Source organism: Ailuropoda melanoleuca, chromosome 3 (genome assembly GCF_002007445.2).
Source record: "Ailuropoda melanoleuca isolate Jingjing chromosome 3, ASM200744v2, whole genome shotgun sequence".
Lineage (NCBI taxonomy): Eukaryota > Metazoa > Chordata > Mammalia > Carnivora > Ursidae > Ailuropoda > Ailuropoda melanoleuca.
This window is the reverse complement of record NC_048220.1, coordinates 35251854-35395282: the sequence shown is the minus strand read 5'-3', so window position 1 is coordinate 35395282 and position 143429 is coordinate 35251854. Positions and strand designations below refer to the sequence as shown.

The 143429-nt window shown below is 40.8% G+C and overlaps 6 protein-coding genes across 9 annotated transcripts in view; 2 read left to right on the top strand and 4 right to left on the bottom strand.

Annotated features, from left to right (window-relative positions):
- Positions 1-6257, top strand: part of MCIDAS (multiciliate differentiation and DNA synthesis associated cell cycle protein) — a 6790-nt gene extending 533 nt beyond the window's left edge. The window contains exons 3-7 of the mRNA XM_002928790.4: positions 36-127; positions 3810-3882; positions 4413-4636; positions 5264-5374; positions 5623-6257. Of these exons, the coding sequence (XP_002928836.1) occupies positions 36-127; positions 3810-3882; positions 4413-4636; positions 5264-5374; positions 5623-6063 (941 nt within the window). The 3' untranslated portion in view covers positions 6064-6257. The remainder of the gene's footprint in view (positions 1-35; positions 128-3809; positions 3883-4412; positions 4637-5263; positions 5375-5622) is intronic.
- A 28758-nt stretch (positions 6258-35015) lies between these two features.
- Positions 35016-73106, top strand: CDC20B (cell division cycle 20B). Of its 3 annotated transcripts, none has more exons than XM_034656239.1 (12): positions 35016-35137; positions 35412-35474; positions 50467-50692; positions 51658-51788; positions 56805-56898; positions 58651-58767; positions 60899-61095; positions 62239-62333; positions 64787-65012; positions 66881-67006; positions 67463-67568; positions 71916-73106. In XM_034656239.1, the coding sequence occupies exons 1-12, from the start codon at positions 35075-35077 to the stop codon at positions 72098-72100; spliced, it is 1629 nt and encodes a 542-aa protein (XP_034512130.1). In that variant the 5' UTR covers positions 35016-35074; the 3' UTR covers positions 72101-73106. The 3 variants fall into 3 exon arrangements, with proteins under 3 accessions (XP_034512130.1, XP_002928844.1, XP_034512131.1); XM_002928798.4 differs by having other exon boundaries at positions 67463-67580; XM_034656240.1 differs by lacking the exon at positions 66881-67006 and having other exon boundaries at positions 67463-67580.
- On the bottom strand, positions 41175-45685 carry GPX8 (glutathione peroxidase 8 (putative)). Of its 2 annotated transcripts, XM_002928791.4 has the most exons (3): positions 45444-45676; positions 44626-44887; positions 41175-41656 (listed from the first exon to the last, which is right to left on the bottom strand). In XM_002928791.4, the coding sequence occupies exons 1-3, from the start codon at positions 45645-45647 to the stop codon at positions 41493-41495; spliced, it is 630 nt and encodes a 209-aa protein (XP_002928837.1). In that variant the 5' UTR covers positions 45648-45676; the 3' UTR covers positions 41175-41492. The 2 variants fall into 2 exon arrangements, with proteins under 2 accessions (XP_002928837.1, XP_019665062.1); XM_019809503.2 differs by lacking the exon at positions 44626-44887 and having other exon boundaries at positions 41588-41656; positions 45444-45685.
- A 2394-nt stretch (positions 73107-75500) lies between the features above and the next one.
- Positions 75501-82627, bottom strand: GZMA (granzyme A). Its single transcript, XM_019809496.2, has 5 exons — positions 82472-82627; positions 79992-80130; positions 78316-78457; positions 77850-78119; positions 75501-75856 (listed from the first exon to the last, which is right to left on the bottom strand). Exons 1-5 carry the CDS (start codon positions 82620-82622, stop codon positions 75695-75697), a joined length of 864 nt encoding a protein of 287 aa, XP_019665055.2. The 5' UTR covers positions 82623-82627; the 3' UTR covers positions 75501-75694.
- Positions 82628-107332: 24705 nt separating this feature from the next.
- LOC100476264 (caltrin-like protein 1) lies at positions 107333-112208 on the bottom strand. The gene is made up of 5 exons (XM_002928794.4): positions 112108-112208; positions 111600-111676; positions 110064-110101; positions 109018-109136; positions 107333-107635 (listed from the first exon to the last, which is right to left on the bottom strand). The coding sequence occupies exons 2-5, from the start codon at positions 111664-111666 to the stop codon at positions 107599-107601; spliced, it is 261 nt and encodes an 86-aa protein (XP_002928840.2). The 5' UTR covers positions 111667-111676; positions 112108-112208; the 3' UTR covers positions 107333-107598.
- Positions 112209-117057: 4849 nt separating this feature from the next.
- MARCOL (MARCO like) lies at positions 117058-124577 on the bottom strand. The gene is made up of 4 exons (XM_019809497.2): positions 124370-124577; positions 119450-120036; positions 118379-118500; positions 117058-117260 (listed from the first exon to the last, which is right to left on the bottom strand). Exons 1-4 carry the CDS (start codon positions 124416-124418, stop codon positions 117215-117217), a joined length of 804 nt encoding a protein of 267 aa, XP_019665056.1. The 5' UTR covers positions 124419-124577; the 3' UTR covers positions 117058-117214.
- Between the last annotated feature and the right edge of the window lie 18852 nt (positions 124578-143429).

Sequence of the window (143429 nt, the reverse complement as noted above, 5' to 3'; positions counted from 1 at the left end):
CCTCCTGGTGCGTGTCTCCGGTTCTCCCTGCGCAGCCCTCACCACCATAGACCTGCAGGACCTCGCGGATTGCTCCTCGCTACTCGGGTCCGACGCGCCGCCTAGTGGTGACTTGACCGCCTCGCAGGTACCTCCCCTTAACTCCTGAAGCCCGGCGGCCGACAACCCAAATTCCGACTCGGGAGTCCAGGGTTCGCGTCCGTAGAGCCTCATCTCAGGCCGGGAGCGCTGGCAGATTTAGCTAGTGGGGGCAGACGTGCCGGAATCTCAGCCCCGAGGATCGGAACTTCTTCCCTTCTAGTCTGTTGCGTTGGCCGTATTCTCAGAGCTGTTCTGACCAACTTGGGACAGAGGGGCTCACCTGGAGGACTTCCCTCCAGGGAAGGGGTCTCCTGTTCTCCCCATCTATTCCCTGGAGCTGTGACAGAGCAATCTGGAGATTGAGCACTGAGGAACCAGGAGAGTAGGTGGGAGCAAAATGGAGCACTGGGCACCTGGTACATGTCCTGTCAGTGCTCCCAACATTCCCTTTCCGGCCATTCACTAACAATTTTCATTCCCTGGGTATCTAAGGAGTGTGAAGATTGACGAATAACTACTCGATCAAGACTGGAAAAGATGAATAGAGTTTACATTTAGGGGAAGAGGGGCAAAGGACAAAGAACTCTGGAAGAGATCTGACAGCAAACGTTCCTCTCTGCAAAGATGGCTCTTCAGCAGTTGGTCACTTTAAAAAAGTCATTTCCTCCCCCTCCAAAGCCTCATGTCACATACCCTCATGCGGCAAAGAGGTATTTGACTTTTTCTTTTCCTCAAAAACTTATTTCCTTACTCCCATCCCACTTCTACCACTTGCCAGGGCTGACTTTCCCAGGTTGATGAGGGAACCTCCCAGCATTTGTGTCTGGGAGGCCAGAAGACTGCCTGGCTCATCAATGGGACATGAAGTGCCCAGAAAGACAAGAGGTCTTAGATAGATGCAACCAACAAGAGGGGTGCCAGTCCCAGCTTCCTGGCAGCAGGTCCTGGGGACATGGGGTCCATGGGGGAAATGTCCAGCACTGAACACTCCAGAAGATATGACTACCTTGAAAACAGAGGTTGGTGGTAGAACACAGCCTTTCAGGCTTCTCCTAAGTGCCTTTAGAATTGGGTTAGAGCCCGGATGGACTCAGGGTAGGTGGCCACATAGAGCAGAGAGTGTTAAGGCAAGAGGTGAGAGTGGGCATTGCCCTGCAGAGGCCATTTTGTTTTTCATTTTCGATCTGGATGCTCAAATAAGGAAAGACATCTTTCAACTTGAGGATCTTTCAACTGACCTAGAGGCCCAATCACTGTCTTACTCCAACATGTTTATTTAGCAAGTCATGAAAATCAAGCAGGCTCTTGTTGAATTGTTGCTTAAGTATTTAGAACTTAAATTTTTACATCATGTTCTGTATCAGCCCCCCCACTTTTTTTGGCTGCCATTGTGGTTTGGAAAAATGCCAGATTTTTATCTAATTGGGAAGGTAGGATTCAAAGTTTCAAGCACAGAGCTCATGCCAGATGGTCCAAGAGGTCCAAGACTTTTCCTGGGGGAGACAGAGCTGGTAGAGAGGGAAAGACACCCCCTAGAGGAAGGTCCCCTGGAAAGACCCTGGCCAGTGCACACTTGGGTCATATTTCCTAGCCTCCTTCCTGCTGAACAGAGAGAGGAAACACTCCAGAAGTGTTTTTTGAGGTCCAGAATGAGCCAAGGACCCGGGATAGCATAGGACGAAGCATTTCCCGGGGCCCCGTTCCTGACTTGGCCTCAAACCTCTTTCATGGTAAGGGCTTTGGGTGAATCTCATCTTAAGAGGAAGACCTTTCAGCCCTTGGAAAATCAGTCTGGTTTCTGGCTCCTTCAACCAGGACAGAACTTGTGCTTCAGGATTTGTCTCGGCCCTCTCTTCTCTTTCCTTTTTTTTTTTTTTTTTAAAAATTTTATTTATTTATTTGACAGAGAGAGACAGCCAGTGAGAGAGGGAACACAAGCAGGGGGAGTGGGAGGGGAAGAAGCAGGCTCATAGCTGAAGAGCCTGATGTGGGGCTCGATCCCATAACGCGGATCACGCCCTGAGCTGAAGGCAGACGCTTAACCGCTGTGCCACCCAGGCGCCCCTCCTTTTTTTTTTTTTTTTAACATTTTATTTATTTACTTGACAGAGACAGCCAGAGAGCACAAGCAGGGGGAGCAGCACAAGGAGAGGGAGAAGCAGGCTTCCCACTGAGCAGGGAACCTGATGTAGGGCTGGATCTCAGGACCCTGGAATCATGACCTGATCCAAAGGCAGATGCTTAACTGACTGAGCCACCCAGGTGCCCCATGTCTTGGTCCTTTTTAAGCTCCTTTCCCCTCTGATAGCCTCAGTTCCCAACTGGTGCTTGATGCCTCCCAGATTGAAGCACTCCTCCTTGAGGAAAGCTGATACTGGTACTTTCTTTAAGGTTAGGGTCAGAGCAAGTTCCTATTCTCAGCAATATTTGAATAGTAGAGAAGGGCTTGGGGGAGATGAGTATTATTAACACAAAGGAATCAATGAATCAATCAACAATAGTGGAATCAGAATAGATATTTCTGATGGGCACATTGGATGCATTCCCTCACACCATATACCCTGAGAAACTTCTTTCCTTTTCCCCAGTGCTGTCTTCATTGGAAGACAGGCTTTGCTTAAAAAAGAGATAAACACTAGAGGCAATGCGGTATGGAGGAAAGATTGATACAGTCATCATCATTCTAGGGCAGGAGCCCCAATTCAATTTCAGAGTTGGATGATTTTGGGCAATTAACTTTCTCTGAGCTTCAGATTCTTCATCAAAGGGGGGGGATCACTTCCTGGGCCCTGCGTGCTTCCTACATTGGGTGAGAATTAACATAGGGACTTTGCATAAAAGAGTTTTGTCAACTCTAAATGTTCACGAATAAAGGGAGTAAGAAGGTTCCGGGGCTACCAGCCTCCCACTGTCTCCTGCCTCACACACCCAGGCACATTGCAGGAACCCAGAAGCGTGTCCAGCTCACGACGCACCACTCAAGGATGTGTATCACACCGTACAGAGAAAGTAAACTCGACTTGTTGAGCAACAGAAGAGCAATAGGGGCCACCCTTGCTGCAAACTGAACAGAAGTACTTTCCATAGCATCCCTGCCACCTCATCATAGCCTACCTTTTCCCTTCCTGTCTGGGGAGAAGGTGGTTTAGCTGTGACTGAGGATCGGCGGGATATTGGGATATATAGCCTCACGTTATTTCTTTGGATGACCCCGCACGCTGTCAGGTCTTCGGAGGGAAGTCGGAGTGCACGCACACCCGCTCCTTTATCTTAGGGCACAGCTCCTTGGCGGGTCGGCGGTAAGTTGAACCGAGGTTCAGCGGGAGCTGGAGCAACGCCTCGGGCCTCACGGAGGCAGCTGGTTGGCTGGTGGCGGGCCAATGAGGCGGCGCGGGGACTGCCGGCTGCCAGATGCCAGGCGTGGGGCTACCACGCTGCGCGCGGAAGGACTCCCGCCTCAAACACAGCCCCGCAGTTTCGGCGCCCTTCAGGACCCTCGGGGACCCGGTCCCTGCTTCGAGTGAGTGTTCCGCGCCTCACCATGGCAGTGCAAGCCTGCTGGGTTCCAAGCCTGGGATGGGGCTTTGATTTTCAGGTAGGACGCTCGGTTGCGAACGACAGTGCGTGCACACCCGCCGCCAAGCCCGGGAGGGCGATTGTCGGTCTGGGAAGTGTTTCAGACCTGCTGGACTTGACATTCACTATTTAACACTTTTGGTTTATTTCAGAACCATTCTCTGCAAACTGCAGCGGACTTGGATCTGCAGGATTTCAGAGACACAGTGGATGATCTCATTGCAGGCAAGTGCAGGCTCCTTGCAGTTCAATAAAGGGAGGCGGGGGTGTCCCCCACTCCGCAAATCAAACTAGTTCAGATTTCCATTTAGTGGTCGCGAAGCTGGTAAACCCAGCACCTGTCAACACCGTAACTCGTCATATTTACGAGACAACAGCGTCTCTGATGAATCGCTGAATCTACAGCGCTTTCCCAGTTTATCGGTTTGAGTTCTGGGAGAGGGAGCCCTACGCTGTGGTGTGGTCGAGGAGAGGTTGGGTGACAGGAGTGTACAGAACATCGGACCTGTGTGACTTCAGGCAGGTTTGCCCTGGCCACCGTGGAAATTAAATTCAGATCAACTCAATAGGCATATATTGAGCGCCTGCTGTGTATGAAGAAGATATCAGAAAGGGCCTGGGAAAAGTAGGGATTGCAGAGTGAGGGGTGCTTAACAAAGTCTTCACATAAACCCTACACCCCGCGTGGCGTTTTGTCCCTGTAGCCAGCTGGGCACGAGTCTGAGGCTGCAAACCTAGCTCCCACTCTTCCTCAGACTCATCCTCTTTGATGTCGCCTCCTCTGGCCGGCGGAGACTTCCCCTTCTCTCCTTGCGACGTATTGCCATTTGGGCCCGGTCTCTCTCCGCCGCTGGACCCAAGGGCCCTGCAGTCACCGCCGCTGCGCCCTCCTGACGTGCCCCCGCCGGAGCAGTACTGGAAGGAGGTGGCCGACCAGAACCAGAGGGCATTGGGGGACGCGCTCGTTGAGAATAACCAAGTAGGGGCACTGGGCTGGCCGCCTGGAATCCTGGGTTGGGGACAGGGTACGGAGCTCTGGGCGGAAATGGGGGTTGCAGGAGCGGGAATGGGCCCCGGCGTAAGTCAGAACCAAGGGACGGGGGAGTGCTTCACACAGCTGCCTTTGCTCCGGTGGCGCTCCTCAGTTTCTAACCTCAGTAAGCGGGAATAATCCTGCCCGACCAGATTTTTAATAGGGACATCAATATTTACTGAAGTCTTCCTATACGCCTGGTATTGTGCTTATCAATTTACTTTTTTTTCTAATATAACCACTGAACAAAATACCCTTACTACCCCATTTTACAGGTTACGAAACTGAGGTATAGGAAGACTGAACTTCAGAGGCAGAACCTGTATCTTCTTGTTGCCCAAGTCTGTACTCTTCACCAACACGCTTCACTGAGGAATGAGATACATTTTGTCTAAGTGCTTTGTAAAAACAAAGGACAACTAAACAAAAGTGATTATTATTCTCACCAGTGCAAGTGCCCTTGGGTCCCCCGTTCCAGATTAGATGTTAGGATCCTGGTATAATTCATGCAGAGTATACAGATGAGACCGACCACGGTGGCCTACCTCTCAGTGTTTGGGTCTCCTCCTGCAGCTGCACGTGACGCTCACCCAGAAACAGGAAGAGATCGCCTCGCTCAAGGAGCGGAACGTGCAACTGAAGGAACTTGCCAGTCGGACCAGGCACCTGGCCTCGGTGCTGGATGTAAGTGGGGTGCGGGTTTGTGGGACACTGCGGGACGTCGGAAATGTTCCTGTGCAGCCCCCGCCCTGTCCTAGTATTGGGACCCAGCGGGGTTGGGAGAAGGGCGGTGGCTGCCGAGAGCTTGCTGAGCCACTTGCAGCCCGCGTCTAAGTCCACGGAGTTCGAAAGACGCCCGGGGCCGCTTCTCGCGCCCAGCGCCAGGGGAGTCCAGCCGGCCCCAGCTTGGCGCTCCTCCCCATCTTTTGTAGAAGCTGATGATCACGCAGTCCCGGGATTGCGGAAGGACAGCCGAGCCCCTCTTGCTCAAGGCGACAGCCAAAAGGAGCCTGGAGGAGTTGTTCAGTGCTACCGGGCAGGACTGCGCGGAAGTGGACGCCATCCTGAGGGAGATTTCCGAGCGCTGCGACGAAGCGCTGCAGAGCCGCGACCCCAAGCGGCTCCGGCTCCAGCCGGAGCCGGCGAGCAGGGAAGGCATGCCGGGGAACCTGCACGGCACCTTCCGGGGGCTGCGCACAGACTGCAGCCGGAGCGCGCTAAACTTGAGCCACAGTGAGCTGGAAGAGGGCGGCTCCTTCAGCACCCCCATCCGCAGCCATAGCACCATCCGCACCCTCGCTTTCCCCCAGGGCAATGCCTTCACCATTCGGACAGCCAACGGGGGTTACAAATTCCGCTGGGTCCCCAGTTGAGCTGCGATGTGGTTCCCCAAAACACTGCCCTGTATCCGGACTGAAGCGCCTGGAGGCCAAGTGGGAGTAGCTGGAACTGTTTCCTGAGCCCGGCTTCTCAGAAGTACTCCCCCTGCTGGGCGACGGCCACCCTGAAACTAATTTTTTTTTCAGGAACAAAAACGTCTCGATAATGATACACTGTAAAGTCCCCGTATAAAATACTATATATTCCCTCCCCTTTCATAGTGTGTGTGCGTGTGTGTGTGTGTAAACACACATATAATCAATTTTAAAAGTATTTTTAGCAGCTTTTAATTATGTACTTTTAGAACTGGAAAGGACTTTGAAATCACTTAGCTATTTTATAATTATATAATGCCCTTTTATAAGAAGGAAAAGGAGGCTCTAAGAGATTAAATAATTTTCTATATTAAGAAGCATTATTGGGAACTTCCAGTCTTTCTCACTAGTTACTTAAAGAAGCCAGCTTTCTGAGTGAATGCTTCATTACATCACTCAACTTCCCCTGGTCCTGGAAGGACCCTTAATTTTCTTACTGTTGAAAACTTTTGTTCTGGCTGGAAGAATAAAAAGTTAGGAGAGAGAGCCAAAACACTTGCTTTAGGGCAATAAAGTAGAAAAAAATGTAGATGCTTAGAGGCAATGGGCTATCTACAAAATAGGTTCTAAACACATTTGTTTGTAATGATCATTCATACAATTTTGTAAGATTTATGGTATATGTTTATATTAATTATATATAGTTTATATGTCTGAACAGAATAATCACACAAAAAGCAAACTTTGTTGATAAAAAAAATTTTAAGAAAATGATATATTTCACGTGAAAAAGAATATATATTTGTGTGTGTGAGTGTGTGCACGCGCACATGTGCATGCACCAGAATTCAAGTGTGGAAATCTTGGTAAAAGTAAAACTATCTATTTGAAGTCCATAGATAAAACTGCGGTGCACATTCATGTCTTATATTTCTTGGGTTGATCAAAAAAACCTTACACATTATATAGTGCCTTCACTTTGACTTTTTTTTCTATTTCCTTTTGTGTGGGGTTCCTCTGTTGTGAAATTATGTGACTGGCATATGTCAAGTAGGGATTTGTCCCTCCCTTCCCAGTTCTCAACATGAGAGCTACTTCTTTCTGTGGCCTCAGCGTGGGCAAGTTTCCAGCCCTGTTACACCATACCGCTCATTCTGCCCTCTAAGTGGTGATATCAGATGGCAGGTGAGCTGGGCAGGGTGGCAGAACTTGCTCCTCCAGTTTGTCCTATCTGTGTTTAGAAACCAAAAAAAAAAAAAAAAAAAAAAAAGGANTGTCTAGCAAATGGACTCTTAAAAAGTACACTGGACAGTTGAAAATTCTTTTCATCGGCTTATATATAAAGTTACTGAAGCTCAGGTTCAGAAAAAACAAAACCAACAAAGACCCTTAACTTGCCCTGAGAAACAGTTGGCCACTGACAAATAATAAGCAGGCAGCCCATCTCCTTTTTTTCCCAGTACAAAGAGGAGGGAGAATTTTGAGTTAGTGCTGAAAGTCAAGGGCTTGGTGCCTGAGTGAAATAACTCTTCTTCATTAACCTCAAAGCTGTGGGGGAAACCAACGGTAGTTTCTACTTACACAGAAGTCAGTATAAACTCCTCTAAAACCATACTTACAAGAGTCAGAGGCCTTATGATAGATACTACTAGCTTTATTATTCTGTAGCTTTAAATTTTTTCTTTTTCCTTTTTTTGGAGTTGTTTTTTGAGAAAACGATAAACTTTAAACACTCCAATAGCTTAAATTGCTATTAATCTTTGTAAATATTACTTTTACGCAATTAAATCTGATCAGCCTATTGTAAATCTTACATTTCAGTTAATTCCAAAGGAAATAATGTTATTGCTCGACTTTTATAATATGACACAACCTGGCTTTTGTTAACAGACGAATACACTATTTGGTTTGACATACAGTATAGACGGTAAACGTATGCTCATCACCACACTGGAGGGGCCTTGCACACTTGCTGCAAAATCAAGACCAGTCCATTATGTACTTTGATGCATTCTGCTCATAACCTGGTGTGAATAAAAGGATATTTATAGAGCTATGACCAAAATTAAGGCAACTTCTCCTTGTGAATATTTATAACATTTGAAGAAATGTAATAAAAAAACCTTACTGTTGACTGACTTTCACCATTCACTGTATTAGGGGGGAGTGAATAGGTGGGAGGGAGATGTTTCCAAAGGTCACTAGGTTGAAATAGTGGTCATCCACCCCACGAAGCTAGGTCAATTTATTGTCACAGGAGATTAGAGTACATAGAGTACAACAGAGAAGTGAGCAAGAGAAATTTTTTTTGTACAAACCAAATATTAATCTTTCTCTGAACATAGAAAATTAGCAAATCATCGATTCAAAAGCAATACACATATAGAGTTGTTTCTAAACATGAAGGTTTGATCTTTTTTTTTTTTTAAGATTTATTTATTTTTATTTTGGAGAGAGAGAGAAACAGAGAGAGCAGGGGCAGAGGGCAGAGGGACAGGGAGAGAGTCCTCAAGCAGGCTCCCCACTGAGTATGGAGGACCAGGACCCTGAGATCGAGACCTGAGCCGAAATCAAGAGTTGGACACTTAACTGACTGAGCCACCCAGGTGCCCCAGGACGGTTTAATCTTAGCGTCTCCATCTTCCCCACAAATTTCTAGATTTTACAAAAATATTTATAAGGAAGTATAAAATAAAAGCATAAGGCCTTAGAAAACAAGAAAGCCTGATATAATTAATGCAAAACGAACCTTGAAAATTGTATTGTATTTCTTTCATCTCTAATGACTGAACCAGGAAAGGAATTTAAGCAAGCGTGAATGTGGATATCACATTCCACTCTGATTTATATATTTATATTAAAAACACATTTTTCTTTTTATAACAGTATATATTATACTGTATTATAACAGTAATGCATATTTGTCGTAGAAATGAAAAATAAATCCAGCCATTTAATAATTCACTAATTTAACCAATATATACCGGATACTTACTGTGTGATAGGTATAGGGTATAGGTCAGTAAATGCAACAGGTGTTCATCTGCCCCTTTGGAGCTTAGAAGCTAGAGAATGAGACAAATAATAACCTGCAAACACATAAATCTGTAATTTAAATTGGAATAGGTGCCTTGATGAAAACAGAGATCAGAGGTAGAGAATAAGAGTGGAGAATACGGGGCGCCTGGGTGGCACAGCGGTTAAGCGTCTGCCTTCGGCTCAGGGCGTGATCCCGGCGTTATGGGATCGAGCACCACGTCAGGCTCCTCTGCTGGGAGCCTGCTTCTTCCTCTCCCACTCCCGCTGCTTGTGTTCCCTCTCTCACTGGCTGTCTCTATCTCTGTCGAATAAATAATAAAATCTTTAAAAAAAAAAAAAGAGTGGAGAATACACTTAGATAAGAGAACCTGGGGATTTCGCCTTAGAGGAAGAAATTTTAAGTAGTAAATTTGAAATTGTCTCAAAGCGATACACATACAGTTAAAAATTAAAATAATAGAGAACTTCTATGAAACTAATGATCTGCCTCTCCCATTGTCAATGTACTGACCAGATGAAACCATTTTTTAAAATCTCTTTTGGCTGTTTCCCTTGCTAGTTGCTGCCATATGCCTAAATTACTGGTTTTAACACCAGCTCTCATTAGAATCACCTGGAGAGGTTTGGAAATAGTACCAAATATGTGGGCCTTACCTGCAAAGATTCTACTTTAACTCATTGTGACGGCATCAACATTTAATTCTGCTTCAGTTAAAGAAAATACTATTTAAGATTTTGATGCTTTGAAATCTGAGATTTGCTTAATGGCATGCTTATGTTCTAAATTGCTGCACATAATGTATGAATTGAAGAGAATGTGTATTCTCAAGTTATTGAGGGTAGTGTACTTTAAATGTCAATTAGATTGAGGTGTTGATATTTTTGTTCAAATCATCTATATCCTTACTGATTTTTGTTTTTTCTGTCTTACCAAATACTGTCAAAATCCTCAACTGTAATTTTGAAATTGTTTATTTCTTCCTTTCATTCTGTCAACTTTTGCTTCACATAGTGTGAAGTTTATTAGGTGCACATATTAAGGCATATATATTTATAATTATTATGTATATTTTAAGGTATTGGCCCTTTCTATTATTATGGAGTGTTTCTCTCTATCTACAGTCATATTTTTGTCTTGAAGTGTATTTTGCCTGAATTAACATAGTTACTCCTGCTCTTCTATATATATGGAATTTTTAAAAAGTTTTTATTTAAGCAATCTCTATACCCAACATGGGGCTCAAACTCTCAACCCAGAGATCCAGAGTCAAATGTTCTTATGACTGAGCCAGCCAGGCAACCCTGGAATATTTTTTTCTTTTTACTTCCAACTTATTTGGTACCTTTAAATTTAGAATATACAGGGAGCATATTCAAGGTTCTTGCTTTTTTATCCAGTCTGGCAATATCAGCCTTTTGTATGTAGTGTTTAGTTCATTTACATTTAACGTAATTATTGTTAAAGTTGGTCCACCATTTTGGCATTTGCTTCTTGTTTGTCTTATATATGCTCTTTTTGGTTCCTCTTTTCCTTCTTACTTGCCTTCTTTAAATAATTTTTTTTAGTATTCCATTTTAAACTTCTCTGGTGGCCATTTAGCTGTATCTGTTTGCATCTCTTTTATAAGGGGTTGCTATGCTAGAGAATGAAATGTTTATTCATTTTATATGAATTCATTTTATATGAATTCATTTTATGTAAATAAACATTTTATTTCCTAGATTATTACAGTTTATTACAATCTACTTAAAGTGAATGTTGAGTGACTTCAAGTAAAACGTCTAAAACTCTGAACAGTGTAATTCTGTTGATCATCTCCTCATCCCTCTGTTACTGTTATATACATTTCATCAATACACACCATAAAGCTACCAATACAATGTCTCTCTCCCATAAAAATTCTCATCTATGAGCAAGCACATTTTTAGCTAACAGTATACTGGAAGTTCTAGCCAGTTTAATAAGGCAAGGAAAAGAGATAAAAGTCATAAGGATCAGAAAGGAAGAATTAAAACCAGTGAATATTGTTTCATTTTTACTGCAGCTGAGCTAACTTCTCCAGAAACAATATTAAATCTTTTGGAAAACTTTATAAAAGAGTCAGTCATTCAGATGTTTAATACATACCCTGCATATGACTTAGTTAACTTAATGTTTTACTTTGATTTTCTTTTACTTTACTTTGGTATCAACAAGTTGCAGGCATAAATGAGTTGAAGGTAGAAATTATCTGTTGAATTTAGACTTTGATATTTTGATGTAATTTGGTTTGATTTGACATATGTAACATTTATATATATTTTTAAATAGACTCTTCTAGTTTTAGGTTTATAGAAAAATTAAGAAGATGTATAGAGTTCCCATATATCCCCTGGCATACAGTTTCCCATATTAACATGTTAATATAATACATTTGGTAACAATTGATGAGCCATGTTGATACATTATTATTAACAGAAGTTCATATTTTATTCAAATTTCCTCAGTTTTTACCTAATGTCTTTTTTCTATTCTGGGATCCCACCCGAAATACCACATTACATTTAGTTGTCATGACTCCTTATATTTACCTTGTCTGTGGCAGTTTCTAACACTTTTGTTTTTGCTGTCCTTGACAGTTTTGAGAAGCACCAGTCAGGTATATTTTTAAATGCCCCCCTACTACTGAAATGTATCTAATGTTTTTATCATGATTAGAGCAGTGTTATATGTTTTTTGGACGAAGGTCATATAGGAAAAGTTCCATTTTCATCACATCATAACAAGGGTACATTCTATCAACATAATTTATGACTATTGATTGTTGACTTTGATCGCCTGACTATGCATTGTTCATCAAGTTCCTTCACTGTGAAGTTACTTTTTCTTCCTTTATTCCCTGTGGGACTAGTACATGTAGCCTACCCTTAAGAAATGGGCAGTTGGGGGCGCCTGGGTGGCTCAGTCAGTTAAGCGCTGACTCGTTTTTGGCTCAGGTCATGATCTCAGCGTTGTGAGACTGAACCCTGGGTCAGCCCCTCACTCAGCATGAAGTCTGCTGAATATTCTCTGTCCAGGGACACCTGGGAGACTCAAATGGTTAAGCGTCTGCCTTCAGCTCAGGTCATGATCCCAGCATCCTGGGATCCAGCTCCTGGCTCAGTGGGGAGCCTGCTTCTCCCTCTCCCTCTGCCTCTCCCCCTGCTCCTACTCTCTCTCTCTGTATCTCTCTGTCTCAGAAAAAGAAGTAAAATCCTTGAAAAAAAAAAAAAGATTCTCTGTCCATCTCCCTCTGCTCTCCCCCCCCAGAATCCCCCCAAATAAATAAATCTTTAAAAAAAGAAACGGGGAATTGTACTCCCTCCTTTGGGGTAGAGTATCTATACAAATTATTTGGAGTTTTTCTGCATGAGAAATTTGTCTCTTTTCCCCTAACATTTATATCTTAATGCTGTCATTGTCTCTCCATCCATCCATCCATACATACATCCATCCTATCAACTGTTTCCAAGTTAAACAAAGAAAATAGTAAAAATTATCTTGCTCTGTTAAGACTCAATATTATTTCTAAATCTAAACTGGTTATGTCTTTTTAAAAATTAATTATTTTAAAATTCCAGTGTAGTTAACATACAGGGCTGTGTTAGTTTCAGGTGTATACTATAGCTTTCAACAATTCCATATATTTCTCAGTGCTCATCAGGATAAGTGAATCTTTAATCTCTGTCACCCATCCCCCATCCACCTCCCCTCTGGTAACCCTCTGTTCTCTATAGGTAAGAGTCTGTTTTTTGGTTTCTCTCACTTTTTTTCCTTTGTTTTGTTTCTTAAATTCCACATATGAGTGAAATCATATGGTGTATGTCTTTTTCTGTGGCATGTCTCTTATCTACGCCCAAACATAACTGAGCAGAGCAATATTCATTATGTTTGCTTTCATTTTACTAATATTTGGCTTTTACCTAAAACTTTACAATGACATCCTCTATACCTTATTATTATTTTTGCAATAGTTTAGTATATATGCTAATTACTACTATTACAGATGAAGGAAAAATGGTTCAATGCTATTAAGTTCTCGTAGCAAATCAGTGAATGAATGCCTCTACAATTGATTCCTAGCTTTGCTCTCACTTCAATGAGTCTTGTTAAATTTAGTTATCTCTTTGGAAATTTTAAGATTTTAAAGAAAAAATTCCTCCCATTTTTTCTTCCTTTTGATCCTCCAGTTCAAAGTTTTCCTGTCTTTGAATAATAAACTTTAAACATATTAGACTGGAGGGGAAAAATTAAAGCGAGGTTTTCCTGCAATGCTTAGGAAACCATCAATTAGCCAAAACTAAAAAGTAAAATCAGAACATTACCATGACAACAAGAGGAAGGCCAGTATTGAACAAACAAAATGTAAAACTGCAAATTCAACAACAAATAAAGAACTTACAGGTGCTACTACTTAGAGAAACTTTAGTTTTAGGTTCTTTTGTTTCTGGATTGAAGGCAAGACACGTTTGCATTTAAATTTAGAAAGTTTTGCTGATATCTATTCTTAAAAGTAAACACTCCACAGTAAGTGGCTTAACCATAATGCATGTATACCAGGAATGGAGAGCTCTGCTACGTGGAGACAATGGAAAGGAGAGAGTAGGTGGAGGACAGCTTGGCAAGAGAGAGAGGCTAAGGGAATGGGGTTACGTGTTAGGCTTACTTTTATGGGAATTTTGAAGAATTCAAAATTGCTAAGTGAATAATGAAAACAGCTACATTACAGAAAATTCTTTATATCATTGTGGTATAAAGAAATTGAACATCTAAAAGTCACATCTGTAACAGGAGAATGGCTTTTTTTTTCAGATTTAGTTTAAAAAATGATTGACTCAAGAAGTATTTTCTCTTCTGAACTGAATACTTAAAGCACCTAAAGGAAAGCTACGTGCTGGCAGAAAATACTGAATAGATTTATACGGGCGAGGAAAAAAGCCTACAGTCAGTTTGAAGACGTATCAACTAAATGGAGCTCTAGATCAAAACAGAATGACAAATTAAAACTGTCCAAATACGAAAAAATAGAAACTAGTTTTTGTTATACATAAGCAATAATGTCCTTATTCTATTAAATGTATATATTTATTGGCAACGTATTTTTATCAGACTAGCCTATGGAACCCACTTTGGTATATAATACTGACAGGTGATTTTCAGTTCATCAGGTAAATACTGGCTTAACCTAGGTTTGTTTTCATTTAATTAGTTTTTGGAGTACAGTTACAGTGAGAAGATTTGGGCTGAACATAAGATATTGTCCAGGATGGTATCTATGAGTAGTTATTGGCTCTACTCACTTAGAGTGCTTCTCCTTAAAAATATTTGAAGAGATTCTCTTTGTTTAAAATTGAAATACAGTTGGGGCACCCGAGTGGCTCCTGCCAGTTAAGCGTCTGCTTTCAGCTCAGGTAATGATCTCAGGGTCCAGTTAAGCGTCTGCTTTCAGCTCAGGTAATGATCTCAGGGTCCTGGGATCCAGTCCCGCATTGGGCTCCCTCCTCAGTGGGGAGTCAGTTTCTCTCTCTCCCCTGCCCCTCCACCCTGCTCATGCTCTCTCTCTCTCAAATAAACACAATCTTTAAAAAAATTGAACTACAGTTGACACATACTAAATCAGTTTCAGGTGTACAACATACTGATTTAACAATTATACACAACATGAAATGCTCACCACAATAATGTATTAGGGTGTTACTGATTACATTCCCCACACTGTACTTTTCATCCCCGTGACTTGTTTATAACTGGAAGTCTGTACCTCTTAATCTCCTTCCCCATCTTACCCCTTCCCTACCCACCCTTCCCCTTTGACAACCACCAGTTTGTTCTCTGTTTATCTCTTTGGTTGCTGTTTGTTCATTTGTTTTGTTTTTTATTTTTTTATTATTTTATTTTACTTTTTTAAAGAATGTATTTATTTGACAGAGAGAAAGACAGCCAGCGAGAGAGGGAACACAAGCAGGGGGAGTGGGAGAGGAAGAAGCAGGCTCCCAGAAGAGCAGGGAACCTGACGAGGGGCTTGATCCCAGGACCCCGGGATCACGCCCTGGGCTGAAGGCAGACGCGTAATGACTGAGCGACCCAGGCGCCCCTATTTTTATTTTTAAAAAGAGTCTATTTATTTGAAAGAGAGAGAACAAGTGGGGGGGGAGGGGCAGAGGGAGAGGGAGTAACCGACTCCCTGCTGAGCAAGGAGCTCGACTCAGGGCTCCATCCCATGACGCTGGGATCATGACATGAGCCAAAATCAAATGTCAGACTTTTTTTTTTTTTTTTTAAAGATTTTATCCATTTATTCGACAGAGACAGAGACAGCCAGTGAGAGAGGGAACACAAGCAGGGGGAGTGGGAGAGGAAGAAGCAGGCTCATAGCGGAGGAACCTGATGTGGGGCTTGATCCCAGAACGCCGGGATCACGCCCTGAGCCGAACGAAGGCAGACGCTCAACCGCTGTGCCACCCAGGCGCCCCTCAAATGTCAGACATTTAGCTGACTGCACCACCCAGGTACCCTTAAAATTTAGTCTTTGAAATGCAAACTTTCAACTTCAACCTTAGAGACGCCATTACTTATACTCTGTGGTACTGGCTGTTTCTAGTCTCATTTCCCATTTATGCCAATTGATGTGATGGATGAAATTTAGGTGGTGTGATGCTCCCTTAATTTAAATACATTCTAATTGGAAAAGCTTCTTAATACTTGCACATAGCTTTTGTGAAATGATTCCTAGTATATTAACACTTGCTGCATGAGAAGAGATTTTATGAATTGCCTTGCCTTTAGCAGAGAAAGAAAAAAATCTTCCAAGCTCATACATTACCTGAAATATTCTTTTTCATTGTTTAGGAGATCATGTACTTGGATAAACTCCTTTGGGTTTGTTTTCTCCTGATCTGAAAAGATAAAAAGAGGCTGGCCCCTTATAGGCTTAAATCTTCTATGACCACAGAAAATTCATAAAAAGTCTTCATTAATTTAAAAGAGGGTAGGGTTAGTGGGAAGCCAAAAACATGTCCTTTTTCCTTCAGACGAAATTAATAATCATGATAGGTAAGTAGAAAGACATTTAAAAACACTTGGTTATCTTGGTTTTATCTTAAGGCTGTTTATTATTGCCAGTGTGCCTGGGTAGCTCAGTGGGTTGGGCAGCTGCCTTCTGCTCAGGTCCTGATCTCAGGGTCCTGAAATTGAGCCCCAGTGGGGCTCTCTGCTCAGCGGGGAGTCTGCTTCTCCCTCTGCCCCTCCCCCGGATCATGTGTGCACGCACTCCTGCGCAAGCTCTCTCTCTCAAATAAATAAATAAAATCTTAAAAAATGCTTTTATGGGTGGAAACAGGTGGGCATTTTAGTGAAAAGTTTCAGATTCAGAAATGGAGTTGGGAGATGACTGGATAAAGAAGATGTGGTCCATATATACAATGGAATATTACTCAGCCATCAGAAAGAACGATTACCCAACATTTGCTGCAACATGGACGGGACTGGAGGAGATAATGCTAAGTGAAATAAGTCAAGCAGAGAAAGACAATTGTCATATGGTTTCACTCATTTATGGAACATAAGAAATAGCAGGAAGATCGGTAGGAGAAGGAAGGGAAGAATGAAGGGGGGGTAAACAGAAGGAGGAATGAACCATGAGAGACTACAGACTCTGGGAAACAAACTGAGGGCTTCAGAGGGGAGGCGGGTGAGGGATTGGGATAGGCCAGTGATGGGTATTAAGTAGGGTACGTATTGCATGGTGCACTGGGTATTATATGCAAGTAATGAATCATGGAACACTACATCAAAAACTAGGGAGGTACTGTATGTATGTGACTAACATAACATAAAAAATTTTTATAAATAAAATAAACATTCAAAAAAAAAAGAGAAAGAAATGGAGTTGGGGAAGGAATATAAAAAGCAGGTTTAATTTAAGAGAGTTGACACCACGCCAGGAAAGACCTGCTCTGCTCCAACACAGTTCCTTGCAAATCTTTTCGTTTCACTTAGATAGATGGCCTGACTTTTCTCTGATTAAAGATCATTTGGGGTTATTAAGTAGTCTCATTAAATAATGTGATTCCCCCCCCATTATAACAGTATAACAGTAGGTGTTATTCAGTTTCAGAAAATAAAGTAATGAGAAACAACCTCTAGTTTCACCTTCCAAATGTAATCATTGTTCATATTTTGGTGAATTTTATTCTAGTTTTTTACAACCATTGGTTTTATTTTCCTCAGAGTTGTGGTCATCCAATCTATAACATTTTGACTCCTTTATTCCACTATTTATTGTAAGCTTCTCCCTGCCCCCCACCTCCCATGACTAAGCAGCTTCTCCCACTTTCCCTGGAAGGAATATGGAACTGTATGGCATTCAGGAATTACTGCAATTTTGTTATGTTGAGATTGTTTTTCCCTTCCTACATCCCCAAGGTCATACGCTTTTATTTGACAGGCAGATTGAACATCTCCCATGTGCCTAAAGGCAAGGAAAGTAGAGTCCCTATCCCTGAGGAGCTCACAGTCTACTTGCGAAGAGCAGAGTCAACAAAAGGAGGAGAGTTTGATTAAAGGGAAGGGAGACAGGTCTCTTGGACCCAAGAATACTTTGGGAAACTGATAGGTCAGGGCAGAGTTGTAAAAAGCATGATAATTGCATCCTCCTAGGTAATCAGAAAACCGGGTCTAGAATTGGAGGTGGGAGGGTGGCAGAGATAAATTCTAAATAAAAAGTTTTCTAGGTAAAACAGAGGATTTTGAAGTCAGAGTAGTGGTTACCTATGGTGACAGGACTGACAGGAAAAACAGAATGAGGAAAACTAGAGTGGTGAAAATGTTTTATTTCTTCATCTGGGTGGTGGTTACACAGGTATATTCATATAAAAAAATCATCAAGCTATACATTTAAGATTAGTGCACTATGTGTGTTATGTATCAATAAAAAAGGAAAAGTGTCTCTCCCCCTTGCCCCCAAGGTCTGGACCTCTGTTTGCAGCAGAGGTTTAGGATAGTTCTGTTTGTCCTGCTCTCTAATGTACTCTATCACTCCTTTAGCAGGACCTAGGGCTCAGGCTTGTATTATTAATACCATGGTTCTGCTACCTTAAAGCTTAGAAAGGTTTTTATGGATTAATTTGTGAAGTTAATACCATGTAAAGTTAGCTCTGTAGGAAAGTGGAATTGACTTACAAAGGAATAACGGGACTACAATTCAGCAAACATTTCCGGGACACCTCTCCTCTGTAAAGAATGGTGTTTTGTGCTGAAAGTCTCCAAGATGAATGAAACCAGGATCCTGTGGTCAGGAGCTTGATCTTTCCCAGGCAGTGTATTTCCCATATTACTATTTGTTGCAAGTCTTGATTTTCTAAGTTCTAGAAATAATCAAATCATGACATACTATGAAAATATACTCAACATCATTAGCTGTTGGGGAAATACAAATCAAAACCCCATGAGATAGATACCACTTCACACTCACTGGGATTGCTATAATAAAACAGATAAAACGTGTTGGTGAGAATATGAAAAACTAGACTCCTCATATAGAGCTGGTGGGGATGTAAAATGGTACAGCCACTCTGGAAAACAGTTTGGCAGTTCCTCAAAGGTTAGACATAGAGGTACCATATGACCCAACAATTCTACTTTTAGATATCTACCCAAGAGAGGTGAAACATGTCCATACAAAAATTTTTGCATGAATGTTCACAGCAGCATTTGTCATATAATCAAAAGGTGTAAACAACCCAATGTCTACCGTCTAATGGATAAATAACATGTAGCATGTCCATGCGACAGAATATTGTCCAACAATAAAAAAGAATAGAGAACTAATACATGCTACACAGTGGATAAACTTGGTAAACATTATGCTAAATGGAGAAGGCCAGCCACAGAAAACCATATTGATTGAGTATATTTTTAGGAAATATCCAGATGTGGCAAATCCATAGAGACAGGAAATAGATTAGTGGTTGCCTAGCGCTGGGGAAACAGGGAATGGGGAGACTGCTAAAGGGTAGGGAATTTCTTTTGGGTTCATCAAAATGGTCTAAAGTCGACTGTAGTGACGCCTGCACAATTCTGCGAATATTCCAAAAACCATGGATATGTACACTTTAAAAGGGTGAATTTTATGCGGTGTGAATTATATCTCACTAAAGCCATTAAAACAAACAAAAAAACAAACAAACAAGCACACAACACCACAGTGCCTGTGAAGAAAGCAACAAGAAAACCTTAACACCTACATTTGAGCAAAAATATTAAGAGTGGTTTTGGAGCACACTATCTGGGTCATAATCCTAGCTTAACCATTTACTAGCTGTGGGGTCCAGCGCGTTATTTAACCTCTCCATGCCTCAGTTTCCTATCTGGAAAAATGGAGATACTGGCAGAGCCTCCTTCACCACCTATGGGCAGGTGGATGCCCATGGGATTTGCGTAATTGAATGTTAAGGGGAACAAGTACAGTGGTCACATTAGAGTTCAATAAATGTTAGCGATTATTTAGAGAGCTCTAACATTTTAAAAGTACTCTTACAAACATTTTCTTGCTTGATAACACAAGTACTCGGGAAATTGACATTCCTTCTGCCTCAGTAAAACGTGAGCAGTTTGTTCTTGGCGCTCAAAACTCCTGAGGTCTGTCATGCTCTTACCCCTCCTTCACTCAGCGATGCCCAGGATTGATTCTTATCTCATTCTTGCTTTCATCTCATTTCTGCTAGGATGTCAATAAATAACACTGAATAACGTGACCCAGCCAAGGAAACTTCGGAGTTGAAAGAGAAATCTTAAAATCAAAGGAACTTCTAGAATCTAAAGGAAAGGCAATTCTCCAATCGTATCCTTATGTAGAATTACATATCATTATGGAGCCTGCCTGACCTGCCCACTCTACACTGGATCTGATTTTTGTGATTTAATGAAGAGCCTGTGATTTAACCTGTGAATTTTGTCTATTTTAAAATTGGCTGAGGGGGGCCTGGCTGGCTCAGTCAGTAGATCTCAGGGTTGTGAGTTTGAGCCTCATGTTGGGTGTAGATATTACTTAAAAATAAAATAAAAAAAAAAAGCTGAAAAGCCTTAAGGGGTGCTTGCATGGCTCAGTCAGTTAAGCATCTGACTTTGGCTCAGGTCATGATCTCAGGGTCCTGGGATCAAACCCCGCATCAGACTTCATGCTCAGCGGGGAGTCTGCTTTTCCCTCTCCTTCTGCCCCTCCCCCTGCTCGTGCTCTCTCTGTCTCTCTTTCAAATAAATAAAATCTTAAAATAAGAAAAGTCTTAAAAATGTAAGAGTTCTCTCATATATACAATTTCTACTTCTTTTCTTTAGATTTGTTAGGCTTCATGCTAATAAACCAAGATTCTAAAATTTCCTTTAATTCGAGAACTTTACTATAAAATGAAGCATCTTATTTTTTTCTTTTTACAAAAGCAATGACCATAAGCAAAAAGAGTAACAAAACATCCATGTTCCTCCTGCTTTGAAGTTGACTTCCATTTTGGTGTGTGTATACACACACACACACACACACACTTTAAAGAACAGGAATCATACCTCATTGTGTACTCATTTTTTCCCTACCTAACCATATGATTCTTTTATGATTTTTATTTCTGAAATATTTTTTTTAAAAAGTAAACTCTACACCCAGTGTGGGGCTCAAACTCACAACCTGGGTGTTAAGAATCACATGTTCTAAGAATCATATGATTCTCTCAATAGATGCAGAAAAAATCATTTGACAAAGTACAACATGTATTCATGATAAAAACTCTGAAGAAAATAGGGACAGAAGGAATATACCTCAACATCATAAAGGCCATATATGAAAAACCCACAGTTAACATCATCCTCAACAGGGAAAAACTGAGAGCTTTTCCTCTATGGTCAGGAACAAGACAAGGATGTCTGCTCTCACCACTGTTGGAAGGTCTAGCCTCAGGATTCAGACAACAAGAAGAAATAAAAGCATCTAAATCAGCATGGAAGAAGTCAAACTTTCACTATTTGCAGACGACATGGCACTCTATATATAGAAAATGCAAAAGACTCCACCAAAAAATTGCTGGAACTGATTCATGAATTCAGTAAAGTTGCAGGATACAAAACCAAAACACTGAAATCTGTTGCATTTCTATATACTAATAATGAGGCAGCAGAAAGAGAATCAAGGAATCAATCCCATTTACAACTGCACCAAAAACAGTAAGATACCTAGGCATAAACCTAACCGAAGAGGAAAAAAATCCATGTTCTGAAAACTATAAAACACTTATGAAAGAAATTGCAGAAGACACAAAGAAATGGACAAACATTCCATGCTCATGGATTGGAAGAATAAATGTTGTTAAAATGTCTATACTACTCAAAGCCATCTACACATTTCATGCAATCCCTATCAAAATACCAACAGTACTTTTCACAGAGCTAGAACAAACAATCCTAAAATTTGTATGGAACACAAAAGACCCCAAATAGCCAAAGCAATCTTGAAAAAGAAAAGCAAAACTGGAGACATCACAATTTCAGACTTCAAGTTATATTACAAAGCTGTAGTGATCAGGACAGTATAGCACGGGTACAAAAACAGATCCATAGATCAGTGGAACAGAATAGAAAACCCAGAAATGAACACACAACTCTATGGTCAACTAATCTTCAACAAAGCAGGAAAGAATATCCACTGGAAAAAAGACAGTCTCTTCAACAAATGGTGTTGGGAAAACTGGACAGCAACATGCAAAAGAATGAAACTGGACCATTTTCTTACACCACACACAGAAGTAAATTCAAAATGGATGAAAAACCTAAATGAGAGACAAGAAACCATCAAAATCCTAGAGGATAATACACGTAGTAGACTCTTGGACATTGGTGATAGCAACTTCTTACTAGATATGTCTTCTGAGGAAAGGAAAATAAAAGCAAACAGACTATTGGGACTTCCAGATAAAGAGCTTCTTCACAGGAAGGAAACAACAAAACTAAAAGGCAGCTTTTGGAATGGGAGAAGATATTTGCAATTGACATAACTGATAAAGGGTTAGTATCCAAAATATATAAAGCACTTCTAAAACTGAGCCACCAAAAACCAAATAATCCAGTTAAAAAATGGACAGAAGACATTCTTTCAAAGAAGGTATCCAGATGGCTAACAGACACATGAAAAGATGCCCAATATCACTCATCATCAGGGAAATGCAAATCAAAACCACAATTAAATACCACCTCATACCAGTCAGAATGGCTAAAATTAACAACCCAGGGAACAACAGATGTTGGCCAAGATGTGGAGAAAGGGGAACCCTCCTACGCTGTTGGTGGGAATGCAAACTGGTGCAGCTATTCTGCAGAACAGTAAGGAGGTTCCTCAGAAAGTTAAAAATAGAGCTACCCTATGATCCAGGAATTGTACTACCAGGTATTTACCCAGAGGATAAAACAAACAAACTGATTTTAAGGGATACATGCACCTGGATGTTTATAGCAGTATTATCAGCAATAGCCACACTATGGAAAGAGCCCAAATGTCCATTGACTGATGATGGATATATACATACAATGGACTATTACTCAGCCATCAAAAAGAATGAAATCTTGCCATCTGCAATGATGTGGATGGAGCTAGAGAGTATAATGATAAGTGAAATAAGGCAGTCAGAGAAAGACAAATACCATATTCTCTCACTCGTGTGGAATTTAAGAAACAAAATAGATGAAAATGGGGGGAGAATAAGAGAGGCAAACCAGGAAATAGACTCTTAACCACAGAGAACAAACTGAGGTGGCTGGAGGGAAAGTGGGTGTGGGGGATGGGCTAACGGGGTATTAAGGAGGGTACTTGTTGGGACGAGCACTGGGTATTGTTTGTAAGTGATGAATCAATAAATTCTACACCTGACACTAATATTATACCATACGTTAACTAACTGGAATTTAAATAAAAACTTGGAAAAAAAATCGTTATGGTGAAATACAACAACAAAAATCACATGTTCTACTGACTGAGCCAGCCAGGCACCCCGTATTTCTGAAATAGTTTAAGACTCCATTTCATTATGTGGATGTGGAAGCATTTATGTAACCAATACCCTGTGGCTGGATATTTAACAAGTCCGCATGGAATCATGAATATTCTACAGTTATTTAAAAAATAAACAAAATGCTAGGAAATTAAGGGAAGTAAGGTATTTTTTTCAATCTTCAGCCTCTGGGGCCTTTATAATGGTTCTATAATCAAAGATAAATATTGAAACCTGAGGATTCAGAGAAGGGCAGTAAACAAAGCATTGAGAAATAAGAATCGAAATTATTTAACCCTAGGAAGAAAACGCTTACAGAAGACTATCTACTTATTTATATAGAAAGAATATCCCATAGCACCTTGCATTTTCATTATGTTACATTCACAGTCCATCAGTATTGGAATTATTGTTGCGTATGTCTCCACTTCTAGCCTGAGAGTACCAGAGGCATGGTTTCATTTCACTCTCTATTTACCCTGTAGTGTGTGCTTTTTGAAGAGCAAATGTCTGTTGAACAGGAGTTGAACATAATTATGACATTTCAAAGGAAGAGAGAACATTGATACATTAGTACTGCCTACAGTTACTTTGCTAATTTCCATAAACTTCTAAAGAAATTACCAGCCATAGGACTCTAAATATCACTAGTATGCTACTGTGTGCTTCTTACTCCCATGAAGAAGGCTTTATGAGCTTTGCCCCACTGCCTTAGTCTAGTAAATCAGGCCCTTGCATATAATATTACTGAAATGTAAATACAATTGGGTTGAAATTTGACCCACTTGCTAATCTGAACTGCATGAAATGTTAACTAAACGCTTCTGTATTTACACAGGTATGTTTGCCTACTGGATAAGCATCAGTTGGAAGTGTTGCATTTAAGTGTGATGATCTGACAGTCTTGTGGCGTGGCAGAAGGGCACATTTTCCAGAATAGTTACCCAACTCAGGTTTTTGGGGCACTATTTGACTAAATATCTGAGCATACGCTGGGGAATTTCTACAGAAGAATTCAGAGCGGTAGCAGCCCTGGCAGACAGCCAATCCGTATACATATTCAAATCATGTGGTCTCAGACTGGGAGCTGTAAGATTTTGCTAGCCTCTGGAGCAGCACAATAACTGTAAACTTTCAGGTTGTTTGAATCACAATTTATCACATTTGATGATAAAATAATTTAGGTGGCTTGTGCCATACTAAACTAGGTCTGATTCTTGTCAGGGTTGGTTGGGGTTTGTTAACAGGAAACCGAAAATGTTTTTAATTTTTTAAAAAGATTTTATTTATTTATTTGAGAGACCGAGACAGAGAGAGCGACAGAGAGCACGAGCAGGCAGGAGAGGGAGGAGAGGGAGGAGAGGGAGGAGAGGGAAGAGAGGGAGAAGCAGTCTTCCTGCTGAGCAGGGAGCCTGAGGTGGGGCTCCATCCCGGGACCCTGGGATCATGACCTGAGCTGAAGGCAGACACTTAACCGTCTGAGTCACCAGGCATCCCCAAAATTGTTCCTAATGAGATCTTCCTTCTTTCTTCTTTTGGTAGCAGGTAACAAAACAAAGTCTCTTACTTAGTCAAGTCTCTAGTTAATAAAGATGAACATCGTATCTTATCTCCTTACATATTATCTTTCCCCCATAAGGAGAAAAGCAAGTTCATAAACTCTTAATTTCCCAGAAAAATCAAGTATGCCAGAATTGTGGGCATTAAACATTCTTTTAAAATAGCTTCTTTCTTTCTTCCCCTGCCGAAGTGTGTATAAAAGTGCTTATAATGAATTTAAAGTGCTTAGGAGAGTGGCTAAACACAGCTAGCATTCAAGAAGTTCTAGCTCTTAGTTTGTTGTAAAGAAACAGTATCTTAATATAAAAACTCACAAAGTTAACGGGCCCAGTTACAATAGACAATAATTTTGATCTCAAAAAGAAAGTGAGAATAATCAAAATGAAAGAAAAACAGCAATTAGGATTGTGAAAGGCATCAGAGTAGCCAAGATGCATGTTATATTGTATTTTTTAATCTAATAACATAGTCTTGTAGTTCCTGAAAAAATTCTATAGGGAACCACGCTAATTACTCTTCCTTGTTCACAGTGCCACCTGGAGGAGAAAGAAGTTTCCCTAATTTAGTGCAAATGCATTCTTACTGGACTGAGCTAGGTCAAGCGCCCAAAGATCAGGCATACTACAGAAAATGTATGCTTTAGTTTAATTGATTATCATAATGTCTACTCTGATTCTTTGTACCTGGCTGTGTTCAACACGGAAGACCAATCTATGAGCTTTTAAATTTTGAGGTGGGAAATTTAAAAATTGATTAGAAATGAATGCATATGATTTCTAATTTATTTTCTTTTGGAACACCATGCTTTGATCACAATATATAAGTCGTGCAACGCTTACATTATCTCCAAGAGATTTAACAGTTTCTCTTGATATTTTATTCTTTTAACCAGTTTCAGAAGGAAATACTCCCTATTGCATAAAAACTAGAACTAAGCAATTACTTCTAATACTTAAAAGGGTACTCAGTCCATGAATACTTGGTTGAAGAGCTGAAGTAGGTCACATTAAGCACCTGAGAGAGGAAAAGGCGGAGAGCTACTAGAACTATTGCAAGTGTCTAGGGCTACACGAATGCGGTAGCCGCCAGCCACTGAGGACTTGAAATGCAGATAATATGAATCGAGATGTGCTGTAAGTGTAGAATATACACAGCATTTTGAAGACAGTATCAAAAAATCATAAAATGTCTCATTTTTACATGGATTACATGTGGAAATGATGTTTTGTATATATTAGGTTAAATAAAATGTATTATTTAATCTCATCTACTTATTTTTACTTTTTAAAATATGTCTAACAGAAAGTTTGAAATTATACATACGGCTTGCATTATATTTCCATTGGGCAGTGCTTTCTAGGGCATACAAACTAGTGTGGCAGCAACACCCACGACAGATTTACTGAGCACATACCTTGTGCCCGGCACATACTAAGGGTTGATAAACCTTTCAGGTAAAGTTCCACAATCACTCATGTTTTTACCTGGGAATTAAAGCCAAGAGATCAAGTAATTGCCCCAGATATCAGAGCTAGTAAATGGGAGAGGAGATATTCAAACCAGGCCTGTACAGACTCCATACAAAAAAAGAGCCCATGTTCTTAATATCTACACTATACTACCTCCTGGAATAATCTTTACTTGAAATAATAGAAATCAGAGCAACGCAGAGAAAGTAGAGATCTTATTTCTTTTTTAAAGATTTTACTTATTTATTTGACAGAGAGGGAGAAGGAGAAGCAGGCTTCCTGCTGAGCAGGACCAGGGATCATGACCTGAGCTGAAGGCAGACGCCCAATGACTGAGCCACCCAGGTGCCCCGAAAGTAGAGATTTTAATTCAAATTTTCAGTTCTGTAGCAGGAGGAAAATGAGGATAAGAGAAGTTAAGTCACTCTAAGATCTCTTGTAGTAGAATCACATCTAGCTTACCACCTGATTTAGGGTGAGGTGAATCATGATAAATCCTAATTGTTAAAAGAACAGGTTGCTAGGACAGCAAATAATTAGGAGGTGGGATATGGCCTGAAAAGTTAAAAAAGGTAGTAATGTCTGAATTAAGGTCTGGAATAAGAACAGAAATTAACTAGATCGAGGAGGAGGAGCATAGGAAGACCAAAATACAGTTGACCCCTGAACAACACGGGTCTAAACTACATGGATTCACTTACACACAGATTTTTTTCTATAAATGCAGTATAGTACTGTAAGTATATTTTCCTTATGATTTTCTTAACATTTGCTCTTTAGCTTACTTTATTGTAAGAATAGAGTATATCATACATAGAGCATACAAAATATGCATTAATCAACTGTTTATTTTATTGGTAAGGCTTCTGGTCAACAGTAGTCTATTAGTAGTTGAGTTTTGGGGGAATCAAAGTTATATGCAGATTTTCGACCATGTTGGGGGCTGGTGCCCCTTAAGCCCTGCATTATTCAAGGGTCAACTATATACACAGATCTCAAGGTGAAGGCTATGGGTTCTTTAAAGAAAAGTCCTTATAAAAAGAACGCAAAGAGGTGGGAGGTTCCAGGTAAGGCTGGAGAGAAAGGCCGAGGCCAGATCATTTGGGAAATTTTAGGCTTTATGAAGGTTCTGGTTAATGACGTGGCCAAGTTCATACAACTAATAAATGGAAAAACTAAGATTCCAAAACCAAGTCTTCTGGCTCCAAAGCCTGTGAATTTTTCACAACTCTATGTTACAAAGGAGTAAAAAGACAACAGGAACACATTTTGGGTCATTCTGACTTTAAAGAAGGTAATAAAATTCAATAAAAATAAAATTGTCTAGGAGCAGAAACCCTAACATTTGTCTTGGAAGACACTTCTCCATGGGTCTCTCATATTCCTGCATGTTTGCTAGATATACTAAGGATCCAAAGTCTGGATGGCTTTTTTTTTTTTTTTAACATTTTTATTTATTTATTTGACAGAGAGAGAGGCAATGAGAGAGGGAACACAAGCAGGGGGAGTGGGAGAGGGAGAAGCAGGCTCCCCGCGGAACAGGGAGCCTGATGCGGGCCCAATGTGGGGCTCGATCCCAGAACACCGGGATCATGACCTGAGCCGAAGGCAGATGCTTAACAGCCACCCAGGCGCCCCGCAACAAGCAAATCTGAGGGATGAGCTAACCTCTCCATCTGGGGAAAAAAAGGCAGGCTTGCTTCTGCTTACTATGAAAGCAGTGGATTCCCCAGGCTAAGCATTCATCTCGTCTCATGCAACCCCTGGTGGGGGCAGCCATCTATATGGCCCTCTGCATTGCCCCTCTGGGATTTGGAAGCATGGTGAATTGATGTAAATATGTTGCTCATGCTGTTTGTTGTGTTGTGAGTAATAAAGTCCTTTGTCTCGGACCCAGCAGTCTTGCGTCTTCTACCAGCATCTATGAACCAGCAAGAGGCTACTAACTTCCTAGACTGTAAATAGGATAAAATAAAATTCCAGACCTAAAAGGTTGTATCTAAACTACCAGTGGCCCCTGGAAAACCTGGAAAAAAGAAGGTATAAGAACAAGCAATCTTAAGATAGGTAAGAAGGGACAAATACTGATTTTTAAAAAAGATTTTTAAAAATTTATTTGAGAGTATGTGAGAGAGAGAGCAGGAGCAGTGGAAAGAGAGAGGGAGAAACAGGCTCCTCACTGAGCAAAGAGCCCCATGAGGGGCTTGATCCCAGGACCCTGGGATCATGACCTGAGCCGAAGGCAGACCCTTAACGGACTGAGCCACCCAGGCACCCCCTGATTTTTAAATTAGTCAACTTTTTGCATGGTTTTACCTGAATTGCCCCTCCAACTCTTCACCCTCTGGCTTTCTAAAAAGAAGCCCTGGTTTTAGGGCTTCAGGCTCCAAACTGCCCTTTGGTAGTATTCTGCTTCTTTTTATGTTAAGCTCTAGAAAGCTAACTTCTATACTGGTGGGAATTGTTCCACCGGCTTCAGGATGGCTGTGATCAGACATGGTGAAAGGATGAATGGTTCTGATTTCAGGCAGTTTCCCAGCAGGGGGGGTACCAAATGGAGGTCATTTTGGTGGGTAATTTGTGAACTGTAGGATGCAGAGGTGAGAAATATGTTAGCATTCCCTCAGGCTCTCTTCCTTTTGCAATCAGACTTTTTGTGGGAAAGAGTAACTTGGCCAAAGTCACAGGGCAAGTGAATGGCAGAATGGAATTCCACCGCTCTTTTCACCACTTCAGTTCTATTCCACTTCTCCAAAACTATCCTCAAGTCATAGCAATTATGTGGTACTGACTTACCAAGCTTACGTGTGGGGGATAAACAAGAATTCAATTTATTTACAATTGTAGATATATAACTGTCTAGAGTAGGATCACTTCCATTTCAGGGGTAAGACTTTCTGGACTTAAGTCATAAATCAAGAAGTTGCTTGGTGAGCACAGAATTGGAACACATTTAAATGTATATTCTCTAGTGACATAACCATCAAACTAGAGCGGTCATTTGGATTCCCCTTGATTTAGTGTATTATTATTTAGAGGACTGGATTGGAGTTCAGAATTTGTTCCCTTATATAATATTTCTTGACCACCTACTATGTGTCAGACACCTACTATGTGTAGGCTTTGGACCCAAGGATACTAGCCTCTGGACAAGAGCTTTATAGAGACATATTTTTCAAATACTCGTTAAATTAGCCATCTAAATGCATTACTTCATCTCAAAGGAAAGAATTTATAATTTTAGGGGTTTTATATTATTTCTCTTGATCCTCATCATAAATCGGTATAGAAGATACTATCATATTTTATAAATGAGGAGACTGAGACTTAAAGGGATGAAATGACACATTTCAAGTTATACAATTAGCAAGTGGCAGGCCTAGGAAGACCTGGATCTACTTGACGCCAAGCACCTTCAGTTTCCACTACACCCTTTAACTCATAATTTTCCTACAATTCGGTGTATCACCTTCTAAGCACAGCCATATTAAGGTCTTTCTTTTGTGACTCTATAATCCTAGTTCCACGATTTGGGAAAGGTCCTAATCTCACCTACAAATCAATTCAGCAAACCGAGAGTGAATATGAGCTATGTATAAAGCTAACTATGTGCAAAACACTAAGCCATTCTCTGGAGGACGTAGAGATGAAAAAGACAAGATCCTTGTGTTCTTGGAGCTTCTAATATACTTAACACAAATATAAAAGCTGGAATTAAGCTGACTATACATACAAACAAAATGCTATGGGAACATAAGAGAAAAAATTAGAATTCAGGAGATTTGGAGATTTGAGAAGGGTTTTGGAACAGGGAACTGGAATTTCAAAGGTAAGATTGCTAGAAGACAGGAAAAAAAATCCTGAAAAGTGAGGTAGCCTGGGGGGATGGAGGAGGATGCCTTGCGGGCTGGGTGGTTTAAGCCTGAACCCCACACTGCCTGTAGAGATTCTTTAAAAATGAACAAACAACAAAAAGTGAGGTAGCCTGAAGGCAGGAGAGCGCTGGGTATCATCTCCATTGTGGGGAACAGAAGATACTGGTGGTATTGTGGCTGATGATGCAAGAAAGGTAGAAGTTAAATTGTAGAGGGCTTGTGAGCTAGAAAGTTTGGAACTTAATTCTGTGTAAGGAAGGTCCTTGCAGGGATTTGAGCAGGGCAGAGATACAGTCAGCTAAAGATAATGCACATAGCCTTTTACAGCTTTATCGCTGGATCTTACTGCTTTACATGGTGCATGGAACTTGCTCTGTGCAAATAAACATGTTAACTGAATGGACTCAAGGGGAAGAGACTACAGATTGGATTATCAATTAGGTTACTGTAATAGTTCAAGAAGAGGGCAGATGCAATCAACACTGCAGAGGTGAAAATGACTGTCCTTGATATCTGGGTTTGGGCTTATGGGAAGAGAAAGTGTTAAAGAAGGCTGACTTTGACTCTGTTCCACCAGGAAGATGGGATATTGGGAATAGGGTGCATGCAGGGGGAAAACATGGTTTGGGGAGATTAGGAATAAGGAAACATTCTCAATTCTGTTTTGGATTATGTTGTGTTTGAAGTGCTGGTAAGATATCTAGTAAAAGGATTTCCAAGCATTCATGAGCCTGTATTTCTTTGAGGGGGCACGATGTTCATAGGACTGACCTAATCCACGGTTTTATACAGATTTGTAATGATTTCAGTTTGATATTTTCCTTACATTCTTTAAAATCATGGGGAAGTATCTTAGCATCCTATGCAAGAGCTACCCTAAGCAGGAAAGCGAAGGGGAAAATGCATTAAAGCAGTTAAGTAGCTTAAAGCTGGGCAAAATTTACCCTTCACCTTGGGTAAAATGGCTAGAGAAATATATTTTAAAGAAATATATTTTAAAAGACAAACCCTGTGTTTAGAAACCAGGTAGTAATGGGAAAATATGCACGTACATAAATTACTTATAACTGAAAAACAAGGTAACCATAGGCGAAGTAGTATTTGACTACTCTTCTGAGGCTTTTACTTGCTAGAACCTTTACAAGTTGTCTTTCGAGTCCTGCTGATAGTCTGAATTTTAAGGAATTCATTCCTTCCTTCCCATGCACTATTTTGAGCTACATATTCTGGGGGGGCAGACAAGCTCAGACAGTTTATCAGTCCAGAACACCATGGTCTCCTTCCCTTTATTTCCCCAAACTTCACGGCTAACCTCCCAACACAGCGCAGATATCCCGAGCTCTCCCCTGCACCCGGTCTTCCCCTTCCCACGTGGGCTGGAGCTGTATAGATCCCGCCTGGAGTGGCGCTTTGCCCCAACTCCTGCCTGGCAGGCACGTGCCCCAGGGGCGGTTGCCGCGCAGAGCAACGGTCCCTTTTGTCCAGTAGGCGGGCGCCGGAGCGGGTCGGCTGGCGCGGGAGGTGGGGCGCGAGCCGGGGGCGGGCTGGTGCGCGCCAGGTGGGGGTGCGAGCCCAGCGGGAGACGCCGCGGTCCGAGCCTTGTGACAAGCGACAGTTGGAGTTGGGGATGGGGAAGCTCTCCGGTTTGCAACTGAATACGGTGAAGTAGAAAAAGCAAGTTGCAAAACGATAAGTACAGTGAGATCCCATTTACGTAGGAGGATTCACAGCGCCCAACTTATGTGTGTAAATGCACTGGAAATGGTCTGACAAGCTTTGGGGAAAGGAGTAAGCGGGGAGGGCGGATGAAGGGAGCTGACCTTGTGCATTGTGTAGTTTTGAGATACGTAACATTACTATTTAGAACATATGATCATGTAATTAAAAAAAAAACTGCATTTGGGACGCTTGGATATCCTCTTGCTTCTCATCGGTAGGGAGCTGCTCAGACTCTCAGCGAACCGGCAAGATAGGAGTCAGGAAAAGGGTTTTCACGTTCAGCTGTTCTCCCTTCCCCCTGCTTCACCTCTCGTCCCCCTCATCTTCTTACTACAAATCCTTCAAATAGGCCTTGGCCTTTGCGGAGGACTCTTCCTTACAGCCCTTGTCTTTATCACAGATCTGCCTGCAAAACCCACTCACAAAGAGGAAACATTTTGAAGATAGTAAATAACTCACAGGCACATAAACCTGAGAATTAAACATTATTCCTAAACCTTATTTGATAAAAATGAAGATAAAATGTTTACAGGATATTTCTATTTTCTCCTAAACACGTGTGCCATAATGTTTCTAGTCATATGACCACATATTAAATTAATATGTTTTTCATTCTTAAGTTTTATTTTGACATAATTTGACTTAGAAAAATGGTACAAAAATGGTACAAATAATTCCATTATGTCCTTCACACAGTTTCCAGAGACATTAACATTTAACACAACTATAGCACAATGATTATAAGTACAAAATAAGCATTACTATTACTCTGTTAACTAATCTACAGATACTATTCAAATTTCTACAATTATCCAACAAATGTCCTTTTTCCCCTCTCTGGTTCAGGATTCAATCCCGGATCTCACAATGCATTTATCATGTTTAGATAGGTACTTCTGATCTGTGATAATTTCTCTTTCTTTTTCATGATGACACTTTTGAAGAGTACTGCTAGCCATTTATTTTGTGAATGTTCTTTAATTTGGTTTGTTTAGTATTTTCTCATTATTCGGGTTATGCTTTTTTTGGTTGTTGTTTTTTGGGTTTTTTTTTGTTTTGTTTTGTTTTTTTTGGCAAAGATGTCACAGAAGTTATGTTGTGCGCTCCCCAGTGCATCCTATCGGGAGGCACAGGATGTCAGTGTGTCCTTAATGGTGTGTCCCAATTTATTACTTGGCTGCCAACTTTGTCCAATGAAAAGTTGTGATTTTCCTTTTTGCCTTGGATCATAGGAGGCAAACACCCTCATCATATGTACACCAGTTTTACTATTCATGATCCTTGACTGCAACAGTTAGTCCTGTGGTGTTTGCCAATGGTGATTTTTCTATTCCCATCATTCCTGTTAAATTTCAATATGAATATTTAAATGCACAATAACTTTTTAAAGGAAAATACTTGGCATTTACTTTTTTGTTTTAACCTAGGGGAAAAAAGGCATTTGGAGGCTGTGTGATATGTTGTGGAACTAGTGGCTAAAATGGAATTTATGAGTGTATTCCAGATAATTGAAATTCTAAAATAGTATTTCGCTATTCCTAGTATTTCTAAGGAGATGGATTCTAAAATCACAGCCTATATGGGTTTACAAGTTCATTAATTGAATGGGTTTTTATTACTCCTGTGTTTGTGCCTATTCTCATAAATGGTACATGTAAAATGATACTTAGAAGTAGAACAAAAAGTCTTCCATATTATTTCCAATATGCTGCTAATTTTAGCTGGCATTTGCAAAACTGATCTTTAAATTAACAATACATTTGACTCTCAGCCAATATTTCACTTTATTTAGCCTCAATGTTTGCTGAAAGGATTTACTGGAAGTTGAATGCACTACAAGGAAGGTAAAATTCTTGTGGGTGAAACTTACAGATCTTTCAATCCATGGGTTATTTGGCTATCAAGCATTTTGATAAATCTCATTTGATTGTTACCCTGTGCAGCATTTTCCCTAACCTTTATCATTGGAGATGGAAAACTGGTTCAAGATTGGGTCTCAGCCTTGATGCTTTCAGTAAGAAGGAAACGGGAGAGTGGTTTAGGTTTTTGGGTTTTTTGTTTGTTTGTTTTGTTTTTTAAGTCATCAGCCCTTTTGAGTATCTGATGTCTATGAATCCTTCCACCAGGAAAATGCACAAACCCACACGTTGCATTAAAGCAAAAGCAATCCAGTGGCAAATGGGGGAAGGTCGGGAGGAGGTAACTGCGAGCGCAAAGCTGGTTGCCAGTCTGTCAGAGGTTCCCCAGACACAGTTTCCCCTCCTGCCATATGGCACAGCCAGCCTCCCTTGGCAGCTCAGGTGGGGCTGCGAAGGCTGCACAGCCCATCTGGCTCCTCGTCATGTCCCTCTAAACCCCTCCCTTAACCCCCAACATCATTCTCTCCTTTATTACTTAGCCCCCAGTCCGCTCAGCTTTCCTTAGGAGGTGCTTCCTCTCACCAGCGTTCACCAGCTCTTTGATCTCGCTCACCAGCCTCTTGTTTGGGAAGTTAGCTCAGAAGCTCAAGTGAGAGAACCTGACCACTTCCAAATGGCTACCGCAGAGAAGAACTTACTGAATTAAATGTGATCGCTCCCCCTTCTCATTAGCACAGAAATCTTGCCACGTTTTCCTGCCTATCTGAAAAATGGAGCAAGAGCTGATAAACACGTTGGAGGAACACGTCTAAAACCAGTGTTTACACAAACGGTGAATATTACCAATGGAGAGAAGGCCCCGTGATAACGAAACTTTTTTCCCCCCCTTGAAAATGGAAAGAACGTGAACTCACAGAACCCGCTTCTTCGCCCGCCAACCCTCTCATCTGCTGGTGTGACAGCCCCCGGCGCCTGGCCCACTTCAGGCCCGCCACGGCTCGCGGCAAAGCTTGGCGCTTCAGCGCGCGCCTCCGCGGACAAAGAGCAGGCGCCGGCGGGGAGGGGCGGGGCAGCCAGCGGGCAGGTGGAGGCGCGCGGCGGCGCGCGCTGGGGGAATCCCTCCCGCACTCTGACGTCACCGTAGCTCTGGCCAATGAGAGACGGGGTAGGGGGGATTCCCGCTCCCGCTGCCGCCCAGCCGGCTTTTTAAACGGTACCCTGGGGAATGCTGTCTGGGAGCAGTGGGAGGAGTGGGGGAAATGAAAGTTATGGGTGAAAAATGATGGTCCTGGGGGTGAGACTCTAGAAGTTTGACGATTAGGCGTCAAGACCTAGTCTTGAGGGGAAAACCAGAGCGGATCGAGGGGAGGCCAAACTCCAGGTAGGGGGAAGTCCTCCCGAGATGGAGTGGAAACTGGAGCGCACCGCCCCTCGGAGGGTCCGGACAGAAGAAGAGATGCTATGGGTGAGTAACGTCCTTTGTTTCCCAGGAGCTTCTCGTCGAAGGCACTGTTTTTAGTACCTGTTCAGAACCAAGAGGTAGCACAAAACTCTAAATCCTGCTCCTGCATTTTGAGATGTGTAATTTAGTTGTGTTTTGGAATTCTGGAGGTGCCTGCTTGCTAAAGAAAAAGAGGAAATGCCGTTGGACAAGCTGAGGATCTAGAAACATTCCACGCCTAACATTATGATTTTGTAAAAATAGTTTTTCTCTCCATATGTTTTCTATATTTTCGAAGGAGAACGTCATGCGGGTGCTCGCCAAAGACCTGAAGCAGAAGAGAAGTCCAGGTTCTCCCAAGGTGAGCGTCTAGTGCTTGCTGTAGTTCTTTTAATTCTGATCTTGAACAAAATAATTCTTCCTAAAGAAGGTATTTGTTGGAAGTATGGCTTGGTCTGAGGATATGAAAATAAAAAAAAAATCTAAGAGATCGCTAACTACAGAGTCTAATTAATACACTGCCCGCCCCCCATTTCTGTAAGAAATTGAGGATCCCTGACAATGGTAATCATTTGTACATCACTGGTGCTTTCTAGTTTTTGCCTCAACAGACAAGGATGAAGCGTGGATGTGTCAGGTAGGCAGCGCATTTCTAGCAGGCTGTTGGAATTTTAACAGCAAGTTGCACTTGCCACTGTTGATTTGAAAGCTTGCCCCCCGAAGAAGTGGAAATGGTGCCATCTTGTGGACAATCGGAGAAGTGGCATAATCCATGGTGTGTCCTTTGGGTGGCAATTTAAAATTGACCCGATGTAGTACTTTTTTCCCTTGAAAGTCCGAAGCCAAAGGCCTGTAGCTTCTCTTGTAATCAGCGTAAAAATAAAACAAATCTAGATGAGTTTTTTTTCCTTTTTCCCACACAAACAGCCCTCATATGCTTTAAATCTCTCATAATCATCATTCACCTTGTCTTCTCTCTACACAAAACTGTTCTTATTCCTTTAAACTTTACTCATAGATTCTAGTTTCAAACCCATCAACATTTTTTACAGATTTTTCTTAATCTCCTTTAAGTTTTCAATATTTCAGTGGTAACACAAGAAATCAAACATATAACGGCCCTTTCAGAATGCAATGACTAATGTTACTTATAGTGGGAGACAATGAATGACAGTTTTAAGTCCTTAAATTCCCTAAATACTTCAATATTGATTTTTCCCCTCCAAAATAGCTGCGGTTTTGTTTGTTGCCCAGCTTGCTTGTGTATTGCCATGACTCCTACTAAATGTTTTGCTGCCTAACACAGACAACTGGTCTTTTGGTCAGTAAATAGAAATAATTGGAAAAGCTCCAGTTAAGTATAACTTTGTTAATTTGCTTGTACTGCAATACCATATTTTGATGTCCAAGCATTTACTTTAGAATAGCTAAGGGCAAGTATTCTGAAAGTTTACCTTGTTAAGTTTTCGAGGAGATTTAAAAATAATGTTTTCATATTTTCTGACAGTTTTGGAGGAACAAGTTTTGTTTGTAAGTTTTCTTTTATGTGAGTATTAAGATGACAGTTCTGCCATGGTCTCACATTGCAAATGTAGCTTCGGTGACTTCATGGGCTATGACAAGCAGCAGTGACCTGAGTCAGGTAGGCAGTGTATTGTTAGCTGGCTGCTTTGGGTCAATCTGGCAGCCACAACTATCCTGCCACTTGCTTCTGGATAAATTCTTCTCGTTAGCAAGCTGCATTAGTGACCCGTGTGTGATGGGTTGGCAGTGTATTGTTAGCTGGTTGAATATATGAATGGTATCAGCTAACATGCAACTGCTATCTTATTGCATATACAATGAACATCAGCGTAGAATTCATTCTGTAATTAGTGTGTGTGTATGTGGGCTTGTGTATACTTTGTTATAAACCAGGGCACTAGTTACCATAGTACTTGTAATTGCTATTTCGTTACTCAATAATAATACAATAGACAGCTTTATAAGTGGTGAAGAAACCAACACAATCCTTAAAAAATTTCCCAGGTAGGGGCGCCTGGGTGGCTCAGTTGGTTAAGTGTCTGCCTTTGGCTCAGGTCATGATCCCAGGGTCCTGGGGTCGAACCCCTCATCGGGCTCCCTGCTCAGCAGGCTCCCTCTCCATCTCCTGCTTCCCCCGCTTGTTCTCTCTGTAAAATAAATAAATAAAATCTTAAAAAAAATTTTTCCCAGGTAATATTTTTGGAGGCCTGGGTACATAGGTATTTGTGAAATGATGTAATTATTTTTAATATAAAATTTAGAATACAATGACAATTTGAAATGGAAAGTTTAAAATGTTTCTCCAAGTTTTCAACTAAATCTTTAGTATTCTCTCTAGATAATCAGTTTCTTAATATGAAATTAGAACAGGTCTCTATAGCCATGTGTATGTACCAGCTGAAGGGAGAATCGAGGTAACTTTCAAGATGAGTCAGTCAACTCAAACATTTTCCCTTGAAATAGCAAAAAAATTGGAAATTTTGGGGTTTGAATGGGGTTGAATCTTTTGCAGGATTTGCCTTGATTATTCACTTCATTTTCTATGAAGTCACAGACTCATAAAATATCTGGAGTAGAGTATGAGTTTTAGCTTGTGAAGTGGGAAGAATTGACTGTACAATATGCTTTTAAATATTTTCTGATTTTTTTGAAGGCCATTTTGGCCCATGCAACAGTGTCAGGTACGTGCTGGGTCCCACACATACAGTGACCTACGTATCCTCATGTGGACATTTGCAGCAAGTTCATGGAACTGACTCCGGCAGTCTGATCAATTAGTTATATTCTAAGTGAGATGTGAGAAATATATTACAGTCTACTGTACTGAATTATAAATTACAGATACAACAATTTTTATTCTTACCTTATTTAAGTTTAAACATTTAAACCATGGAAGAATGATGCCTATAATTAGGTTCTTTATGCATTTTGCTACCTTCATGTCTCATTGTCTTTTCACTGTTGCCCGTTATCATTCTATTTTCAGCATTTTTTGTTGTTGTTGTTGTTTAAGGATCCCTTCCACATAAATATTTTCATCTTGTTTTTTCTTAAAAGGTTAAATTTCAACATGTTATTTTTTATGGAAAGCCTCTGACCTGTTGATAAAAATAAAACCTACTAAATTTAGAAGGCTTGGCCTTTGTGTTTTAATTTTTTTTAAACTAAAGGACAAGACATAAAATGCCAACATTTATACTCAATAAACAAGATATATTTAAAGCTGTTCTTCCGTTCCATATTATTGAGATGATGAGAAAGGAGGGAAAGGATGGAATGCAATAAAGAGAATTTAAGGAGATCAGGGTTTCCAAAGGAGTAAGAGGGAAAGAGAGGGATCCACACTTAGGACATCAAAGCTACTCTTCATTCATCCCCCCCCAAGTGTAAACAGTTCAGCAGGAGGAAGAAAGAGAAGAGTGGAGAACAGTGTAGTGTTAGTTTCTAGGCATGACAGTTATTAGAATTTTATTATTCCACGGGAAAAATGAAATCCAGGTAAGGAATAAACATGGACAAAGTGTCCCTATATTGTCTCCACCCAAATATACGATTTTTCTTTCAAAGAAACACCATGAATGAATGTAATATTTTGTACAGGGACCACTAAAGACTTTTTAGTTTGTTCAAGGTAGTCTTCTGAAACAGTTAATGTTTTGGGACACACAAAAAACAGTTTTTATTTTTCTTCTGAGGCTCTGTCTACATTATTATTTTTTTTTACTGTAGTGTTTTCCTACTTGAGGTTACCTACAGACAATCCAGTTAAGTCATTAGATTTTACTGTGATTAATAGCATATTGTTAGCAGCTTTTCATATTTCAGTAACTGTAATTCCACATTTTCATATAGCCTACCTAAATAGTAAATTTATAATAAAAATAGATAATATATAATAAGTTTTCACTCTAGATTTATCTCTTGGGAGATCCTTATGATAACCTAAGCAAGTCTGATTTTTAAGAATTTTGGTGTTCCAGAGCCCACTTATAGTGGTTTGTGAGAACCGATTGTTAAACTTTCAAAAACTTGGCATGCCAGTTATTAAACCATTGGTAGGTGGAAGTTGGCCATGTGGGAGCATTTACACCGTGGACACTGGCAAGTGCTGCCACCTGGGACCTTTCCTCCGAGAGGGGATGGTTATTTTTCAGCCACCTCTGGGGATACGCTGTTATATACCACAATTACCAGGAGTTATATATGGGTACCTACCTACATAACTATGGATACACTATAATTATTAAGCATTTTAGAAAATGAAGTATGACTTTCAGGGTATATTTCAGACAAATTCACATTTATTCCAATTTCCAACACTATGGCTATAATGTGCCATGAGATGAAGATTAGCAGTTAGAATGAAGTACTCCTTCCTACCTTCTGAATAAACCAAACTTCAAGCCAATGAATTACCATAATTAAATGCATTTGATTTTGTCCCTTTGTCATAGAGGCAACTAAATACCCTTTTATGTGATGACAGCTGTTTTCTGATATACTCAATTTAGACAGCACTCTGTCTCAGGTTTTTTGATGCTGAGACAGGGAAGATATGCTCAATTCAAGAAAGCTACAATTTTTTCTCTGTAAGTGCGTACCTGGTGGAATTCACTTAAGACATTGGAGTTATGGGTAGCAGGACATCAGCAAATGGCTCCATACCCTCTTTTAGCACAGAGAGCCTAATTGTTACAGAATCCGAGTGGACACCTACTTGGCACACTTTCAAATCGCCACCTGCCTCCCCTGCATCCCCAAAGGCCAAGGGGAGAGAATCAAACGCTGACTATAGTAGAGGCTGTAGGTTGAATAAAGCAACCAGGATTGGAGATCTATAACTGAAAACCCACTTTATATGGCTTTGGAGAACTCATGACTTTGGGCAGGATGGACATCTCAACTGCATTCACCAGGGCAGTCCTGGTCAGGCCCCAGTGTAGCCCCATCACCAACTGTCTGACAGTGGGGAGTCTACATAGGCTGAGCAGGGCTGGCATGTACACTTCTGCTCAGACCCCTAATGTGGGCACATAAAACACTGCAGCAGTCCTGCGGCACTTGTCCTAAGTGGTGGTATATGGCAAGAAAGCTCTGGGAACAACACCTGGGAGAGTTTGCCCTGAAGAAAATTTTGCTTAGAGGCTCAGAATTCAAACTGCTTCTACGCTCTTGGGACAAAATTGCAAAGGACAGATAGGCTTGTTCAGGGCCTTCTATTTCTTCAGAAACAATTCAGATTAGTACTGATTCCATTCCTGATCACTTAAGACCCCTTGTTAAGCATGGTCATTGACTCGTAGAGCTGGAAGGGCTCTTTGTTTAGTCTGACCTCAATTTATGGGTGAGCAAACCTAAAAGCAGTCAAGTGACTTGCCCGAAGTCATACAGGGTACAAGCAGGTTTGCTGACACACCAACCTGGCTTTCTTGAAGCTATTCTTGGAAATCTTCTCGACCTCTAACAGAAACTGTATCCCCAGCTGTGGGTGGTTGGACATACACTTTGAAGCAGAAGGTCCTCCAGGAAATATGATGCGGCATGGAATTCTTTCCAAGTAACTGATCTAGTCTGAATATATGAGCAACCAACATTAACATATAAAGACTTGAGCTAAATCATCAAACACTCCTAGCCTTTTTCTTACACTTAGGATTTTCATTCAGAAATAAAGACTGTGATTCAACTATGAATATTCTATTTATAAAATTTGAGTTGCTTCTGGAAAATAGTTGAGAAATACTGAAAGTGATGAAGGCTGTTTCAAATGTTAGGATAGTGCCATTTATCCGTGACTGTTTGGGCAGATATAATAAAATATATTATGAGCCTGTACTTAAACAACTAAAGAAACAAAATCCTGTATATGAAACAGAAGTATACAAGGATTTGAATCTATTTCACATTTTTCAATGTTTATTTTGTATTTTATTACATAAAAATAGCCATTTACAATTAGTTACTCCTGAAATTTCAGTCACATACAGTGTCTTGAATTCAAACAGTGGTCTAGTGTGTTGGCATTTCCATCAAGTACTATCCTGGAAAATGTCAAGGCAAACAATGGGATATTGAAGCACATTGGTGACTCTGTATTCTGAATTGTTTAGTATGGTCAGATGAAATATTTAATATATTGCATTTTGATTCTTTAGCTACTCTTCATTTTGCTTTAGGTAACATCTCTGACCTGGGGACATTCGTTACCACTCACTGGCAAGGTATCCTAAAAACAAACAAAACACCCCATCCTTCAGGGCCACATTTAATTGTCAGAGTCTTTAAGATGACACCCCACCCCCCAAGGGACATGTCTATATTCCGACTACTGCAGCTGAATGACTCACTGCCATGTTCACAGGTCCTCTTTCTTTCTTATGATCATTTGTCTAATCAGAGCTGCTATCTCAGGCCTGATGACTTCAATGGGTTCCTCTGGCCTCCAGGACTTCACAACTTGGCCCTCAGGGTTGACCAGATACTTCCAAAAATTCCACCTTGGTTCCTTCTTTGAAGAATCTAAAATACCAGAATATATTTTCATGAGCATAATTTTATTCTTTTGCTAAGATTGTCATTTCTATTAGTAACCGTATAAGTGACAACTTTAGAAGCAAGTTCTAGGAATATCAAAAACAAAACAAAAAGCAAAACACCCAAACAAGGCAAAACTCAAGCTTTGAGTGACCATATTTCTATATATTTGGCGACTTCACTGATGAGTCTACTGACCTAGAATGGTCTGTTTTGGATCTGTTGATCTAAACAACAACAAATTTACCTCGTCATTCAAAACTTCCAGCTTTCTAACATTTTTAAAGATAAAATGATGTTCTAATGGTCCTTGGTAATGGCATGTATGGAATTCTTTTCATCTTAAACGTTATCTATGGTTTTAATATCATTACATGTTATGTAGACAAAAATGGAAAGGAATTCTTTATATCATTTTTAAGTGTTTATTTAATTCCAGTTAACATACAGTGTGAAATCATTTTGAGAAATTATGCTGTCTTTTTGATACATCTTAATTTATGTAAGAAACACAGATGTTTTTTCCACTTACTCTATCCAGAATTGATGTGCATTATTGACTAACATGAGGAAAAATATAAATAACTTGTCTACTATGTACCTAGTAATGTGTGCTCATTGTTCTAAATGGATCCTTTCAATAATCTTTACGGCAACCCTGGGAGGTGGGTATTTTGCAGATGAGAAAATTGGAGTCCTGGACTCAAGGTCTCAAGACTACTGAGCGGTAGAACCAGGACTGATACACAGGCCTTCCTGCTCCTATAGAAAAGCAGGCAGATTTTAGGAGGATGATGACAAATTCGTTTTTGTACAGGAGGGGATTCAGGTGTACGTGGGACATCCACTCAGAGGAGGGAGCTGAAGATAGGGCATTGGAGCTTAGGAGAGAGAGCGCATGCAGGGAACGGGGACAGAATAAGGGCCCCAGGGGATTGCGGCAGAATCCTGAGGTCAGCAGAGTTAAGGGCTGATGGAAAGGAGGAACCTGAAAAGAAGAGAGAAGGGGCCAGAGTGGCAGTCACCGTGAGGTTCAGGAAATCCTGACAAGAAGCCAGACACAGTGATCTCAGAAGGGAACTGAGACAGGCAAGCAGAGATAACCAGCGTTAACTCTTCCTTCAGAAACCGTGATGAAGTAGGTAGAAGGAACACACTGCCTAGAGTTTTAAGGGGTGCAACACTTTGCTTTGTGCTGGGAAAAAGAACCAATGAGGGAGCATAAGTTAAACATAAGAAATAAAAGGCAGCCTGATTACTTAAATGTGTTTTACTTTGGGTACTGTGCCAAGCAGTTACAGTTATTTCATTATTAGAGATAAATATTTCTGATTAGAGCAAGCATCAGTGACTCGGTGAGAGCATCATATTATTACATTAAAGCCATCTTAAAATCATTTTGAAAAATTGCCCTTTTCTATAATGGAAAATGCATCTCTAAAGATAATGCATATCAGGGCTGAGCTCTCTCTAGCTGACCTGACATCCTGGTGTATTTAGGAAAAGATACCCTTCCAGGCGGGTACGGCCCCCTCAGCACATGCCTGGCTGGGGCTGCGCTTCAGTCCCCAGGTTCCTCCGTGTCCAGATGCCCTGTTTAGTGACACCTGCCCACACGTGCAGAGTGGCCCTATTTGTGACCGTGTGATCCGTTACTGGCCATTTTGGCTAGTTTTAAAAGGTGTCATTTTCATGTGGCTGTGATCTCAGAGTCTCTGTCTCTGGAGCTTCATCTAACTCCAGCGAAACCTGAAATCACTTCTTTTTTTTGGTTTCAGGGGGTAGGTGGAGTTTCAGAAGCTTTTTTTAGTGATGAAGGGGAAGCAATTATGCCCACGTATTTGGCTGCTGTAATTGCAAATGATTACAAGGATATGTGCTCTGGTTTTTCTTTCCTCAGTGTATCCTGCAAATAAAAGGAATGAAAGGAAATAAAAGGTATCACTCTGGTTGCTATGCAGGGTATTAAGCATTATATTAATTTTTCCTAGAAATTAAATATAATGTTTTTAAAAGATTCTGATTTCACACTTAAATTTTATAGAACATCATTAGCCAACTTACTGGACTAGATGCTTGATTGTCTGACTGAGGTCACAGTTTTATCAAAACTCTGTGAAAATAGGACTGAGGATATCCTTTGAATAAGTCAGATGAGAGGACGTTAGCTGAATATCCTTTAGTGTTTGGCACGATATAAGCAGCGTATAAATATTTTACTATTAATACACTTAATCCTCCAAACAATCTTAGGAAGTAGGTACTGTTGATAGTCTCATTTTACAAATGAGGAAGAAGGCACAGAGGAGTTAAGTCATGCACTTGAAGCCACACAGCAAAAGCAACAGAGCAGGGGTTTGAAGCCAGAGAATGGAGCTAAAACCTATGCCCTTAGTCACTCTAGCTCACTACCTTTAAGCTAACTGACCCTGGAAAAATCTTTGAACAGATTTCTGTAGCTGGACTACTTTTAGAAATAGCCTAATACACCCTCCTCCCCCAAAAATTCCTTATATTCTGTTACGAATCTTAGCAAAAACCTGGAAAACTGATATATTATTCATCCTTGAAGATAATATCTCAGACAAGTAAGGCAATATGAAATTAACTACAAAGATATGTCTAGCTAATAACGCCCATTTCCCCACAAGCCATTTTGTGAAGGTATTTGCCATGCCCACACTTCAAGTAAATTCTTCAGGAAAATGATCATGAGGAATAAAATATATCGGAGTAGACTTATTTTGCCATTCGAGAAGTTAAAAACGTTGATTTCAGGGAAGCATAACTTGTAGAAATTTCCAAAAGATGAGATTCTGGCTCTTTGATATTTTTATCAAACTTTCCCACTACCATTTCAAATGAAAGAGAAAACTATGGTCCCAGTCTCTCTCTGTCTTAAAAACGAAAAGCAATGAAAAACATTAAATTGGCAAGGCAAGATAGATATTTACCAACAAGAAATCTAAACGCAGGGTCTGCTTCAGATCCTAGAATCTTAATCTTGTGGAAGATGGGGAACGTCACCCCGTAGTTATTTCTTGCAAAAGATACTACTTCCTTGCTTGGGCGGGGCTCCGATTCTCCGAACTGATTGCATGGAAAGGCCAAGACGCTGAAGTGGAATGGTCCAAACTCTTTGTGCAGTTCCTGCAGTGCTAAGTAATTTCTGTCTGTGAGTTGGCAGTCACTAGCCACGTTTACAACTAGTGCAACCTCCCGGAAAAAGAAAAAAATCCAACCGGAAAGTGAAGCAAATAAAAGATTAAAAAAAATTCTGCAAGTAGTTAAAATCCCAAACCATTTTGCAGCAGACAGTTGTTTCAATATTTTTAGACATACCCAATTTTACTGAAAATCGTAACCTGGACGCATGAATTAAGACTCTGAGAGATCACCGTCATTAAAAAAGCATCAGATACAAGTGTATTTTTAAATAAAAGATAATAAGAACATCAATAAGAGTGCTTTTTAATGTTTCTAGATTATGGAATTAGTATTTTTTAATGCCTCCATATTCACATTCCTAACTATAAGAATTTCCTAAACAACTTCAAGTATTAATTCAGCACACCTCCAAAGACAGGATTGTCAGAGTTTATCAATTAGAAGTAAGATACGCTAGGAGAACTGTGATGGCTAAAGTGATACACTGATAACATTACTTTGAAGACTACATTTTAACTTAGGACCCTTTAACAATGAAAAATTGATTCCATTAAAACAGAGAACATGAACAAACAGAAAAAAAAAATCAGAAGATGCAACTTACTTTGCCTTTAAACTTTTCCAGAGAAACCGTTCTTCCTTTCACATCTTTCACTTCAAAGGTATAAAAGCTGTTGATTTTAGGTTTTAGGAATTTTAGTTGTAGAAGAAATAGCATTACTGTGCATAGAACCATAGATAGTAAAACTGCAAATACCTTTGCTTTTGACCCTGAACATCTTAAAGGGTACGCTGTAAGAGGCTCCATTTTGGATGATTCTAGAGGGAAGTCTCAGCAGCCTGGAATTCGAGGAGGAGCTGAAACTTGACACCAGCTCACTTGAACGGAAAACCAAGAAGGACAGACTAGCTCCTTTCACTGCTAAGGAGTAGAAAGACCTTTCTCAGATGGGGAAAGGAATGAAACTCCTGGATAAAATAAAGAGTGCTAAAGAATTCCAATGTATTTATGATGCCCATTACAGTCTTTGCTAGAAAAATCAGGACTTTTTTTTGATAGCTCTTTCACATTCTCCTGACAAAATATTTCACCAGAAGATGGTGCCCTCATGGGGCTCAAGCTGTGGATTGAGCACTCCCAGGAACGGGTTAAACGTAGGGGAGTGGGTAAATGCCACCCAGGACTAGTTCAGAGGGTAGATTAAATGTGGTCTATTAATATGATGTATAGCCTGAAGGAATTTAATATTATACATACGCATTAAACTTGCTACATGAGTTCTAGAAAAGTGGAGGGGCGCCTGGGTGGCACAGCGGTTAAGCGTCTGCCTTCGGCTCAGGGCGTGATCCCAGCGTTATGGGTTCGAGCCCCACATCAGGCTAGTCTGCTGTGAGCCTGCTTCTTCCTCTCCCACTCTCCCTGCTTGTGTTCCCTCTCTCACTGGCTGTCTCTATCTCTGTCAAATAAATAAATAAAATCTTTAAAAAAAAATAGAAAAGTGGAAAGGGCAGAGAAATAGGTGAAGGGGCTGCTTAGTCTGATCTCATCTAATTAAGGCAATGCCAGGTGAATATAGTAAAAATAAACAGATCAAACACAATGAAGTCTTTTAAAAAAAACCCTCCACTATCATAAAGCAAACTATAGTCCAATGTTTTTCAAATTTTTGATCATGACCCCCAGTAAGAAATGCACTTTACAATTTAACTAAGGATGCAGACCTATATAACTGAGAAGTTTCATTAAACAATACTTCCCCTTTGAATGTTGATACGCCTTTGGCAGTTTTAAAACAGCCTGGTTCCGACCCATGACAATGATTTCATGGCTCACCGGTGGGCTGCAAACTGGAGATGGAAAAAATAGTGAACTGTATAATAAATCAGGAATTTAACAATGAAGTTAGACAATTCTACCAAGAAGGCAAAAACAAACAAGGAAATCCCCCAAACCCACCTCTCCTCAGGTGCATCATCTAGTTGCTTCTTCTTCTTTTTTTTTAATCTTTATTTTCCCATGGCCATTGCCTCTTACAGGAGGCCTAACTTTACTATTGAAAATTTCAGGGGTAGGAATGGAGGGAAAATTGAGGACTGCAGTCCTTGGGTCACCTTAGCCTCTTCCCTAAGACACACAGCAAGTTTCAAATTAAGGTACTTCATGCTACATGGGCCTGACTCTTGGGGTCATGGTGTGTTTACAGAAAATGCTAGGAAAAAGCACACGGAAAGGTCTGAAAAATGTGGGAGTGCCCTTTCCCATCACGATGAGATCTTTGGGCTCTAAAGGATGTGCTCAGGGGACTGCCAGCTCTGCCTCTGAGCCCTGCGTCCGTGGTGTGTGCTCTTGGGGTAGTTGAGGCGAAACCATTGCTTCAAATATCTAAAGGAAGGCAATGTACGAAACAAAGAAATATTTACTTTGTATTGCTATGACAAGACTGGGACCAATGAAAGAGAGGAGGCAAATTTTTATTCAGCACAAAGAACTTCCTTTAAATATTTGAAGATAGCTCCTTATGGGTCTTCTTTCCTCTAGATTAAACACCCCCGGTGCCTTCACTCCATTCACGTGTTGCTCCATTGCTGTGTTCCCTGACCTTGAGTCACTGCAGTCCCTTTCCTCTAAATGAGCTCAGGTTTAGAATCCTGGCTTGTTCACCTTACAGAACAGGTCCAAGGCTGGACACAGTTCTCCAGATGGGTCCTGGCCAGCACAGAGAAAATTGGGGTTCCCTCGCTCTTGTTTTGGACACTGTTTTTCCGTTAATGAGACCTAAATTTGTAATGCTTAAAAAAAAAAAGGTCATCTCATTATGCTATTGATTCACACTCTGGTGGTGGGTGTCTAATACTGTCAGTCATTTTCACTGCTATCAGCTCTCCCTCACGTGCAATGAAAAATAATCATTACTGCAGTAGGGCTCTCTAGATGAACACCACCAAAGGGGACACACGTAAATACATATATGTGAGGCTCACGAGGTTATGGGGGCTGAAAAGTCCCACACTCTGCCACTGATAAGCTGGAGAACCAGGGAAGCTGGTGGTATAATTCATTCTGGGTCCAAAGAATGAACTTTGGTTCTGGGGAGCAGCTGGTGTAAATCAAGGAATACGGAGGTCTGAGATTCCAGGCGCTCCTATGTCTGAGGGCAGGAAAAGATGGACGTCCTAGCTCAAGATGAGAGAAAATTTGCCCTTCCTTTGTCTTTGTGTCATTCGGGCCCCCAGTGGATTGGATGACGCCCACCCACAATGGTGAGGGTGGATCTCTTTACTCAGCCTCCTGACTCCAATGCTAATCTCCACTAGAAACACCCTCTCAGCCGCATACAGAAAAAATGTCTCACCAGCTTTCTGGGCAGCCCTTAGCCAAGTTGACACACAGAATTAACCATCGCAATTATTCGGCTATCACAGACTGCCTAACCCAGTCTGGAATGGGGACGAAGGGAAGGTCAGAGACACCTTCCTCTCGCAATGGCTGATCCTAGCTGTGAAGGCGGCCTAGAAGTTACCCTGGCAGAGAATTGTGGAAAAGCACCCAGGTGAGAAGCCGGCATGGGGGATGTGACAGGAGATGAGCCAGAGAAACACGCACCTGCCAATAACATGTAAGATTGTCGGTGTGAAAGTCTTGATCATTTTTCTTAGCTGATACATCACTTATGAATAAATAATTATATATATGTATACATACATAAACATATATCATCTACAATTGGCTTGTCCATTTCTTTGCTGATGAACATTTGGGTTATTTCTACTTTCTGGCTGTTGGGAATAGTGCTACCATGAACATGCTCATACCTGCGTTTGAGTTTGAGTACCTGTGTTCATTTCCCTTGGGTCTATACCTAGCAGTGACATTGTTCAATCATACAGTAATTCTAGGTTTAATTTTCCGAGGAATTGCTGTTTTCCACCGTAGTACCACTTTACATCCCCATAAGCAATGTACATTCTAGCTAATGTTTGCTTGCTATCTGTCTGTCTGATTAAAGACGGCCCAGTGGGTGTAAAGTGGTAGTTCATTGTGGTTTGGATTTGCATTTCCCTAATGTATGTCCTAATTTCTAATGGCTGCAGAGTATTCCTTTTTAAGGATGTCTATCTGGTCAGTTCTCCGTTGGTGAACATTGAGTCCTTCCCATCTTTTTGCCCCTGTGAGCGTATATACTGCAGTAACAACCCCACGTTCTCTGCCGGAAGTGTGGACTGTGGAGTCGGACAGATGAGATTAGGGTATAACATCTCCACTGACTCACCGTGTGGTCTGAAGCAATTCACTTTACCTCTAAACCTCAGTTTCTTCACTGGTAAAGTGGGAATAAATAACAGACCTGCTTCACAGGTGTTTCTGAAGATTAAATATGAATGTGTGTAAACCTGTAACATATGGGTTCATATCGTGTAAGCACTCAATAGATTTTGGTGGTGTTCATCTTTGCTCATATTTTTTATTTCTTCCTTACATTCTTAGAGGTGATGTCGTTGGGTCAGTAGAGGTTATACACATATTTGAAGGCTTTTGACACATGTTGCCAAATTGTCCCTTCCAAATACTCATTTGTGCTCCACCAAAAATGAATGCCAGTGTTTGTTTCTAAAGCCTTCAATCTTGGGGCTTGTCATTTAAAAAAAATCATTGCTAGCATCTCGTTATTATTTTAAATTAGCCTTTCTTTGATTACTAGTGAGGTTGAATATTTTGGGGGCATTTATATATCTCTTTTGTGAATTGTCTTTTTAGGCCGTATGCCCTATTTTTTTTTTTTCTATTTGGCTTGTAAATTTGTCTCAATTTCTCAAGAGTCCTCTACATAAATATATTAATCTAATATGCCTGACATTTTATTAAAATTATAATATATTTCTAGGACGCCTGGTTAGCTCAGTTGGTTGAGCGTCTGCCTTCGGCTCAGGTCAGGATCCCAGAGTCCTGGGATAGAGTCCTGCATTGTGCTCCCCGCTCAGCTGGGAACCTACTTCACCCTCTGCTTGCGCTCTTGATCTCTCTTTCTGTCAAGTAAATAAATTACTTGGAAAGATAAATAAAAAGTAAAAATATAATATATTTCCAATTTGTCATTTGCATTTTAATTTCATGTAGATACATGGCCTGGTTCACCATTTTAGGATCTGTAAATACCAAACTCCTGGGGTTTCTCAGAGGGAACGAGATGAATGTTGAGCAACTTAGGCCTCAGTTATCTCATCTGTGAAATGAAAAGGTTGGACTAAAAAATTGCTGTTTATTTACGGATTTGCAATTTTGTGATTTTATATAAACATTTTGTCTGTTTAATATATAGGGTTATTTCAACCTCATATTTTATATTGATATATAATAGTAATGACTGTAAACACAATTATGCCCTAAGCTGCTTTTATATATCTTGAGACCCTTGAACAGAGGCTCTAAGTATACACACACATACACACACACATACACATTTATATATATAAAATAACGTTCTCTCAGGTCACAAAAACTAAAAACCTGATATATAATTTGTTTGGTACTAGATGAGTTGTTTATAATTCTCCTTTAAGGAATACCTACTTTTGCATCATTGAGGCCACCATAAATTACAGCTTTTTTCCCTTAATATCTTAAATAGGTATTTGATGAAGTTAAGACTACGTATTCCAGCTTCAAGAGCAACTTTGTGAAGAGGCTGTCGGCTGAGGCTCCCATTGCCAGTAGCCCAATTACCACCAGATGGCGCCAAAGCCAAACCAGGGATCTGGAAACCTGCTCCTTTGGGGAAGAGCTTTCCACCACCTACCTCCCAGAAGCTTCTGGATCCGTGAAGATAACGCCTGAGAAAGAGACTTTGATTATAAGTGAGATCATAGGCATTGCAGAGGCTATTTAAAAAACGTTAATGAAATAGATATTCCTGAGAGAATCTTCGCCTCCTAGAAACTACCTAGTATCACATTAATCAAGTGCTTCTTTTCTTCTTCCTTTGAGTAAGAAATTTCCAAGGTGGTGCTGTGGGGGCGGGAGGGGGCGTGGGATTTGTATTTTAGATGCATTTCTGAGATTTGCGTTTGGTACATGATTCCTTTTGTAAAGATTACAATTCTCTATATATGATTTTTCAGTGGTCCCTTGGTCCCTCTGATGAACAAGAGATATGAACATAGAAGATACTTAGTTTTAGCAGATGACATGACAGGGTTTTCTGTGCAGTTAAAAAGTCTGGTAAGGGGCTTTCTCAATCTTGAGAAGAGAACAGATATGAATAATAATTATGGAAATAACATTGACTCTGTTATTACTTTAACTTAGAAAGTATTTCACTGTTGTTATCTCAAACTACCCTTATAGCATCTTTCTATAAAAAAGAGAGGGAGGGGCAAAGTGATTTGCTCATGATACCAATGATTACGAAAGCAAACATCCCACAGTGATTTCCTGGCAGGATGATCGTAGCCTGGGCAAACCAGATACCTTTGCTCCATCATCTTAAACTATGGAACTCTTTGTATCCTTTCTTCAGATGTGCAAATACATTCTTTCCCTGCAGAGAGAAAGCATTTCTGCCCCAGCTGCAGTGGGAGTCAGGTCTTTAATCTTGGCATTTTATACAGAGGCCACTGAGGCAGTGCTCACTTATGACCCTGGCATTCTGGATAAGGTGCTTGCTGGCCCTTCCGCTTTTACCCACCTCTGCCAGGATTTTTGGAGAGAGGAGGGCCTGTGTCTTCACATTCTATTGTGACAGACACAATGGATTGACCACCAACCAAAGTGATCATCTTGTTTTGAAAAACAAATTAAAAGCTAAATGTCTTTCTTGCAGGATCCTACCAAGAACCACTGAAGACCCCCATCAAAGGGAGTTTAGAAACAAATAACTCTGCTCTCCATTTTTGCAAGGCAGCTCATGCACTGGACAGAGGCTGGGATGAAAATGTTGCCTCGAAAGGCCAGGTAGGTAAAGAGAAAACTGATGATCTCGTGTTCTGAGAAGCTCAGACAATCGAGTCCCAAATATGAGGAAGGGACTGGCTTAGCTGCTCTTATAAACCAGTAAGAAAATGATGGGCTCCTGACAGAAAAAATGAGTGAGTGAAGGACATGAATAGGGGTACTTTGTAAAAGAAGTATAATACCCGACAAATATACAAGATAAGTTAGTATCAATCAAAAGAGTGAAAATGAAACATAAGAAAGGTAAAGATTAAGATGACATGATACTGTATAGAGAAAACCCTAAAGACTCCATCAAAAGACTATCAGAACTGCTAATAAATGAATTAAGTAAAATAGCAGGTTACAAATTAAGTATACAGAAATCTGTGGCGTTTCTATATACTAATAATGAAGCATCAGAAAGAGAAATTAAGAACACAATTCCATTTACAATTGCACAAAAAACAGTAAGATATCTAGGAATAAACTTAACCCAGGAGTTAAAGGGGCTGTGCTCTGAAAACTGTAAAACGCTGATGAAAGAAATTAAAGATGACACAAACAAATAAAAAGATATTCCCTGCTCATGGAATGGAAGAACAAATCTTGTCAAAATGTCTATACTACCAAAGGCAATTTCCAGATTTAATGCAACCCTTATCAAAAGATCAGTAGCATTTTTCACAGAACTAGAACAATCTTAAAATTTGTATGGAACTTACAAAGTGTTAGGAATATGCAGTGGGAAAAAGACAGCATTTTCAACAAATGGTGTTGGGAAAACTGGACAGCTACATGCAAAAGAATGAAACTGGACCACTTTCTTACACCATACACAAAATAACCACAAAATGGGTTAAAGACCTAATGTGATTTTTGAAACCATAAAATTCCTAGAAGAAAACAGGCAGTAATCTCTTTGACATCAGCTGTTGAAACATTTTTTAAGATATGTCTCCTTCGGTAAGGGAAACAAAAGCAAAATCAAATTATTGGGACTACCCCAAAACAAAAAGCTTTTGCACAGTGAAGGAAACCATCAACGAAATCAAAAGACAACCTATCAAAGGGAAAAGATATTTGCAAAAGATGTATTTGATAAGGGATTAGTATCCAAAATACATAAAGAACTTATATGACTCAACACCAAAAAAACAAATAATCCAATTAAATGGGCAGAAGACATGAACAGATATTTTTCCAAAGAAGCCCTATGGCTGGCCAATAGACACATGAAAGCATGCTCAACACCACTCATCATCAGGAAATGCAAATTAAAACCACAATGAAATACCACTTTACACCTGTCAGAATGGCTAAAATCAAGACAAGAAATAACAAGTCTTGGCAAGGATGTGAAGAAAAAGGAGTCCTCATGCCCTGTTGGTGGGAATGTAAGCTAGAGCAGCCATTGTGGAAAACAGTAAATGGACATTCTTCAGAAAATTAAACATAGAATTAACATATGATCCGGTCATTCTACTACTGGATATTTACCCAAAGAAAACAAAGACACTAATTCAAAAAGATATATGCACCTGTATGTTTACAGCAGCATTATTTATAATAACCAAGATACGGAAACAACCCAAGCATCCACTGATAGATGAATGGATAAAGAAGACGTGCTACGCATATACACATATAAATAAATAAATATATATGTATACAAATATATATCTACATAGACATACAGTGGAATATTACTCAGCCATAAAAAGAATGACGTCTTGCCATTCGCAACAACACAAATGCAGCTACAGTGTATAATGCCAAGCAAAGTAAGTTAGAGAAAGGCAAATACCGTATGATTTCACTCGTGGAATTTAAGAAACAAAACAAATGAACAAAGAAAAAAAGACATGAACCAAAAAACAGACTCTTAAGTATAGACAGCAAACTGATGGTTCCCAGGGGAGGGGTGGGTAGGGGGGAACAGGTGAAATAGGTGAGGGGGATGAAGAGTACATTTATGTTGAGCATTGTGGAATGTATAGAATTGTTGAATTATTATAGTGTACATCTGAAACTCTTATAAAACTATGTGAACTATACTTGAATTAAAAAATAAAGATTTTTTTAAAGAGGTAAAGATTAAAAATATAATGAAATTATACATATTATGGTATGCTTTCCCTCAGCCAAAAAATGTCTTGTATAATCCTTTCCAACTATTTGATGACTTGGTCTACCCTCTGCAGTCTCTCAGGATAAGTTAAATTCTTCCTCTATAAAATGGTCTTTTTTTTTTTTTAAAGGTTATTTATTTTAGAGAGACAGAGTGCGAGTGGGGGGAGGGGCAGAGGGAGGAGGAGAGAGAATCCCAAGCAGACCCCCGCTGAGCGCAAAGCCCTGTAGAGCTCGAGGTGGGGCTCCATCCCCAGGACCCTGAGATCATGATCTGAGCCAAAACCAAGACTCCGACACTCAACCAACTGAGCCACCCAGGCGCCCCTATAAAATGGTCTTTTAAACATTTCCCTTAAGTTTTTGTTATTGTTGTTTTTTTGTTTCCTGACTAAGTTAATTTAGTTCTTGCAAGTATCATACTTATTATGGTTTTAAGATCTTAGAGGAATCTGATCTAAATCCTTGGGCACATTAAATATCCACTAGCATGTTTTTGGGTTTATCAAATCCAGTGAAGAGCTTCTGAAGGAATCAAGGTTTCATTTAGAAAGCTTTAAACTAGGAAAGTCATACATTCTCAGTTTAGGCAAAGTTACTCATTTAGTTTGTGCTTCCAGTGTTTGGCATATATACCTTGCTAGAGGAACAATCATGTGAATCTAAAATTTAATTATTTGAAATCATATGCAAATTGAAAACAAACATCTTAGATCAGGTCTTTTGCCAAGTGCTATACTGCTGATTAAGGGTTTGGAGGTGCAGATGGCCAGGGAGTTCTATGTCGTTAGGGGCACAGTGACCCTACGCCCAGGCCAGGTTATTAGCACCACTGCCTATCCACACTCTACGTCTTGCGGACTGGAGTTTTTACTGCCTCGACCTCACGACTTCCCTTGTCCCTAGGTGTTATGGAACTGGTGGCATCAAAGTAGGTGGCTCTGACCGCGTGGTCACCATGGTGTCAGCAAGTTACCGTTGTCACAGCAGTTGCTATCTGGCCAGAGCTTTGTCCCAGCGTCACTGAAGAACTTGGGAAGGGGATAATGGAAACTATTCCACTACTTTATATCAAGCATTTGTTGTCCTGACCAGTTAGAAGTCAAAGAGCATCAGGAGTGGTGCAGAAACGCTGTGAGGTGCTTCACAATGACAGGAACTGTGTGTCTTCAAGCGGTCCTCAGAGGTCACGCGGAGGGTGTTTCTACGACGAGGGCCTGCAAAGCTGCGGAGATGTTCAAAATTATTATGTATAGTCAGCTCTAAGCCAAGTTGTTCATTAGAGTCATAAGTAGATCTAACTGAGGGAAGAGCACCCTTGGGTACATGGAACAGAAGCGCCTCGTGCTGGGCAATGCTTGGGTCAGCTTTGCGCAAATTATGGGGTTCTGAAGAAGTGACTCTCTGAAGAGTTACACTGATTTTAGGACTGTTATTTAGGACTGTAGTTCTCAAATGGCTGTGGTTTTTCTCCCTAGGGGACATCTGACAATGTCTGAAGACATTTCTGATCATTCCAACCTAGGGGGAAGGCAGCTGGTAGACAGAGTCTGAGAAGCTGCTAAGCCTCCTGTAATGCACAGAACAGCCCCCACAGCAATGAATCATCTCCTGTCAAATGCCAGGGATGCTAAAAATGGGAAACCCTGCTTTATCATTGATTGTTCTAATTTGAATACCTAAAAATCCATGATTCACCAGACGGCAAAGACAAAATATCTGGGAAGAAAACCAAAATCTCAAAGTGATGCCTGTGAGAGACACATCTGTATGACTTAATGGTGATCGCATGATTGTTTTACATGTAACAATTAGATGTATTATCATGAAGGGGGAAAAAGGAATTGTCTCTGCTTTAACTATTCACTAAAATGTTTTTACAAAATTCCAGTAAGTACTTTTCTTTACACTTACTACTAATTTTCTTATCTGTTTTTGATTGAGGTTGGGTGTAAGAAGGTCAGAAATGCTTTTTTTTTTTTTTTAAAGATTTTATTTATTTATTTGACAGACAGCCAGCGAGAGAGGGAACACAGCAAGGGGAGTGGGAGAGGAAGAAGCAGGCTCCCAGCGGAGGAGCCTGATGTGGGACTCGATCCTGAAACACCGGGATCACGCCCTGAGCCGAAGGCAGACGCTTAATGACTGCGCTACCCAGGTGCCCCAGAAATGCTTTTTATATACTGGCCCAAAGAGACAGCAACCAGGTTTTTGTGTTCATGGAAACTGAGGCAGGTTACTTGAGGTCTCTGTGATTTGATGTTTCCATTTTTTTAAAAAAATTTAATTAATTATTTTTATTTATTTTTTGATGTTCCCATTGTTAACAGGTAAAGGTGTTAATGGAAAAGGACATTTAAGATGATTAATTCAGTCCTGACATATTACAGATGAAGAAAATTAAGTCCCAGAGAAAATCTCAGTAACAGACTGAAAGAATACTTCTAGATTGAATGCTGAGAGGCCCCCCCTTGAAAGAAATCTTCAAAAAAGTAGCCTTACTGGCATTCAACTTTGTTATCTTGGGGAGGTCTTTCAATTTCACAATATACTAGAACTATCATGACATTTTAGTTCTTGCAGGCTTTGATGATATCACTGGGCTTTGGTTGGTTTGTGGGCTAAAAGGATTTTTAGGCTAGAAGAATAAAAGAAGATTTTATTCTAGTTGAGGAATAGCTGGCTTATGGAGTTCGTGGGGAGATTAGAAATAATACATGTAAAATGCTCAGCATTGTGTTCACTACACAGAGGTTAGGTAGTAAATAATAGCAATTGTAGCACTGGGTTTGATAATGTGGAAACTTGGAACTTCCTAGTGAGTTATCAGTTTTAACACTATATCATGCGTAACATCTGAGATGTACATGTATGTTTCTAGAGAAGTATTTATTTGCTTGTTTTCAGAAATGCCTAAACCAGCTATTTTCGACCCAAAAGATGGCTCAGTGGGTTAGTGGGCAAATGCAGCTCTGTGAGCAATCCCAATGTGTCTGGAAAGGTATGGACCAAAGATTTTCTGTTTGTCCTTCTTTCCTACCCTTCTCTCTCCTTGCCTCCTTAATTTCTTCCTTATCTTAGAATATATTATTGGGATATATTATTTTTCTATTTATTAGACTGATAAAAAATAATTACAAAATTTCAATCATTCTCCTAATTCTCCGCCTTACCTGTCCCATCCCCAAGTCTCATTTCCTACAGGCAACCACCTTTACACCTCCAGCTCTTCCCCCTCGTATTTACATCTATTTTCTAAGTAATATTTGTAAACTGCTCTTGAGATTTTAAACGTTATCATAACTTTCTAGCATAGTAGGTAAGAACTTAGTTCTCCTGCTTCATTCACCTCCTTCAGTCTACTTAGATCACACTTCTAAAAAGTAACTTCTCATATGGGTGAAAATCTGTGTCTAACTTTGACTCCCCCAAAACTTAACTGCTCATAGCCTACTGTTGACTGGAGGTCTTAACAATAATATAAGCCGTTGATGACACATATATTGCATATCATGTGTATTATATACTATATTCTTTCAATACAGTAAGCTAGAAGGAAGGAAATATTATTAGGAAAATTATAAGGAAGAGAAAATACATTTACAGTACTGTGTGGTATTTATAAAAAAAAATCCACATGTAAGTGGACCCATGTAGTTCAAGCCCATATTGTTCAGGGGTCATCTTTATTAGTTTCAGGTGTAAAACAATGATTCAGTATCTGTATATATTGCAAAATGATCACCACAGTAAGTCCAGTTAACATTCATCACTATTCATAGTTATAGAATTTCTTTTCTTGTGATGTGAACTTTTAAGATCTACTCTCTTGGTAGTTTTCAAATATGCAATCTGGTATTATTAACTGTAATTGCCGTGCTGTGCGTTACATCCCCATGACTTATTTTGTACCTGGAAGTTTGTACTTGTTTTTTCAAAAAACCTTTATTGGAGATGCTTGAGTGTTTCTAGTAACCTTTAAGTTTTGCCCACAACTGCAGGTCTTTGTGGCTAACACCGAGGCAGTGAGTAACGATCTACTTCTTGTGAAGCTCTTAGGCTTTTTATCAGAAGGCATGTGGTCGTAGAGACCACAGATTCACCTGGGTGGGCTCAGTGCCTATTAATTTATGTCATTCTCTGTGTGATCACAAATGAAACAATGGTGGCTTGTGGTTTAGACACAGGTGAGTCTTTTGATGAGAATTAAAACTGAACCCAAGATAGGACCCTGACCTCAGACAGTCATGGGTAAAACTAGCCAGAAGTAAGTCTATGTGCTCTGCTACAGAAACAGTGAGATAAGAGCCAAAGTAAATGAATCAACAGATATTTATTGCTGAAGGCTCAGAGTAGGACTTACTTGTGTCAGGTAATTGTTGATGTGCTAGACAAATGGGTATGTGAAAATTACTGTGATTTAAAAATCTCAAGTGACAGAATAGATATTCAAAGTATGATATAGTGTTTCTGTGTGCTTCCCATGGGATCTGTTACATTTAGGTCTGGCGCTCACGTGTTTTATTAAAAATTGCCATGAAATATTTGTTACATTTTTGTTTAAATGAATACTGAAGTCTTTTTTTCTTTCCCTTCTCCTGCAACTTGTAATTCAGTTTTATCATTACTTTCCTTTTCACTTTGAATTCAGTTTTATCACTACTTTCTTTTTCACTTTGTTATGTCTTAATACCTGCATGAATGTTATGCTTCCAGGATCGTAAAGATACCTGGAACTGTTTGTTCTTTATAGGCTGTGGAGATGGAGTCAGAGATGAATCCTTCCATCTTAAAAGAGTAGGTGATATAGACTATTCCATACTCCAACCAGAAGTGAAGATTCATCATACTGGTCTTCGAAATGACTATTGTAAGTTACTGTTTAGATCATGAATTGAAAAGTTGGAGTGACAAAATGTATCCTGTGCTGTGGCATAAACTCGAGATTTGCTTCTGGAAGAACCCAATGGTCCTTGTGCCTTATGTCCCAAAGCTATACTATCCAAATATGGTTAATGTAGTTTGGCTTTTCCCTGGGCAAATTTCATGTTTGGAACGGGTATTGTTGGTGTTGGTGGGGTATAAGAAATATACGTTTTTAAAAATGGTGTTAGAATGAACTGTGAGAATGAGGGCCTATTCTTAGGCATATATTTTAAACACAGATATATCTAATCAGTCCAACAGCCACATGGGTCTTCTTGCTGTGTGCCTAGTTTATAATCTGGTTGGGAAGACAGGACTAACTCACATGGAACTTCTGCCAACATGCTAGTGTAGAACAGAAATAATGAATTAAGGGGTAAAAGGAGCTATAATGATTAGAAGTAGTTCAGTGATCTTTGGATCTTTGTCTGAAAAGACTTTGTGGAGATGTTCAGACTTGAGCTGGGTTTTGAAAAATGGGTAGGGTTTGGTGGAGTGGGGGAGAGAAGATGTTAACAATGTCAGCAAAGGCAGGATGTCGGTAATTAATGATAATGGCAATGAAGAGGACACACTGGGGACTGGTGAATAGGAGGTAGATGCAAATTTTGCAATCACATAGGGTCCCCTCAATCCCCCAACTTTTCTTAGGTTACTGCAGCTGTCGCGTATTTTGTATCTACATACATTGAGAACTCTACCATTGTTATAAATTTTACTCTAAAAAGCTGGCGTGCTGCATAGTTTTGTATTGATGTGTATCAGTGAGGATAAGAGTTTTTGTCTTATAAGAAATAAGATAGGGTTATAGGTCAACTATATCTCAATTAAAAAAAAAGAAGATAGGATACATTTTAATATGTGATCATACAAATACAGTTTCTTTTGGCAGTCAGAGAGTTCTAATAGAAGATAGAGAATACTGCTAGGAACTTCCAGGTATCACTTATAAGCCAGTGACCACTTCTTCCAGATATACTGTAGTTGGGTGGTATTTTTAGTTTAAAATGATGGTGGCATCTTTCATATGGATATTGTAGGCTCGGGGATGTTTCTGTAAGGGTTATATGCTTTCCCCCATGTTTACTGCAGTATTATTTATAATAACCAAATTATGAAAGCAGCCCAAGTGTCCATTGATAGATGAATGGATAAAAAAGATGTGGTATGGAAGTGTCTGGGAGGCTCAGTCATTAAGCCCATCCATGTCACAACAACATGGATAGACCGAAATACACCGGTCAGAGAAAGGCAAACACCGTATGATGAAGAAACAAACCGAAAAACAGACTCTTAACTGTGGAGAACTAACTGATCCTTGCCTAAGGGGAGGTCGGTGGGGGGGATGGGTGAAACAGGTGAAGGGGATTAACAATATATTTATCATTATTAGCACTGAGTAATATGTATAAAATTATTGAATCATTATATTGTATACATTAAACTAATAGAACACTGTATGTTACCTATACTGGAATTAAAAGAAAAAAAAAGAAAAAGAAAGGCCAGATAATTTCAATGAAAAAAATAGATGCTTTTAATTTTTAGTGATCTGTTAGATAAAATCCATGGTTCTAATAATGGTAGATAAAACTTCCAAATTCTCTAAATGACTCTAAATAAATATATTTGAGTATAAATAGTAAGCATTATTGCTCATTAGACTGTGAATCTTTTTTTTTTTTTGTAAGATTTTATTTATTTATTTGACACAGAGAGAGGTAGCGAGAGAGGGAACACAAGCAGGGGGAGTGGGAGAGGGAGAAGCAGGCTTCCCACCGAGCAGGGAGCCCAATGCGGGGCTTGATCCCAGAACGCTGGAATCATGACCTGAGCCAAAGGCAGACACCTAATGAGTGAGCCACCCAGGCGCCCCTAGTCTGTGAATCTTGACAGAGAATTCTAGTGTTTATTTTTGAACTTCTAACAATCTACTTGCATATGTGATTCTATTTTCCAACTGACCATGAGAAAGATATTACTTTTTGCTCATCTATCTGCAAAAAAGTTGGTTACTTGAAAATATTTTTTATTTGGCTAAATCATTACCTTATTATGAACTGCTTTTCTTATAGATCTGAATATTCTGGATTGGAATTTTCAAAATCTTGTTGCTATAGCCCTTGGATCTTCTGTATTCATCTGGAATGGGGAAAACTACAATGTGATTGAAAATATAGACCTAAGTCATAATTGTAACTATATATCTTCTGTGTCCTGGATAAAAGACGGAAACTGCCTGGCAATTGGCACCAGCGATGGAGAAGTACAAGTAACAATTTCCACCCCCCCCTTAAAATGTGCTCTGTATAATTGCCACATAACTAAAATTGACTTCTAATAACGAGTTAATATACAATAGAGAATCTGTATTAGTTGTGGCACTTGAAACTATGGGGAGTGAGAAGATATAGCATTCTGGTTCTTTTCTGAATGACATTTAATGAGGACTTAAGGATACTTTACCTAGTTTTTTTTTCCCACACAATCTTTCTGTCATATTTACCTTTTTAAAGTCTATTTAAAAAAAATTTTTTTAAGTAATCTTTCCACCCAACGTGGGGCTTGAACTCACAAATCCGAGATCAAGAGTCACCTGCTCCTCTGATTGAACCAGCCAGGTGCCCCTAAAAGTCTTTCCTCTTGTATTAAAGTTGGGCTTGTAGAATCCCCAGGGTTAAGACTTTGGAGAGAGGAAGATAACCTTCAGCTCTCCTTTCTCTGCACAATCCATGATCAGGAGTAGAGTTACTTAAAATGAGTGGATTATTTTTTTCTTTCTGATAAGCTCTCTGAAATGAGAATTTACCCAGTTTCCTTCAATCTGTTTAATTTCTCTTGTATTACTGTTACTAGCCATACTGTGAACAATATTGCTCATGTGTTCAATGACTTTGGAGGGCCACAGATGGCTCTCACGGCTTTCTCATCTCTACAATGATACTGGATGCTATGAAGTTTATGTCATGATTTCTTCTTACACCAAAGTTCTCATTTCTCATATAGGTCAGAGTACCATTTATAGGTGGCAGACAAGGAGTCTCTTAGCCTGTCAGTGGATTTCTAGGATGAAATTCCACAATTTAGAGGAAACTAGAAGTGTGAGAGCCATTTTCAACCTGTGGCTGCCCATTGAATTCACCTGGAGACCTTTAAAATAAATGTCATCAAATAAATGCCGTATCCACAGACCCTACCTCCATTATGAAATCAAAATGGCTAGCATCCATAGCAAGCTCCGTAGGTGATGTCATATACAGACGGGGTTGAGAAATGCTGCCCAGGATTAAAGGAGCTGAGCTTCCCTTTAGTACAAAGACTGGTGGTAGCACCATTAATTGCTATCAGGCCTTTAAGAAGACGGTGGACTGTGAAAAAGGCAATGCTATGTAACTCTGCTTGTTCATTCTTTCAGTTATGGGATGTGGTAACTAAAAAGCGGCTGAGAAATATGCTTGGTCATTTGTCAGTGGTTGGGGCTTTGAGCTGGAATCACTGTATTCTCAGCAGGTAAGAAGCATCTTGGTGGAATGAATTATATTTGTTTCACAGAGTGATTATGGGGGCTGAGTGAACAGAACTATAATAATATTTAAAATCAAAAGCAAAACCAAAACCGACCCAAACCAGGCAAGATATTAGTGAGCAGCAGTTATGATCCTACCCTCTCGGATATCCTGGTCCGCAGGCGATGTAAGTGGTCCAGCGGCCACAGGTACCATGGTGGCTAGGGGCCCGCACCATATGCTGGTTCTGGAAAGTGAGGATCAGGATCCACTAAACTGTTCAGATAAAAGGTAAAACTCTGCTTAAGCAAAAAGTTTCTCTGTACCAAGTAATACCTACCAGAGGGACAGTTTGTTGAAATCAAGTATTTATTGCTATCAGGATCAATAATTTGGAATATGATAAGCTTTCTGGGGCACATGTCCAATTCATAGATCCATAGACATTTGAACTGGAAGGAAGGTCCTAGATCAGCTAGGTTCCATGGTTCTCAAACTTGAGAGCCCAACAGCACCTGAAGGGCTCCTTACAACACAGATTGCTGGTCTGTCTCTGGGAATTTCTGACTCAGTAGGTCTGAAGGGGCGCTGATCATTTGCATTTTTAATTTCCAAAGTGATGCTGACGCTTCATTACTTTTGAGAACTACTGTTTTAGTCTAACTACCTCAGTCACTTAACCAGAAAAGTTAAGTGACTTGTTCCTACAATCCTACATAATTGATCTAAATATATACTGCTTTTAATAATTACCATTTACTTTTTTAAAAGCTTTTACTTATTTATTTGAGAGAGAGAAAGTACAAGCAGGAGGAGCAGCAGAGGGAGAGGGAGAAGCAGACTCCCCGCTGAGCAGGGAGCCCCAAGTGGGACACCATCCCAGGACCCCGGGATCATGACCTGAACCGAAGGCAGACGTTTAACTGACTGAGCCACCCAGGCGCCCCATTGCCATTCATTTTTATACCATAGTTCTTAAGGTAGGTTTAAATTAAATAAATTCCAGGGTCTTTTACAATTTCTTTAAGTAGCTAAGATATAAATTTGAGATTTCAATACCTTGTGAATACAGGTCAAACTTAAAGCCGCTTAAACAAAATACCACATGGGCTAATTATTTAGCGTGAAAATTGTGGTAGTGAGGTCAGCTCTCTATTTGAATTCCTTTTACAGTCTGCATTGTTTAAATTTAGTTTTATTATTCATGAGGAAAATGAGATCCTTTCCTCTAACAACAGCTAATATTTCTGTCATGATGTGTGCTGGGCATTGTGATGTTCTCTTCATGCACATAGCTGTGTTTTCACCCCTGCAGTAGGGCGACCGAGTAGTTTCTAATCTCCCCCCAACCTGTTCTTAATGAATAAACTGAGACACTAGCCTGAGGGCACCGGCTTAGTAAAAGGGACAGAGTCCGGCTTTGGACCCAGGTGGTCTGGCTGCAGAGCCCATGTTCATCAGAAGGCTGCTCAGTGTGGTGCCTGAATAGGTTTTAAAAATACGAGACCAGATTTTGAGAAATTTCATAAATAATTGTAGGTAGTTGTTTACTTGCTCCTTGGAGAAAATTAAATTAGTCCAGAAAGAGTTCATTGTCTTTGGTGAGGTGATAGGATCTTTATCATTATTTGCATCCAAATCACTACCAGTAATAGACATTATCCACCGAGTCAGAATCACACAGCAGTTTGCTGTGACATTCAGATAGTTTTATACTCTTTGTAGATATTAGTAACATTAACAATAATAGTGGGTTTGTAGCTTAATAGAAAAAGGAAATAATCTGACATTTCTATCTCTGACATTTCAGATACTAAACCATTGCATTGAGATAATACAAAATTTTCTGAATTCCAGAAAAGTACTATTTCGTATGTTCAGTACATAAACTACTCCCTGGGGAAATATGGCAAGCTTCAAAATTTATCTTTTCCATAGGGGTCTGCATCGTATTAAAGTCAGTAGAAATATCTATCAGAATGAGGCGCTTGGGTGGCTCAGTTGGTTAAACATCTGCCTTCGGCTCAGGTCATGACCCCAGTGTCCTGGAATCAGCCGGCAGGGTGCTCCCTGCTCAGCTGGGGGCCTGCTTCTCCCTCTGCCTCTGCCACTGCCCCTTCCCCCTCCACCCATGCTCTCTCTCACTCACTTGCGTTCTCTCTCAAATAAATAAATAAATAAAATCTTAAAAAAAAAAAGAAATATCTGTCAAAGGATATCATCTCAATATCCACATTTAAAACTTTGCCACAAACATTTTTTTCACTTGTGAAAACAATCACCCAGGCAGAATACTCTATCCTTATTAACCCAACAAATGTTCAAAACCTGTGTCTTGAATCTGTCCTGAGGGGTCTTTTGATAGTGTGAACTGTGCTTTCCTTCATGTTTTCAAATGCTTATTAGCAATAGGGCTGGAGCTTTCTGTCAGAAACCTGCCCCTTTACCTCTGTGCAGCGGGTCGAGGCTGGGCCGTGTTTACCATCACGATGTTCGGGTCGCCCAGCATCACGTTGGAACACTTCACCACAAGCAAGCTGTCTGCGCTCTCAAGTGGTCCCCTGACGGCAGGCTGCTTTCCAGTGGCTGTAGTGACGGACTGCTGACAATATGGCCACATGACCCGGGGGCGAAAGCCCAGGTTCAGCCACTGAAAGTTATACCCCAATCTACAGCAGTCAAGGTAAGACATCCAATAGCTTTCCAAGTTGTTCTTCACTCAGAGATCACTGAGGATCCTTCACACGTGAGAACAAAGCCATTAAGCCAATGCTTTGAGATTTTCTTCCCCCAGAATTTGTTTTGGATTTTGCCATCATTCTCTTGAAAGACAACCTTATTTATACCCCCCATGTGTCAGATTTTGTGGTTGTAAGTAACTGAAAGCAGAGGTAAGCTTGAACTTCTGCAAAAAAGTAAACATATTTTCTCTTATGACCGAGGAGTCCTGGGTACATACAGCTGTTTCCAATACCATCCAGATCTAGGGCTTTAAATAATGTCGTTAGAACCTGCTCTCTTTGGCTCCTGGCTCTGCCTGTCTCTGTTGAGTTTCATTCTTTATTCAGACAACATTTTGTGGGCAAAATGGCTCTTAGCAGCTTTAAATTCAGATTCTCCCAGATGAGAACGGATTAAGAAACTACAATTCCTTGTAACTCTGGTAGCAAAGTCCCGGGCAGGACTCTGGTGTGACTTTGGGCACCTTCTCATTTCTCAGCAGATAACTGTGGCCAAAGAGATGGGTACACTGGCTATCCAGGCCTAGGTCATGAACTCACACCCATGAAACGAAACCACTGTCAGAAGGAGGAGGAAGGGTGCTGCACAGTTAAACCAATACTCTACTATGCTCTGCGGAGTGTTTTTTTAATTTCTATTTTAAATTCTTATTTCTAGTAAAAAAAAATCCATACTTTCATTCCTTTGGTGCCATAGATCTATGTCTTGGCCTCAACATAGTCCCAGAATATTTATCACTCACAGAACAAAGAAATGGTTCTACTTTATTAACTATGAGCAAACGTGTTAGAACGAGAATTTACAAAGTTACCACGGAGTTTCCTGGTATAGGGTGTAACATGTCGCACCTGCTGTTAAGGGGTAGTGGCTCAATACTCTGGCTTGCGGTTTTTAATGTCCACAGGACATGAAGAATGATTTTAGATCCAAATTCCCATTATTAATGATCTGAAAAAAATCTAGGGAAAATGTATGTAAAATATTCTGTCTGCAAACAAAATACAAAAACAAAATAAAGCAAAACAAAAACGCGACTCATGAAAAATCCAAGCCAGGCAAAACAAGTTAGTTTCTTATGTGCCTTGCTGTCAGAAATACAGTGAATTGAACCAAGAGTTTCTGGAGCCTGAGCAAACCAAGCGTCGTGGCAGTTAATGGCAGGATGGACGGCAGATAAGGATACATGGATAAATATAACTGAAATATTTGTTAGAGTGTCCTTTAAACTTATTGTTACTCAACATTTAAATTACCAATATAAGTATGTAATACTAAATCTTACTTTTCAGAATTACCTTTAATAATTTATAAGTAAGTAAATCAAAGGCAATTTTCCTTTTTGAAATGTATTAGGAGTTGAATTCACAAGAGTTTTTGGGGTGTGAGCAGTCATGCGTGGCTCTGTTTTGTGTTTTCTTCTCCGACCTAGAACCTAAAGACACAGGTAGACAAACGAGAGAAAGGCTTCATTTCATAATCAGATTCTAGAGGCACCTTTTACCTACTCCAGCAGGAGACTTTTGCCCCATAGGACATGTTGAGAGTAGTTTTTAAAATATATTATTGGGTAATTTTTCTTTGCTTAAAATATTGGTAATTATTCTCAAAATTTGAGGAAGGCACTTAACAGATGATTTCTAGTCCCTTAGATGTAATCTTTAGAGAGTGGTGTTAGCTCCTGCCTTTAGATCAGAGCTCCAGGAGAGCTGCGGTGCGAGCAGACCTCTGGACTCCTGCTCACCTGTGTCACCTTCACAAGTTCACTTGCTCCAAGGCTGACCTGCCTGTGTGATTATTTGAACTTTCAAGGCCATGGATTGGTGTCCCTGGCAGCCTGCAGTCCTTGCTGTTGGAGGCGGAATGGAAGACGGACACTTACGTGTCTTAGACATAAACACTGGGCAAAACATGCAGACCCCAACCACAAACTCACAGGTAAACACCTCTGCTGGAGTTTGCCTTCACTTTGATCTTCTAGAACCTTGTGAAAATGATTGCTGATAGAGCCCAGGACCCAAACACGCCTCTCTGTACTCGCTGAGTCTATAAGGATTTCAGTTCTTGGCTGTTTTTGTAAAACCTTTCTCTGGGAGTCGCAAGCTGATCTGTGTATCCTTTCCTTCCCCCTCTATTTCCTACATTTCCCTTCTTGCTCAGCACTGCTTTGTGTTCAGATTTGTAGGGTCGTTGCTCCTAAACCTATTTGTATACTTAGTCTTCTGTTGCCTTGGGATCAACTTGCCTAGAACTGACGTAGTTCCTCGCACACCCTAACCCCAGCTGTGGACTGGAGGACAGATGTGGACAGAGCATGCTGCCTAGAATCTGTTCGAAATACATTCATAATGAATCAGACATTGCCATAACTGTATTTTTTGGCCATTATTACAGATTTGTTCCCTAATCTGGCTACCTAAGACAAAGGAGATTGCAAGTGGCCAAGGTAGTCCCAAGAACGATGTGACTCTGTGGGCCTGTCCTGGTCTGGCCAGGTCACGTGGATTTTGGGGTAAGTACGTAGGTGAATAAAATGCTGTGTACCCATAGCTAAGTGAGCTGTCATTGGCAGGGAAAGCCCCAAATCTTCTCCTCTGTCTCTTTGAAGTATTTGTTTGATCAGAGGAAAAAGGCTTACACCCACAACCTCAGGGTGAGTATAGATGAGTGTTTCTGAATTTGACTGAAACGGTTCATCACTTAACAATGGTCCTGCCCTCTCCTTCTTGCACACGTGCACGGATGAAGCAGTGATGAGCGAGATAGTTTGTAAACTCTTCTTCAACTCTGGTTAGTATCATAACTCATCTTTCCTTTTTTGGCAGGAGAACCAGCAGGGCTGCAACCTGTGGGTAAATTTAATATGCGTCTACTGTGTGGGGGGCGCTTTCGGGGGTGTTGGGGATATACACGTAAACAAGACAGACATTATCTTTGCCTTCACAGAACCTTTACTTTAGGGGGAAGAAACAGACCGAAAACCCCAAATATATACAGCGTTAGATGGTGATGACACCGTGACTCTCTGTGTAGACTGTAAGAATGTTATTTGGCAACAACAAAACACCCTTAACAGAAAGACTTCCTGCTCCTGCTGGTCAGTCTGACCTCAGAATGACTTTGATATCCTTAAGCTGTTTTACTGTGTGATCTGGTAAATAAAAATGTAGGCAGCTCGTGACAGAGCTACCTGGGTGGCCAGGCATGAGTGTAGGAGGGACATGAGTTGATCCTTTGCATATTTTAAATCACAAGATATGCAATACATGGGATATTTTTTCTGATTAGAGAAATATTTTTTTATATTTTATTTATTTTTAAAATATTTTATTTATTTATTTGAGAGAGAGAGAGCGACCATGAGTGGTGGGGACGGGCAGAGGGAGAGGGAAAAACAGACTCCCCACTGAGCAGGGAGGCTGATGTGGGGCTCCATCCCAGGACCCCGAGATCATGACCTGAGCTGAAGGCAGATGCTCAATGGACTGAGCCACCCAGGTGCCCTAGAGAACTATTTTGAATCAAGCCTTAAACCTGGTTCTTCACAAAACTATGATTCCAGGAGCTAATTAGGTCTTTCAGCGAGATGGGGTCCTCTGATAGATTCTGGAGTCAGTTCGTTGATACTGGGAATAAAGAATGAACTTAACCGGTGCATTTTCTTTTTTCTCTAACCTTGACAAGCTCTAAGTTCTTTAGTTGTAATGCCTTGTGCTTTTCTTCACGGATATTAGAATTCCAAAGAGTACATTTAATCTTTTCTCCTCTTAACATGTTTATGATTGGAGAAGATGAAGTTACTTTTTTTTTTTTTAAAGATTTTACTAATTTATTTATCAGAGAGAGAGAGGCAGCACAATCGGGGGAGCGGCAGAGAGAGAGGGAGAAGCAGGCCTCCCGCTGAGCAGGGAAGCTCGATATGGGGCTCGATCCCCGGACCCTGGGATCATGACCCAAGCCGAAGGCAGACGCTTCACCGACCCAGCCACCACGGGGCCCTGATGCAGTTACTTTGGAGCTCTTAGACACTAATGCTCATCTCTGACCCAGCAGTCTCTTCCACATGCAGTATTTCCCCAAAATCTTTGGCAGGGTGGTTAGCATTTAAAAAATGAAATGGAAGAGTAGAGAATGGAAGCAATGTAAAAGTAGGCATTATTTTGTGAAACTTTTGTTACAGTTGTGCAGTATCTTATATGCGTCTATATATGGGGTCTCTACATAGAGTGTAGTTTTGAACTGTGGATTGTGGTCATAAAGCTTGGAAAAAGGCTGTTCTAGATTATGGCCATGCCTTTCCTTCATCTCACCCTGTTAACCACACTCATGATTCTCTGGGGGGAAAATTCAGTTGAAGAGGCCTCCCACATCTAACTGCAGAAGAAAAATAACTCACCATCATCCTTCCCCTCACCCTATAAAAGTTGAAATTTATAAACATTGAAACAAGAGTAGGTAACTTTCTAGCCTATAGGTGAGATCTGGCCTTTGATTTGGTTTCATCAGTCCTTCGCACATGCATCTATGGGTGGTCTCCTTTGTGATGACTGCTGCGTAGAGAAAAAAAAAACCTTTCAATCCTTTCAGTGATAATACTCTTGGAATTTAGGGATGTAAATCCTGAAGAATGACCTTTGAGGTAAAGATGGCATTTCCCACTAGTAAATTAAGATTTTCACTAATGTGAGAGAAGTGTTTCAGGAATGCCTTTGCTTCTAATCCAAACTCCATTTTCCTAACAAATTCTGGAAGTAGTTGTCCATTTTTTAAGTCACGACATTTTTTTCAAAGCCTGCTTTGGAAAAAATTTGGAATTTTTTTCTCTGTTACTCCTTTTCTACTTTTTCCCCTTCCCTTCTCTTCATCTCAACACATCATAATAAAGAGTGAAAGCCTATTTATCACCTACTGTGTTTATTGAATTGACTTGGAGGTTTAATTTAAAAGCATTCATGTAATGTTTTATATTTATCCTGACTAAATTAAGTGGTTTTCATTTATATTGCTTTAATTTATAAATGTTCAATTAAAAAAAAAAGGACAGGGGTCTTCCATAGGAAGAGAGATTCTTCTTTGCTCTGGGTTTGGAGAATGGGCTGAATGGTTAGAGCATTGAATTTGATTCAGTTCTGGCTCTGCCATTAATTAGCTCTGTGACCTGGCACAAGGCAGTTGGTATTCCTGAATTTTTTTTTCATCTGTAAAATAAGGGAGCTACTTTGTATCTATGAATCTAAATTTTTTAATGTACTGACACCCAGGGCCAATCCCATGTCTCTTTGGGCGCACGTGCATGTAATGTACGTGAACGTGCAGGAGAGCGTTAGGAGTGAAGTGTGTGGATGGAAAAATTCTCAAGTATCTAAGATATTTGTCTCCTTCAGGAGTGGAATATGTGTATGCACTCCTTGCTGCTGAGAATCTGCTGTCAGAGCACAAGATTACTTCTGAAGTTCCAGATCTCACTTGAGTTATAAACTGTATTGGTTCTATGAGATGAACACCCACCTAGCTAGATTTTACCTGTGTCCCCAAATAACTCCTCAAACAAAAACTTGCCCAACCTCTTTCCTTCCCTCCATCCTCTGGGCCCCAGCCTCCTTTCACGGAGTCAGTTTTTTCTGCTTTGGTCTGAAGGTTTGACTATTAACAGTCACTATTGGGTTAGGATAGATTTTGCCAAGTATTTTTCAAGGAACATGAGCCACCTGAGATGTTCACTTTAAAAGGACTCTGGTCAAATAAGTTTCAGAAATACTGATTATAGTCTCTTCTCCCAAATAAAGCAGTCTTGAAATAAGGAATCCTGTTTAATTTTTTTTTTAACCTGGAGATCCCAAACTATTGTGAACATTAAACAGTTTTTTCATTTTTAATACCTATTAACCTCATATAGAATTATTGTTCCACAAAATGTTCTTTGGGAGATGATCAGTTAGATAACAGAAGAAGGGGGATTGTCTCCACATACATTACTAAGACTCATGTGAGTTTTGGGGGAGAGCTTTTTGGGTCCTTTCCTATTAAACTGCCTCAATTTATTTGATTAGCTCCTTGAAACCTAGGTCCCAATGGGATGACGTTTTGGAGAGGGTAAGAAGAAGGATGGGATGGGTGGCAAGAGCATAGCAGGAGCAATTCCTGGGTGTTGGTGGATTAGAGAAGATAGAACTGATAATGGTTTGGGGCATGAGGGGTGTGGTGGGCTAAAAATACCCCACCACAGTATCCTCGTCAAATCATGTGACCTTATTTGGCAAAAGGGTCTTTGCTGGTGTAATTTAGTCGAGGACTGCGAGATGAGATCATCCTGGATTATCCAGATGGGCCCTAAATCCAATGACAAGTGTCCTTCGAAGAGACACACAGAAGAGAACAGGCACACCGAAGAAAGGGCCATGTGACCACAGAGGCAGAGAATAGAGTGATGTGGCCACAAATCAAAGGTAGGAGGCAAGGGTTGGAATCTTCCCCAGAGCCTCCAGAGGGAGCCAGCCTTGCCGACTCCTGATTCTGGACTTCTGGTCACTGGAGCTATGAGAAAACAAATTTCTCTTGTCTCAAGCAGTGTGTGGTAATTTGTTATGGCAGCCCTAGGAAACTAATAAAGGGGGGAAGAGCTGTGAAACGGAAACCCAGTGAAGCCAAACCTCAGCCACTTTAGGTTGCTGCCCACAGGCAGCTCTGACGAGTGTTTACCACAGCGAAGGCACAGTGGCGGCGCCAGCTCCAAACACGGCAGGTTTCAGAGAAGCCTTCATCCTGGGACGGGATACGTGGCCCCCACCTCAGCAACAGCCCTTGTAATGTCGGACCTGAACTGAACTGTCTTCCCCTCTTCCGGCAGGCCACAGAGGCAGAGTGCTGCACCTGGCTTTGAGTCCAGACCACACCCGAGTGTTTTCTGCTGCAGCTGATGGCACAGCCTGTGTATGGAACTGCTGTCACTCAGCCCCTCTACGAGCTCCGGTTTCCTCACTTCGAAGTGAGAATAATGACAGGGGCCTTGTCTTCTCCATGGGGTTGTTGTGACGGTCCAACAGGATGAAGTGCTTTTCCTGAGGTGAATGTTCTTGTGACCTCCTTTCTCAGGTGACTTATTTTGCTCTGCTTCCTCCTGTTGCGTTTCCCACATGTTGTCTTTGCCTCTTCTCTATTTTCCTCTCCCTCCCTCCTCCTCTTCTTCCTCCTCCTTTTTCTTCTTGTCTGTCTCTTCCTTGTTAGGGATGCATTTCCGCTGCTATAGAATACCTATAGCAGAGATTTCCAGACATCTTTTTCCCTCTTGACTTTTCTCCCACTCTCTGGCTTCATATTTCTTTCTGCCTCTGGATATTTCCTTTCTGAGATCCTTTCCTGACTTTAGCTTAAGCCAAATACATTAAAACATCACTTATTCGCTTGAAAAATATTGGTTAAAATCCTACTATCTGCTAGGCACTAGTTAAACATGCTCATTATTTCCTCTCAAAACGAGATCTCCTGTAGGACTCCCTTGTTCCTCTTCGTGGTCTCATCCCTATCTTGGTCATCACATCATTCAGGGAACCTCCTGATTACTCCACTCCATGCTTCATCCGTTCATGCCTTGTTCTCTTCTGTTTCATCTTAGTCATCCCCTGAATGCCTGATGACCACCTGGTTTAATTCCTTCTACCTGGTTTTCCTGTCTTTATTCTTCATGGGTCTCCACCACAGTTAGGTTACATTTCTAAAAGCATGGTGGTGATCTTCTCAGCCCCCTGCTCAGAAACTCTCAATGACTCCCTATTACATAAACCCCTCACCTCAACCTTAGGGTCCTGAGACCAGAATTTGAAGTTAGGGAACGTGGGCTTACCTTGGCTCTGCCATAGACTGACTGAGTGACCGTGTGTGTGGTCATAACATTTACAAGAACCAGAATTTGGATTTGATAATTGCTAAGCTTTTTTTAGGCTCAATCAGGTCACTGTTTTCTTTTCTTTTTTTTTTTTTAAGTAGGCTCCACACCAGTGTAGAGCTCAGCGTGGGGCTTGAACTCACAACTCTGAGATCAAGACCAGAGCTGAGATCAAGAGTCAGACTCTTTTTTTTTTTTTAAGATTTTATTTATTTACTTGACAGAGATAGACAGCCAGCGAGAGAGGGAACACAAGCAGGGGGAGTGGGAGAGGAAGAAGCAGGCTCATAGCGGAGGAGCCTGACACGGGGCTCGATCCCACAACGCCGGGATCATGCCCTGAGCCGAAGGCAGACGCCCAACTGCTGTGCCACCCAGGTGCCCCCAAGAGTCAGACTCTTAACTGACTGGGCCACCCGGATGCCCCTGTTCTATCTTTTAAATGTTAATTCTTGCCCATCTCCTGTGTTGACCCTGAGCTAAGTCTTGTGATTCCCTTCCTTGATGCCTTTGTTGGAGCTTTTCTTCTAGTCTGGAATTCCTACACTCTCTTCCATTTTCTTTGCTCATCTAAGTCTTAACCTCTCCAAGAAGTGTTTTGAGATGATGTTACTTGGGTTTGAACTCTTGGCATCAGTCTATACCACCCACTTGATACTAACATACTATTCGGATCAAGATATGAACATTTCTTGTACCCTAAAGACTTCCTTGTACCCACTGTCTGTCAACACCTTTCCATTATTCTGACCTCTATCACTATAGTTTTGTCTTATGCCAACCTGCAGATAAATGGAATCACACCCTGTATATTCTTTTGTCTGACTTCTTTCACTATTAAGTTTGTGATATTAATTCATGTTGTTACGTGTAACTGTAGGTTTTTCTTTTTCATTGCTCTGTAATATTCCATTGTGTAAATGTATGACAATTGTTGATCCATCTTATTGTGAATGAATATTTGAGCTATTTTTAGTTTTGACTTTTAAGAATAAAGTTGTGGGGCACCTGGGTGGCTCAGTTGGTTAAGCATCCGACTCTTGATTTTGGCTCAGGTCATGATCTCAAGGTCGTGAAACCAAACCCCATGTCAGGCTTTGTGCTCAGTAGGGAGTCTGCTTGGGATTCTCCCTCTGCCCCTACCCCTGCTCACATGCTCTCTAAAAATAAATAAATCTTAAAAAAAAAAGAATAAAGTTGCTATGCACATTCTTAAACATTCTTTGGTGGACAAAAGCACTCATTTCTGTTGGATATATGCCCAGGTATGGAATTGCTAGGTCATAGAAAATTTCTGTTGAGTTTTAAGTAGTCACTGCCAACTTTCCTAAGACGTATCAGTTTACACTTCCATCAGCAATGAATGAGGGTTCCATGCAATTACTTTTTAAGTGGATTTCAAAATCTGTAATGTTGCCAGTAGGGAATATTCTATCCTCTTATTGCTGTTAAAATCCTAACTATGAATTAGGGATTATCACAGGTATCTACAATATCATCCTAGTGACTCTCTTAGAGCCCTGTTTTAGATGTTAGCACCGGACCTCACGTTTTAGAATAGGGACTCCCATACCCAGCTGTATATTGGAATCACTGGGGAGATTATGTAAAGAATATTGTGTCCTGGGTCTCATTGAATACAATCAAATGAAAATTTTTAGAGGTGGGGCCTGAGCATTTGTAATTGAGCTCCGCTCCCTTCTTTGTTTTAAGAGGCTGTTGGTGTTGATATATGTTCTTGTCTTGGGTATACATTGTGTGTGTGCGTGCACGTGCGTGTGTATACTCATAAAGGAACTGATGGAAATTGAAGGAATCCATTCACATAATCACGTTTTGAAGCGGCTGCTGGACTGAAGACTACCCAATGAGTTCAATGTGCTGAACAACAACATAGGGGTTTCTCAAGGAAAACTTTGAGCACTTACTTCCTAGTATGTCAAGGCAGCCCTTGTAACCATTGGGTTGGCTGGACCCACCCAGACTCAGGGATGAGGAGATCCAAGAAATCACCTTGCAATCAACGGCTGATATGCAAACTAATGAGAGGGGAGGCTGACTTTCCGCTGTATACTTTTCTTGTCTGGCCAAGTGCATCATTTCTGTCCCCTAGGATTTTAATTTCTATTTTTCACCTGACTTTGGAAAACACTGTAAGACATTTCCTCTTCTATTTCTTACTTAGACGCAGGTTCTTGCAGATAGATGGATAGATAGATAGCACGTGTTGATATAGAGCAATGGTCTTAGAAGGGCAAATACATTTCCTTTCAACCCAAATGCTTCAGACTGGCTGTTCTTGTTTCCTGCAGAATTGCTGAGCCCGTCACTGTATTTATTACTAGATAGACCCGATCTTATTGTCACTCCTGCTGGGCCCCATTGGGACAGTGAATAATTCAAGGAAAGTATGTATGCCACTTGACACATGGATGACACTGGTGACACTGGTTCCCTCATCTCTGCCTTGCAATATTCTTGAGGTTGTCATAGAACTCTGCTGCCCTTTGCCAGTGCCGATCTGCCCACTGAAGGTATAGGAGAAATGGGTACAGTTACACAAATTGCTTTTATTTATGGTAAGATTAAGAAGTCACAGCAAGTGCCCAGCCCGTAAATGACGAGTCACAAAATTCTACTCCTGAAACCAATACTACACTATATGTTAACTATCTGGAATTTAAATAAGAATTTGAAACACATGAAAAAAAGAAGCAACAGCAAATGAAATGAAGTACAATTATCTAAACTAACCCCTTCATAGTCTTAATTATCCAGCTGAGATACTTCCATGAGAGAAGAGTATAGATGCCAGGTCCTCGAGGGTCTCCGCATTTCCCTGGAAGGCCAAAGGCAGTAATGCCTCGAACAATACCCTCACATATCAAAGGGCTTCCAGAATCCCCCTGGAGGAAAACAAGAGAGGTAGTGGGGATGAGCGTGGAACATGATCACTAGGGGAATGGAAAAAATTCCACTGAATGTGGAACATTCAATGTGGAGTTAAAACCAACCTTGACTTAAATGAAAATTAGTGCTTAAAAGCCCAAAATGTTTGGAAATGTTTTAATATTTTAAAATTGGCTTACTCTCTTTATAGACCAGTGAACATGAAATAAAACTTGTGTTTACTTGCTCATGTTATCCACTAATTTGGGGACTGATTCTGCTTTAGAAGGGAAACCCTCCTGTTTGTCATTTTCTAAAAATGCTTAATAACTCCAGAGTTAAAACAGTCAAATGCAGATGGGATGTTGAGGCAAAGAGTAAGCCTCATGCTTTCTAGTTTCTCTAGCACGTAACTGTTTTCCTAAAGGAACAAAACCAAAGCAACTTTCCCCTTCATCCTGTCAAATCGACAGAAATTGCTCCCCTGGGTCTCTTTAGAGCATGTGACACTAGATGGGAGCTCCCAAAACCAGTGATTACGCTTCAGAGCGAACGGACTCCACCAACAGAGAGCCTTCAGTTTGCTGGAAGTCACTCCTTATGCCTCCTGACTGTGCCACCCACTGCGTGACCCTGTATTCTCTCATGGAACTCTAGAATCCGCATATTTAAATGTATTTGAGGTCTCAAGTCTGAAGTGGTCATTTCACTGCTCTGCTTCAGGAAGGATGGGTGGTGCTAGACAGAGGGCTGCTGAGGCACGTACATAGAGCTCTGCCAATGCCTGGCTCTGAGTGCCCAACTCCTTCCCAGCCATGTGAAAGCATCGACGACCCCTCCTTTTCAGGCAAAAATGGGCCTTATGAGTGTATGAACTAAGGAGGTATGTGAGAGCCTGGGATCCCCCCAGACAGGTGCATTTCACACAGGGCCTGAAATTTTCATAATGAGGCCTTTGGGTTTAATTCACCCATGGCCAATTCTAAGAGGGGTCTTGGGCCCTGAGAGAATGGCAGGAGGACTGCTAAGTTTTGACCCTAGAGGGTGGCTGTGGAGAGGGGGACAGGCACATTGGGACACTGCTGTGGCTTCAGGATGTTGCGTGTGTTTCCAAGGGCGTGAAGGTTCTGGGTTCCCGGATTGCCAGTGTGGTAGACCAGGGGAGAGGAGGAGGAGGAGGGAGGGCAAAGGAGAGAAAGCGGAAAGGTGCAGAGGACAAATGTCATCACTTCCTGGGATTTGCCTAGCCTTGGTCCTGAAATCTAGCCATTCAGATTCTGCAGAGGGTTAGACAAGCTTCTGGGAAGAACAGATACCCCTGGATCTCTCAGTCTCTGATTCAAACGCCCAGACCCCCTACCCTGCAACCCCTTCTCTTCAGGGGAGGCAGTAGAGGGTCTCTGGGAGAGGTGAGAAATGACACACTCAGAGCTGCAAACTTCGTAAGGTGTCTCTGTTACTCATATCTTTGAGCAGGGCTCTGTCGCACTGCCTCTCAGGGGACTCTGGGATGGAGGCTTGCACAGTCTCTGTATGTGTTACATTTGGAAGTTGCTTCCTGGGGATTGAGCTTGGCTCTAGGAAGCTATGGAGTCTGGCCAGAGAGCCTTAGTCAGGCTTGGAAAGGACAGGCATTTCAGACTTGTTCGGTTAAATGGCAGTGAATTTGGGGGGGAGTACTGAGATGCAGCAAATTCTGGGGGGAGTATTGAGGTGGGGAAAAGGGCATTGAAGGCCCTGGAAGAGCGCTGACTTCAGCTCTCCTGGATATCACATATTTTCAAGTTGAGATCTGTATATGTTTGTACGAAAGATGAGAACAGGTTTCTGATGAATGTCTTACGTGAGCTGAGAACATTAATTTATTTGGGATTCTATCAAACTTCTGTAAGAAAAAGCACTAGGGCCCTGCAGAAGCCAGCGCCGTGAGAAGACAAAGCCTGATGTTACATGTTCTCTATCTGCGTGACTTACTCCAACAGCTCAAACGTGAGATCTTGTTTTACTTACATTGCACGAGTCTTTTCCACCTTTGGGGCTGCCGGCACAGATCATATTCAGTCCAATCACAGGATTATAATTATAGTGCTTTTCATCGTTGCAGATTCTTCGGTCTATGACGGTGATATTGACTTCTCTCAGGGTATCAGACTGAGGTGAGTTATTGTGAATTCTGCCCCAGCCTGCAACTCGACACACGGTTCCCGGTTTGACATCAACCCCCGTCTTAGGGAGAGGGAGGATACTCACATTTTTATTAATTTTTGCTTTTTTGTTCAGCTGTTAGAAGACAAGCATGAAGACTTCAATAAGATCATTTAAATGGTCCTATTTTTACTTCAATTCTAGCCCAGCCTTCAAGGACGCCCATGATGGAGCTATTGTCTGTAGCCACGAGCGCCAAGGAGGAAGTTCCCATGCAGGCGGCCCCATTGTAGGAGGTTCTGTGACTCCGAAGTGAATCGAAAGGACATACCTGTAAAAGCTTCAGATCCCCCTCATGCGTGTCCCGGTCAAAGCACGGATAAGGAAACTCTTTCTTTACATACATTATCTGTTTCTCGGACTCTGTTTTGGATATTGAGTGAGCTCCAAGAATGACCTGGGACTTCCTGGTCCTGAAAACAGACACAACACTATTAACTGGGTTTACTCTTTACATCAGGAGCTGAGCATATTCTAGAAACAGCTTGACTGTCTCATTTGTAAATCTACTTTCTGTGGCAATACTTGTTTGTGGCTCAGAAAGAAAAAGAGGGTATTTTAAAGAATAAAAAATTGTTTTGAATCTATCATCATCACCACCAGCTTCTCTGTAACACGCTAAACTAGGTTCCCTGAAAAACATGTAACAAGAGAATTCCATGGCAGCTAAGCCAAGTCTTGGGATCTTAGGGGTTGGGGCTTTAGTGCCCCCTCACCCTCCCTGAGCTGATAGAGAATCAGGTTGTAGAATACAAAGGCCTCAGGGGTCTAGAGACGGAAGCAAATGGCACTCAGTAGTTGTAGCGGAATGCACTGAAGGGATTGTTGTAAGACAACAAACTTAAAACAGAAAACTCTCAGAAATATGAATGCCCAATGAAAGACCCTATTTGCATCGCACTGAGTGTGTGTATATTGGGGGGATGGTGATCTGAAGCAGGGATCTAGATGCTTTCTTTTTTTTACTCCCTGCTAAAGGTTCATTTTGGTTAATAAAATACTCAGGAGGTGCTGGCTGGTTCAGTTAGGTAGCGCCTGTGCCTCTTGATATCTGGGGTGTAAATGAAAGCCCCACGTGGGGCATGGAGCCTACTTAAAAAGATACTCTCTGGTGTACTAATAATTAAAGTTACTCGTTCACAACCTAGTATAAATGAAACCAATCAGATCGTCACACTGTCATTTTTCCATTACATCAGCTGATGTGAGTTTCACTTAAGAAACTAGAACAGTGGTCCAGTAGAGTACCTTGATGATGAAATGTTCTGTCCGAAATGGCGGCCACTAGCCCTATGTGGCTACTGAGGACCTGAAATGTGGCTAGTGCTACCAAGGAACTAAATTTGTAATTTTATTTAACTTTAATTTAAAATCAGAGAGTCACAAGTAAATTCATATAACCAATATGACAGGGGCTACCATATTGGAGAGCCTAGGTTGAGAGGCTGGATTATGGGAATGGAGGAAAGACCAGGTCTGGAAGAGCTCTGAAGGTCATAGTCAGCAGGGGTTAAGCGATGGCTGAGGTGTGAGAGACATTCAGAAAAGGAAACAGGAAGGTATCAGAAATAAGCTTTCTCTACTTGACTGTTGTGCTCCGGTTCCCGAGGGGACACTTGAGTTTGACCCTTCCATACTGTGGTTCGTTCTCTTTAGTCACAAAGTCAAGACCAGAAGCAAAGCCTTGCAGCACCCAGACCCGGTGGCTCTAGGGGAGTCCGACACAAAGCGTGTGGGTGCTCACTGTGGATCCCCCGATGGTCTGATACTTGGGGGCTGAGTCTGGGCTTAAGGCCCTGCTGGGGGAAAGCAATTTCCCAGAGACTTAAGTGATGTGAAGATACACACGTGAGCTTCCTGTGGTTTTAGTGAAGATTTATTCTCTTTACTGATATTCCCCCAAATAAGAATATCTGCAGAAACAATTTTTAGAACCCAAGCACTTACAGGACACAGTGAGCTGCAGTCAATACCCAGTCTTTTGCGATCAGAGCCCCAGCACAGATTTTTTCTCCTTTAAGTAGCACCATGTAGGGTCTTGAATGAGGACTCACTTGATTTCCTCCAATAATTTCTACACAGAAATCTGTTAAAGGGAAAAAGGCAAATCCTATCAGTGCTGACCCCAAAGAGCTCTCCCTAAAGCCACGGTCCTAAGGCCAGACATGCTTTTCCTGCTTGGAGAGGAAACATAGGTGACAGCATCCGCACCCCCCTGCCCCAACCCCCACCCCTCCATGCAGATGTTCGGATATCGGAATGTAAATCCCATTCCTGTTGGACGTCCTGCTCTTTCACCCATGGAGGCTGGGCCATTGGCAGTTCCAAGGATTATGAGGCTGGAAATCTGCCGCGACCACTGACATCAGGCTTCAGGGCTTGCAGAGGGCAGACAGCTGTGCATTGGTGGGTGGCAGTTGCTGCGGGAGATACTAGTGAGGATGACAACCTTGAGCGCACTCCCCTCTCCTCCCTTCTGGCTGAGTATTGATCTGGGGAAGCAGAGCAGCTTTCAGAAGCCTGAGAACTGCCCTTTACCCAAACTCACGGCTTATAAACTGATATAGTACCTTCGAGCTGTGCCCCCACCTATGAGTTCTTTGGTCATTGTGAGACTTCTGTTTAATTAAAATTTGTACTCTCCTCATTCCTAAGTTGACAGAACACTATCTATTGCACCCGAGGCTCCCCTTCCACCTGCAGACTGAAACACACGGTTGAACTGAAGGGCTTCTCCAAAAAGGTAGGAGAAGGGAGGAGAGAAGATGCCATAAGGAGAGAACTGTGCCTTAGTCAAGTGTCCTTGCTGACAGAGCAGGAGTAGAGCTTCGTTAGGACAGAATACTAGATCTACACCCAAGAGACACCATCCATGCTGGTTTAGCCATCTTGTGCTTTTGTGATATCCTTTCCGTCCTCCACCTCCTGTGCCAGATGTTCTTGGATTCTCCCAAAATACTTCTCCTGACCACAGGCTGAGACTCGGTGGTTTCTCAAACAGGGCACAGTGCCTGTTACTCCGTGAATAAAGCTAACTCACCGCCAAACTCACAATAAGATGCAAATGATGAGAGTGAGGGAAGGGGAAGAGTGTGGTCCTAAGGGCTCTCTTTCCAGAAGTGTGTTGGAAAGGGGAAATACTAGGCTGTAGAAGTCAAAGGATAAGGAATTTAGAGAAACCCAGGGACCTTCATCCACATCTCAAATTTTCCTTGGGTGAGTCAAGTATGGAAAGATCAAAGGTGCCTCTCTGGACCTTCTGAGCTGCAGAAATCATAAACTCAACAGAATAACTTCATTTTGCAGAATCACCTGTTTGGTGAGCACATATACCAGTTGCAAAAAAAAGCCAACATCTGCAACCAACCACTCCTAAAAGGGTCAGGGGTAGAATTTAGAGCAGGTGAGAAGCTTTTGGAACCTAGCAATTCTTGATCCCTACCCAGAATCAAAATAAATGAGAATCTCAGGAGCTGGGGCTGGAGGCAAGCCTTGTTTAAAAAGCCCTCCAGAGTATTCTGATGTGTAGGAGATTTGAGACCGCTGGTCCAGAGCATCAAGCCTTGCTTTGCTATATCTGTTTCCTTTATGGGCCCACATTCCTCTCTGCCCACAGGAAACAAAGAAGAGTGGAGCAAGCTGCTTCTGTTGCTTCCTTTGAAGGAAAGATATAATTGGATGTTTTAATCTGCCGTTTTCAATGTTATGGAGAATGTAACATGTCTGAACACAGTCATTGTACACCAGGCTGATGCTCTGCCCACGCTTTTGACCCAAATGGGCAGCAACCTTGTTATTTTAAAAATTTCTGCTCATTTTTAGGCGCAAGATAAACCATGGAACTTTCCAGTGACACACTAGTCTAGAGAATTCATATAAATTCAGATCATTCCTGATTTGTTTTGGGTGATGAAATCAGGTTTCTTTCTCTTTCTTCTTTCTTTCTTTCTTTTTCTTTCTTTCTTTCTTTCTTTCTTTCTTTCTTTCTTTCTTTCTCTCTCTTTCTCCCTTTCTCTTCCTTCCTTCCTTCCTTTTTTCTTTTTCTTTTTACTTTTGTTTAAAACCATCTATGTATTTTCTACAGCAAGAAAGGCCGAACACCACTATTTCTTTCCTGAAAGGTACTATTTATTTTCTCAACTCAAGCATTTTTGTTTATTTTCTTGTGTTAACATTGTCTTTCTGCCAATTTTCAAGTTATAAACTGGCAGCGAAAAGCACTGGCGGTTCCATTATTTTTTGTGAGGAAATTTTAAAGAGGAAAGGATGTTTTTCCTTCTAAAAGAAAGACATAGAATCCAAAGGAGAGTATTAAAGCATGGGGAACAAATACCTCCTCTATACTCAGCTAATCTTGCCAAAAGTTTGCTGAAAGTCTGCTCCATTTGCTTCATGGTTATACTGGAAATGATGAGAAGCAGTCTTACCTCCAGGAATCAGCAGGATAAAAATGGCAATTGAGAGAGAAGACGCCAGAATCGTACAGGAGTTCCTCATTGTGGCTGCTGTCCCCACATCAATCAGCATGAAAATCTGTGTTAGTTCTTGACTGACTCCGTCTATATATTGAGACTCCATCTATATATTGAGAGTACAAAGGATGTGGTTTTCTCTCTTTCCAATTTCAAACTCGAGCATTCAGAAATGAAACACAAGTGAGAACAGTGAAGTATTGCTCATGATGAGTGGGCATGCTTTCCTTGGCTGGGGCTGCGGAGGGAGGGGAGGGCAGCTCTGTAGCGTGGTGGGGGCGAGAGGACCCTGTTGCCCTCAGAACGCAGTACACGAGGAGAGATTCTAAACCGTTTTGGCAGAAATTGGGAGGATTCTAGTTTTCGTCAGCAGCGATATTACTTTCTGCGTCCACTAACGGAATCTATTAAGACTTAAATTAGAGCTTTGAAAAATAATTGGTCAGCAACTTAACTTTTTTCTAGTTATTTCCTTGGGTTATGCAAGGACCAATAGGCCAAGGGCAAGTGGAAATGCAGGGGGAAGTCTTATTTATTCGTAAACTCCTGCCTAGGTTTTCCTTCCCCATTTTGTGGAAGATAATTTATTGTGCTCTTACCTGAAGTCTGTGGCTGCTGTGAAGACAGAGTGAGGCAGGGATAGGGAGTGTTGGCTCTTTCCAGCCCTTTGTGTTTCCCTTGATTGTTTGATTATACATCTTGAGAAACAAGAAAGATACTGAGCTTCCCCTTTCCCCTTCTCCCTCCCCCTTTCCTTTCCTCTTCCCCCCTTTCTTCTTTCTTTCTGGATATAGCTAAAGAAGGAAAATGGTAGTCAGACGTGCCTATTTTGTTCTAATATTGAGGAACATCTTTCTTTAAGACAGATGAACCTCAGTCCTTCAAGGAACAATATTTGGTACGCTTTCTATTAGAAATGTTTTATGATCTTTTCTGAGCTGAGGATGTGGTCTTTAATTTAATTCACATGGTCATATGCTCTTTCAGGATGTTTGGTGTTACACAAACCATCCCCAGAGTTAACATGCTGATGACTTCAGACCTAGTGGTTTGTTTCTCAGAAATCACACGACCTTATAAGGGAGCCCTACTGAGACCCCTATGTTTCCTTTTCCCCAGATATTACTACTGCATCAAAGGTTAATCATTTTCAGTAATAGCAGTGGGACACCCAGCCTCCAGTTCTGGCAAGTAATTTGAGTGCAGACTTAAAGTCAATCTTGACTGACTGTAGCTACTAAAAATTTCCTAGCGGAAACAGTGATAAGTATGTTTGTTTTTTTTTAAAATGTGAATATGGTTGCTATTTCCTCATTCGTGTTGGCTTTTAAGAGATTTATGAAATATATTTTACATACCATTAATTTGACCCATTTGAAGTTTATAATTCAACGGTTTTTAGTATATTGACTGAGTTGTGCAACCATCACCGTAACTCATTTTAGATCGTGTTCATCATTCCCCAAAGAAGTTTTGTACATATTAGCAGTCACCATATAAGCCATTAGAGTTACCATATAACCCAGACTACTGGGTTATGTTTAACATTTTTGAGGAACTTCTAAACTGTTTTCCAAAGTGGCCGCACCATTTTACATTCCCATCAACATTATAGGAAGGTTCCAATCTTCAACATGGTAGAAGGTTCCTACATCACTGCCAATACTTGTTGTTGTTGTCGTCTGTGGTTTGGATTAGCATTTCCTGAATGAATAACTATGAGCTTCTTTTCATGCGCTTACTAGCCATTTATGTCTCTTTGTTGGAGAAATGTCTATTCAAATATTTTGCCTTCTAAAAAATGGGGTTATTTATCTTTTTATTATTGAGTTGTAAGTGCTCTTTATATATCCTGGATATGATTCCCTTATAAGATACATGATTTGCAAATTTTGTCTCCTAGTCTACGGGTTGTCTTTCATTTTTCTTGATGGTGTTTTTTAAAGCACATAAGTTTCAAATTTTGATGAAGCCCAACTTACCAACTTCTTCTGCCTTGTGTCTTTGTTGTCCTATCTAAGAAATCACATCCCCTTTCATCTCAAAGCACATCAATTTACAGGTAGAAGATTACTGAATAGATAGGAATCTATAACTCCCTTTACTCTCACCCTGAATGTGAAGTCACAGTTCCTTATAGTGAGATTTTCCCTTTCTAATCTATGGGTGTCTCTATCAAAGGAACTGGGTCAGTCCCCAGAATCAGCAATCCTGGCAATAATTAACACTCAGAAATGAGTCAACATTATTCCTCCTTTTCCAGAATCTGCTCTGTGTCACTTACGTATTTTTCAGTCTATCACAGTGACATTGACTTCTCTCATGGTATTTGAAATTGTTCACAGGTCTTTTCTGGTGCTTTCCTATCCTGCTGAATGATACCTGGTGCAGGGTGTGACATCTCCTCCTATTTTTCGTAGCTTAAGTATTTCTACAGTTTTATAGCAGCTTTACCTTCCAGCTAGAAAACAGGAAATACAGTTTTAGTCAAGGACAACAGTAACATGACCCAGACAATAGCTCCGATTAAAATATATGTCTTGCTTATTTAGTATGTTCTAATGAAGGACACGGCTGAAGACATGTTCTGATAACTGACAATCAGCAATTGATTTTTTTTAATGTTTCAAATTTTTACTTGAACTTCAGTTAACATATAGTATAATATTAGTTTCAGGAGAATTCAGTGATTCATCACTTAGCTCTAACACCCAGGGCTCATCTTAACACGTGCTCTCCTTAATACCCATCACCCATTTATCCCATCCCCTGCCCACTTCCCTCCAGCAACCCTCAGTTTGTTCTCTACAGTTAAGAGTCTCTTATGGTATGCCTCCCTCTCATTTTTCCCCTTTCCCCTATGTTCATCTATTTCCAGGAACTGATTTCTAAAAAGGCACAGCATACGTTTACAGGCGTATTTTGCTAGGCTAGTCTAGGTTAACTTCAGTTCCGTTAGCCTGTCAGTGATAAAATTATATTGGTGGTGGATAACAGTTCTGTGTTTGAAAAGCTGCAGTGGAGAACTCAGTCATTATTCAGATGGTCTTAGGTTTGTGAACAGACAGGTATTGAGACCAAATGGAAGAAAACCAGGCTCCAGGTGCAGGGGGGCTGGGTGGAAAAGGGGCCAGAGTCTTCATTTGCCATCTCAGTGGAAATGTGGTTTCCCTACTTCTGAACATGCACAAACCAGCCTGAGGGTCTCACATGCCTTTGAGGGCTTGCTCGTGCTCTGCTCTTCTCTTCCATTCGCTAAGCCTCTTCTTACCGCTTTGCTCTCTTTTCAAAAAGTCAAGGCAAGGAAAGTAGTGAGTGTGCTCAAGGTTGAATACACAGTAGAGGGAGACAATTCTAGTTCTTTCTTTTCATCTTGCCTTAAGCTCAGCTTGAAACTGCAGAGGGTCTTGGTCTTATGGACCTTCTAAAAACAAAGGACACAACAGTAGTGGCCACTGTCACATGCCTATCCCAGCATTGTTTTCAGCCCTCACTTCCTCACCTTTGACTGTCCCCACTTCCTCAGAGGCCCCTCTGAGTAGCTGGTGCTCCCAGCCCTCACCTTGCTGACATACAGAAGTTGAGACGGTCACAAGGGCAAGCCTTTCCATAGAACATGGAGTCACATGCCCATGTGCACCTTCCTTCCTTCTCTCCCACTCACGCTTCCTCACAGCCTTCATGCTTGTTATCTGGTTGGATGGACAAGGAGGAAGGAGAACCCTTAACGGGACTTTTGATCTTAATGAATGGATTACAACTGGAGTCTGGGGAGCCTGTGTGTGTAAGACACAGTCCTCTCAAGCTCTCAAGTGCACAAGCACACAGAACAGCACTGAGCACTCCATTAACCTTGAACCCTGTCAGGATGGCCATGTTGAAGTCCTCACACCCTCTTTATGGTTTCTTGAGCTACACCACCCTGCTGGCCACAGAAGTGGCCGAGGTGAAAGGGAGTTTCCTGACTCTATTGTAAGAACACAAACCCCCACCTCCCCTACTCCATTCCACTTCCTTATAAAGAGAAGAATTGCAGGTCCTGAAGGGGACCCGATGCCACTTCTACTATTTGCTTGAAACCTGAGTCCCAAAATCTCTAGACTCCTCTTGATTATCTTTACCACTCTCTGGATTACTTCCATCCCTTACACAGAAGTATTAAGGAAATACTTATTGAGGGCCTATTACATACCAAGTATTACTCTACGTGTTGGAGGGTATTGAACTAGAAAGACAAAAATACTCATTCTGTGGAGTTTGCACTGCAGTGAGGGAAGCAGACAAAGACACACCATCTAAAGCGTATCAGAGGTAACTGATCGGGAGAAAAATGCAGCAGGGGCGTAAGCCAGGGGAGGGAGCTGCCTTTTGCTGCTCAGGATGCTGGACAGGATGAGAGTATGGGGAGTAGGGGTGACCTTGAAAGAAAGATCCCCCCTGATGTCCTAAGAAAGAAAGTGTGGGGATCATGATGTGAGTATCAGTGGGCAGTGAGTGTTGGGGGAAAGCTCTGGGGCTTTCTTTCCTCTTGATATTGGGTGTGTATGGATCCCCTGAACTTTCTCTTAGCTCCTGCTGGACAAGTTCCTTATCAGCCCCCTTTGGACTTGTGTGAACCTTCTATTCGCATTCTGCCTTCCCACCGTGCCTTCTCTATTCCTCTCTGTGCACGGCAGCCAGATAATCATTCTAAAACTAAGTCTGATCACGTCACTGTCCACCTCAGAACACTTTCCCATTTCCTTCCCCATCAAGGCGAAACACCCCCTACTGGCTAAAGTGAGTCACTGCTGCTTCTTAAACATGGTCTCTCTCTACTCTTTCTGCCTTCGAGGTAAGTGAGATCCAAAGATGCCCCGTCAGAGAATTAGCCCACCTCGTGATGACACTCAGTTCAGGGCAAACTCCTGCTTCTTCGAACCCTCCCTCAAACTGCTTGGCACAAGCTAAATCCCATGATAAGACCCACCCAACACGTACCTACGGAGTCGCTCCGTGGGTCCTCGGTGTACAGTCTCCCTTGCTGAGCAAGCTTCAGTTAGCCAAGTGCGGTCTGACTGCGGGGGGTTCGCCACTTGGGGGTGCCAGGTCCCATCACAGGAGGACTTTTCTCAGTATTTGCCGAGAACACCTGCAGCAACAGTGCTGGGTCACAGCTGAGCAACAGTAATGGGTCATGGCTGTGCTGCTTACTGCCACACTCCCATTGGCCAACCTTGGCTGTGAGGACTTCTGTGTAAAAACTGGTTTCAGGTTAAACTGACCAAAGTCAAAATCGTTATCGAAAAACACATTTACCTGAAGGAGTTGAAGCTCCCCTTTAAACGACTGTGGATCACAGTATGGACAGGGAATTGCCATTCGTTCATCGACTCATTCTCTCATGCATTTATTTATTTATTTTTTGGAAATTGCCCTTTTAATGGAATATATTTGGTCACGTTTCTCTTTATGGGACATGGGATGGGCCCCAAGAAAAACTCAATGTTTGCCCTTCTTGGAAGAAAAAAAGAACATATCATTTATGTCAGAGAATGGAGGAAATTAAGCCACGAACCTCATTTATTCAAATTTGATCAGTTCTTTTAGAGGGCTTCCTCTTTATAAACAAGCACAGAGAGACAGAAGAATTTATGGGGTTTTCTTTTGGTGTTTCTTTTACCTAAAACTCCCATAATGTGTGTTACCACAAATCAATTCCATTTCAAATAGTTTCAACAAAGAAGCACCAGGAAGGGAATCCCAGGCCTCTGGCAGACGCAAGAGCATTGCGTGGCAAAGGCCAGGAGAGGTATGCTTGGGCACTGACCAGACAGGATCAGACAGAGAGCGGAGGGTACCGCTTTGGATTTGTGGAATCAACACCTACAGGAAGAAACTAAAGCCCCAAACCAAGAGTCTACACCCAAGAGCTGGAGTGGAAGAAGCAGCTTTGCTTTTCTGTGCCTCAGGGAAATAGCGTACCTCGCTTTAACATTCCGACATGGCAAAGGTTGAGAAGAGTCAAGCTTTTCACAGATAAGGAAATGCGTCTTTGGTTTTACAGTGAAATTTTAGTTTTTAAAATTTATTTTATTTCATTTTTTAAAGGTTTTATTTATTTGACAGAGAGAGAGGAAGCACAAGCCAGCGGAGCAGCAGGCAGAGGGAGAGAGCCCGCTAAGCAGAGAGCCCGCTGTGGGGCTCGGTCCCAGGACCCTGGGATCATGACCTGAGCTGAAGGCAGACGCTTAACTGACGGAGCCACCCAGGCGCCCCTACAGTGAAAATGTAAAGTTGAATCTAAACAAACACATGCACGCACCGTCATCCGTGCGTGCTCACACAGACACAGACACAGCAGAAGTCAACAAGCAGAGAGGGCTGGCTGGAGTCCAGTCTGTGAACCTAACGCTAGTCTGGGAAAGGTGGGCACACACATTGCTTGGTTTGCTGGGCATGCTTTGCTGCAGGTGGGCCTCTTCATTCAGCACGCCAGTGGCTAGCTTCATTGTATGTTGTTCCTACTTGAGTAATTCTCATTCAGCACAACAGTAGAATGCAAATCTGTTTGGCTCTTCCTTGTGAGAGCTGGTTTTTACGTCTCCTCTTTCATGCATGCAGTTTATGCTAAAGTGAACAGGGAACCAGCAGGTACCAGTGAAGAACAGAGCAGCATACCCGTACGATAATCATCCTGACTTTCAAATCACAATTCAGAAAAACGCTAGTACGAACCACAGGAAATGGCTATATTTTTAATGTCAAATAGTCAAACAGTAATTTCCTATGGTTCAACAGAACATATAGCAACATGGGGTAACTAATTATATGGAAAGCAAATCACTTGCAGTCACAGAGGACACATCATTTGCTTGACTATGTTAAATGTGCTTACAAAAAAAAAGCTACTTGCAACAAAGGATAACAAAATATTAACAGTGCTTGTGTGGGAGTAGACAACATTATGAGTGCTCTTTTTACCTTCCCTGTTTTTCGAAAATTTAATAATGTTGCTATTTGGGGTGCCTGGGTGGCATAGGCGGTTAAGCGTCTGCCTTCGGCTCAGGGCGTGATCCCGGCGTTATGGGATTGAGCCCCACATCGGTCTCCTCCCCTGGGAGCCTGCTTCTTCCTCTCCCACTCCCCCTGCTTGCGTTCCCTCTCTCTCTGGCTGTCTCTCCGTCAAATAAATAAATAAAATCTTTTAAAAAAATGTTGCTATTTACCATAAAAAATATTTTAAAATAATATGTGAAAATGGTCAGGCATTTCAATCTTATTCTGTAGGATCTGGTCTTTGCTTATAGAGACAAATATTATAATACTATAGAGATCATACATATTAAAAGATATATATTAGAGATATTAAAAGATATAGATATGGAAAAGATAAATATAATAGAACATAACACTGAATGTGCTCACCCACCTTTTCCTCTATCCCTATTTTTGGTTTTGGACTTCAGAGTCCTTTTCACAGACTCCCCCCTCCATCCCCAATGTTTCTCGAGAATGAGAGGAGCTCAGAATACTTACAAGTCACAGTGAGCAGTGGCCAACAGCCAGGTTCCTTTGACTAAAGCTCCTACCCAGATTTCCAGCCCTTTGATTAGAGCCGTGTAGCGTCTTGTGTGAGAGGATATTCATCTCCTTGTATAATCCCTCACGGGATTCTGGAAAACTGAAAGCGATCCAGAGTGAAATCCCATCTTCTCCTGCCGCATGTGGCACTGAGCAAGCTGGCTGTCATGAACTGGTTTACCGTGTCCATAGACCAGCACTCGGCGTCAGGAAGAGAAGGTCAAAGCAGTGTGGATGTGTGAGGTTCCCACCTGTTTCTGCGGCATTCTCAGCTGTTAATGACCATCCCCTGTGACACTCACACACTTGTGTTTTCTCATGATGAATTTAGTACTCAGTGTCCAGGGGAGTTTTATTATAAGCAAATTTCCTATTATGTTAGGCTTTTAAATTATTTTTTTCTGCCACATCTCAATTGATTTATCTCTATTTTGAAATGGTTAGGGCAAAAATGAGAAATATCTAGAAATACTCCCTTTTTTTCTTTTTTAGTAGTTTTTAAAAAAAGATTTTATTTATTTGTCAGAAAGAGAGCACAAGCAGGGGGAGCAGCAGGCTCCCCGATGAGCAAGGAGCCTGATGTGGGACTCGACCCCAGGACCCTGGGATCATGACCAGAGCCAAAGGCAGACGCTTAGCCAACTGCGCCACCCAGGAGTCCCTCTTTTATTTTTTTAAAGGATGGTTCTCTAATGTCTTAGTAACCACTCAGAGAGCCTACTTAAAGGGCAGATTTCCTAGGCCCACTGCAGGGACTCAGGGTCAGGGTCCTGGAGGGCGAACCTGGCAACCTGCCTTTTAAATAAACACCTCAGGTGCTTCTGACGCAGCTGGTCCCCAGAGCAGGGCTGTGACCCAGTCTTGGAAAGCAGTGAGTTATCCCATGTCGCCTCTGTGCAGGCCTTCCTAGCAGAGGGCATTTTACCAGCTCGCCATGTGATCACAACGCAGGAGGACAGGGTGATCGGAGCTAAAGGGCTGGAGTGGGGAGGCCCAGGGCTGCGCCGCTCTTGGCAGGACACCCACAACGCCGCTCTGGTCCCCAAACAAAGCTTCTGCTCCTCAGCTGCCGTGAGGACGACTCTCCATCCTCGGATCCAGCAGCTAGGACAGTGAGAGCCTGCTTCCATTGTTACAGTTGAAAAAAATGCTTTCTTAGTTACACAGGTGCCTGCGTAAGTAAAGCTGCCTTTGCATCTTAACCCCTGGAAGAAGAGAAAAGTGGTCTTTGGGGCGACTGGTTACATCCTGGGTGTTCTGGTTGGGAGCAGAGGGCTCGTGAGAGGACTCAGTTTCCCTCCTTCTTCTTCCTCCCTCCACCTCCCTCCTGCCAGGTGATCCTGGGCATGGTTGCCAACATGGCTGCAGAGTTCGCATTCTTCCCCAGGAGAGCCTGAGTGATCTGTAAAGAAATAAAACCCACTGCCTTGGTTTCCTGAGCGTCATGGGAGCCCAGCTCACTGAACCATCCGGCTCTGCATGAATAGGATGGTACATCTTGCATAGAATAAAGCTATAGGTTTTTAATGGCTTTTATTTATTTTTCTCTTTCCCCCTTATTTGTTATTATGTATATGGAAAATAAGGCAAGGCAGAGGAGCTAAAATAGGGGTGCGGCTATGAAATATATGTTGTAACCCAACAACACACGTTGACTCGTGTCTCCAGCAGGGAAGGACAAATAGCAAAAGCATTAAGTACACTTTTGCTTGTACTTCTATTTCCAGAGGCTAAAATCGTGGCAGGGCCTTTTTCCTGAGCAATTCACACATTAATTCATTTTTTATCTGGGCCATTATTCCACAACCATTTTTGGATGACTTCTGCAAAGATGAATAAAACATAGTTCTTACCTCTAAAGAGCGGAGTAGTAGGAAGATACAAAAGACAATGCTGTGGACAAACACACAGATAATCACGGTGTGGTGTGCTGAGTGGCTGGGGAATATAAACGAGGAATGGAAAGAATTCAGAGACACAGCAAATACCGTCGGTAGGGAGCCTGGAAGGTCTTCACAAAAAATGCAGATTTATTTACTCATTTACTTCTGAAAGAGATAGAAAGAAGGATGAGATGTTAGCAGGCAGGGCCGGAGAAGACTTCAGGTTCAGGTAGATGTAAGTAAAAGGCAGACGGTCGGGGATTATGAGACTGACACAGGTGGCTCATAGAGAAATAGTAAACAGAGCTCAATGATCCAAGCCTTTGGAATCCAGACTTGACCCTTATTTAGTCCTCAACATGAAAATTGTTAGCAAAGTGATATTTTTAAAGCTCCAACTTGACTTGCTATTATTCTTTTAATTGTCCAGGTTCACTTTTTTCTAGCTTTTACAATTTTCCATGATATCTCTGCATAACAGAATCTTGAATTTGAGCAACACTTCTCTGCTTCTCTTCTCCAAGAAGTCAAAACACCTTTAATGTAGGAACTATCTCCTTCCTACGTGGAAGGTAGGAAGCGTCAGGCAATAGAATCTCTTTTTTTAAAGCTCAAAAAACAAGAAGACTAAAAACTACATCACATAGAGCAGATTGGGAAGAAATCCCATTCTCCGGCTGCTGCCAATCCTAGCCTGTTCATTTCCTACTATAGGGCTGCATTGCCTCAGTCTCAGGTTGGACACCACGTTATTGATGTTAAAAATCTCACAGTATTTCATGGCGAGATTATAATTTGGACCAATAATTTAATAAGTTATAATTAAAGAAAAAATCAATAATTACAGTAACAATAGTAATAACACTGTCTATGGTCTTCCAGACACTGGTGAGTTCTAGACATTGGTTGTGTTATTAACTCTAATGCAAAGTAGGTGTTATTATTCCTGTTAGAGATAAGGACCATGGAATTTAGATAGGGCAATTAAAGTGCCCAAGTTCATACAACTAATAAATGGCAATGCAAGGTTCTAACCCATTTCCACATCATGTAAAAACCATCAATCAATTTTCATTGTGAAGCACTGTTTTCCTAGAGTAGTGGTTCTTTACCTTTTTTTGTTTGTTTTTGAAGTGTAGAGCCATCTGAGACTCTGGTAAAGTATAGACACACATTTTTTTTTTTTAAAGATTTTATTTATTCGACAGAGAGAGAGACAGCCAGCGAGAGAAGGAACACAAGCAGGGGGAGTGGGAGAGGAAGAAGCAGGCTCACAGCAGGAGCCTTATGTGGGGCTCGATCCCATAACGCCGGGATCACGCCCTGAGCCGAAGGCAGACGCTTAACCGCTGTGCCACCCAGGCGCCCCTAGACACACATTTGTACCCAAGTACTTGCATGCTGTTTTCGGCAAGTTCACAGACTTCTTGATGTCCATCCATGGCCTCGAAGGAGCTCATGGATCCCAAGTTGAGAATACTAGCTCTGAAGATATCAAGGCCACATTGATGGGCAAGCAACAAAGCACCCAGGAGGCCAGGGTCATGCTGGTGGCACGCATCCCCGCAGGATCAACTTTGACAAATATCACCTGGGTTACTTTGGAAAAGTGGGTCTGAGAAATGACCACTGAAAAAGGAAACAGAGCTTCTGCCCAACTGTCAACCTGGTTAAACTGTAGTCCTTGGTCAGCGAGCAGACACGGGGACATGCTGCCAAAAACAGGACAGGAGCTGCTCCTATCATTGCTGTGGTGTCATGGGCTACTACGGAGCTCTGGGAAAGGGAACCCTCCCCAAACAGCCTGGCATCGTGAAGGCCAAATTCTTCTGTAGAAGAGCTGATGAGAAGATTAAGGGCATGTGGGGGGCCTGTGCCCTGGTAGCTTGAAGCCATGTGGAGGGAGGTTCATTGAATGCTAACAAGCAAAAGAAACCCCAAAAATAAAAAACAAAACAAACCCCCAAACTATTGGAAATGATTTCTTTTTTTCTTTTTACACAATGTTAAACATAAATGAAAACAATACAGAATTTTATTTTCTCATGAGTAAAACTAAAAAGCTTATGAAAGTATGCCTTACTCCCAGGAATTAGGAAATCTATGGAGGTGGGAAGTGAAAGGAACAGAATTTTCATGACTCTGTTACCCACATACGGAGATCATGTCGTTTCTGGAATTGATATTAGTGATGCGTAATGAAACACAAAGCCTGTGGGCTTTTTTCTTTCTTTTTCTTTCTCTGCTATGCTGCTGAAGATCTTGGTGTCTTATTACTGGGAAACATAACCTAATTTTAGCGGTGGTGTGGTTACTTATTTGTCTCACAGATAAGGTCATTTCCTTTGGGCTTAGACCTCTCCTACCTTAAAGGGTAAAGACTGTGATAAATTAAGAGGGTCTGACAGAAACTGCTCTTCTTTTGACAACTTTTTCACTTTCAAATATGAGTTTACGTTAAAAACCCAAGCATTCAAGTATCTATCAGAAATTGTTTTGAAATACCATCTTGAAACCTATTCTGGCAGAGAAAGGATAGATATGTGATGCTTTCATTGTTGAGGCTGTTGGGTAACCATCACGGAAAAACTGAAGGGAGATTCTAACTCCCACCATTCAACTATAAAAGCACTAAATAAAGATACAGATGAGTATTTATTCATGCTTTGAAATGGGAGACTTTGAAATAAGACATCAAATAATTTAGAAATCATAGAAGATTGATAGATTCAATCATAAAAAGTTAAAGCTTCTTTACCTTAAAACATAAAACACAAAATCGAATTGCAAACACTTTCCTTTCCTTATCTTTTCTTTTTTTTTGTTTTAAAGATTTAATTTATCTATTTGAGAGATAGAGAGAGAGAATGAGCAGCAGAAGGGGCACAGGGAGAGAGAACCTGAAGCAGAATCCGTGCTGAGCGCACAGCCTGATACAGGGCTCGATCTCACAACTGTGAGATCATGACCTGAATGAAGACCAAAGAGTTGGGCGCTCAACTGACTGAACCACCCAGGCACCCCAAATTGCAAACATTATCAATAGATGTGACACAGATGGATATTTTTACAAAGTAGTAAGAAAAAAATGAATACCTGAAAGAAAAATGATTAGAGAATTTGAACAGGTAATTTCCAAAGAAGATAGAAGGATGGCTGCTATATTCCTAGATAATGGAGGAATGCATAAGCACTCAGCACAAGTTATTGCTAATAAAAGTGCAATTTAAAACATTTAGGTAGTATTCCGATAAAAATTTAAAAAAACTGTATTCCCTGTTGTTGGAAATTCTCATCTGCTGACAGTTATTTCAAGTTGTTACTATCTTTCTGGAAGGCAATACATGTAAGGGTTATTAAATTATGCATGATCTTTGACCCACAAATCATTTCTATGAATTTAAAAAAAATTGTGGAGATGCAGAAAAATGTTGCTATAAGGAGTTCCATCGCCTTATCATTCTATAATGAGAATACATTGAAAGTAATCTAAATGCCCCCAAATAATTAAGTCAGCCTATGAGTTTCCCATTGCTGCTATAATAAATTACCAAAAATTAGTGGCTTAAAACAACACAAATTTATTATTTTGAAGTTCTGTAGGTCAGAAATCTGATGTGCGGTCTCACTGGGCTAAACTCAAGGCACCGCAAGGCTCCATTCCTTTCTGGAAGCTGTAGAGAAGAATCTATTTTCTTGTCATTTGTGGCTTCTAGAGGTCACCTGGGTTTCTTGGCTTGTGGCCCCCTTCAAGCTTCAAAGCCAGCAATGACTGGTGGTGTTTCTCACAGTGCATCACTCTGACACTGACTCTTCAGCCAGGTGCTTCCACTTTTAAAGACGCCTGTGATTACATTGGCCCACCCATAATCCCCCTATTTTAGGGTGAGCTGCTTAGCAACCTTAATTTCATCTGCAACCTCCATCCCCCTCTTCACCATAGGCATATTCACAGGCTCCATGGATTGGGATGTGGGCATCTTTGGGTGGGTGGGGAGCATTATTCTGGATGCCATAATTTGTAAGTTATAATTCATCTATATAACCATTCTAGGCAACTATTAAATAACATGGAAAGTGATCACCAAATGTTGCTCTATCAAGCAACACGTTGGTGTCACCACAGGTCCTCTTGGCCTCCTGTAAGTCCATGGACGTTGGCCACTTGTTGTTCTTCAGCTTTTCTGTGCAGCCCCATTCTGTATGGTGTGTGATTGTCTTCACCGGGCACCACCTGACAGCACCGTGCCTCATGCCTGCACGACACAGCTTTGGTTTCTCATCCCTGGACTCTGCGTCTGCTGCTGAGACTGAGGATGTGCATGATCCAGAAATCCAGGGGGATCAAACTTTTTTGGGAAATCTATTGATTAGTAGGTGTTCTCCTCTGCCTTCATCCCACAGGGTATTCTTTGAAGCAGTAATTCTTGGAGCCCTTGGAAGACTGTCTGAGCAATCAGTTGCTCTTGTTGCCAAGAGGTTTTCCTGCCCAGCTATGCACCCTTGGATGGGTACTTCTCCTTGACACTCCTCTTCTCCCTCCACACCAGCCCCACTCCGTTCCCAAGTATTATGATGCTGAAGAAAGTGGTAGCACATAATCTCTCCTCTCAGCGAGCTCAGGCCAAAACAATTGGTAGTGGTACGTGAAGTGGGGACTGGCCTTGTAAATTAGACCAATGCAAAAACAGGATTGGGTTTTCATGTATTTATCCCAACTGTGGAAGCCAAGGTTTACAATGGAAATACTGTTTATATAATACTATTTATATAATTTATATAATTCATGTAATTGCCCATTCATTAATTCTTCATGTATTTGTTGAAAACTTTCCATTTCTGCCTTACAAGTGTGGGAGTAGGATTTCCCCAAAGTGGGGCAGCTGGGAGAGGGGTAATTGTAACTTTTTTTATTTTCTGAATTTGGGGCTTAGAGTGAACTTTGTCATGAACTTTGTCATGAGAACTTTGTTATGAGGTGTTTATCACAGCTTTCTGGTCATAATTCAGTCAGTTAGATATGGTTTAGGGCCAGAGGTTTCTATGTGGTGGGTTTTCTAGGCAATGAAGCTACCAGACCATTGTCATTCCCCACTTCCCCACCCCCTGGCTCTGCGTCACCCTGCTAGATCCCTAACCACCCCACTGCCATTACATCTACTGCTACCACGGGGACAGTCCTGCTCGTTTTCTTTCTGTCTTCTTTACAACCATTTTATTGAGGTAATTTATATAACATGCAATTCACCCGTTTAAAATGTACAATTCATGTTGTCACAAATGGCAAGATTGCATTCTTTTTGATGGCTGAGTAATATTCCACTGTGTATGTGTGTGTGTGTGTGTGTGTGTGTGCGCACATGTGTGTGTATAGTATATCTCACACATCTTCTTCATCCCAAACAAACAAAAAACAAAAAAAGAATCATAAACAGAGAACAAACTGATGGCTGTCAGAGGGGAGGGAACTGGGAGGATGGGTGAAATAGGTGGAGGTGATTAGTAGGTACAAACAGGACTGGGTTTTATACATCCAGTTATAAAATAAGTAATTCACGGGGATGAAAATTACGGCACGGAGAATACAGTCACTGATATTGTAAGGATGTGGTGTGGTGACAGGTGACTATGTTTAACCTGGTGAGCACAGCTAAATGCATATTATTGTCAGACCATCGTGTTGTACGCCCGAAACTATATAACACTGTATGTCAACTATACTTCAATAAAAAATGTACAATTCGATGGTTTTTGATATATAACTATTAATTTTTAGAATTGTGGTAAAATATATGTCACATAAAATTTGCCTTTTTAACCGTTTGAGGCGGCATCAGTCACATTCACAATGTTGTGCCAGTATCTATTTCCAAAATTTTTTAGTTGCTTTAAACAGAAACTCTGTAATTATTAAGCAATAATTACGCAATCCCCTCTCCTTTCAGCCCCCTCCCTCCTTCCCATTCATCTTTAATTTATGTTCTCTCCCTACGAATTTGTCTATTCTAGATGTTTCCTAGAAGTGGGATCCTACCATATTTGCCTTTGGTTTGGCTTATGCCACTTAGCATGGTGTCTTCAAGGTTCATTCAGTTGTAGCACGTATCAGAGCATCACTCCTTCTTATGGATGAATAGTATTTCCTTGTATGCGTATGCCGCATGTTGTTTATCCGCTCAGCTACGGACCTTTGGGTTGTCTCCATCTTTGGGCTATTGTGAATAATGCCACAGTGAATACTGGGGTACAAGTATCTGAGTGCCTGCTTTTTGACTATATACCTAGGAGTGAGATGGCGGGTCATATTACCATATGTAATATGGTACCAATTTTGTATTTAGCTTTTTGAGAAAACCCTCTCATTTGACAATTTTCCATCCTAGCTTCTCATGACCATCTTTACACCTACTTCTGTTTTCATTCTCGGAAGTTTCAATATACGTGGAGTTGATCCTTGTAGCACTCTGGCTGCAGACTTCCGGCTTCTGCTTAGGATGCAGAATGTGGGAAAGAGGGCTCATTTCACCCTTGCAACAAAGAAACATCTGGATAATCTACAAAATCATAGTTTTTCTTGAATTTCTCAGACTTGAGCCTGCAAGGTCAACCAGGTAGGCTGAAATCTAAGGGAAGATAGGTACTTCCAGGGAGAGTTGGGGCTTGTTTACCTGGAGCAAAGCACAATAGGAAGAGATGCCGGACATTATAGGAGGTGATCAGAAGAATTCAGTTAAATTTTAAAATGAGTTGCTAAGGGCTGTGTGTGGGTTAACAGGTGGTATTGGGCCCTTGGGAGCTATAGAAACAGGAGAGTTGATACTGGCTAGCAGGCTTTTCTCCATGGGCCGCACCATGAGAGAGCTAAGAGATAAGGCAGGAGACCGGGGAGAGGCCTCCTTTGGTGCCAGGGAGCACAGCAGCCACCCCTGCAGTAAGCGCACGAGGTGTTGCCAGGATGCTTTGCTCCCATTTTCCTCACAGAGCAAAACCCCTAAGCTGTTGAGGAAAAGGTAGCAAACACTCACCCTCAGGGCATAGATGAAGACATATTGTAGCCGTGAGAAGGGAAGAGAAAAAACCAACAGTATTTCTTGGGAAGAGACTGGAAAAGGTCTTCTGCCACTAGGGCAAAGACAGGATCACTGCCATAGCCCCACACCTGAGACCAAAGGCTATAACGCCTGCGTAAGATGGGGGCTGACTATGGACAACAGAAAGTGTCTCCCCACTTCCCACCCCCCGGATAGCAGGAACGGAGTAATAAATAACAGCCGTCTACTGCTGGAGGGGAGGACACAGAAGTGAGGATAGAGAATCTCATTGAGGTTCAGGCTCACAGGCAAAGCCAAAGGCTGAAGTGCAACAGAACAACGAGAAACCCTTTGTGCTAACCCAAGCCCAGCCCTAAGTACAAGGTAATGCCAGGGAACTTTAAAGCCTCAGGTACATTGATAGTAACTAGCAACAATAAATACAAACCCAGGTTAACTCCTGACTAGATTGACTCAATTCCTTCCAGTAGAAGCTTAGATACGGAAGAGTTATTCACACAGCCAGACACGAAACTTTTTACCTCAGTGTCTACTCTCCTAAAAATTCCAACACTCACAAAGAAGCAAAGAAACACATCACACAGTCAAGAGACAAAGCACTCAATATACTTGAACTCAGATATGCCTCAAATGTTAGAATCCTCAGAAAAACAACTTAAATAATTATGACAACTATGTTAAAATCGTTAGCAGACAAGACAGACAACAGGCATGACCATGTGAAGGATATCAGCAGACACATAGAAAGTACTAGAAGGGACCAAATAGAAATGCTAGAGATGAAAACCATGGTGAAAGACTAGTAACTTGAATGGCTCATTAGGAGACTTACTCAACAGGAAACTTAGAGAATGGTCAGTAGTAATTGTCCAGACTGAAGCACAAAGACAAAGAAGAAAAGATGGAAGGAAGGAAGCAAGGAAGCAAGGAAGGAAGGAAGGGGAAGCCACAGTAGATCATCCAAGAGCTGTGGGACAATACTGAACTAACCATCATGTAATGGAAAGCCAATAAGAAGACAGGGACAAGGTGGCAGAAGAAACATTTGAAAAGATAATAGGGTGAGCCTTTTATCCCTCCTGAAAGCCTGTAAGACTGCACTTTTCTTCATTGGACTGAACGACATTTGCAGTCGGATGATTTCACTAATCTGAGCTACTTGGATATATTTACCTCTCTAATTCAATTTCTTCTTCTTCTTCTTCTTTTTTTTTTTTTAAGATTTTATTTATTCATTTGACAGAGAGAGAGACAGCCAGTGAGAGGGGGAACACAAGCAGGAGGAGTGGGAGAGAAAGAAGCGGGCTCATAGCGGAGGAGCCTGACGTGGGGCTCGATCCCATAACGCCGGGATCACGCCCTGAGCCGAAGGCAGACGCTTAACGACTGAGCCACCCAGGCGCCCCTCTAATTCAATTTCTAGAAGCTGCTATATTCCTTCCTTTGTTCTTTCAACTTAAGATACTTAGAAATTACCCACTATGGGCTCGATCTGGGAGGCAGGGCCAGAAGGGAACTAGCGGCCTAAATAGAGCCAGGAGACACTAGCGTCTGGGGCTGTGGCCAGTGGGAAGCGAGACAACCCTGCCTCTAAATCCCGTGCGTGCCACTGACCGCGCACATCATATCCAAGCACAGCGGTGCCTGGCGTAGGGGGCTGTCGAAAGGACCGTTATAAAGGGATGCTTCTATGAACTGCTTGGTCTGGGGTGATCACAGGCATTTCTCCCCAGGCTTCCAGGATGGTTATAAAACCCTAGTGAGGACAGAGAAGCGCCGCGGGACAGAGAAGCGCCGCGGTAAAGTGGGACCCCCCCCCCAATAGCAGGCACTCAGCAAATGTTAGTGCGCCCCCTGTACCTACCTGGAATCGTCTCCGGATCACAGTCTTGGCTGATGCAGCCCTGACGGGAAAGCTGATTTCCTCTTTTTCAGGGCGAGGAGGGGGAGAGGAGAGTGGGTGGCAATGGGAGAAAAAAGATCCCCTGCGAGTGAGTCGGAGGTAGCTAGCATGGGCTGCAGCTGCCCCAGGCAGGTTTCCCAGGAGTGTAGTGGAGAAAGGGTACAACTTGAGAAGCCTTTCTCCCCAGCTGCGCTCAGCACCTGGACACTAGTGACTTCAGCTCAAGGCAACACACTTTGCAGTTTACACCTGCCAGAACAGAGAGTGCCATCCTCTCAGACCTCTGAGACTCAATCCGGTCCTTCCTCTGCCTCATGACTGCCTAGTGCCATGTTGTTGTTGCCGTTGTTGTGAAAACACACACTGCAGGTGATGGTATAAGACATAAATCTATTTCGCAAACGTCCTTGAATTGGCAAAATTTGATAACTAACTGGTGAAGGGGGCTGGGTGATGGGCACATTCCCACAGTACGCGTTCACCTGTTATTCTCCACACTTTTAGACATTCAAAACTAGAGTCCTCGATGGCTCCCCTGTGCTGTGTTGCTTGTACCTTGGCAGAAGAGTGACCTGGTGTTATATTCTTAGCATTTGCAGGGAGACCTATTGTTGAACCTGGTCAGTGAACAACTAGCACATACGAACACTGCAAAAGGGTTTGGCTAATCACAATGAGTTATAATGTAAAAAACAAATCTTTAAGCTTCATTTGAGCATATTTTAAATGCTTATTGTTTTTATTTGGGCTTTCTTGAGTTATTTTATTGATAGTCTATGAGATAGCTGATTTTTTTTTTTGGTCTCAGTGAATTTGAAGAAATATGTATGTATAGTCGACTTTTTATAGCGTTCATAGGGAGCAAGACAGACAGTTTTGTGGTTGTGCGCTGGACCATTTGAAAGCACAGCTGCTGGTTTTGAGTTAGACACATCTTGCCTTACTAGAGCAGGTGATCAGAGGCTGAAAACCACATCTTATGTTGTGGGAGAACAGAGCTAATTCCCGGGGGCGGGGCTCCTTCCTGTGGGCATAAGCAGTTCGGGTTATAGTTTTTGTTTGTCTACCAGGCCACTTTATTAGATTAAATTTAATTACCCCTCCCAAGGTATTGGAGGGTAAATGGAGGATGAGACTTCTTTCTCTCCTTAATTGACATCTGGAAAGGGTGCCCTGGGCATTAGGGTGGAGGGGCATTAGTAGGAGGAAAAGAGTGTGAGTATGTGCATGTGTGTGCACTAAGCTGACCAAGTATGAAGGCAAAGGTTTCATTAAGATGTCTTTAGTTGAAATGAAAAATGTCAGCTAGACTGAGAAAATAATGAATGAGGTAGTTTTACTAAGATGTGAAATAGACATATCTCCAGGGTCATGCTATTTGTTAAGAATAAGGTAGAACAGCAGTTATCAGATAGCTGAGTTGTAGGAAAGAACTTACCTTCTTTAACAAGAGCTACTATATGGAGGCGCCTGGATGGCTCAGTCCGTTAAGCGTCAGACTCTTGGTTTCTGCTCAGGTCGTGATCTCAGGATCAGGAGCTCAGGGTCATGATCTCAGGGTTGTGAGATCGAGCCTCACATCGGGCTTAGGGAGGAGTCTGGTTGAGATTCTCTTTCCCCCTCCCTGCCCTTCCTGCTGGTGCTCTCTCTCTCTCTCTCAAATCAATCAATCTTTAAAAAAATATTAAGCTACTATATGTATAGAAGCCTGCCACTGTGATGATCTCTTGCACTTTTCTCAACTACCCACTTTACACATGGGCAAACTGATGATTAGGGAGATTAAGGAAATTGACAAAGCTAGTTAATTACGCACCTGGAATGCAAATCTGGAGGACTCCAGAGCCCATTCTCTTACCCACTGTGCAGCAGTGATGTCGGTGCCGTAGAGAGGTACGTGCAAAGCTGAAGTACACGTGACAGTGGAGTCTGTGCCAGGTGATGTCTGTGCAAGGGTGCCTGTCCATGCAACAGTGATGTCTGAAACTCCCTGAAATGAGAGAGCTGGTTAATCCACGTTAGCCGAGTTTGGTGCGAGGAGAGCTGCAGAGTCTGGATTCCGGCTCTGACTTTCCCTGTCCCTGGGGATTGCAGCTACTATTTCTGTTTCTTAGGTAGGGGGATAGTTAGACTTGAAGTACTTGTACTGCCTCAGAGGCTAGGAGAATGCCTTGCAAAACTAACTTGCAAAATGTAGTTTTGGGCAAATAGACACTGACTGCCATTGCCCTAGTCAAAGTGAGGGAATCTTTGAGGAAGTGTGGAGGGGATCTTGGGGTCAGGGACAGGGAGGAGTTTCTCGAGTTGGCTGGGTGAGCAGCTGCCTGGGGTTGGAGAGCTGTGAGTAGCCTGACTTTCTGCATTTTGGGGAAACCGGCCAATAGACTGGCCTGTAGAGGAGTTTCCTGCAGAGCGATGGGGCTCCTGGGCTAATTAGGCTGAGGGCCAGCAGCCCGACAGAGCTTCGGAAGCAGGGGCAACGCTGTTGGCTCCAGGTGATGGAAACATCTAGTGTTTGTTCTGAGGAAGACACAGAACTTTAGTCCTTTGAATTCAAGCAGCTCTGTCAAGTGTGTGTGTGTTGGGGGGGGGGGCATTCCAAGGCCTTGCCATCCCAGTTTTCTCTTCAGATTCCCTTCAGCTTCTGGAACCATAGGGCTCCAGGGAACACCTGGAAAAGTTGTGATCCATATTCAGACTCCTTCACTGGTGGAATCTGGACTTTCCTGTTTGAAGTGATTGAAAGGCACGGGGATAGATGTGTTCAGAGAGGGGCCATGGGCCTTCTTACTGCTTCAGAGGCTCAAGAGGGTCAGGGGTTTGAAGATGACAGGCATATCCTCCCAGGGATGGCAGGGGCGGGGCCAGAAGCAGGAACATTTGAAAGCGAATGGTTGCTGGCACAGCTTTTTTCCAGGCTTGCTGGGCTTCTCTTGTAGGATTTCACACATTCATTCATTGTTTTTTTTATTTATATTCATTCATTTGTGAGTTATTTATTGACTTCCCATGATGAGAAAGACCTGAACTAACATTCTGTGGGGCTGGAGCGGGTGCCAAAGGAAATCAAACAGAGACCTTGTTTGGAAGGAGTTTATAAAGGGAAGTAAGATGGAAATGTCAGTACCTAAAATACAAGGTAAAAAATGCTAAATGCAAAAAACTGGGCATTGCTATGGGGTTCTGGAAGAGGAAGACATTACCTGCAACTGTGAGTGTTAGGTAAAGAATCATGGAGGAAAGGGTTGAATTTGGACTTGTGGGGATTGGAGAGAGAGTGCAAAAGGGTGCTCCTGCTGAAGGAAGGCTCCTGCACAAATGCGGGAGGTGGGAAAGTGCTTGGGGAATAGCACACTGCTTAGTTTGGCTGGAGCACGAGGTTATTGGGTGCAAATAGAAGAGTTTCCTCTCACAGCCAGGTGCACACCTTCAAGAATAAGGCATATGGAAGACAGCATCAGGCCTAAATCTTCCCTCACTTAGTACTACTGAAAAAAAGAGTTAGGGATCCAAGCCACCTTTGGTTCTGGAGTCTTTGGGACCCTGCTGAGGAGAGAAGTCCGTCAAAAGAGCAACTTGAAGACTGTCTTCCTAGACGGTTCCCCCCGCCCCCGCCCAAAAAAAAAAAAAAAAAAAAAAGGATTCTGACAACCATTCTGAAAAGGGCTGGCGAATCAACTGCCAGCACAGACACTCCTGGCAAACCGAAGCTGCTGACTCTTTCCGGACGTTGAAAGGCCTGGGTTCTAAGTGGACTCCTTTCACAAACACCAGAAACACGTTACAGTAAGTGAACTGTATCTTAGAGGAAGGATGGAAGCAAAAGCATTCCATTCTTTGGATGTAACACTGCCTTTCTTCTGGCATGAGGAAAACCTTGGGTGTGTAGCAGCTTAGAGTAAGGATGGGGAGAACATTAGGGTCTCCAGGATGGCTATCGCTAAAACCTTCTCACAGGCTCTAGATGCTAATTTCCAGAAACTAAGTATGCACAGCAGGGCAGGTGTTGAGCAACGTAATGGGCAACATTTTTCAGAAAAAATTCATCCATGTTGTTGCATGTGACAGTATTTCTTCCCTTTGTTTTCAAAAATTGAAAAAATGTTGCAGGATATTTCATGCAGTAAAGAAAAATACATACAACGTAAAGTTGGCTGTTACAACCATTTTTAAGCGTACAGTTCAGTGGTGACAAATACATTCACATTGTTGTGCAACCCTAGAACTTTTTCTCTTTCCAAACTGAAACTCCATACTCATGAAACAATAAGTCCCTGTTCCTCCCTCTCCCAGCCTCTGGAAACCAGCATTCTACCTTCTGTCTTTATGAATCTTACTACTCTAGGTACTTCATATAAGTGGAATAGCACAGTATTTGCTCTGTCATGACTGGCTTGTTTCACTTATAATACTGTTTCCAGTGATTATCCATTTTGTAGCTGCTGTCAGACTTTCCGTCCTCAAGAATATCTCTTGATACGTTTATACCACATTTTCCTTCTCATTTCACTCATTGATGGTCCCTTGGGTTGCTTCTACCTTTCGGCTACTGTGAATGATGCTCCTGTGAACATGGGTAAGCAAGTATCTGAGTCCTTTCTTTCCATTCTTTTCTTTCTTTCTTTTTTTTTTTTAAAGATTTTATTTATTTATTTGACAGAGAGAGAGACAGCCAGGGAGAGAGGGAACACAAGCAGGGGCAGTGGAAGAGGAAGAAGCAGGCTCCCAGCAGAGCAGGGAGCCTGATGCGAGGCTCGATCGCAGGACTCTGGGATGACGCCCCGAGCCAAAGGCAGACGCTTAATGACTGAGCCACCCAGGCGCCCCCTTCTTTCCATTCTTTTATGTGTATACCTAGAAGTGGAATTGCTGGATCATATGATAATTCTATTCTTAACTTTTTGAGGAATCGCTAAAGTGTTTTCTACACTGGCTATACCATTTTATAGTCCACCAACAGAGCACAACATCTTTGCCGAGACTTGTTACCTTCTGCTTCTTTGACAGTAGCTGTCTGAATGGGTGTGAGGTGGTATCTTATTTTGATTTTTATCTGCTTTTTGAAAACATTTTTTTCATATAAAATTTCTGTAAGGAAAAAGGTCATGACACTGGCTGAATGTTTTTTTACAGCATGACTCAAAAAAATGTATACTCCAAAGGATATTTTCATTAAGAATTAATACTGGAGATTTTACACAAAGAAATAGCCCCTACGTAGATCCCACAATTCCATAAAGATGGGAAAAAAAATTTTTTTTAACCCAAAATGAGCATGCTTGATGTACTATATGTGGCAGATTGATATTTACCTTCCAGTAGTCAATCTACATTCCTGTCGTTAAAATTGAGCTTTAAATGAGCATTTGGCCACTCAGCTAAAAGCTGCTTCTTGTTAGTTGGGAGATGGAAAGAAATGGAAAAGCATCAGACTTTCACCACCCTCGTGTCACCCAGCATTAGATCACTCACTTACCTCTTGACTTATTTGTAAGAAAGTAAATAATACAATAAATATTTACCAAGTCTTTGAAATCTTAGAGTATCTTTGAATACATTCTTTAGTTCATTCCATTACAAAATTTAAGCTCTTTATTATATAAATGACTTCATTAAGTTCTTACTGCCTAGCTTTCATGATCATCACATTAGCCTTGGGTGCTTCTAGAATTCAATTTCCCATACCCCCTTTCTTGGAAAATCTTTTTAGGATGGAACAGACCCAAGAATCTGTACTTTTGTTAAACACTCCAGTAACATATTTACTTGTTCACCTCTGACTATAACACTTTGAATTTAGTTTGTCTTTCTTTTTTTTAAATCTTTTTTTTTTAAAAAAGATTTTATTTATTTATTTGAGAGAGAGACAGAGAGAGCGAGAGAGAGAACACAAGCTGGGTGAGGGGCAGAGGGAGAAGCAGACTCCTTGCTAAGCAGGGAGCCCGATGTGGGGCTCAATCCTGGGACTCCAGGATCATGACCTGAGCCAAAGGTAGACACTTAACCAACTGAGCCACCCAGGTGCCCCTGAATATATCGCTTTGAGTATACTTGCCCAAAGTATGCATATCTCGTAACTCACTACCCAGTTAAAGAAAGGGTATTTTAGGGGCACCTGGGTGGCTCAGTTGTTAAGTGTCTGCCTTTGGCTCAGGGCATGATCCCAGAGTCCTGGGATCAAGCCCCACATCAGGCTCCTCCACTGGGAGCCTGCTTCTTCCTCTCCCACTCCCCCTGCTTGTGTTCCCTCTCTCGCTGGCTGTCTCTTGCTCTGTCAAATAAATAAATAAATAAATAAATAAATAAATAAATAAATAAATAAATAAAATCTTTAAAAAAAAAGAAGAAAGGGTATTTTAATAAAGATGACAATTTAACATTTTAATGAATGAAATATTTATTATTTTAAATCACATTACTTTTCATGTTATCAAACATGCAATCGAGACATTAGTGTTTCAAATTATCATTGAATAATTGAACATAAAGAATTAAAAGTCCTGAAATCATAGAATCTCAGAGTTGGAAAAAAATTTTAAATGCTCCATATTTTATCTTCTGTTCATAGGATGCACCTGGTCATCTATAAATTTCAGGCTTTGATTGAGAATATTCTAATCATCTGTGGATTGTACCACAAAATGTGATGACACATTCATTGAAGGGCAGTTTAATCAATATTCAACAAGTACCAAAACGTGAAAAATATACGTTATTCCTGTAGAGAAAGCAGGAGAAAGAGAGAGAAAAAAAGGAAATTAAAGAGCTGTTGGGAAGAAATAAAGTGTTCTATACTAAAAAAAAAAATGTTAAGAAAGATGTTAATGGAAAAATTGGTGAAATCAAATGAATTCTATAGGTTAGTTAATAGTGATATACCAATGTTAATTTCTTAGATTTGAGACATGTGCCAGGGTTCTATAAGGTGGTAACCTTAGCAGAAGCTGGATAAAAGACATGGAAAATCGGTACTATGTCTTAATTTTTCTGAAAGTCAAAATTTATTCTAAAATAAAACTTTTACTTAAAAAAGCGATCTTTTAAACTCCCTGCATCATCTCACTGTAGACAAATTCACTGCTATAAATTTGACCACTGGCGCAACAAATTGGATCCATTTCTATGGTGCAGAAATATACATAATCAGCATGGAGAATGTAGTTTGGATGTGAAACATGACGATATCAAAGTGCTTCTCAACAGGGAGGATATGAACGTGGCACATGGTGGGGAGCTGTCCTCCACTTTGGAAGCATTTGGGCTCAGCTTGCTCTTAGGGTGTGGCTCATGTCCTCATCCCCTACTTGTCCCCTATTGGGGTACTTGACTCTTCCTACGTGCTCAGTTCTGACTCAGTCTTGGGACGCACCCCAATCTGAGAGAAGAGATACTGGAGATGGTCTTAATGGTTCTCTGGAAACAGACGCCAATTGGGGGGATTGAATGTGCAAAGATTTGTGAAAGGAAACACCCGTGAGAGAAAATGAGGAGGGAGGTGGGAAGGCTGGCCAGAGTGCTAGATGGCAAACTCCTCAGAGTGAAGCGGACAGGAGGAGAGATTTGGTGGGAGTGTTCGAGAATGCCCTGCTGTCCATGGAGGCTATCTGGAGACTGTCACGGAGGCTATGAGACAAGGACCACTAGAGGAATTCCTTTCTAGCACGAATGGGCCCATTACGATGGATTTCAAATTGCAAACATCAGTTCAGGTTCATGCATGAGTATGCCCTCTGTAAGGAGAGGTCTGCAGGGGTCAGGATCATGGCCACCACAGAGATCTATTGTTCTGCACCAGGGCTCAGGCACTACATCACACTGGTTGCTAGTGTGCCCTTAGTAATTCACAATACAGTTCAATGAATTGATTTCTGCCTTTGCTCAGTACCAAGCAAAATTACAGTGAGAGCTCAAATACAAAATGACTTTCAGAAACAGGGACTTTGGGAAAAGGTACAAGTGTGGCCCCTAATTTTTTACAGACATCTTACAGTTATCATCTATAGATGTTGTGCCCAGGTTATCAGCAACATGGATTTTGCCATCACTTTGTGATGGTCTCTTCATACTTTTGAAGAGCAAAGTTGACTATTGTGTGCTTACCCCTTTTCCCTGCAGAAAACACATGTGTTGCCATATGTTACACCATCACTTGCACAGATTGGATCCCATTCTCTGGTGCAATCACCTCGCCCAGGTGAAAATCGTGCACAGTTCGGCATCTCAACAGAGATACAACAAAATTCATCAGGAAATGAAACTCTAGAATTTTCTCTAATCTTCATATGAAATGCTATGCGTCAAAACTGGAAAAACATAGTCTATATGTAGTTTTAAATGGTAACATCTATAACACTCACATCTAGAAAACAGAACACATATGCCCCTTAGAAAATAAGATGTTATTAAAATGTCTTTACAAACCTGCTATTACTTTCTCAGAAGGTCACAGAACTGGCTAACTATGTTCTTCTAATTTAGTGACCACCATCCTCACTTACCTTCACATCTTTCTCTTCCAAACTCTGGAAGCTGAAGTTTTTCTATTTATCATTCCCTTACCTCTCTCGATAATTTCACTATGTATGTGTGTGTGTCTGTGTAAAACATATAGATAAAAATGCAATTTGTTTAGTGTTGACAGTGTTGGTAATTTCCATAAATAAACAATATGTGTGCATGCTTTTATCATCTGCTTCTGAAATTTCTCTGTGACTGTTTATTCAGATACTTAAATATGTACTTTAATTTTCACCTCTCTGTGTACATATGGCAATTATCATATTTGATCCACCCTTAAATTGTATATTTTGGTTGGTTCATTTTTCCTTTTGTTTTGCTAAAATGAACACTTCTACTGTAAACACCATTTGACCTCTCTCAGATGCTCGAATGACATATTCATGCCCTTTAACTGCATTTTTGTGTAATGGGATATGTACATTTTTATATTATCTAGATAATAGCAAACGGTTTTATGTGGCTGCTATGTTTCTATTTCTTGACTTTAGTGTAAAAATAACACTGTTTTGTTTTAATTTTTGAAAGATCTCTCTGTTGCACATTTGTTTGATGGATTTTGCTGCTTAAATTTACAATAAAATAAACCAAGTATTTTATTTTTTACAACTTCACCATTATTGACTTACCACAGGTCCGACTTCAGTCAGAGGTGCGAAAGATGTTTCTGCAACCAACAAACAGATGAAATCATTAAAAGTGCAGAAGAAGAGGAAGAGGAGGAGAAGAAGGAGGAGAGAAAAGAAGGAAGAAGGAGAAGAAGGAGAAGGAGGGGGGATGAGGGAGAAGAAGAGAGACAAAGAGGAGCGGGTTGGAGAGGAGTAGGAAGAATGGTCTTTCTGGTAAACAGAACCCATCTCTTAATAGCAGAACCCTATGGGAATTGTTCCTCAACACGCTGCAAGTAATGAGGTGAGCCTTTGTGTCATTAGCAAAATGAAGAATTCACTGAGTGCTATCAAATTTGTAAATATTTTGAATAATTAGGATTTTCAAAATCCCAATTACTCTCACTCTGTGAAAAATAATTTGATGTATAATTTTTAATAATCCCTAACATCCTACTTTGGACATAGCATTTTTTCCTCCTTTTTTTGTAGCTGAGACATCCAAAACTGAGAAGACCATGCTGTACAGCATGTCACTTACATAGGAAGAAATCAGTTAGAACTTAAAGAATCAGTACCCTGGTCTAAATGTGTGCATCTACCCAATACAACACAGATGCCTTATTCTGAAATTCATGGTCGGCCTTCCGCTGTAAGAAAGATAACCTTCGCCAGAGAGGTTAATGTGTCTCTCCTTAAACAAAGGCTTGTCTTCGGGACCTCAGTGGGTGATCAAGAAGCTAGAGTATTAACCAACAGCAGAACCAGAAGAGATTGTTCCTCCCCACGGTTTGTATTTAACAACAATGGACTTGACCTCCAAAAAGGAAAAAAAAAAGGATTTATGTCATGTTCTTAGTCACAGATGGACAAAGAGCCAAGTTCTGCTGCCCATTCTAACCCACTATTCTGTTTCCACTCGTCGAAAAAAGGAAGTGAGAAAAAGCAACCCACTGATGCAATTTTAAAAAGACAACTGTGGGGCGCCTGGGTGGCTCAGTCAGTTAAGCAACTGACTCTTAATTTTGGCTCAGGCCATGATCTTAGGGTCCTGGGATTGAGCCCCGTGTCGGCCTCCCCGTTCAGCTGGGAGTCTGCTTAAGATTCTCTCTCCTTTCCCCTCTTCCCCTCCCCCCCGGCTCAGGCATACTCTGTCTCTCTCTCAAAATAAATAAATAAATCTTAAAAAAGGAAAGCTGAGGAGTGCCTGGGTGGCTCAGTCATTAAGCATCTGCCTTCGGCTCAGGGCATGATCCCTGCGTTCTGGGATCGAGCCCCACATCAGGCTTCTCTGCTGGGAGCCTGCTTCTTCCTCTCCCACTCCCCCTGCTTGTGTTCCCTCTCTCGCTGGCTGTCTCTATCTCTGTCTAATAAATAAATAAAATCTTAAAAAAAAAAAGGCTGAAAAGACACTTGTACTATGCCTCTTATCACTTTATCAGTTTAGAGGCTGCAAAGGAGCTCCTCCCTCCTGGATTACCCCAGTGGCTTCCTGCATGTTCTAAGATATATTTCTCTTTGGACTGGAAATATTTCACCTTGAACTGGAAAACTTACCAGAATAAAGAGGAAACACCAAGAAAATGATGAAAATAGCTTTGATCCGTGATGAGAGGACAGACATTTTTTCAAGTCTGTGGAAAGAAATTTCGGCATGTTTCTAACCCATGGCGCATGGACAAATTTCCTATTTCCTGACGAGGGTTTTAGACTGGCAAAGTCCAAGCCCCTAGAGTCCGGATTAATTAATTAATTAATTCCTAGATGGCTAATTAAGGTAGACTATGTATTCTCATTTTTCTTCCCCTGGCTGTCACATTCAACAGGACACAGATGTGAACAAAAGGCGTCCCAGAGATGTGAGAGCAATCCCAGGTTTAAGTCCTCTCAGCACACTGCAGGAGCGGCGCGTGCGGCCAGGCTTGCCACAGCCCCAAGGAGCCTGGCTGCCTTGAAGCAAAGAGGCGCCTTGGAGTCCCGGTTTTTCCACAGAGCATAGAAACGGTTATTTCCGGAAGGAGTGACCCGGGGCAGGCCTAAGAGCGATGCTCCGCGCCAGGGCTACCTTTGGGTGTCGTCCTCACTGAGTTGAGACAGAGAAAGCGGCGGAGAGAGCAGAGAGCGCGGCGTTCGGCTCTGGCCTGACTGCGTTTGCGCGGCTCCTTGGTCTTTCTCAGCCACGCCCACCGGGAAGGGCCGCCTCCTTTACTGGCCTCGCGGTGAGGAGCTGGTTGGTGCCAAACACATGATCCGTAGCTGATAAGACGCGGGGGTATCGTGTGCCCTGTGTGGTAAAGACGTCCCGATTGTTCTCTCAGCAGGAGGCTTGGGACGATTTGATCTGATGAGTACAGAATCCCGTCTGATGAGATGGGAAAGGGTAATCCGAGTAACTACAGATCCTAAGATAGGGAAAATATATGTAACCTTTCCAAGCTATTGAGTTGGAGAGGACGAGAGAATCAAAGCCAGCCAGGAAGATCATTTTGTGAAGTGTACTTAGATACAGGCCTAGACCCTTAGCATTTTGCCACACTAGAGCACAGAGACTCAGTCGGAGATTTGTTTTAGATTGAAACTCTCCTTAAAGTTCAAATTTCAACTTTTTATTTTGAGATAATTATAGGTTCGATACAGTTATAAGAAATGACACAGAGTTCTCCTGCGTCCTCGAGCCAGTTTCTCCCACTGGGAGCATCTTGTAAAACTATGGTGCAAATTCCCAGCCAGGAATTGGTATCAGCTGGAGAACTTTGGTGCGTGTCTGCTCTCACCACCAAGACTGTGAATCAGCTGTTTGTACACGAAGCCTGGGTAATGGTATGTTTGAAAACCTCCCAGATGGGTATCTGTGTAGCCAGCTCTGGAACCTAGCCTAAAGGATAGTAGGTACGGGAGAGACCAACTCACTGTGTTAATCCTTCCTCAATATATATGTGCATCCAAGCATCACATTGTACAGCTGTAATTTGCAGAATGTTGTATGTCAATTTCATCTCAATAAACCTGGAAAAAAATAAAGAAGACTCACAGAAATGAGATTGAGACTACGGGGCAATGTCTTAAGTAAGTGGGTCTCTGCAGGCTTTGAAGAAGGGTAAGATTTAATCACTCATTGTCTCGCTAATTAACTAACCTCCTTCACCATCTGATTTCTGGAGTTTGACAGTTGAAAGATTTGCTTTCAATTCTCAGCTACCACTGAGTGATCTTGACACAGTGTTTCGATATTCTAACATACAACTTTATTTTAAAGGAGGGAGTAACAGCTCCTGTGTCTTAGATGTAAGGGGTAAAATATGAAGGCAGTTTGCATTCACAGTTGAGGGTTAGGCTTTCCTTTGCCACCCTAATGTAATTTGCCTTTTACCAGCAGTGGGAAAAGCTAGCACTCAGACAGGAAACTTTGAGAGTAACGCCATTCAACTCCAGTTTAATGTAAGAACACAAAATCTGGTGAGTGAAGAAAGCCCTCCATTATTCTAGTTAAGTGAATATTATTCTTAGAGCAACTTCTTGAATTATTGACATAGACACCATCAGAGTCTTCTGTGGCAGATCCGTTCTTCTGATGCAGGACATTTGAGGAAAAAGGAAACTACAGTTGAAATTACTGTGAAACCCTGCATGCCTCCCTCCCCCCAACAGTCTTCTCCTCTTGTATGTTCTCATCAGCAGAGATTAAGAGCAGGAGAGGTGGCCTGCGAATCCCAGCTGGCCACATGCCTTTTTGTTTTCTTTTTTAAAAAAATTCTCCAGCACAAGGGACATTACATGTGTGAGTCGAAAGTTTCAGGAAGAAAAAAATGAATATATTATTCAACTTGCTTAGAGGGAAGATAAGAAGACTGTATCTTTAAAATAATAGAGATATTAAGGGAAAAGGAAGGAAAAAAAATGAGAAGAACAGTTTGCAGTCTGCCCAGGGCCAGTGCCCCATAAATTGTGGGCAAAGAAATCTGCCATTTTGGGCAATAACAGCAAGTTACCTGAATTTTGCCTAAACATGTAAAACACCAACTGAGACTGATACCCGAACTTCCCCTGGGTCACTGAATAATGTGTGTGTGTGTGTTTTAAACTTCATACTGTTGAAAAGAGAATAAGAGAAGTTCACATTTACCAGTATTTCATGAAAGACTGAATTCCTCCAGTTCACCACCTGTTTCAGAAGAAACCAAAGCTATTTGGTGCTACATACCAGGCTTTGAAAGCTCTCTCAGGGGGCACCTGAGAGGCTCACTTGGTTAAGCATCTGGCTCTTGATTTAGGGTCAGGTCATAATATCAGGGTTGTGAGATCAAGCCCCACATTGTGCTCTGCTCTGAGTTTGGAGCTTGCTTGGGATTCTCTCTCCTTCTCCCTCTGCCCCTCCGTGCAAGCACTTGCTCTCTCTCTCTCTCTCCTAAGGAAGGGGAAAGATGTCTTGGGCAATGATCAAGGAGTAGAATTTGCTGATTCATCATTTACATACAACACCCAGTGCTCATCACAAGCGCCCTCCTTAACCCCATCACCCATTTAGCCATCCCCTACCCACCTCCCTTCCAGCAATGCTCAGTTGGTTCACTACAGTTGAGTCTCCCTTTCTTTTTTTCCTCCGTATGTTCATGTGTTTTCTTTTTCTTTCTTTCTTTCTTTCTTTCTTTCTTTCTTTCTTTCTTTCTTTCTTTCTTTCTTTCTTTCTTTCTCTTTCTTTCTTTTTTAAAGATTTTATTTATTTGACAGAGAGAGAGACAGCCAGTGAGAGAGGGAACACAAGGGGGGAGTGGGAGAGGAAGAAGCAGGCTCCCAGCGGAGGAGCCTGATGTGGGGCTCAATCCCAGAACGCTGGGATCACTCCCTGAGCTGAAGGCAGATGCTTAACGACTGAGCCACCCTAGTGCCCCCATGTGTTTTATTTCTTAAATTCCACATATGAATGAAATCATAATGTATTTGTGTTTTTCTGACTGATTTCGTTTAGCTTAATACACTGTAGATCCATCCACGTTGTTGCAAATGGCAAGATTTCGTTCTTTTTGATGGCTGAGTAATATTCCGTTGTGTACATAGACCACAACTTCTTTCTCCATTCATCTGTTGAGGGACATTTGGGCTCTTTCCATAATTTGGCTATTGTTGATTAGGAAATCCATCTTATATAAAAAGCCACCAAAACCTACCATAGATTGCCTCATTAGGAAGAAGAAAGGGTAAAGGACGACTGTGCTTGTCTTGTTGCTCTTGCCACCTCAGCTAGCTGCACTATGTTGAGAAATCTCCTCTAAAGATCTCTGTGTAAGAAACTAGACGTAAGAGAAATACTAAAGGTAAGGCACTGGAGTACCTTTCATTCTGCCCAGATTCTGAGAACTTGCCTTCTACACATGGCGTCAAAGCTATTCATGTGGCATAGAGTAAGGGACCATTTGATCCGATAGGCACAAGTGAATGGGGGGGAGGAATAATGTGTAGTTAGTTATAGATCCTATACTAGATAAGCTATGTACAATCTGTCCAAGCAAGAGAGTTGGTTAGGCCCTGAAAAACTAGGGCAAGAAAACAAGAATTCTAGAATCTGTAATCACTAAATATGGCCAGAATCTCAGTATTTTAAAACATTGCTAGATATGAGAATCACCCGAGGAGCTTTATAATAATGTCTGGGTTCCTTCCCTGAGATGGTGATTCAATTGTTCTACATTAGACCCTGGGCATTGGTATTTTTTGGGGGGAGCATTTTTAGAAGTAACCAAGTTAAATCTGCAGCTCCAGTTGGGGGTAACAGAACTAGGGACATAGAATTGCCTCTGGGACTTCATTCCAACCATTTCCCACTGTTCCAAACCAGAGCTTTGTATTTAATAGAAACATTTTATAAACTGCTCTGCAACGAGCTTTATTTACTTCATATCTGCTGAGCTTATTTTAATGTCATTTTACGTAAATGAGTTTGTTCTTTTGAAACACTGTATGGTGCTTCTAGTGTTATGTAAGAATTAATTTAAACATATTTATTAGTGGAAATTTGCTCATTTCACTCCTGCTCAGAATGATCTCGTTTTTTCCAGGGCCTCTAGAAGGAAATAAAAATTATTTAAATATCATTAAAATTGGTCACACAACTGGCCCTGGCCTGAATTTTCTGGTCCTTCCATAAGCACTGTCAGATCCCAGAAAAGATGTACCATATCACATAACCCATGGCCCTTATGGGTCAAGGCCTTTGTTCATACTTGCCTGAAAATTTTTGTCCCCTTTCTTCTGCGTATGGTAAAGAAGGACTTTTCCTATTCTCCTTCTCTTCCCTACCCCTGTGTCTTTCTGACCTTATCCTCCTATGTCCTCTTACTGGGAAGTAAATTTTCTGGAGCTGGTTCATTCACCTCTCATCAGCTGTGCCAAGCTTTTAGGCCTTGTACAACAGATTGCCTCTCTACCCTACCCAGCCTGGACTGTCATTCCCTCCCAGATAGCTCTCACTAAGCAGCCCTGAGAATACAAAGCTTCAGCTGGTTCCAAGTGGTAGAGTTGATACTGTACAAGGTAATCTTCTAGGGACTGGGACTCTTCAGGACAATGGTGATAGGAATAATGTAGAACAATGGATTGCACTGAAGTCTCTTCCAGTCTTTGGGATTTTTCTAGTATATCTGTAATTTTGGCTATCCTCAAGAGACTTAATCAGGGAGAAGTGATGTCATAGGGAAGACAGTACCATTCATAAATAAGTCAAGGGGGATATAATCTAGGCAGCTAAATATATTTACTTAATCCTGGACCATTTCTTACCTAAGGGGACTCTGGTTAAAATTTCTATCTCTATCCCTTGAAAATCAGTGCCATTAATTTTTTGAAGTGTTCATAAACACTGAACTAAAAGTAAAACTTGCGATTATTTAAAAAAAATTTTCACCTATTTTTCTCAACCTAATCCCCCGTGTTACACATAAACCAATCTGTGTTCTGTATGCACGAATTGGGGAAAGTTTAGAAAATAAATGATCCCAGAAATCAGAAGCAACTCTGGCACTGACTTTATTTATAGTGGAACAAACTTGAAAATAATGTAGGATCCATCCTACCAGTAAGACTCTCGCTGACCTCAGTGGAATGCCTGAGGACGTCCACTGCTTAAAGGAAATGAAAGTAGATTTTGAGGTTCCAGGTAATTTGGTTGCTGTCAGTGCTTAGCATTTCCCTTCATGGTTTAGATTTAGTTTTCCATTACTCTTCCTGAAAACAAGTTAATGAAAGAAATTAAGGATCAAGAAATTGTGGCACCAACACAGAGAGAAAATGAGATTATTTAAAAATCACATGGGAAAGAGCAGGTCTAAGCTTTGGCTCGCCTGTTTCACACTGAGTGCTTTGAGAAATTGTGACTTTGTGCCGGTCCTTCCTGGACCCTGGGCTAGGTGTCTGATGTAGAAAATGAGAGAACAGGTGTCTCGTGTTTCTTCCCACTCAAACTTTTATGGCTATAGGGCACACTTACCTTTAACATTTATTTATTTCTGCAGGAACGATTTATTGAGCCTTTAATACGTACTTCAGTTATCAAAAACAAGAGAGGTATAATTTTTACCTCATTCCTATCTTTATAGCTGAACCTTCATTAATTTTGAAAGCTGAGACATGTAACTGTTTCTTAGCCACGAGTTCTCATTTTAAGCCGCCTTATAATAATTGTTTTTCATGTGGACGGACAAGCGTGCAACTCTTAAATGTTTGCCTAGCTCACCAAATCCGATCTCTAATACTGTTATTTAAATTTAAAATACATTTTAATAGTCAAGATTAAGTAATCTATGGGATTCGCAGTCCTATTTATCTTCTGATACATTTTGCTTCCTGTCTTCAAAACTGCAAAAAGAAAAGCTCCATGGAAGCAGGAAGTGGGAAGCAATTTTGTGTGTTTTGCTCACACCTCTACCTTTCCACACGAGCAATGCTTGGGATATAGTGAAAGTTTAATACATATTTGGTAAATGAATGATTCAATAATAAATTTATTCCTACTTAAAAAGCTGAATGTATCACATTCTCTCAGAAAATGCCCTGAATTTACTGTTTAAGGGTTAGCTTGGGATGTAGTGAAAGTTTAATACATATTTGGTAAATGAATGATTCAATAATAAATTTATTCCTACTTAAAAAGCTGAATGTATCACATTCTCTCAGAAAATGCCTGAATTTACTGTTTAAGGGTTAAGTACCGTTCATGTTTCCTTTGGACAAGCACCCAAGGCACTATTGAGAGAAAACTACAGAGACACAGAGGAAAATGTTCTTTTACTCCCTTTGGATCAGAATAATACTTCCTGATACAAAGACACAAAGGGTCATCTTACCTTCTGGCTTCATTGAATACACAGCGGTTCCCATAGGTTTTTCCATCAGAACCACAGACTGGCTTATAGATAGATGGACATTTTGTATTTCCAGCTGGGGTCTTGCTGCTGGTTTTGCCAGTCTGCAGTAATGTGAAAGAGCAATAGGCAAATAAAGGGAACTCAGTTGAATTCTGAGATTGTAATTAAACAAAGAGTTATTTCTAATTATTGATGAAGCATTGCACCAAACCAATCATTGTTAATCCTTTTATTTTAAACTACACAACGATACTGAAAAAAGAGTCGATTTGGCTCTATTGCATAATCTCAGGCATACAGTATATTTAAGTGACAAGCCCCAGACAAGATATGGATTAAATACCCAAGGTGGGTTGCAAACCCTGAATTATGTGACTCCAGAGCCCTGCCCTTATTACATATCAGACCGCCCCCACTTTAATTCTTTGTAGGCAAGTCTTCCCCTGACTGAGAAAACAATAATTATGGAAAAGTCATACTGGCAAATAACGTATGTGGTCATATTTTTTTAAAGATTTATTTATTTATTTATTTGAGAGAGAGAAAGAGCGTGCACGAGAGTGAGGGGAGGGGCAGAGAGAGAGAATGTCAAGCAGAGATTGTGAGGATCTTCAACAGGAGTCTGTGTCCCCAGATTCTAGAACAAGACGCGCATATAATAAGTTCTCTTGAACTGCTTGTCAGATGAGTGAATAGATGATGTTTGGGAGACATCAACGCAAACAGCTGCACGTCCATGACTCCTGTGTTCCCTGAGTCCTGCTGTGCTTTGCCTTCACTTGCCACTCCCTCTCTCTCCCAACTGCCAGCCTCCTATTTCCATTTAACAATGATCCTGGGCACTCAACTTACTACATCCAAAACAGTTTTGTAGAACAGCTCCTCAAATCTCACGATCTTAATGGGGACTTCATTGTTTACCTCAGATTTATCATTCCTCACTCATATCTGTAATTAGTACAGTATATTCTTTTAACTATTTCAAGTCTTGGAAAACAGAATGGCTGAGTAAGTTAAGAAAGGGAAAAAAACAAAGAGATGAACACTAACCTGAAGCTCCATTATATTGGCATTCAAAGGGTTGCCTACGTTTTGTCTTTCTTCTTGATCGTAAAAAGACCTTGATTTCCCGTGTTGGCTAGACCATCCTGGTCTTCTTTGCTGGCCAGATGACCCTGAACCCCCTTGCTGGCCAGATGACCCTGGCTTCCCTTGCTGGCTAGGTGACCCTGACCCCCCTTGCTGGCCAGATGACCCTGGACACCCTTGCTGGCTGGAGGACCCTGGACGCCCTTGCTGACTAGAAGATCCTGGTTTTCCTTGTTCATTAGAAGCTTCTGCATTCCCTTTTGGATCAGAGTCTCCTGAATTCCCTTGCAGACTCCCAGGCTGATTAAGAACTCCTGGCCTTTCTTGCTGATTAAAATTCCCTGGTTTCCCTGGCTGGTTATAATACCCTGGTCGTCCTTGCAGGCTAAATATTGCTTGTTCTCCTTGTGTGTTGCTACCTCCTTGCCGATTAGATTCCCGTTGTTCTCCTTGATGGTTAGCTTCATTTTTTCTCTCTAGAATAAATGCAGGTTCTGGACCCTCTTGTGGTTTAAAAACACTTGTTTTCAAAATCTGGGTTGAAGATTCTGGAAGGATACCATAAGCACAAAAATAAAATAAAGTTATTTAACTGTGAGAATTTCAAATTAACAGCATTCATCCCCAGATGTAGTATGTATTGCACGCTTCTTTGACTTGTTTTTCATCAAACCTCAAGACAGAAGCTTTGCATAACTTCTCATAACCTTAATGTTTTGGTTCCTCCATTTTTTTCTTGACTGTACTACATAGTTTTTAAAAATCATGGGGCGAAACCAGCCTGCCCCATTTCTAAATCAGAATCTGAATTACTTGAGCTGAATTATTCAGGCTTCGTACTACAACTTCCTTTTAATGATTTCCGGACTAATCAAACAGACTAGAGTTATGACTGTTATAGGGGTGCCTGGGTGGCGCAGTCGTTAAGTGTCTGCCTTCGGCTCAGGGCGTGATCCCGGTGTTCCGGGATCGAGTCCCACATCAGGCTCCTCCGCTGGGAGCCTGCTTCTTCCTCTCCCGCTCCCCCTGCTTGTGTTCCCTCTCTCGCTGGCTGTCTCTCTGTCAAATAAATAAATAAAATCTTTAAAAAAAAAAGAGTTATGACTATTATAGACTTTCTCTACATCACAGAACACTTTCCTGTATTCCCAACCTCATGCTACAGAAGATGTTGTCATCAATTTTCCGGACATAAAATCTGCCAGGCATGAGCCTTCCTTCCTTATTCTCTTATCCATCTCCACATATGCTTTCTGTAGGTGTTTTCTTCCTCCCCACCCCCTGACCCCGCCCTGTTCCAAAGGCAGTGGTTTTCCTTCCTCTTCAGAACATCAGCTTTATGTCCACCATTTTCCATAAGGGCCATAGCATTAATCAATCAGTCCTGCTCTCTGGTGGTTATTTGTTTCCTTCTTTTGTGCTCAAACTACTGGAGGAGATGGTAGATATTAGGTGACTATTTCTTTTTTATTTTTTGTGACTATTTCTTAATACCTAAGTTTCATAACTCATCTACTCTGTTTCTCAAACTGGTTTTGGAAGTTTATCCATCACTATATACATATATATATCATGTATATACACACATATACATATATATAAGATTTATTCAAATTCTATTCCAAAATAAGCAGGGTTTAGATAACTATCCCTAAGCAAATGGAACAGCTTTCTAGCTGTTGCGTGCAATGGAATTCTATTGGGTCTTATGTTTCTTGTCTTTGGTTTGGGACAAGTGTTCCTTTTTGGCTTCCTCACCTTTTCTGTTTAATGACTCTCCTTTTCCACTCACTTTCTCAATTTGGGGTTTCCTCAAAAGTTGTCTTCAGGCTTGCATTGTTTTTCTTCACAGACTTCCTTGGTGATTTTTTCAATTTCTATAACCTGAAATCATTTCAGTGTGGATGGTTCTAGTCTTTACCTGGAGTTTCACTTGCGTTTGCAACTGGCTTGCTTTGTATTTCCACAAGTATACACACTTGTGCCTTCGGGTAAATTTAACTAAAATCAAATGCCTTGTTAATTTTTATCCATTGAGCATGCTATGGTATACTATATTGCTGGTGGTTAAAGTCTTACCCAGGCTCAGGAGCTTGGCACTCGGTAACCTGGCTACTAACTGTGGTGTCGTGTGGGTGGGGTCTCTGGGTAGGATCTAGCCATCCTTTCAATTTACCAAAAAGTATATTTGAAGAGTCCATTACTATGCCAGAAGTATAGTAAGATCTAGACACACGGCCATGAATAAACATTGTTATTCTGCCCCCAAGAACCTGAAAAGTCTAATAGTAGGTGCAAACAAGCAAACAGATGTTCATAGTTGTATGATCAATGCTGTAATAAGAGAAGTAAATTAGACAATAGACCCAGAGTCAAGTTAGCAGATAGTACGGCATCATCTCTCCTTCCTGGAGGAGGTGACACATAAGAAGGATAGGTGATAGCCAGAAAAATGATAAAAAATTAATTATTTTCATAGGGTAGCTCAATTTTTAACTTTTTAAGGGACCTCCACACTACCCTATGATCCAGCCATTGCACTACTGGGTGTTTACCCCAAAGATACAGACGTAATGAAGAGAAGGGCCATATGCACCCCAACGTTCATAGCAGCATTGTACACAATAGCTAAAGCGTGGAAGGAGCCGAGATGCCCTTCAACAGATGACTGGATTAAGAAGCTGTGGTCCATATATACAAGGAATATTACTCAGCTATCAGAAAGAACGAATTCTCAACATTTGCTGCAACATGGACGGCACTGGAGGAGATAATGCTAAGTGAAATAAGTCAAGCAGAGAAAGACAATTATCATATGATTTCTCTCATCTATGGAACATAAGAACTAGGATGATCGGTAGGAGAAGAAAGGGATAAAGAAAGGGGGGGTAATCAGAGGGGGGAATGAAACATGAGAGACTATGGACTATGAGAAACAAACTGAGGGCCTCAGAGGGGAGGGGGGTGGGGGGTTGGGATAGGCTGGTGATGGGTAGTAAGGAGGGCACGTATTGCATGGTGCACTGGGTGTTATGCAACTAATGAATCATCGAACTTTACATCGGAATCCGGGGATGTACTGTATGGTGACTAACATAATATAATAAAAAACCATTAAAAAAAAGAAATTAATTATTTTCAGCAGAGAGTTGAGTATATGCATGAGTTATAAGAACCAAACAGTGTTCCTTAAGAGGCACTAACTTTGAGAACAAATCAATTAGAATAAAGATGTGGATGAAATGGTAAAAACTAGATCAGCTAATCTATTTTCTTTGTTAATTATATTTGGTTTTTTTTAATAGGTCATACAAGCAAATTACTTTTAATTTCAAAGATACAAAAGGGTAAATACTTTAAAATAACTTTCTCTTCCTTTCCTGCCCATACCCCCTTGGACAAAATCACACTTACTAGGTTTTTTTGAATTATTCCAGAGATGTTCTATGTATCTACAGATATAAGGGGATATATTTTTCCACACAATTACTAGCACATCATACACTGCTCTCCTCGTTGTCTCCCTCGGCAGCGCAGTGAGCTTTCTCTCTATCAGTACCTATGGAGCACCTTTATTATTTTCCCGAAGGGCCACATACTATTTCATTTGTTAAATTTACCATAATTTATTTAAATGGTCTTGTAGCAATGAGTAGCTATTGTATTTCACCTCTTTTACCAGTACAAACAATGATTTAATGAAAATGCGGTGAATATATCATTGCTCACATAGCTAAGTTTCTAAAAATAAAAACAGGGCTGAAATTTTTGAGTAAAAAAGAGAATTAAAATATCAGAATGTGGTTTAACCATTGGTTTTTTAAAGCTAAACTTTTGCAAAATAATTATCTTCAGTTTTTGTTTTATATTTTTCTCTTCTGATTTTACAAACTAAATACCCTCTTGGCATTGCTTTCTACTGTAACAGGCATTCCTGATTCCTCTTTTCTCTTCACACTCCAAATCCATAGATCCACTGCATCGGGCATTGCTGTACTTTCTTCCATCAACAAATGCCTGCTCAGTACCTATGAAATGTCATCCAGCAAGGCACTCAAGTTCAAAAGAGATCCAGTACCTGCCATTATGGAACATCTGTGTTCTAGGAAGGGATTTTATCTATATGCATTTTTTTCTCTGAAACATATAATCATAATAAATATATGTATCATAGATCTATTTTCTCTAACACATATATTATAAAAATATAGAACGTCTGTGTCATTTATTATCTAGAGAAATTTATAGTCCTAGCTGGAAATTTAATCGTTGAAAACAACCCACCTGACAGGATTGGGGTAAGGAACGGAGAGAGGCAAGATGAGTGACAGGCACCGGAGAACTCAGGTAATGGTAGCTAATGTCGGTGCATCCATGACTCTTACGACAGCCTCTCGGAATGCATAGTTATAACTGTTCATTTTACAAATGAGAAAACTGGGGCTAAAAAATTAAGTGAGTTGCCCCCAATGACATAAATAGAAAATTGAAAAGCCAGGGTTTGAACCCATTTCTCTGTGACCGCATAGCCCTAGATCATCAGGCAAAACCATATTTTTTATGGAACATGAGCTTGAAAATATTCACAGACTCTCATAATCCTTTTAGATTTCATTTTCTTTCCAGTGTAATGTGTTGCTTTTCCCATTCCCCTGCCTCTGCTTCTCTTCAGCTGCTCCAGACTATTCACTGTTATCTCACCTTGTCCTTACTTTTATGCCTTCGGTCTGTATTTATGCTGCCTGAAATGACCCTCTTCCTTTTCTCTGTCTGATGGACATTTGTCATTTTAACACTTTCTGTCAAAGTATTACTAAGTCACCCAACATTTCTCATTCCTTGAGAGTTGGAAGGAAAGTCATCGAAAGTAACTTTTCTTACCTGAAAACATGGCCACACACATGAAGGGAAGGAAAATGGAAGCCTTCATGTTACAGTCAGTTGTTTCAGACCCGGTTGTTGGATGGAGGTAAGGAGAACTCTTCAGTAGATGCTTTCTGAATAAACCATCCTGATCACCGCTATGTTATATATTTGAAAAATCCTCCACCCTAATTGCTAAACACCGTCACTTTGTTTAAAAAAATTATAGAGTGACTTTCACAAACTGGAAGGTGTTGTTTCTTGAGTGGATTTGCCATTTTTAAAATTAACTTTACACCCCAACTCCCATAAATATCCAAAATGTAATATGCTTCTGTCAGATACCTATCTTCCAGAAAGGAATAAAAATGATGAAATCCATCTGGGAAAGTGGTAACTTCAGTGTTCAATTTTTTTTTTTTAATTGTTAAAAGATGACTGATCCTCAGTCAGTACTGTTACTGACCTTGTGAGTTTGTATGTCCACAACAGACGTTCCCATGACATTTTCCCACAAATAAATTATGTGCCAATTATTTACCTCAAATTATATTTGAAAAGCCAGTAAAAATGCATCAGGCATTGGTCATTAATAAGTGATGAATGCATCCAGTGGGGAATGATGATGTATAATGTATTTTTATGAGGTAACAAAAAACAAGAGACCTTATGTTTGAGAATAACATTACACCATTGACCTTCTTGCCTCAAGCTATTTTGCCAAACAGAAGCTCGTGGGAAAATCACCTTGGGATTTTTAGTCAGCGCTAAAGTCAATATTATAAAACAGTGGGATATTGTGTTCAAGGTTGGCTGCCCTATATAAGAGAAATTTGAATTAATTGAGGCCTGTCTAAAGAAGACTGACCTTGATAAAGTGGGATCTAGAAAACACGTGGCAGAAGGTTGGTTGATCGTAGTAGAAAATAGAAGCTTGAGTAAAGACAGACTTAGGAGTGATGTTCCCATTGGATTCATCATGTTAAGGGCATTAGCACGGAGGGGGAAGATACTATGTGATCTGTGTAGTTCCAGATGGCAGAACTCATTCCAATATAAGGAAGTGCAGATTAAGCATTTTTGAATTCTAAAGAACATTTCAGCTTTGAACAGGGAGGTAAAGTAGGCGATTCTTAAAATTCCTTCTAATTCTAAAAAGTCCTCCCATTTAGTGGTTCTGGATTGTGTTTGGTTTTCATTTCAGCTTCTTTAGAAGGGCAATTTTGAAAATGATGAGTGATTTCTTTTAACCAAGCCAGCAATTTTAGGGCATCAAAAGGGACAAGTTTTAAATTTTTCTCTAGTAAAAAGGCAACTTTGTTTTGCCCTCTCCACAATTATTCTCTGTGCTGGGTTCCATATGAATGTCAGAACAGGCTCAGTGAACCAGAAGGCCTGATTATGCAGATATACATATATATATTTCTCCCATATAATATACCCATATTATTAATATATACATATTTAAAGACCAGATAATTTTAACCAAAATTTTATTATGAAAAGTTCTAAAATACAGACAAGTTGAAAGAATTATGTGGTGAAAACCCATATTTTAATCAATATTTTGCTATAGTTGCTCTACCGTATATTGATCAAAATGGGTAAATCTGATGCAAGTTATTTTCAAATCCAGATACTCACATAGAGACCTCAATTCAGTGAATTCCCAAATAGCTGCATTTGCATTTTGCCTAAACAATTGCTTTGTACATACTTTGTGCCATCGGCTGGCCTACCCATGCTTTTCTCCTAGCTGCGGTGTTATCACATTTCGGAAGAGCATATAGAAATAGGAAACATCATGGAGTGCTTTGCATGTGAGAATACTGCAGTGAGAAGATGAAGTCTCACGAAACCTCTGCTCCAACGTCTTGGAGACTGTCTCATGAATCAGTAGAGGGTATTGCTGGTCGCACTGAGTAAGGCAGTGCTTTCTCTATATAGCTGTTTTCCAAGCCATGCCTAAGGGTGTCTTGAATAATTGCTTTTAATCCTCTAATTTTCTAAAATGGAACATTTAATTTCTTCCTTAATGATGGGACTCCTCCCACGTTTAGAATTGTCTCCCATTGTCATCTTCCTTTACAGCTGGGAGTCAGATCTAATTTTGGTCTTGGAGTGGCTCACAAAATGTTGGGCATGACCACGTACTGGTGAAGGGGCAGGGTGTCCTACATATCTTGGAGTGGGATTCTATGTCAAGGCTACTTTTGTAGTGCTCTTTGTATTGGGCTGGCAATAACAAGGGCATTAGAGTCAGATGACCTGAGGTGTCTGTCACGCCTCATTTTAGCTGTGTAATCTTATGCAAGTTAATATCTTTTTGTCTCTCCATCTGCCTCTTTTCCTATCTCCCTTTCCTCTTATTTCAAAAATCATGATAATAATACCCTACTGAAAGAGTCAAATTTTGTTAAGTATTTTGCTGTGTTTTGGAAGGAGAAAGTTCACACCTGCAGTTGGGTGATCTTGGTTTCTGATTGTGAGCTGTCTTCTAGCATCCCGCGTCCAGTTACCCGATTTAGACTTACCAAGCCATTTGTCATGCAGCTGAAGGGAAGGAAGCTTTAAGCTCCTTATTAGCTCTCTTCCGTGGAATACTTTAGCCACCGTGTTTCCTTTCAGTTCTTCCTTGGGGCGAGGGGCGGGGGGAATAGCACGTGGCAGGTTTTGTACTTTGAACCCCTGTGTGTAGAGATTGAGCACAGTACAAGACGGAAGGCATCAGCTACGTAGCGTTCATTAGGATAGTCAGACATAGACGCAAATAGGTTGAACTGAATCCAGCAGAAAAATGGAATATTTGGTCTGGTTTTTGAAATACGATTCATATTGCATGGAAGACATCAATGTCTCTCAAATTCAGAGTCATGTTGCCAAAACTGTCGGAGGCTTGCTAGTCCATTACCAAGTCTCATTAAATACTTCACAATATTAAGAAAGAGGCCAAAGGTCAAGCACTAGGTAATCACTGTTTAACTGAAGGCCCTTTTGCCATTTCTCGGTTGACTTATTAATTGATCATTTCACCCAATCTTCACCCACGTAGAAGCATCAGTTTCAGAACACAGAGTCCTGCAGGGTAGCAGATGCTTGAGATAGAATCTTGGGTAACTTCTCTGCTTTGGGTGTCAATTTCTTCACTCAGCACAAATTCTTTTGATATAAACTGAAATTCAGATATATTTAATTTCATCATTATTTATTGAGATGTTGCATATATCTGACACACATGCTAAAATGTTCCATTAGCGTCAGCTTTTGTTATTATACCCACGGAAGTATTTGAGATTAGAACCATGACTCTTTCATGTATTTGTTTATTAAATAATAACCATAGATATAACTGGCCATGTTTAGATGTATATGTATTGTGAGCATATGTGGCCCTTTATTGTCTGTGGCCAGATCAGATACAGACAGCCTGCGACATCTGATGCCCTAACTTACTTGAGGCTGCTTTCTAGACCCTTTTATTAAAAGGCTCGGAGATCTTGAAATCGTGAGCCCAGGCTGTGTGGGACCTCATCATTTCCCACAGGAGAGAAAACAGATTGCCCAGGGGCGTCAAGTTTGTTTGTTCACGTATCATCTCTGTCACACTAGTATACTGATTCACTGGTCTTTTCAAAGTATTTGACTTGCAACTTGTATACCTTATATTAAAAATAACAAATATTTATTAAACTTCCAGGACCAGACTTTGTGACAAGAACTTTATATGAATTATCTCATTCAAACTCTTAAAACAACCTATTTTATAGATGTTGTCTTCATTTCTCCAGTGAAAAAAACAGAGATTGTCATGGACTTTTGTGAGAGCCCATATTCTCAATTTTATTTCTTAATTGCTATAAAATATCTTCTGCCTGTATTTAAACACAAACAATACAACCGGCCCTTCATCTTGGTCACGTGCCATCCGCCATGGTGTAGAGTGACACTGTGAGTATCTTGGGGAGTCCTTGAATATTTCGTAATTAACATTGCAGGTTTAGTAATCACAGTTAAAAGTCAGGTCTATTTATTGCCTTTGCTTTTTACTGGTACCTCAGAACACTTTAGATACTAACTTGTTAATAAGTCCATAGAAAGAATATTTATACAATTCCTACATTAAGGGACAGTTTGCCTGAGTTTGAGTTCTGTCTCTGTCTCTTATTAACTTGGTGACTGGTCACATGTTTCTGAGCTTCAGATCCCTTTTATGTAAGATAAATGTTATAATAACGCCTATCTCATTGGGTGGTTGTGAATATTTAATGAGATAATACATATAAAGCCCTTAGACAATGTCTGACACATAGAAAACACTCTAACACTCCATGAAAGCTAGCCATAATCTTTTTAAAAAATTTAGATTTGCACTTTGATCACTAGTGTGTGCTGACACTCTTGCAGCAAGGGATTTTAAATAAAGCTTGCCGAGGCAGCTGATGATATTGTATTGAAAAAAGGTAGGACTGGGCGTTACTTGAAGGACGAGAATGTGAAAAGGGAAGTACAAGTTGTGTGTGTGCATTGTGTGTGCCTGTGTGTGTGCCTGTACACGTGCGTGCTTGTGTATGTGTGCGTGTGTGTGCCCATGTGAGTGGGTTGTAAAAAGCTGGTCAGGAAGCCATTTTTTGTGTGTGGTTTCAAAGCAGAAATAAGTATTATCACTTGGTGGAAGAAATAAAGAAATTACTAACTTGCTATAAAGAAATTGTTCTGAGGGGCTGGGGTAGTGCAGTCGGTTAAGGGCTGACTCCTGATTTTGGCTCAGGTCATGATCTCAGGTTCGTGAGATGGAGCCCCATGTTGGGCTCTGTGCTCAACGGGGAGTCTGCTTGTCCCTCTATCTCTGCTCCTCCTTGTGCGCGCTCTCTCTCTCTAACATAATAATAAAATCTAAAAAAAAAAAAAGCAAAAGAAATTGTTCTCTATTAATGGAATGGGCTCCTTCTTTAGGTTGGGAATTTTCCAAAACCAAGAGTATTTGATGAGGTGCTCGAAACTGTTGTGCCTTCACGTGAGATACGGAGCTCATAGGCCCTCAGGAGCCAGGAGCTGATGAGAATGAGTCCTGGGGCCCTATGGGAATGCCTCATCCGAAGGGATCGGGAGTTAACCAGTGTTGTTACTAAGGAGCATGGGCACCGTGTCAGCAGATCCTCTCACTTTCCCAGAGTTTCTAGAAATCCAGTTTTTTATGTGCACTTCTTCAATTTTCAAATATTGGCATCTATGAAAAGAGTGACTGTGTGTGGGCTAAGAAAATCCTGAAGCCACAGGCAGTTTGCCGTTTGTCGGAGACCCCCCGCTTTAGCAGCAGTATGCTGAAGAGTAGGTGACACTGGCGTTCTCCGTCTGAGTGCTGATCTTAGTTTTTCCACATACTCCATTTGCGATTTTGGAAACAACCTCAAAGATACCATTTCTCACAATGTTTCTGCATTTTTTCCTCTGCTTTCCCCCATTTCCTTCCTTTGTTCCTTCCTTCTTTCCTTCCTTCCTCCCTCCTCCTTCTCTCTTTCTTTCGCTTTCTTTCTTTTTCTTTCACGTTCAATGTAAATAGCAGCAACATCTTTATTTGAATGTCAATGTTTGTCAACCATTCAATTGTTTGATTTTTCATTATACAATTCAATACAAGAGGCAATCTTCAGTTTGTATGCAACATGACTCTGAGAAGAAGACTCATTGTTGGAAAATCCTTCCTGCTTGTACTTCAAAAATATTTCTATCACAAGAAACTCATGTTTTAAAGCTATCTTTGTACATGAATTGCCCCATTAATATGCCTGGTACAGATATGGTGTGATGGCTCACCTTAATGCTGATAAAGAGGGTTTTTTTCCCCCCAAGTTTTTATGTAAATTCTAGTTAGTTAACATATATGGTAAATTTGAGTTCAGGTGTAGAATTTAGTGATTCATCACTTACATATTCCTTTCTTTTCAACCCAGCAAATTTCTTTTATATCATAGATCAGCTCACAATGCCGTCCCTGCAACGAAGTTTTCTATTAATGCACTGCAATAATTTCCTGTAATTCTTAGGATATGAATTGCTTTAGCTTGGCTGCCAAGGCTCTTTATGAACTGGTTCCTTTCATCCTTGATCACGCAACCCTTATTTCCATTTCTGAGTTTTGATTTTTAAATCATGTGTTGTTGCTTTTTAAAATTATTATTATTTTTTATTTTTATTTTTTGGATTATGTTGTTTTCATCTTTGTCATTTTCTTTGCTTGGAATACCCTTCCTCCAAATTTACATGGGACTGAATCCTTTTAAACCCTCAGGGTTGAGTTCGAAGTAACCAATTTCAAATAATTCCTTCTCTAAACTGTACCCACTTTTCTCCATCTTACGTCTCGATTTGATTTCCTTTATAAATTTACTGATAACTGAAAAGATATTTTTATTCTTTTTTTTAAGAGAGAGAAAGAGAACGTGCACTTGTGCAAGGTGGAGGGAGGGGCAGAGGGAGAGGGAGAGAGAGAATCCTAAGCAGACTCCATGCTCAGGGTAGAGTCTGCCGCAGGACTCGATCTCACAACCTAGAGATCATGACCTGAGCCAAAATCAAGAGTTGGACACTCAACCGACTGAGTTACTCAGGCACCCCCTGAAAATATATTTTTAAAATATTTTTTGTGCACTCACTTAAATCTTAAAGCATGAGGCTTTAAAGTAGAGACCCCATTCTTGGAATGTAGCTGGCAACTCACAGACATTGAAAAATTATTTGTGCAATTAATAAATGGAATAATTCATTCATTGGGATTTTCTAAAAACACAGGAGCATATCAAACTACATTTTAGTTAGTTGGGATACATTTGCCTCTCCAAGTGGTCTATGAACACTCTGAAGATGCCAAGCTTGTCTGTCCATCTTTAGATTTCTAAGCACCTACAACATGCCAACAAACCTGTACTTTCAAGGTTTTTCACAATTCACCACATGTAGAAGCTTATGCTATTTTATGTAGTACTGGAGTAGACTGATAAAGCCAGAGACGACAATCCTACAGGCTTCAGCTGTTCCCGAACCTAATCAGCTGCCTTGATGACTGAAGGGACCCACAGACTGTCTCATGTGTCTCCACATACAAGCTGAGAAGCTCAAAACACACTCACTGCGTCTCTTAGGGCAAAATACTTCCCCCCCTATACTATCTAAAAAGAATGCTAATTTGGGTCAGATAATATATATTTTCCTGGACCGAGCTCTGTTAACCTTGAGTTCATCTGCATAAATCTAAAGAACTGAGACTCAAAACTCTGATGGGTGAATTCTGGGTTTGAAAAGCGTAGTAATACTTTAGCCCTGTATTTGTTTTCAAGTGGGATCATTTCAGACTCAGGTGGTCTAACTAAATCGAACAGGTGGCCCTGCTGTGACCTAAAAAGAACACCGATGTCCCAAGTCTGCCAAGATAACTTTATTGAAGCTGAGGTCTTTTATGCATGATGACAGGTGGGAAATACCCTGCAAAAGATATTGAGTAACAGGGACCAAATCTTCTCATGCAAACGATAAGCAGAGCGCACCTCTAGCCTTGCAGTGTCAGAGGAATCAACATTTCCCATTGTGTTTGAAACCAAGCTTTCCATTTTTTTTTCCTGAAAGAAAAAAGATGATGCTTAGAATGAAACATAGTGGAAATGGGTTAAGCCCAGGCTGGATGAACTGGGAAAGGGTACTTAGGCTTTCTAGGTCTCTTTGGGGATAATTACAATTGTCTTATTCTAATTAAGAGCTGTCTGTACAATACTTAGAACAGTAAAGGCCTAATCAGTACTTTCCCAGCCCATACTCCACTGGCCCAAACTAAGTGTGCATTTCTCATAGCTGCTTCCACATGCTTACGTAGCTGCTTTGCAGAATTCACAGCCATTGCGGTAAGTTTGCCCGTCAGAACCACACACCGGTTTGTGAATCTTGGGACAGGGTCTTCCACCTGTAGCTGGTTTCTCATAGTTGCTGCAAAAAGCCTGTAATTTAAATGAAGTGTTTTTTTTACTTCATGAATAATGCCACTGACGTCATTAGTTCTCTCAAGGAATGAAAAGATATGCTAAATTTATGCTTAAATTCTTTCAAAAAGCATGTATTTTATTATCCCAATGAAGATATATGTTGAAAATAAAAAGTAATAAAAGTTACACATAGTCCTAGCACCAAGAGATGTCCTCTGTGAGCGTTTTTCTTTCCATTTCTTCTCTATGCATTGCATTTCCGGTTTTATATTAAAAACAGAATCACACTGTATATATGTCCCATCCATTCTTTATCCCTTACCTTTTCTGTACCTTTATGAACATCCCAGAAAGTGGGATTTTCATGGTGTAATACTTCATCATAAAGATGTGAAATGATTTATTTTACTAATACCCCATTGTTGTATATTTCTTCTTCTGTACATGAATTGAGTCAAAATCACCATTTTATATGTAAAATACTTGTACATATTCTGATTACTTTCTTCGGGTGTGCTCTTATGAGAAGAATTGCTATCTCAAAGGTTATAACATTCAATGCTCCCAATACTGATCGCTAAACTGCCTTATCATAAGTGTGTATCCAAGTATATATTCTTTGTGTCTGTCTTGGAATTTTGGGAGAAATTTGCCTATACCCCTCTTTTATAAGTCACTCTTCAACACAGCTAGAAGCGCCTCGAGATAATAAGCCTTATTAGATTCATCTTTTTATCCATTTCCTAGGAAAGGACCTGGTAAAAGTCAAATATTGAAAAATATTTGTGGAATGAATGGGAAAAGAGAACAGAATTTAGAAGGTAGATTGTAGGCCCTAGTGTTACAGCCAACTTGCTCAATTGCCAGGGATTCTTAGCAAGTTTGCACCATGTCCTTCAAAATCAGAGCCCCTCTACACTTTTCCAAATACGGCTCTACTCTGCCCACAGTAAATGCCTAACATGTAGTGAGGGCTGCAATGTTTTAGCCACTGTACTGAGTGTTTTAAATGGAACTATTCATTTAACCCTCTGGAACAGTCCTATGGAATCGGTATTATTATCAACACTTTACAGATAAGGAAAATGAGACCTACAGAAGTTAAATAATTTGCTCAAGCTCACGTAGTTATTAAGTCATAAAAACCAGAGTCAATTGAGGACAGTTTAACTCCAGAGCCGACATTCTTAGCCATTTCACATCACGATCATACAGGAAGCCAGTAATAGAGCCAAACAGGTCCATTACTAACCTTTGAAAACACTTTGCTTTTCCCCAACACTACACGACTCCTTCCTCCTGGAACAAACTTTCCCTTTTCTATCATTCTTTAATGTGTATCTCAAGTACCATCTGATACTCAAAATTTTCATAATAACTCTCAGGCAAAAATGGATTGCTCTGTTTCCAAATGCCTTCAAACATTATTTGATACCAACCTTCAATAATGCAAACATGTTTGTTTTTCAAAAAAAAAAAAAGTTTTTTTTCTGGATGCAAACTCCTTGAAGAAAGGGAATATAAAATATGTGGGGCGCCTGGGTGGCACAGCGGTTAAGCATCTGCCTTCTGCTCAGGGCGTGATCCCGGCGTTGTGGGATTGAGCCCCACATCAGGCTCCTCCACTGTGAGCTTGCTTCTTCCTCTCCCACTCCCCCTGCTTGTGTTCCCTCTCTCGCTGGCTGTCTCTATCTCTGTCAAACAAATAAATAAAATCTTAAAAAAAACTATGTTATATAATCATCTTCTATCATTGATTTCTTCATTAGCTATTTGTCTCTCTACCTGCCAATAATACAAACAATGCATGTTTATAACAGAACTTTTAAAAACACAGAGCAGTACAAGGGGGATTTACTTAAAAACACAGAATCCGTTATCCCCAAATTTGACATTTTCTATGTTTATATATTTTTAAAATATGGTCACTCAGTTGATAGCATTTTACAAAATCCTCTTTAAATTTGAAATATATTTCAGTACCTATCTGTGTCAAGTAACATATTTTATATGGCTATTTTGAACAGTTATATAGCCATTTTGAACAATTACCATATGTTATACGTATTATTATGCAAATCCCCATTTAGAAACATTTAGTTTGTTTCCATGTTTTTTTGCTAATGCAGACAATATTGTCAGGAATATTTGCATAAATACCTTTTTGAAACAACCCCGATTCTTTTCTTAGGCTGCATTTCTAGAGGTAAAATCTGTGTTTGAATTTGCCTTTTTAAAGACTTTTGATGCAGGTATCTGGTAAAAAGTCAGGAATCATTTTTTTATATGTGTATTTCCTGTATGTCTTGAACATAATAGATGCCCAGTAAGCCTTGTTAAATAGTAGGGAGGATAGGACAAATAATTACAGAATTTAATAGAGAGCCTGGCATAAGTGTGTTTACCAATCTTCCTCTTAAGAATAGAGAACAAACCTTCAGCGCCCACTTTTGTATCCTTCTTTCTTTATCAGTGCTTCAACCAGAGAAAAGTCTGCATTTATCTGCATTTATCACTTTCCCCTGCTGAGATTTTGCTTTTGCATTTATTTAATCAAAGGATGTGTCTTTGGAAAGTAATAAATCCGATGTTCTAATTTTGCAGGTGGGGACTCTGAGGGCTCACTTAGTTTTGGAAGAAATGCTTCCAACATTTCCATAATGTGGTAAAGGAGATAGAACTAATGCTTTGAAATCTCATTACACTGTGATTTTTCTGGGTTGCTTTTCGTCCTTATTTATTTGTCATGGTGATGATTGGAAAGCATTTTTCCAAGCACCTAGTTTTGAATATTAAGTCCCTCCTCTCAAGAAGTTCCTAGTCATACTTATATATCTGCTTGCAAATTAGTTGGTATTAAAAGCATCATAACAGGGGCGCCTGGGTGGCACAGCGGTTAAGTGTCTGCCTTCGGCTCAGGGCGTGATCCCGGAGTTATGGGATCGAGCCCCACATCAGGCTCCTCCGCTAGGAGCCTGCTACTTCCTCTCCCACTCCCCCTGCTTGTGTTCCTTCTCTCTCTGGCTGTCTCTCTCTCTGTTGAATAAATAAATAAAATCTTTAAAAAAAAAGCATCATAACAATAATGCAGTTTGTAAAGCTGATGACATGATTTCATTGCAATAATTTTCAAAATGTATTTCTAGACTTGAAAGTTCAGCAGGAAAATATATTCCTCTACCTGCCACACAGAATGTCATTTTCCCCATGTGGTAAAGAGGGGAACAAGGCAGAATATTAGCCTAAGTATTAGAAATATCAGAGTTAAGCAGGTTGTCGTCAACCCGTGTAGCATAAATTCGTCGTTGTCTTGGAACAAGAATCTGACTTGTTATCTTTATGCTTTCTGAAGTCACCATGTGAGATAAAAGATATCTCGGTGGTATCAAAACACAAGAATGGAGATTTAAATGAAATATTTAGTCTTGTCAGTTGGCAAAATAATTTTTAAAGAATCTAAGTATTTGATATGATGTAGTTTAAGCAATGACTGAATTTGGCTAGTTTTTTTCTAAACATTTTCTGTTGTAAAAACAATGCCTGATACAGAGAGTTTACATTTGATGGGACAGAAGGGACTTACTTTACCAGAAGTTAATTTTTTTTTTTTTTTTTAAAGATTTTATTTATTTATTCGACAGAGATAGAGACAAGCCAGCGAGAGAGGGAACACAAGCAGGGGGAGTGGGAGAGGAAGAAGCAGGCTCATAGCGGAGGAGCCTGATGTGGGGCGATCCCATAACGCCGGGATCACGCCCTGAGCCGAAGGCAGACGCTTAACCGCTGTGCCACCCAGGCGCCCCCAGAAGTTAATTTTTAAAAATAATTGAATTCTCCTTTTATTTTCCTTCTTATTTATCATGATTTTTTCCAAAGATTTATTTTCTATATTTTTGCTATTTAGCATCCTTTTTAATTCCCTTTCATATGATTCCATAAAGAAATCAATTAAATTTCTTTACTGTGTGCTCAATAAACATTGACTGAATGCTAACATTGTGCCAGTGAGTTGAATTTTCAAGGTCGTCTAATTAAATTTCTTTCTTTTTTTTTTTTTTTAAAGATTTTATTTATTTATTTGACAGTGAGAGAGACAGCGAGCGAGAGAGCGGACCAAGCAGGGGGAGTGGGAGAGGAAGAAGCAGGCTCATAGCAGAGGAGCCTGATGTGGGGCTCAATCCCATAACGCCAGGATCACGCCCTGAGCTGAAGGCAGACGCTTAATGACTGTGCCACCCAGGCACCCCGTCTAATTAAATTTCTAATGAAAATTTTACAACCAAATTTTTCCTGGAGAAAATAACCGTTGTTTAAAAAGAGTTGAGGAGATTGAGGAGATAAAACAAGTACATGTGATTTTAGATTAGATCTTATACTAGGAAGATGGTATTTCTGGGACAATTGGTGAAATTTGGATAAGATGATAGATTAGTTAATAGTTACGTGTCATTGTTAAGATCCTGATTTTGATGACTGTACTAAAGTTACGTAAAGTGTTAAGATGGTATTTCTTCGAACTATTTTTACTTTTTTTTAAATTAAATTATATCAAAATGAAAAGATTAAAAAAAACTTTAAAAAATAAAGTACAAAAAAGTCCATTTAGACCTCTCCATCAACATATTTTAAACTAAGTTTTCAGGTAAGATATGGAGATAAAAAAGGCACATCTCAAAATTTTTGTAGTGGGCTAATTTTTGGAAAGTAGAAATGATACTACATTTCACATTGGATAGTCTTCTTAAATATTCTCTATTATTTGCTGAATCTTCCATTCATTTTAATGTAGGTCCTATTATTATTGTTACCATTGTTTTTATTGTGGATCTTCTCCAGAATTTAGATCTTGTAATTACTAACTGCCAACCCAAACCGCCAGAGGATTCTCTATGTATGAGTCTGGGGTGTACTCGCTCTGTACTCAAGTACGTTTACTGAAATTTTAAAGTTGTGATTCTCCAATTTGAATGTGTGCCAAAATGTCGGGGGCCTTCTTAAAAAGAAGATTCCTTCACCTCAAAATCTCTAGATGTCCTAATTCAATTGATAATGTAACATGCATGCGTAAGAAGCAAGAATGTGCGTTTTATGAAGCATTTGTAGTGATTTTATGAACAAGGTACACAAGATCCAGAGTTACTGTATGTTCTGAGTTGTCTGGGATGCTCTCAGTTTTTTATTATGTTTTTGTTATAACTATTATACACACTACTTTCACTTTTAAAATTATCCTGATTTGGAAAGTAAATGATATTCACCACATACTTTATAAACACTGCCTATAAACTCCTTATACGGAAATGCGACATCTAAGGAAAATGGGAGGTGATTCTCAAGTCCTTTGATGCATCGGCAACAGTGATGACACTTGGCCTACGTCAGTGTGTCAGGCCACCGTTCTGAAGCCAAATGAACTCTGAAGATCTTAACAGAACAGCCACTGTACCCCTCAGCTCAAAATCTGCTATTTTTTGTGAGACAACCTCGTGTGTTTGAAGAGGACCCATGAGAGAGTACATACCTGAGAACCTCCTTGGCTTACAGTCTCTGCAATGAAAGAACAGACACTGATAAATCACAACAGCTCCGAAGAATTCCGGAATTTAACAGCTAAAATTATCCTTAGTGATTGTCCATTACAACTGTTTTACTTTATGGATGAAAAACTGAGGCCCTGAGAAGGGAAGAAAATTGCTCAGCACACACAGCCTCTTAGCCACACAACTGAGCTAGAGGCCAGGTTACAAATGCCCAGTACAAAGCTCTTTTCCCTACATTTGCTATTTATGATTTAAGTTGCTTTTATCCAAGCATGTGGTTCACTTCTTTAAGGTTTATCTTAAAACTGAGCTATTCCTGAAGAGAGGAAGGCACAGTTTCGATCTATTTTTTATCAAAGAGGCATATATTTAACCAGAAAAAAAGTTGAAAATTCCAAAGTCCAGAAGCCATTTGATTAAAGGATAATCAAGACAGCTGGCAAACAAGTGCCAATATAATAATATAATACAAAAGAATTTCAAGAATACTTTAAAAAAGTCATATGATTCACCAGCATTCCCACTAACACTAACATTATCTAACATCTTGGAAGATTTCTATGTTTTAAGCACTATATTAAATCATATACATTAAGTCATTCCTATAATCCCAAAGAGAAGGAAGTTGAGTTCTGGGGCAAATAACTTGTCTAAGGACACACACACTTCATAAATGGCAGAGCCAGGATTCAAACCCAGGTCTTCCAGACTTTAGAGCCAAGGTACTTAAGCATAATCTTTTATTGAAAGAAGTCTTAGAATAGGTAAGATTCATGCTCTCTATTTTCATGTGATGAAATAGAAGCCAGAGAAAGGGAGTGAGTTGCTCAATATTAAAGAAAAAGATAGTAGCATAATGAGGATTAGAAGTCAAATCTTTGCATCCCAGCCATGGGCACTTTCTACTTCTCTCTGAGTCTCTCTTTCAAATTATCTCTTTGCTTTGCTTACCTACTGGGTAAGTAAGAATGACTCAGCTTTCTGTAAAACAAAATCTTCTCAGGAAAATTCTGGCAGTTGAACTCTTTAGATAAGAATTTCTTGAAAGTGACTTCAAGTGAGAATTTCTAATTTCACTATAAATTGTTTCCTTGAGGAATGAAGCTTCTGCTGTTAGTTGTGGTCTGCCGAGGGGAACACAATTAATTGGCCTGGAACTCCCAGGCAAGCCACTTGGGGCCCATGGGACCTAGGACAGGCCACCTCATCCTATGAGATGTGACACTGTTTTTACAATAGGATAAAACCATCTCTTGTGTAGCATTGTACTGACAATTAAAGTACCTAATTTGCAAATAAAAGTTCCTTCTCAATTAAAAATGTGATGGACAGTCACCATCATTAACCATCCTTATCATCATCATCATTGTCATCGTTAACAACATCACATCAGGACCGCTGACACTAACCGGTCTGGTCCAGAATGTCATTTCTCATATATATAGTACTCACCTGCGAAGAGGAACAGATAGGCCACACTGACCAAAAGCAGAAAGCCGCCTGATGGCTTCGTGGTCGGTGAGGGCTGCAAGGTCTGCAGGGATGTGGTAATACAGCCCACCTCTGTGGGTGTTCTACAGGCTGCATTTATAAGTGGATTTGTATGCACGCATCGAAGTATATACATTTGTCAACCAGCCAGATTCTCCACCCGGATTGTGTAATCTATATCCCCAGCGATTAGAGACACCAGAAACCCAAGAAGCTTATTTCATGCCTTTTCCAAACCATCAGGGATAAGGGCCAAAAGTGATGTTTAGGCAGAATGAGATGAATTACATGTCACACACACAGAGTTTGCTCCCATCAGCAGCACATGGTGATAATTGCAATCAAGTCATTTTATCCTAATTTGCTTATTTTGATCTGCCTGCCCCCAGAAGAACCTTGGGCCAGAAAGCTTCCACCTGACTGTAACCTATAGGATGGTTTGTATAATACGTGCACAACGGTAATAATGATTCGTGTCACAGCTACCAGGACAGTGAAAATGCTGATGTGAGGATTTTGAGGTCAAGGAATTCATCAGGCAGACTAAGAACATAACCCTAATAGTCATTACATTAAAAATCTAGACATTGAAGGTGAATGTGAACTGGAGGCTGTGTCTTTCAACCCCTTGCTTTTAGGTGGCACGTGTGTGCTGGTTCCTAGTCAGTATTTCTATTTTAGCAAGTTTTTCGCTGGTGGCTTTCAGTCATTGTGCATAAATGCCATCTACACTTACCTTCTTTCTCTTTCTCAAACACATGATGTACTCTTCACCTTAGGGCTCTTGTACTCATTCTTTTCTCTGTCTGGAAAAATCTTGGCTGAGAAACTTGAATAGTTCCTTTTTTTCTAGAGATATCAGTTCACATATTATTTGCTCAGTGAAGATTTCCCTGACAATTCAAAGTACACCCACACCAATCAGATTAATTGTGCTTACTGCCTTCTTAGTTCTTTTCAATATCTAAAATTATCTTTCTCACTTAATTATTTACTTGTATATTTTTCCACCAAGTAAATACATATCTACACACAGTCATACACACAAATGTGTGCACCTACACGCTAGGATATGAGCTCATGGATCTTTTCCACTACTATGTCTCCCTGTCTCCATGCATAGAACAACGTCTCTCATAAAAGCATGTAGAATGATTCTGGTTTTACAGAATCATTACATTAACCAATAAAAATTCCTTCCTTCCTTCAAAAATAATAATTGAGCACCAATTATTCCAAGTATTACCAGACACTGAAAACGCAGTGAAAACAAAGACTGATTCATAGAGCGTACATTCTTCACTCTTTTCTCAGACACTTGCTGGGCGGAACCTACTGATTCCAGGAAATTTATTAGATTCTGGAAATTTAAAGATGAGTAAGAGAAGCTCACAGGTAGGAGGAGAAGAAAGCAATTTGATTAATGTTATACACGAATAAGTAGGGGAGCCCTGAGAACAGCACATTCAGGGGGTGGGGAGTAGGGGTGGGATGGGGGGAGGCAGGACCAGGCATCACAGAGGATCTGACCTTCAGACTTAAGAAAGCTGGAGGCGCATTAAGTGATAACCAGCATTTTAAGAATAAAGATTAATATGGAAAAAAAATACAAAATAAAAAATTAATACAAAAAAGAACTAAGGTATATTTTGAGAAATAGTTAGACTCAAATGCAGAGACAGGCCTTAAGTTGAAAGGTTTATAGGCGATGCTGAGTTTTGTCATCACTCTTGTGTTTGAGGTTCATTAAGATCCCAGGATCTATGGCTTTACAGTTTCCATCAAATTTAGAAATTTTATTAACTATTATTTTTAAAAATATTTTTCATTCCCTCATCATCCTTCTCCCACACTGCATGAAGTTGTCCTGTAACCTACTGATATTCTTTTCAATATATGTTTTTTTCCTGTGCTTTATTTTTGCTAATTTCTAATGCTTGTCTTCAAGTTTGCTAGTCTTTTCTTCTGTATTAGTTAATCTGCAGTTAATACTATATGGTTTATTTTCCTCATCTTGATTTTTTCGTCTTTATAAATACACTTTGATTCTTCTCTTTTATTTATTTCTTTCGTTCTTTCTTTCATCTTCCATCTACCTTACTGAACATGCTCTATCTTTCTTCCACCTTCTTGAAGAGATAACTGATTTGATAGCCTCGTCTATCAATTATTGCTGGACCTGGTTATATGGTTGATATTTTTTTTAGATTCAGGGTCATGTTTTCCTGTTTCTGCTTTCTATTTTCAGTTTTCTGCATTCTGTTTTCATTCTCATCTGATCCTTCTTTAGATGTTATTTATTCTAGAGAATCATTAACTTGTTCCTTGCAAGGAGGACATACACTATTTACAAGGCATGTTTAAAGTGAGGTGGGGGTACAGGTCCTAGCAAGAACAGAAGCAGGAAAAGGAGCAAAAAGCAGATTTTTTATGGAGACCTTCAGTTTCCTTGTCTCAAGATGTCATTAAAATCCAAAATTTCTTCCCTGCAAAAGAGAACAGTCAAGAGAATGAGAAGGTAAGCCAATGACCAGCAGAAAATATTTGCCGAAGTTGTATATAATAAAGGACTGTTATTCAAAATATACAAAAAAAAATCTCTTAAAACTCAACCATAAGAAAATGAATAATTCAGTTTAAAAATGGGCAAAAGACCTTATCAAGGGAGATATTCAGACAGTAAAAACTTCATGAAAAGATGCTCAACATCATATGTCTTTAGGGAATTGCAAATTAAAACAATTGAGATGTCACTATACACCTATTAGAATGGCTAAAATCCAAAGCACTGACAACATCAAATGGTAATAAGGGCGTAGAGTAGTCACAGAAAGACATGGAAGAAATTTAAATGTATATTTTTAAGTAAAAGAAGTCAATCTGATAAAGCTACCGCTGTATTTGTATTTATTCGTATATATATTTGGTCTTCTTCTGTGGTTCCTGGCTCACAGCTCCCCAAAATCTTGGGATTTCCTAAGTGTTGTGGGTGCTGAAGGTTATCTTTGGTTATGTTAATGAATGACTTTTGGAAAGAGTTTAGGGGTGGGGGATGGTTACCAGAGGAGTCAACCACAGAGATTAGAGGTTTGGAACTTTCAGTCCCACCCCCCCTACCCCCCCCCACCTCAGTGGAGGGGAGAGGAGCTAGAGGTGGAATCAATTCCCAGTGGTCAATGTTTTTATCAATCATGCTTTGCAGTGAAGCCTCCATAAAAACACCAAAAGGTGGGGTCTGGAGAGCTTCTGGGTTGGTCAGAAGTTCAAGTAACAACATGGATTTGTGATTGGAACTTGTAATCTGTAGCCTTTCAGTCAGAAGCACAGGTGACAGCTTCTGAGACGGGTGAGGGGCCCCTTAACCTGTGGAATCTAATGCTATCTCTGGGTAGACAGTGTCAGCATTGAGTTGAATTATGAGACCACCAACTGGTGCCCAAGAATTGCTTGGTGGTGGAAATCCCCCCTCCCACGTTGAAATCGGAATGTAGAAACTACGGAGTTACATGACATGTGATTCCAAGCAAATGACATTCTGGAAAAGGCAAAACTATAGAGACAGAGAAGTGAGGTCATGGAGTGAAATGGTCAAGAGAATTCTTGAGACATTTTATGGTGCCCAAAGATGTTTATATTAGAGCATGGGAACAGGACCTATGGGCAGAAAGAGCTGTACTGGATGGTGAAGAGTGACTGATTCTATACCTTTAGGTTTGGGGTGGGGGAGGGTAGAGATAACGTAAGCCTCTAAAGGGATTTCTGCATGTTAAGGAAGAGTTATAGGATCCTGGAGGTCTGGCTATTATTAAGATAAGGTTGCCTTTAGTCTCTAGCAAAACATCAACATTAAGGCAGCCACGAATTCTTTGGGAAATGTCATGCTCTGCATGTCTCAGGTATTTATCAGTTGGCTGCAAGTTGTAAGGAAATTAAACTTTGGCTACATTTCTCTTGCCTTTGTTCTCTTCGTCAACAGTAAAAAAAAAAAAAGGAAAAAAAAAATCAGTGACCGTCACAGGTTCAAAGGGAGAGAAGGATGAATAGAGCCACAGGGGATTTTTAGGGCCTTGAAACTAT

Bases quoted from the DNA above. Each gene is read 5' to 3' on its own strand.
- CDC20B (XM_002928798.4), top strand. From the start codon at position 35,075: ATGGAGTGGAAACTGGAGCGCACCGCCCCTCGGAGGGTCCGGACAGAA. The intron at 51,789-56,804 runs GTAGGTAAAGAG...GCTTGTTTTCAG, and splicing joins ATGTTGCCTCGAAAGGCCAG to AAATGCCTAAACCAGCTATT. The intron at 61,096-62,238 runs GTAACAATTTCC...TCATTCTTTCAG, and splicing joins CCAGCGATGGAGAAGTACAA to TTATGGGATGTGGTAACTAA.
- GPX8 (XM_002928791.4), bottom strand. From the start codon at position 45,647: ATGGAGCCTCTTACAGCGTACCCTTTAAGATGTTCAGGGTCAAAAGCA. The intron at 44,888-45,443 runs GTAAGTTGCATC...TTTTTCCGGGAG, and splicing joins TGGAAAAGTTTAAAGGCAAA to GTTGCACTAGTTGTAAACGT. The intron at 41,657-44,625 runs GTAAATATCTAT...CTGGTATTTTAG, and splicing joins TGCGTTTAGATTTCTTGTTG to ATTCTTCAAAGAAGGAACCA.
- GZMA (XM_019809496.2), bottom strand. From the start codon at position 82,622: ATGGAGTCTCAATATATAGACGGAGTCAGTCAAGAACTAACACAGATT. The intron at 78,458-79,991 runs GTAAGTGCTTGG...GTCTGTTTTCAG, and splicing joins ACTGCAGCTCACTGTGTCCT to GACCAGGAAGTCCCAGGTCA. The intron at 78,120-78,315 runs GTATGTCCTTTC...GTCTTCTAACAG, and splicing joins GGGATCTGAAGCTTTTACAG to CTGAACAAAAAAGCAAAAAT.
- LOC100476264 (XM_002928794.4), bottom strand. From the start codon at position 111,666: ATGTCTGTCCTCTCATCACGGATCAAAGCTATTTTCATCATTTTCTTG. The intron at 110,102-111,599 runs GTAAGTTTTCCA...TGTTGGTTGCAG, and splicing joins GGTGTTTCCTCTTTATTCTG to AAACATCTTTCGCACCTCTG. The intron at 109,137-110,063 runs GTAAGTCAATAA...ATCTCTGTTGAG, and splicing joins TGACTGAAGTCGGACCTGTG to ATGCCGAACTGTGCACGATT.
- MARCOL (XM_019809497.2), bottom strand. From the start codon at position 124,418: ATGAAGGCTTCCATTTTCCTTCCCTTCATGTGTGTGGCCATGTTTTCA. The intron at 120,037-124,369 runs GTAAGAAAAGTT...GTATCCTTCCAG, and splicing joins GTGTGTGGCCATGTTTTCAG to AATCTTCAACCCAGATTTTG. The intron at 118,501-119,449 runs GTTAGTGTTCAT...ACATTACTGCAG, and splicing joins CCAATATAATGGAGCTTCAG to ACTGGCAAAACCAGCAGCAA.